At 36.7% G+C, this 120,359-nt stretch overlaps 1 protein-coding gene and 1 long non-coding RNA gene across 3 annotated transcripts; one reads left to right on the top strand and one right to left on the bottom strand.

The window, feature by feature from the left end:
• Positions 1 to 65,386: 65,386 nt before the first annotated feature.
• Positions 65,387 to 68,447, bottom strand: LOC113051425 (uncharacterized). Of its 2 annotated transcripts, none has more exons than XR_003276935.1 (4): positions 68,399 to 68,447; positions 67,026 to 67,114; positions 66,499 to 66,897; positions 65,387 to 66,410 (listed from the first exon to the last, which is right to left on the bottom strand). It is a non-coding gene; the product is annotated as an uncharacterized LOC113051425 (long non-coding RNA). The 2 variants fall into 2 exon arrangements; XR_003276954.1 differs by having other exon boundaries at positions 67,013 to 67,114.
• A 274-nt stretch (positions 68,448 to 68,721) lies between these two features.
• On the top strand, positions 68,722 to 107,703 carry LOC113102146 (Krueppel-like factor 7). The gene is made up of 4 exons (XM_026265763.1): positions 68,722 to 69,084; positions 97,709 to 98,315; positions 102,036 to 102,159; positions 106,612 to 107,703. The coding sequence occupies exons 1-4, from the start codon at positions 68,896 to 68,898 to the stop codon at positions 106,661 to 106,663; spliced, it is 972 nt and encodes a 323-aa protein (XP_026121548.1). The 5' UTR covers positions 68,722 to 68,895; the 3' UTR covers positions 106,664 to 107,703.
• Positions 107,704 to 120,359: the final 12,656 nt, after the last annotated feature.

Below are 120,359 nucleotides of genomic sequence, written 5' to 3' on the forward strand. Positions count from 1 at the left end.
AGATAATACAGTACTATCAATAACTGATGTAATTACAGTATTTTGGTAGAAACTAACTGGCTACACTCTAGTTACCATCATAATACTTTAGCAACCACTTAACAACCACCAGCCACCATAGAAACCACCCAGAAACACCCTAGAAAGTACACGTTACAAAACGTATACTACAAAACACTTGAATACAAAGAAACCACACATACCAGCTTAGAAATGCCTTAGCAACAACCAAGAACCACCAGCAACCACCCAAAATACCACCTACTGTAGCAACACCCTAGAAACTACACAGAACACAACAGAAGCTGCATAGCAAGACACTAAAAAACATTCGGAATTCCCATTGAACTACTTAGAAACCACACAGAACACCAAAGCTGAAATGAAGGCATCTGCCCTAGAACCCACTTAACAACAATTAAAAACACAGTTGCAAGCGTGCAGAATACCTTAGAAGCCACATAGGAACATTCTAAAATACATTCAGAATTCTGAAACCGTGCCTATCAACCACATAGAACACCCTTAAAGCTGTACATCAGAACATTAAAAACATCCAGAAATATTAACCATCACCCAGAAACAGCCTATAAGCCACATAAAAACACATTTAAAAACATTCAAAATGTAAAAAAAAAAAAAAACACACACACATAGCAATGACCTTACAACCACACAGACTGCACAAATATCGACACATCACTACAATTGCAACTCACAACATCTTAGCAACTGGAAATCAAGCCCTGGGAACCAAATCAGCACTCTCGGAAAATGTAAAAATCTTTAAGTCTCCATTTATTTTCACTTCAGTAACAACAGCTAATATGGTAAATTTTTTGCAAGCATTCTATTCATCCTTTCCTTTATTTATTATTATTATTATTATTATTATTACGTTTAAAATGCAGAAACAAAAAAAAAAAAAATATTCAACTAAATCCAAGAAAAAAAAACCATATGAGCCCTCTATAGTTCTGTGAAGTGAATATATATCATTGTTTTCTTTTTTCTTTAAAAGAAGAGAATGCTAGTGCTGGACGGTTGAAATACAATGTGTGGCAAAATATTTGAAATTGGCCAGAGAGGCTATTAAGGCTCTGCTGACAAGCTTCTTTTACGACTCTGCTATCAAACCATCTGCTATTTTCCAGTCAATTAAACCATTATAGGATCTGAGATCAATTAATCTCATCCAGTAATAGCTTTATATCCTTGTTTGCTTTCTTATAGCCCAATATTTCTGTGCACTTTGTCACAAAGAGGCAAAAAAGTTAATGGTCTGTTGCTTCTCTTTTCATTATTTGCTTTGTATTTAGCTTGCGCCAGGATTTGTGGGAGTTTTTTCCCGACACATCACACTTAAAAACAAACAACAACTAAGCCAAACTGACTCTATCTAAATAGAGTTTATGATCTCCATCAAACATGTTCACACAGGACGCACAGATAGCAATGTCAACATTCAGTACTGATTTAAAATGTCAACACTTGCATAAATATATGTTACATAAAAAAAAAAAAAAAAAAAAAGAATAAGAAAAAACATGACTGAATAACAACAAAGCATTATGTCTATGCATGATTTTATAGGTACTCTCAAGGGAAATTCAGTTCATGCCAGACGCTTTTTTGGAACATGGTAACTGGTCTAAGCTTATTAGCTGACAGACCCACCTTGATCAGCAACATTTCATGGGTTTTTTGGAACATGGTTGCTAGTCAACCAGGAAAGGAAAGATTCTAAATTCTCAAATATTCGAAAACATTCGAAAACATTAGTCTCACAAAGCCATACTGTCACCAGACTATCTCCGAAATCAGAAATTTATTATAACTAAATTCTGTAATAAACCAGTGAATAAAAACATCCGACTTATTTTTCAATGCGGACATTTTCCGTGGACTTGCAAGATGTCGGTTTATTAGCTGCAGTAGGGAAATAACGCAATAAAAGGTAAAACTGTTTGCACTACAAACCAGTGTATTCATAATTAGGATAATACATTAAAATAATACGGTTAGACACACCAGTTTGCAATATCAAGTAGCAAAATTAGGTGTTTTGTACAGCCAAAAAGCCTTTAAATGAATGACACCGGAAGCCAGTCCCATAATAATTTACAAATGGCCACATGATATTATATATATATATATATATATATATATATATATATATATATATATATATATATATATATATATATATATCATACACAGTATCCACTGAATTTATATGATACATTTGTGTAGACTGAAATGGACTGAGATTAAAGTCATTATTCACTCAAAACCAGTGTGACCAGGCTCAGTGAGAGATCTGAGTGAGCCTGAATAGTGAACGAATCATTCAGGCTAGTTTTTTTTCTCTCTCTCTCTCTCAATGATTTGATATATTGAAAGGATCCTACTCAAGAGAATGTATTATTCATAGTCTCTGATGAACATGGCAAGGAGAGGCAGAGTAATGACTACTACGTTCATGTACCAAGTTGCTTCACCTTTGCGAAATGTAATGCAGAATGAAACATACAGTGTAATTTACAGTAAACCACAATAATTCACTCATTCATATCTGCCTCTATCTTCGTCCAGGAGTTTAATGCAGTTATTGCTCACGTCATCTGTGTCCAGTGTCAACAGCGTCCCTCCTGTCTCTCTCTTTCCACTGCTTCAGAGAACCCATCCCTGACCCTGCGTGTAATTGAATTAAAACCACATTAGACAGAATGAATAGGCTGGGATTTAATTAGCCGCTGACGAAGGCCACAGGGTTCCTGATACATGTGTTCTCTGTTTAACTCCTGCGCTTCATGCTTCAGAGGAGCTGCATGGACAGACCATGAGGAGCTCCCTCTGCTCCCGTTTAATCAATGCTTTATGCAATCAAGGCCAAGTCTGTCTTTTGCTATTGCATGCAAATACTGCCTTGAAAACACCTCACTATTCATCCTGTTCAGCTGAGCTGCTGATGAAGTTAAAAGGTGCACCAAGACATTTTTCAGTTTGACATAAAATCAAAAGAGGCACAATTTACTTTCTCAATACATGTTCCTGGTCTTACAATAACATTTTTAATAATAATAATTTGTATGATATATATTATTTTTTAATTTTTAATGTTCTTAAAAGTAAATTCTGGTTTTTTTGAGTCACCATTTAAAGTAAGTCACAGTTTGAGTTGCAATTTAAAGAGGCAGTTTAAAGTAACTGTTTTATAATTTCTTGTATTTTAAAATATTTATTCCTGAAATAATCATTTATTATTTGGATATAAAGCTGGATTTTCAGCATCATTATTCGAGTCACAACTAAGATCCTTCAGAAATCATTGTAATATGCTGATTTGCAATTATTAGCAGTTATCGGTGCTCACTTATTAATCATAGTTCTTATTAGTATCAATGTTTCTTCTGCTTAATATTTTTTATGGAAACTGTGTTATATGTTTTTCATGATTCTTTGATAGATATAAAGTTCATTGAACAGCATTTTTGTTTGAATTAAGTCAACTCAACAGTGTAGAAGCTTATTTCTGGCATTGGATAAAATTAAGTGAAGTAATTTAAACTTTTTATTTCACAATTTCGTTTTTGTAAGATTTAAAGGGACAGTAAGTAGGAATTACTCCCATCTAGTGGTGAAATTATATTTTGCATTCAAACTAATTTTGCTCTCCAGCGCCGCGCTTTTTCAAATGCGCGTTGCATCTACGGTAGGTGATATGTACCAAAAAGCTTTGACAGGATGTCTCCTAATAGCACTTCGTCGAGTTTTCCTTCAGGTGAACAGGTGTGTTATTTCAAACAAACAGCAACATGACAACTAACAAACGAATGTTACAGTATGAATTACTGACTGTGGAAAACATGAAATATTGTAATTAGTAGTTATGTCTTCTTTATTCGTTCTATTTTCTGAATTATATGCATTGTTAGATATAAAAAAAATATTATCATATAGATTGTAACACTGACTTACCTGTCGAGAAGAAAACTGGCCACTTCAGCGTCTCTTTTGAAATCTTTATCAAGCATTAGCTCTTTCCACCTAGAAAAAGCTTCCCCGACATTAACTCTTGTTTTCTGTAATCTACGGTCACGTTTCCTTTTACGTTCTATTTTTGACTGTTTTGGCGACTATGTTTTCTTCTCCTGTGGCGCGGCATATGTATGGTCCATAATAAGAATGCAATCCAGACTTTTAAACTTGCCGGTGCAGTTTCAAGCGCCTCTCACTGCTCTGCACCTGCGTTTCTGGCTCTGACCGAAAACGCGATGTGGAAACGTGTTGGCTTAGTACTTTTTGTCCCTCTCTGCTATTATAGTTTTGCAAGATGGCGGAACTACATGGAAGCCTCCGTCGACCTACCCGTCCCATGTATATAAAGATAATAAATTCTTCATTTACAAGGATTAGTTTAAACATTGGCATAGGTATTTGTACACCATTGAGGGCATATTTATGAATAAAAATATTGATTTTAGATAATAAAATACCTAAAAAGTTACTTATTGTCCCTTTAAAAAAAAAAAGGGAGGGAATCTTTCAAAAATAGTCCCCTGCAATCCACTTCAAATCCACATTTAGGTCCATTTTGGAACTGTTTGTGCTAAATGCATAAATTATCACAGAGAAGAACTGTGATGCAATTTTTTTTTTTTTTTTTATTTATTTATTTATTTTTTTTATAATGTGTTTTGGTCCTGAAAGATGGCAGCAACCACCATAGCAACCACCTAGAATATCTAGCAACCTCACAGCAAAACACTAAAAGAAGAAGAACAACACAACAATGAATTTCACAATTAATCCGCTTGTAAAGTCTGACTGCACGTGTCTCCATTTCCGTGTCCAAAAGCTCTATCAGATACCATGAAAAAACAACAAAAGGTGCTAATATACACTCACAATGTGATATAATACTGCCCAAAAAAATTATAATCCTAACCTTTATCTTCATACCAAAATACCAGATAGACAGACAATCAAATATGTTGTCATAATCTGCAGTAGTGCAGTTATTCACTCACAGGTTGATATATCCTATGTGACTTTACTGGTGCTTGTTTGATGTTGACTGTGTCTATGTAATCTGTTTATGTTTTTAATGTGTATGTATGCAATGTTTTTTACAGTTTTATAATAACAACCTGCCAGGGACTCCAGATGAAAATTAGTCTGTACGGCTATATCTGGCTCATTTACATTTGGACATTGTCCTTATGTTTATTAATGTGCATTGTCCCTTTTAAATAAATAAACAAACAAACAAACAGACAATTAAAATATAAATATAAATATAAATATAAATAAAAAAATATATACAACTTATTTGTGTTTGGGATGCTGTGAGCCGTTTAAAAATGTGTAAAATGTTTGAAAACGTTTAGCATAAATGTTTAATATAAATAAATAGTGCTCATAAACGGCGGAAAAAGCACTTCTTACGTCAACACTTAACAACTGAATAATAAAACCTAGTATTGTTTAAATACATTTTTTTAATTATATATATATATATATATATATATATATATATATATATATATATATATATATATATATATATATATATATATATATATATATATATATATATAAATGAAATGCATTATGAATTTAAAAAAGAGCTCATTTCTGGTTTAGTTTTGAGTCTGAGGCTGATGATCCTGTGTGTACCTTTATATCAGCAAATGTCAAATCTTACATCACAGCATATAAAATATGCAGAAGAGTTCCATAAAAGAAAGCAGGAGGCTTTGTAAAACAAACTTCCATTATCTGATTAAATAACCTTATATAACTGAGAGTTTAAAAAGGAAAAGATTCCTTTAAGCACATAATCATTGCAATGAATAGCAGCTGACTGCATAAAGAAAGCACATAGATCGATTCTGGCATCAGATGAGTTTCTATTCAATGAGTAGACCAATGAGATCCGAAGAGCATGTGTCTTAATATTTCAGTAGTCATATTATAGTCTATCAGAAGTGCTTTGAAATGTGTTATAAAAAGGGAGGGAAAATAGTTCATTTCACTTTAATCAGTCCTCATATTCAGTTTTGGCCTTGGCTACTCTATGTCATAAGCCAATAACAGAGATTTAAATTCCCAAAGAGACAATGAGCTGTTGAAAGACACTGTTGAAGGGGAAATGACAGCACCGGTGTCAATTTAACCTGTGACCTAATGTTCACTCACAAAACACAGCTCTTCAGTATTCAGCAAAAGGAAATTTGCAGAACTAAAAGGAAACGGAATTTAAGTACCCTATTCTTTTTACTAACTACATCCATTTACATTTTAGGAATCTGCATTTTAAAAGAGGGCAGAGTTAAAAGTGCCTTTTTGAACTCTATGACTCGCTTGTGTTTTCATTTAATGATGTATTTTAAAGGAAGGCATGCCAAACTAAGAGACTTTAACTTTATTAATTATTAATGTGATTACTGGCACAATGGCAACAATATGGGTGGAAATAAAGAGCTAAAGTAAGGCATTGCCTTATTGAGAGCAATGTTGCCACACAGACATACTATAAACACTAACAAGTCTTTCCTTTCACTCAAAAAAAGCAAAGCATGTGGGAACTAGAAATCCACTGTAAAGTTGTCAACAATAAAGGATTAAGAAAACTTCCATTTTACAAATTTATACGGATTAGGTTGTAGCAAACTGTTCAAAAATTGTGTAAATACTTTGAACATCCACTATATCACAATACAGTTTAGGGCTTGTAATCAGAAGGCTACAGGTTTAACACTTTTAAAGATCCCCTTCTTCGTGATTCCATGTTTTAAACTTTAGTTAGTGTGTAATGTTGTTGTTAGAGTATAAATAATATCTGTAAAATTCTAAAACTCTAAGTTCAATGCCAAGCGAGATATTGGATTTAACAGAATTTGCCCATACAAAAAATGACCCGTTTGGACTACAGCCCTCTAGTTCCTGCAGTAATGATGTCACTAAAACAGTTTATTTGACTAACCTCCACCCACATGAATTCACAAAAAGGGGGGCGTGGCCTTTATGTTTAACTCAGTTCCGGAAAATTATAATCCACATGTAAAACTATGTGCAGCAAATTTTGCTGAGGACAGCTTGCTGAGGACAACTTTCTCAATCAGTTTAATACCGGATTCGCACAATTCAATTCAATTGAAAGGCACAAAGATTATTCTTGAAAGATGGAGCAGTTCCCTCTTTGTCTGGAGAAGGCGTTGTTTATGGACCACAACCGGTAAGTGTATTTTATTATTTAAGTTGGTGCATTTAACAGTTTCTGTAACTTATTACACAAAGGGCAACACTGTTTATCTTTGTTAACTAGATGTTAGGGCTGTGCAAAAAAACTAATGCGATTTTCATGCGCATCTCGTCAGTAAAAACGCTCCTGTGATTATAAGTACATCTCCAGCACATACTCCTGCCCACTTGCTTCTTAAAACTATTCCAAAACTAGTGTTTGCAGGAGGGCAGTGTGCTGTAAGCTGCTGTCGAATCACAACACAGGAACCGCTGGCCCAATCAGAACTCGTCACGTATTTCTGAAGGAGGGACTTTATAGAGCAAGGAAGTCATCAGCCTGTTTTTATGACAGTGAAAACAGCGGTATACAGATAGGTGAATTGTATGAAAAATAGTGTGTTTTTTTTAAATGCGAAACATGAACACATGTTATATTGCACACTGTAAACACAATCAAAGCTTCAAAAAAGCGTGAAAAACGGGACCTTTAAGAAGTAAACTATGACCCATCACTGTTGTGGTCTTGAGTAAAACACTTAACCCCAGGTTTTTCCTAGGGGATTGTCCATGTAACATGAGTGCCTTAAGTAGCTTTGGACAAAACCAAGGCTAAATGACTTGCAACTTACTTGTGACTCCCTGCCTAGCTCTGAATGGCTGGAAGTGTGTAGATAAGTTGATGAAAGATCTAATCTATAAATAACATTGAACAGATTCTGCAAACCTAGATGATTATCCTTGATGAGTCAGCTTGAAATTAAAACTAATCCTATCGATCCATTTTTTTTTTCATTGATCTTCCTTCAACTATTAATCTGTATATATGTCTGATTGTTTAAACAAATTGTCTTGTTATCATGCTTTGGAGTTCATTTCTCTGACAAATGAGCTTTGATTCAGAGGAAACGCTATTAAACAATAATCAATCAAAATGCAATAAAAACACTTCCTTTTTGTTGAAGCAGGTGTATTTAGAGTGAAAACACAGAGCCTTAGGGGTCCTTTTCGGATGAGGTTGCCCACCACTGGCCTTGAGAGTGAAACCAGATCTCATCTCTATCAGCCCACCCAGAATCCTCCTCTGCGCACTCAGCACAATCCTGTGTTGCTGAATTAAGGAGGCAAAGGCCTGTGCACTAATAAAGAGAGACAGTTACTGTTATAGCATAGTATAGACACCAGTGAAACACTCACCACCCTGGAGAAAGCAGCTAGCACTTTCAGAGCAGGAGAAATGATCTTTGAGTCACAGTCACCCATTTTTCTTCCCCTATGATAAGAAAAAAGAGTGAAATGGTGAGAAAACGAAAACCTCACTGCCCTCTAGATCCCTTTATGGAGAGCGGCAAGCCAAAATCTAGGGCGGCTTCATTGATTTCCAGCCTGCTGTATTATTAGCTGTTGCGGCAAAGGTGATATGTGAGGTTCGAGCTAATATCCTGTATACCCAGTGGTTGGGGAAAGGGGGAAAGGCTTAGATGGCCCTGCGCTCTCAATGATAACCACTGGCTTTGGTGTGCAGCAGCCGTATTGGATTGCAAACCTTTTCAGCAGCGTCCTTCTCTCAGAGGAAGTGTTGTGAGGCATGAGCCTGCCAGGCTGGCTAAATAAGATAAGGGACTCATTGTATGCGGCCATCAACAGTCGCTCGCTATCAAATATTCATGGGTGACTGCCAATTCTTAAGTAAAGAGGCCAATTTGTTCTGGAAGACGTGCATTAAGATACGTCGAGGCGATAGAGGCCGCACCCCCGGGATCACCCTGATACAAGGTTCCCGGGCTATTCCCGCGAACTTATTTGCATTGCAGCCCATTCCGGTCAAAAGCTGAACAGGCATGCGTCATGCTAATAGAGGCCGCCGGAATGGACATATTTTCCATTAAGTCTGAAGATAGGTGATGGAGTGAAAAGAAACAAAGCACATGGCAGATAATCCACAAATAAGACGAACCTGAATAGTCGTAGCTTGCGTAGGAAACCAATCTATTGAAACAAGGGCTGAAAGAACTTTCGTCGTGCTCAATAGAAGCTTTTCAGAGCCCTGTTCAGTAGCACTGCCAGGAAATGTATGCTTGGACAAGGATGGTAATGCTAGTAGCTCAACAACATGCAAGCGACTAGCGACAGGAATATACTTGGTAGAAAAAAAAAACATTTATCAGATTGAAAATTGGTGCGAAGAGACCACCTCAAGAAAATCGCCTCTGAAGTTATAATTCCATTCGACTGTTCGAGCTTTGGCCCATAAAACTAGCGTCCCTGAAGCAACAGTGTTATTTCCAAACTAATCACTTTACGTCTTTAGGAGATTATGGCCTTGGTCAGTGCACTGCAAATGCCTCTGTCGGTGCAAAGCTGACAAACTGTTGCAGTGTATTTATTTATTTTTTTATAGAGGTGGAAAATATGGCGAGATTCATTTGATTCCTCGAACTCCCTGCACTGCTGTACCCTGGGGGTTTAGAATCAAAAGATGAACCGAGATAGCTGACTGAAACAATTCAGAAACAAAAAAAATAGCTATAAAACACTGGGCTATAAAACTGCCCATCAGTTTGTGAATGGGTCCCTGTGGGGCAGTTCAGCCGGTGACAGCGGTGGGCTCCAAGTTGGAAGCCAAACGGGTGGCAAGGAAATTAGGTCAGTGCCAGCAAAGCGTAATGGGAATTGGAGGAGACAAAGGAGCATCCGACGACCACAGGCTGGCTGCTAGTAAACTGGCCAAGAGAAACTCTAGGGAATTAATCACGGCACATCCAGAATATTGAGTGTGACATTCCGCATTTACCTCCAGCAACATGGAGAGGGAGAGGAAGATCACACAGATAATGGAGCAGGAAAAGAGAAGGCTGTAAAAGCCAAAATGCATTCAGAAGAGACGGAAACGGGCAAGACGACGCCGTCTGGATAATGAGACCTCTGCAGAAGTGAATGTCAAGTGCCTTGATTCAGTAGGAATCCAGCTTTATGTTGTGGCTGATCATTGTGGCGGGTTGAATCTGCCATTTGTCTGGGGCAAATTGGAAGCGGGAAACAAATTAATCTGTGATATTAATTCCAAAATTATAAGGGAATCTGCATTGTTGAAGCGTGAAAGAGAACACATTTGCACATCTAGCAAAAACAATCAAACAAATTATGATTCACTCAAATCAAACTCAAGAAGATGTGCACAAAGTAGTTAAGCGTGCAGTAAACACTGGCAATGTTTAATTCATATCCTTTAACATGCTTGTTGTTTACTCGTCAGTTAATTAAATCCTGCTGACATGCTGGTTTCTATAATAGCTATGCATCATTTTCTGCAAAGGTATTATCACCAAGTTAAAGTCTTCTAATTTGCATACATGTTGAAATTATAATGAATTTTAAATTGGTTATGAAAGAGTTTGAAATGTTGTCTCCAAGGGAAGAGAGCTGAAATTTCAACATTTTGTGTATTCATAATTCATAAGTTGATTTGATAGCTCTGCAATATTATCAAAAAATGTCTTATTTCTCTGTTTATTTTAGCATGAAACAAGAACATTACAAAGAACCAAACGCATGAGTTTTGGGTGTGGTGAACTGTATCACTGACCAATAGTAGATATGTTAAGAAAACCATTTTGTCAATTCTGTTTGTTGACACTAGTTGCACACTAAAGCGATACTTCACCTCCAAAGAAACTGCCTTAAAGAAATCCCTCATCATACCTAAAACCTATTGGCCTCAAGACAGACATAAGCACTACCCTGTTGTCAACAAGACGGCTCTACAGATTGCATGTCATGGATGATTAAAACTCTTGCTCCAGCAAGACCCGTGCTTGTTGACAGAAACCGAAATGATGATGATACTATCAGTACAATGTCTTCATTATTCACATATTCATCCCAAACAACAAGTACAAGCACATTAGCTCTGGGGGCTTTATTATCATGTGTGCACATCACACAAGCAACTGGCTTAGCAACTGCATATATTTGACCCGATCACACATGACATGCTCGATCTCAATTCAGTCATGTGATCCTCTCTCTCACCTCTGCTTTGGTGTGTTTGTGTGTGCGATTATGACATCTGTTAAACTTCTGAGTCACCTGGTCCCCAAGGAAAGTACCTTTTACACAGAACACACTTCTGAAGCACTCACACAAAAAAAAAAAAAAAAAAAAAAACACACACACACACACAAACACTCCAGAGTCGTTTTCTCCAAGGAAGCAAAGGAAGCAGTGTCTCCTCAAAATAATGCATAGAACAGAAAAAAAGGCAAAAAAAATAATATTATGAAATATACGATATAAGTAACACTGTCAAACCACAGTGGGCTTCAGAGGGAGACACTCTTCTCCTAAATCATGGCGAGATATGGGTGAGATAATAGTCACAGTATACAGTAATTAGGGCTTGATTGACATAAGGATTGGTGGGCCAACCCTGTCAGTGCAATAATGCCCCACTTTTATGTTTGCAAATGGCCCAAAAATGACCGGAATGAATGTTGGTGGAAGTCAAAATTCTGAAAAACAAATAGGCTTTTTCTAAAATAAGCAACTCACCTACATGGAGGTCATTGTTTTTGGTTGTTCCCAAATTGCAACTTGAAATAACTCAAAAAGGTTCTGACCATTCAGCTCAGAAGAATCAGACCCTGAAAATTCAAATTAAAGTGTATTTCCAAGTCTGCAACAGTCATTGTTATTTAGGTATTTAGTGGTGATTTGTTGACTAATGTTGAAAATGTAACTATTAATGTAGCTATTGACTAAATACAAAAAAATAAATACAAAAAATAAATACAAAAAGGGCAAATTATTAACACCTTACTGAAATGTTATGTAAATAAATATAATTTGAAAAGGAATATAAAACTTATTAACTTTATATATTTTATAGATAAACTTTTTTATTTTTAATTTTTTTTAAATGGATTAAATGTATTACTTTCTATTAACTATTTTATATAATATAAATTAAATTAATTGTATTAATTAAAATAAAATACTAAATTTAAAAGAGTGAAAGTAATATTTTATGAAAGTGATTTGAATTTCCAAAAATGATTAGTGTTGATGTCTTTTTCACTGCTAACAGCAACTTTGCCCCTCATAATGTTTTCTTAAAAGTTAGTACACTTCTTAACAAGTACTCAAGTGTAATTTCCAATTAAGCTGTATTTCTTTTTTATTTTATTTATGAAAATGTTGACCACAGAATGCCAACACGATCATTTGAGATTTGAAAATGACACTGAACTCATGAAAGTGTAAAAAGTGTATTTTAAGAGTTTACTTTTGAGGTCAAAAGTGCCCATAGTTGAAGTAAATACCTTTGAACATGAATATCAAATGCAGCTGGAACACCAATTTACATCCGACTGAAAAATATTCATCCCCACTGCACGCCACCTCTGCCCTCTCGCTGCACGTTCTGAACCCGTCATGGCACAGACATGGCAATCCAAGGGAGGGAGAGTAAGCCCTGCGTCTGTCACCCTAATGAGTTCCCACAGGCCTTTAATATGCCACACATACAGATGACACTTGCTGCATGAGTGGGCGGCTCGCATAAAGTGAGACAGATCCGTCTGTTATCGAAAAAGACAAAGAGAATAACACCATCAAAACAATCACTAAATCAAAAGCAAATTTTTTGATTTGAAGTTTGTTTGAACATGTGCAGAGATGTGACATCCCGTGGTGAACTTCAGCAGTTGTCATTACATAGTCTTATTAATTACGAAGATCTTTTAAGTCTGACGCTTTATTTTTTGGCATGTTTTTAGCTCTTAAGCAGCTGATGAAGCTTGTATTCAATGTGTCTGTCTCTCTCTCCCCATTATCTGACTCTCTCTGCACATCTCACTTAAATATTCCAGCCTCAGTGCTGCCACTGTCTCCTCTACTGTGATTGAACACTTTTATTATCATATATTTCACCAGAATAAAATTATATACATATATATATATATTAGGGGTGTAACGGTTCACAAAATTCACGGTTCGGTTCGATACGATACACTGATGTCACGGTTCGGTTCGGTTCGGTTCGATACGTTTTAGATAAAGCAAAATGTAAAAACATCTCAACTTTTCAGAATGCCGCAAGCGCACCGCGGGTCATGTGACAAGAACTAACCAATCAGCTTCATCCTTTCCCGTAACAACGTTGAGAGCTCAGCCAAGATGAAGGATCAGCTGATCATAGTTGTATATGGATTGCAATTTTGAAATAAATTTAGTAGCAGAGCTACTGCAAGCGATTTTTAGAGCTGCAAATCCATTTATCCTTCGCTGAAATTTCCGCGTCTCATGGAGAGAGCACGTCATTGTTGCTTAGCAAAGACAGATGCCTCATGAGCGCTTCTGCCCAAGCGCTTTGGAAAGGAGGAGAAAGACGCGCTTAGCGTTTTCCATGCGTTTTTAGGCACGATATGTGAACGGCCCCTAAGGCGCTCGCTCACTCAGCACGCGCTGAAGGCTCGTTGCAAAATGTCGAATGTCTTTAACAGACCAGAAATATAAGATCCTAAAATAACCAACAGGTCTGGTGTTTGGGTTGGATTCCCTGTAAGCTATAGTTTCTAAATGCTGCAGGGATAGTTTGCTGCGTGCATGTTTCTCCTTTTTTTCGTCTCTTCCCAGATAGTACTGACGCATATATCCCCGCTGGTGTTTTTTTTTTTTTTTTTTATTCCCGCTGCAGATGCGACATACCGTTGTTTTTTTATCCACCACTCTCTTGCCATCACCATTATAGCTTAAAGGGAATCCAAAGTGCACCCAAACACCAGACCTGTTGGTTATTGGAGGATCTTCTCATTTCTAGTCTGTTAAACGCATTGGCTATTTTGCAACGAGCCTTCAGCGCGTACTGAGTGAGCGAGCGCCTGCTGAGTAGCCTAACATAAACATATAAGATGGTGTTTTTTTCTTCTTCGGGAGTGTCAGGGGCGTTGCCTGTTACGTTGTTTGGGTTATTGGGCTACCTTGTTGAACGCATATCATTATATTTCTCTCTCTCTCTTTTTTTTTTTTTTTTTTCAAATATAATTAATTACTCCAACGAACCGTTCGGTATACATAATGCGTACCGCGTACCGAACCGAAAGCGTCGTACCGAACGGTTCAATACGAATACGCGTATCGTTACACCCCTAATATATATATATATATATATATATATATATATATATATATATATATATATATATATATATATATATATATCGCAATTACAAGATGTAAACTCAAAATTAGAAAAAAAATCTGTATGGCAAAATATAAACTCACAATTTCATCGCAATTTTGTGTTCAATTTTGAGTTCAAACTCTCAGTTTGGGCTTTTTTGTTTTCTTCAAATTGCTTGTTATTAATTGTGAGATGTAAACTTATCTTTCTGTAAGTTTACATCTTTTTTGTAAACTCAAAATTCTGAGAACTAAATATTTCACAGTTGCAAGATATAACCTCGCAATTCACATTTTTTACCCTCAAAATTGCAAATTTATATCTCATAGCAAGCCATAGACTCACAAGTCAGATTACTTTTCTCTGAATTGCTAGTTTATTGCCTCTATTGCCCAACTACCCACACTTGTGTTCTTGGCCACTTGAGAGCGTGTCAAGCGATAGATAAAAAGTCGCAATGACCTTTTTTATATATTTTTCTTCTGTGTCGGAAATTAGCTTCCACACATTTTCTCTCCTACACAAAAATAAATAAATAAATGAGGCATATATATTTTTTTTATCTTACAATTATTTTACTGTGCCTTTTCTGTCTGCCTCTCTCTGGCCTCATTGTCAGGCTGCATGACCATCTGTCCTAAAGCCAAGGTTGCACGTCTCATTCCCACAATTCAGCTATAAACACGGAGGCAGGAAATAAAGAGAACGGGAAGAGAGACATAAACCGAAAATCGTTACAATTCACGGAGGGTACGGCCAGTTATGACATAAGCCGCATGCCATTTAAAACACAGAGAAGAACATGGATAAATCTGCCAAAAGCTATGAGGAAAATAAACACAAGGTGAGGCAAAAATAGGCTGGAAGACAGGTTTAGCGAGTCAAGGCCGCGCTGGGATTTACAACTGAGCAAGAGAATGACTAAAATGCCTCTTGACGGTCAACTCGACGAGGGAAGTGCGACTCACTCAATTACACTGTCACACCGGATCGAAACTGGACATGTTTATCACAGAAGCAGACATAAAAACAGAATGAAAAACGGCATGAAGGGAAATATATAGTTGACGATTGTAGTGCAAATGGCATCAGCACCTCGGGGACATTGTCCTTTTAATGTGCTTAAGGTTCGATTTCCTTCTCCTGGCTGGTTTTGTGGAATGTGGTGGCTGTTGTGAAGGCCTTTTGTGTCAAATTTGAGAGATTGTTAAAATCATATCAGAATTTCATCTTTCTCATAAATATTTTAGCTGTCTACACAGACGGCATCCAAACTGTCAAGGAACCAAGCGATTGATTTGGAACACTATAGGCAGCAACTCCAGAAATACACAATGAGAGACTCAACTTAAACAAAAAATATCTAATAAACACACTCTACCATTCAAAAGTTTGGGGTCTGTTTATTTTCGATTAATTAAATTAATACTGTTATTCAGCAAACCTGTATTTAGTTGATTAAATGTGGCTGTAAAACATTTATAACTTAACAAAATAATTCTATTTAAAATAAATGATGGTTTTTTTTATTATTTCTATTAGTCAAATAATTCTAAGAAGAGTATCGCAATTTCCACAAAAATATGAAGCATCAATTTTGAACATTGCTAATTATAAGAAATGCTTCATGAGCACCAATCAGCATGTCAGAATGATTGCTGAATGAACATGTAATATTAAAAGAATGAAGTAATGGCTGCTAAAAATTCAGCTTGACCTTTACAGGAATAAATTATATTTTAAAATGTATTACAATTGAAAACAATTATGTAAAATGATAAGAATATTTCACAAAATTAAAACAAAATTTTTTTCATGTGTTTTCATCAGGCACGTGAACACATACTTCCAAGGGGGCTTGACCACCTGCCCTTTTTATGCCCTGTCTTGTCATTTTATTTATTTTTTTATAAGCTAAAAGTTTAGTGCTTAGGGTTGGGGGTTTAAACAAACTATTTATAAGCAATAGTGACTGAAAGAACTTACTGGATTTGGTCCTCAAATTAATTTCACTTGGCTTTTCATCTAAATATATTGAAACCTTTTTGAGGGGCAAAGTTTTCAAGAGATCCCATTCAAAGAGATCCCAAACACTTCTGACATTTGGAGTTTCTCCTAGTTCTCTCTGTAGGGTTTCCTCAAGGGAGGCCCTCGTACAATTAGAGACATGCTTTAAGATCGCAGTGTGCAGCAATCACTTTAGGATGCGGTGTGAACCCTCCCCTCCTGGTTTCTTAGCAGAAGTTGGGCAATTAAGCCACAGATTCAAGATCTTGCATATAGCCGACCATGAGGCCAAGATACCATACAATCCACAGCCTATAGATCAAAACCTCAAACAAGACCGAAAAGAGAAAGCGATCTTGAAGTCCACCACCAAGATTTTTTCCTCCATCAGTGCCAGTTTCTACCAGGGCGAAAACCCACAGTTACATGAGCCTCTATTCCATCTTATACCAGCATGCCTGTGCTTTAATTAGGATATCCCTCCTCAGGGCAAGGCATCGTGGGATGAAAGGTAGGGTTCCTCATCCACAAATCCCTTTTCCTCTTCTTCGCTGATGACAGACTTCAAATGGGAAGCGTCCGCTATCTACAGAGCTGCCTTTTTCCTGCGAAGGAAATCGAAAGGCACTGGGAGAGAAAACACAAAGCCAGCGCAGATGCTGAGAACCATCTTTTTTATGCCAGCCTCTGTGTCACCAACAAAGCACACAGAAAGGTTATGCCGATTAACAGAAGCAGAGCTACAGGCCCTTAAGCTCCGAAACAGACAAGAAAGAGAGAAAGGGAGGGACAAACGAAATGAGGTAAAAAGGGGAAAATTAACTGCAGCTGAGTGGAAGTGGTGCATTCATTATGAAGAGAAAAAACATGTTATCATGTTATTATTATCATGTTATTATAACGTGACAATACTGTCTTTATTTTCTCACCCTCATGTTGTTCCACACCCACAATGCTTTCTTTCATCAGTGGGACACAAGTGCTACTATTTACAGTTCTATTCAAGAGCTTTTGACACAATTTGCTGTGGAAAAAGCTTGAATGAAACAAGCGTACAACGTTTCAATATAAAAAAAAATATCTTGAAATCAAGCAAAGTGTCTCACAATTAAGCAAGAAAAAACTGAAAATTATTGAACCTAGTAAATTTCTGGTTGTAAAAAAAAAAAAAAAAAGATGGATCTTAAAATATTCAAATATTGAAAAGTTTGCTATTTAAATTATTTATTTATTTATTTATTTATTTAAGGTTGTTTTATATTTTTTGTTGTATCTATTTATCTATTTATTTTTTTATTGGCTCACTAAGGTTCTCTTATCTTTCTGAAAGAAGATCGGTTGCACTTTATTTTACAGTACGTATAATTACAAGTACTTATAGTGTACTTACAGTGTATTTATCTAAGAATATTCTGGTAATACAAGGTAACTACATGGGGTAGGTTTAGGTTTAGGGGTAGGTTCAGGGTTAGTACCTAGTTATTACATAGTTATTGTACTTACTATAATAAGTACATAGTTTGTACATGAGGAACAGGACTGTAAAATAAAGTGCTACCAGAAGATCTTATGCTCATCAAGGCTGAATTTAGTTGATCAAAAATACACAAAAAGTGAAATATTATTAGAATTTAAACTGTAAATGTAATCATATTCTAATTTAATATATTGTAAAATGTAATTTATGTCATTGATGGAAAAGCTGAATTTTCATTATAACTAAAACCTTCAGAATCCTTCGGAAATAATTATAATATGCTGAAATGACAGCAAACTTTTGAATGGAATTTTTAGATTTTTTTTTTTTTTTTTTTGAACAAATTTACTGAATCAAGTATGCATTAGCCTTGGAGAAACTTTTGTTAATCTAATCATGTCAAAAATAGTTTTATGTCATATACAACATCCAAGACACTGTATGTTCTCTAAAAAAGAGCTTCTCAGCTAAATTTGTCTTGTTTAAGGTATACTTAATATTGTTACAAAAACAATGACAACCATAGGCTACTAGAGAAAAAAAACAATCGTTTGGGATGACATAAAGTTGAGCAAATGACAGAATTTTCATTGTTGTGTGAAACTATTGCTTTAAAGGGAGAAACACACTAATCTTCAAGAAACATCTTGCAAAAACGTATCCTTGATCTCACAAGCATCAGCATCCCCCACAGTCTTAAGAAATATCTGTAATGCCAAGAAAACAGCTGCAGTGTGGAAACTTGGACGTTGCCTCTGGCTTCTGTTAACTCTGCTTTTCCTGACATAGTGAGTGTTTTGCTCTTCACCACAAATCTCCCGCCAGATGGTTATTTCACTTTGAATTTTAACCCAGCTTTTTATATCCAAGCAAACTGGAAAGGAAAATCTTATGTTAGTGTTTTCTTGCATAGGCTATATTGGTCAAAGAGAGTTCCTTTGGTTCACATGACGTTTATGCATAATTCACCATAATTCAGTTAATTGAGAGTAATGTTCTGGGTTCAAGCATCCTTCGCCTTCAAACATTCTTTTATTGTCATCCTTATCTCTTTGCTCTTATGTCACTGCTTTTTGAACTAAAGTTTGCTTTGAGATTTTGAGGAAAACAAGCCTTTGCTAAATAGTTGACCCAGTGGTTTACAGAGAGAAAAAAAAAAAGAAAACAGAAAAAACCTTCACTTCAGTTGACGTAATGTTAACTTATTCTGTTTTGAATTACAGCATATTTCAAAATATAATCCATAAAAATAAATTAATTAATTAAACTCTAACACAGCCCATCCAAGTTGTGGTTGAGTTTGTTTCTTCATGTGGACAGATTTAAAGAAATTTACCATTACATCACTTACTCACCAATTAATTCTCTGCAGTGAATGGGTGCCGTCAGGATGAGAGTCCAAACAGCTAATAAAAACATCAAAATAGTGCACATGAGTCCAGTCCATCATTTAACTTCACTTCATCGAAGTGAAAAGCTGTGTTTGTATAATAAACAAATCCATCAAGACATTTTTAACTTCAACCCACTGTTTCTAGCTAAAATATGAATCCTCTGTCCATTATACTGCTTTCTCCAGTGAAATGTCGTCTCATCTGGATCAGAAAATAAATATGCAGTGTTCAGTAACAGTTCTATACAAATTATCCTCCGGTATGTATATTATATTGTGAGACGTCTTGTTTTACAAATTGGGACAAAGCAAACCCAAACATAACAAATCAGATTTTAGTCCACAAGTCTCCCTCAAGACAAAGACACATTTTATTATTATTTTTATTTTATTTTTTGACAGCAAAACACCCAACAGCTTTTCTTCCTTCACATGTACCGGCTGCCTTCATTCTCCTGATGTTTTATTCCTCTCCATTACGGCCAGTCAATTATCCAAAAGCTTGGATGCTGGGTTTCAGCCAGTGGGACTATTCAAAATGTAATTACAGGTTTGAGAGTCTCAACACACTGTGAAACATCTAATATAATGGTGGGATACTGTGCAATGAAACGAGCTCTCAATATAATGTGACCTGCATGACCCAGGTGGGGTTTGTTGGGAATGGCAATACTGTTCATCATTTACACTGGCATACACTGGGTGGTATGATGATTTTAAATAGCATGCAATAGTAGAGAAATGTGATAAATGTGTCATATTTTGCTTTAGTATGAACATTTGAGCAGTTAACAATGGCATGACTGATTGATGCTATTAACAAAACATAAAATAATGTGAAAAGCTGGGGCTACAACCTGAGACTTGAAAGAAAGATCACAAATCGCAACTCTTTAATATCTAAATTGTTTAAATGGAAAGCAAATGCATGGAGACTTTTGCTTAATGCACAATTAAAAAAAAAGCCATGCCAACAAGACTTGAGAAGCAATACTCCATAGTAAACAATTTGTTTTCATATATTTTTACGCGCCTTAATGCACAAGAAGATTTTTCAAATTTTTTAAATTGTTTTTGTTTTTCTTTTTTTTTTCTTTTTTCAAAAGTATGTTTGTTTGCCTGTGCAGACAAAATACATTTGAAAATATGTCTTAATATATTGATTATTGCTTTAAATAAATTCACTTTGTAAATTGTAATGATTTTGAGACATTCTGAAAAATAAACAAATTGGAAAATAGATACAACTTACGAAGATGATTTAAGGAGAGTATTTTTGCAATGCAATAGTTTCCATCAATTTTAAATGTCTCACTTTCAATTTACCATTGTGGATACTCCCCACCCATATGTTGTTGTTATTTTCCTAAATGGAGTTTTCCCTCAGTGGAACAATAAGATTATGGAGGTTTAATAACCCTAGATTAAAATAAATACAACGATGGGAAAGGGAAAATATCCCAAATGTACACGGACACGTGAAGCTGATCTAGTATTTCCTCTTTGTATCCCCCTAGCATTAGTCGATTACCTTTTCTTGTGTTTTCCTGTCAAAATGAAAGTGTTGGAGACTGACAGACACAAAAGGGCTTTTTGAGATTTGTGTTGACTGGAGGAAACAGGCTTTCCCTGTGAATTTGAGAGCTGACAGTGATGGAGTGTGTGTCGACTTTACTAGCACACAGTGCTGGAAGATTCTTCAAAGAGCCGAGGGCTGCTGACGGTATCATTAGCTTTTAGTCTACCACTCTCTCTTCTCACACCTGTATTCCTCTCTTGCACACAATCGTACAATATATGGTGAATTCGAACAGGTGGAGGCGAGCGCAGGGACATCATTACACAGACAAAGCAGCACAATCATTCTCCTCCATTGAGTTTTTCAGGGCGTTCACATATAATATTCAGCACTACCAGTACTCATCTAAAGCTAATAATGGTGCCGCTGTCTGAAGGAACCTGTACTATACACACAATATTAGCAGTGGAGTTTTTAATGCTTCCTCAGCAGTGTGAATGTAGTGGCGGACGCAACACCTCACTGCACACTGCTTCTAATTCTAGACACATAAACCAAGATTGATTTGAGCTGCAAACGCATACACTGCCGATTCACGGTTTGCTTGGGGAGACTGAAGCTGCTGTGCCTCTGATATGATGCCTGATCCATATGATATCATGGATTTTTAACCTCAAATCCTACTTAATCACTATTACAAAATCTAAGCAGATTTTTCTTTTTTCATGGTAATCGCAAAAATAAATGAATAAATAAATAAAATAAAGAACATATAACTACATTTGCATTCCTCAAAGTTAATGCCAGTGCTTATACATAAGGGGAAATATGTACTCACCTAAACGATTATTTGGAACAACTGTTCAGTTTCTCATTAATGCAATTATCTAATCAACCAATCACATGGCAGTTGCTTCAATGCATTTATGGGTGTGGTCCTGGTCAAGACAATCTCCTGAACTCCAAACTGAATGTCAGAATGGGAAAGAAAGGTGATTTAAGCAATTTTGAGCGTGGCATGGTTGTTGGTGCCAGACGGGCCGGTCTGAGTATTTCACAATCTGCTCAGTTACTGGGATTTTCATGCAAATCCATTTCTAGGGTTTACAAAGAATGGTGTGGAAAGGGAAAAACATCCAGTATGCGGCAGTCCTATGGGCGAAAATGCCTTGTGCCGACTGATTCAAGCTGATAGAAGAGCAACTTTGACTGAAACAACCACTCATTACAACCGAGGTATGCAGCAAAGCATTTGGGAAGCCAAAACACGCACAACCTTGAGGGAGATGGGCTACAACAGCAGAAAATGAGTACCACTCATCTCCACTACAAATAGGGAAAAGAGGCATATAGTGTATATATGTATATATTTTTTTTACTAATATTTTTATATTTATAAAAGCACCCTGGACAAAATATATCAGTTCCCACAAAAACTTTATATTAAGAGTCATTATCTACTGACACTTATTAATCACTTGATACAATGCACTTATTGGTTACATAAATCTTTTTACATTTTACTTATATTTTGAAAATGCTTACCTATATCCTACCTCAAATGCAGCAAAGTTTTGCAATTCAACATGAATACAATAGGTACATTGTACCCAACAATTAATTTTAGCATTATTTATTATTTTATTATTAAGCTGTGGCCTAATGGTTAGAGAGTCAGACTTGTAACCCAAATGTTAGTGTATTGTAAGTGGGAAAAGTGAATGACCAGAGTTCTCTTCTACTTCAAATACCGTGAATGAGGTGAGACCCTTGAGGTGTGTGTGTGTGTGTGGGTGTGTGTGTGTGTGTTCACTACTCACTGCTGTGTGTGTGCTCTTGGATGGGTTAAACAAATTCTGAATATGGGACAACATTCTTGGCCACACGTTATACATCACTTTATGTTGTCAAATTGCCTTTTAAATTTAATTAAAATAATTACAATTATTTAAAGTAAAATAATAATAATAATAATAATAATAATAATAATAATTCCATATTTTAGTTTGACATTCAAAATCTTTAAAAAATAATAACCAACACCAATTTTTTGAGCAGCAGTGTAGTGAAATTCTGGTTGATCCCTCACTGCAAACTATTCATGTGATGCTGTCTAAGAATCTGTGGAAGGCAACAGAAGACATAATTTTGCCTCCAATTTTGGCAAACTTGGCAATTTTAAGGGATTCACACATTATGCAACCTCCAACCTCCTCCAGATTGAAATGTGTCTCTGCAAGGAAAAGTGGCTAAAATATAAACTCATCAGTAATGGAACAAGAGTTAATTAGTAATTTGTGATTCTCTGGAATGACAGTAAAAATGATCTAAAGCATAAATGAATGGTGTGGTTCTGTGTAAATGTACCGTGAAGTATTTGTAGAGTCATATTTGATATGAATCGATAACACTCATCAGGGTTTGATTTACAGTCTTGAGGATGGATTACTAGGCCACCACAGCCTTAAAAGTCTGGAAATGAGCATCAAATTAAACTTTTTGGTTTATACTAGCTGCAACAACTATTACTTATAAGACCCCGGACTGTTGTCCCAGTTTTACTATAAAGAACATTTTTAAGGATAGCTTTATTTTTAAAGGTCAATTCTGAATAGGCATAAACTATTAAAGTCTTAAAAAAAAAAAAAAAAAAAAACAGTTCACTGAACACACATAACAGTATAGTGGGCCATGTTGTCAAACCTGCTGCATATTAAGACTGATTTTAAAATAATATATGTTTTAAATATGAAATACTGTACTACTGCATTTTCCGGACTATAATTCACACTTTTTTTCATAGTATGGCTGGTCCTGTGACTTATAGTCCGGTGCGGCTTTTTTATCAAATTTAATTTGACATGAACGGAGAGAAATGAACAAAGAGAAATCATTATCGTCTACAGCCACCAGAGGGCGCTCTATGCTGCCAGAGATGCTGCTTAGTGCTCCTGTAGTGTACACTGAGCAGCATAGAGCGCCCTCTCGCGGCTGTAGATGGTAATGTTTTCTCTTGGTTCTTGGTTCTAAATAAATGCGACTTACAGTCCAGTGCAACTTATATATGTTTTTTTCCTCGTCATGACGTATTTTTGGACTGATACTCAGGTGTGACTTATAGTCTGAAAAATATGGTATTTTATAATACCCCCTCACATTATGGTACTCACAGCTGAAAGTGCTCTACCTAACTTAAAATTGTAACAGTTTCCTACTTCAGTTTGTTACAAACATAATGTTGGTGTCTTTGGAAAGAAGACCCTTTGGGCTTTACATTTTATCAAACAGATTTGATAATCCTCAAAAATATAAAAAGTTATAGACAATGAGGTGCCTTGAATTTTTTTTTTCTTTCTTTAACACACTTATTTGATATAAAAATACATGAAATGAGTCCTGGAAAAGCAATCTAGAAAAGTAATGGGTTGAAAGTTACATGTCTCATGAGTTTCTATATCAAACCTGAATAAGATATCATGAAAAATTAAGCTTCTGCAAATATTTTTATGAGACTATATCTACGACGAATCTGGTATGTACTGTGTTTCCATTATTCATGTTTTGAAGTGTACTGCTTACACAAATGTAGCAAATACAGTCTTTATAAGCTTTCCATTGAAAAACAGCGATCTGTCGTCGATGCTTGAGGCTTATATCTTTATAATGATATATAATTTGTCAAGATTAAATTTGTCCCATTTCATTTAATCTATTGTAAACACTGACACATGCGAGTTGAGGGGTTCTGAGGATGTGGGCATCGGGGTGAAGGCTAACAGGTTAAAGCATTGGTTCCCTATCATTCAGTCACATTCAAAGTTATGAAGACACTGAAATTTGGGGTCTCACCTTGGAGCCCCAATTTCCTCTGAGCGTTACAAGACACAACAAATGACAATTGGAGAGTAGAATGTGCATGCCGGCATGCATCCAGTCATTCAGATTCTTGCTTCAGAGCCGATCGTTTCAAGAGTGTACTTTTTCCTTTCAAGCCAAATTCAAAAAACAACTTTACAGTCTGCAGGAGGTTCTTGGCTTCCTTAAGACAGCACATTCAGCACAGATAAGTGCAGTGTTCCACCCCTGTATACTCCATCCTAAAAGAGCAATTTTATACAGGCTGCATGGTCGAGAGTGTCTTTCAAGATATCTTTCTGTAGAACTTGCCTCTAACCCCTCAAATGCTCAATGCTGGACAATTAGTATCTGGGCTCCGGATGTGAATCTAAGCCATGCTCTGCCCCAGTGCCTTTCTTCCCAGATGTTCATGAAGAGCTAACCAAAATGTGGAAGGCCCCCTACACTGCCCAGTCACATTTGAACTTTTCCTTCCTCACTAGTCTTGATGGTGAGGGAGCCAAGGAGTACATCAACATTTCCCAGGTGGAGCTTGTGGCTGTGGTGCAACTGTGCCTGCAAAATCCCGCCACCTGGAAGAACCATCCACACTTCATCAGGCCTGGCTGACAAAGCTCACAGTGATGAAGGCCAGGCTGCCTTTGCCCTGCCCGCCATGGCTATCCTGCAAGAACACCAGGCCAAGGAACTTGGGCAAACTTCACAAGGGTAGTTCTGATGCAGGAGCTGAGCACAGCAACTGACTTTGCCCTCCAAGTAACAAAGGCCACATGAGGTCCCTCGTGAAGGTGATATCTACCATGGTAGTCCAGGAGTGCCATATCTGGCTGAGATGTGGGACACTGACAAAGTCTGCTTTTCTTACACCCTGGTGCCCAGGCCGCCATCTTCGGCAAAACTGCTGAGTACTTTTCACAGCAGTTCTTGGCAGCCCAGAAGAAAATAGGGTCCATTAAGCACATCTTGCCTCGGTGGGTCACTCCGGTTGCTAACCCGCCGAGGTCTTGGTCTTCTTCCTCTCGCTGTTGAGGGCGCCCCTCCTGCGGAGTCAACATCTGCTACGCCCTGACCAAAATCCAAGAAGGAGACTCTTCAAAATGGGCATCAAGCTTCCCGCAGCCTTTCTCTGATATATTGGGATCTGTCTGTGAGTGATGCACTGCTTCCTCACTGTCAGTCTCCACACAGTGTGTCACCCCTCAAGAGGTTATGGTTGCAGGATGCTCCACTTCCTCATGCTTCCCTTGCTATCTGCAGAATCCGGGGAGTCAGGTAAGAGCTTCTCCTCTGCTTCTACTTCGGGGTGCCACGCTTCCCAGGTTGGGACATCTTGCTCCCCTCTGCCGCCCCACTGTGGGTACAACAGGAATTGTTCCTATGGTGCTGCTTATGTGGAGTCTGGTTAGCACTCCCCAACACATCTCGTTGGGTAATTTGGATAATTCAACTCAGCTATGTGATTCAGTTCACCGGACACCCTCCCGGGTTCAGGGGCACCCTCTTTACATCTTTGGCAGACAGGGATAGCCCTGTCCTGCATGCAGAGGTTGCATCCTCCTGGCAAAGGATACAACAGAACCTGTCCCTCCTGCTGAGATGAAACTGGGATCAGAGTGTGGTAAGTTCCCATCGCATGGCCCAACTCACCAGCCATCTCCTCCTCTGGACTCAAATGCAGCTCCGTCCATGTTCTGAGGGAGCTCAATCACGCAGCCAATGTGCTCTTAAGACAACTTACCCTTCCAGGAGAATGGAGACTCCATCCCCAGGCAGTCCAGTTAATTTGGAGTCAATTCGGGGAAGCCCAGGTGGACCTGTTCGCTTGTCAAGATTCTTCCTACTGCCAGTGGGATTTACGCAAGTGAGTCTCTTTCTATAGAGCCTGTCCAAGATCAGGGAGGATGAGGAGCAGGTCCTGTTGGTTGTGCAGTATTGGCAAACCCAGACAAGGTGTTCTGATCACACGCTCCTTTGCGACAGCCCCTTCCTAAGACTCCCCCTAAGGAGATATTTCTATGCTGTAAAGTAAAGTCAGTTCATTGACTGGTGTTCTTCTTGCAAGAAAAGTTGGAGTCAAGGTTGTCCCCCTCCACATTGAGTCTGATACCCTGTGGCATTCAAAACGTTGTAGACATATATATATTATTTTTTTTAACAGTAAAACCCATTCAGGTAAAAATGAACATTAATTATACATTTGACATCTCTCTAAATGTATGCCAGTATGGTTTTGTGTTTTAACACTAGGACAGGAGGACAGAATTTAGAAAAAAAAAAAGTCCCAATCAAAAAGGATTAGATGTTTGACCAACATAAAAAAAAAACATTCTTAGAGAGAAATAGGATTTATGCAGTTTACACAAAACCTTAGCTTCTGATGTACAGCATTTTTTTTTCTCTCTAATAAAAAAAAAAAAAACATTTAAAAAAAATAAGCATGCACTGTTGCAATTTTAAACTTCACACAAAAAAATAACAAATAATTGACCATAACCCAGATCACAAACATGAAAACCACAGGTATTTTTCATATCGGCCAAATTTATTCTTGTTTTGAAACTTTTGGCTGGAGTCACAGTGTGATAAATACACTTTTCCATTATGTTGCATGAGTAAAGAGCTCATGCATTACCCAGATACATTTTGTACCTTCCAACCCCTTCATTTTCCCCTAATGTGCACCATCAAGAAAAACAGGTGTACCAGCCAAAATCTATTCGGCTTCTGCACAGATGCACAACAATCACACACGCACAAACCAACACAATGCAACCATGGCCTTTCCTTACCTACAAGAAACAAACACAGCCCACCCACATGCAAATACCCACACACACACATACTCACGACGACCATCTGCTGTACACATGTCAAGCTGCAAGTGTACAATCATGAATATTTAACAGACTGTTGTCTACATGCGCTCCATATATGTCACCCTCCTCCTCCGCCGGTAGACTGTCTCCTCTCAAATGAGAATATTATCATTCAAGGAGACTTTCCCTGCAAGTACTGAGATATAATTTAAAGATATATGTGTGTTCACAGATGCATTCACTGGCATTCCCACTTATGTAAGTCTCTGACTATTATTCTGACAATGTAAGGAAATCATTGTGTGCATGCACTGAATGCATGAATGTCACAAAAATATGGAGCAGAAATACGAAAGGAGAACAAGGGATAGCATGTGAACATGTATGTGGGCTTTCCAAGAGCTTTGTGAGAAATCTAGGTCAGAAAAGAAGGCCGTCTGAAGAGGAGGATATTGGCTTGTCACCTTGGACTGTGAGTGGGCAGACAGGGAGTAAAACTAACTACGCTCCTCTCTGCTCTCCGAAACAACTAGAATCTCTTGCTGATTGACTTCAGGAGCAGATAAAGGCAGTATGCTGCAGCACCAGATATTCAGTCAAAAATTACACATTTTATCTTATTTTTTTACTCCAAAGATAAATTTCCCCAGATGAACATTTTATAACTTTGGAGACTTAAAGGGTTTTCAGTTGCGTTTTATGTATTTAAGGTGTTTTTTGTTTTCTTATTAAACAAATAAAAAGGGGTCATTCACAGTAAATGGTGCAATTTGTGCTTGAAAGAAACATGTTACCTCGGTTCAGGGGTGGTAACTGCCATATATAAAATTGTTCTCCTAATATTTAGATTTGAGGTCAGCAAATCAGTTTTTGATTTGGCTGATTCTTAAACTATTACCAAATTTTTTTTTGTTACATTTATCATACTGGGGATTTTTTTATGGAAAATACTGCTTTGTAGCCATGTTTAAGAGTTAGCAGCCTCACACTACAAAACTACTATATTACTCCCAACACTCTATTCAACTGCATGCAAATGGGAGCTGATAATATTGAACAAAGTGAAATATCAATTGCTCCCGTTAGATTTGCACAAATTACATTTATTCTTCATTTCGTTCCATTACCACTAAAAAGTTTTTGCTGCTTAGAAATTTGAAACCAAAATCAAATTTATTCTTACCAAAATCATCTAAATGCACATCACAATGAATGTTGAAAATGTCCAGAAAAATGTATTTGCTCTTGGGCCATTCAAGGTATTAGTTTCTGTATATATATAGATAATCTTTGCCTTGTCCGCCTTGTTCATGCAGTGATTGACGTGGCGTGAGGGGGCGGAGACGCAATCAGCTTGGAATCCATTTTCAATGTGCACATTGAATTTTGCTACATTCATTGCGGGACACTGAATGAAAATGCAATCGTAAGAGTCTTGACTGTGAGTGTAAATGCAATTAAGAAAAATAGCATTTGAATGATAATTTTGCCACAGTTTTTGCTTGAACATGTTATACATATCTAATCATTTCTGTAATACATTTTCATTTTCATTTTGCAACTTATAAAGCGTTAAAATTAGTATTCATTTTACATATTAAAATGAATGTATGAAATGGCAAATGAAAATTATGTAATTTAATTTTCATTTTCATTTTGCACCAAACGTTGCACAAATGTATTGGAAAATGTAAATGTAAATATTTTGCCATTTTACATATTGCATTGTCATTTTGCATATTACATTCCAAATTGAATATTGCTACCCATATGCTTCCATATCAGTCAAGACAGCATGTTCACTGCAGAAACCAGTATTGGAGATAGAAGACTTCAGCAATGGTTTGAATCATAACAATGAATTTGTTTATTACAAACGCACAGTTTTTCACTTCACATGAAGTTAACAGGTAGACTGGATTTGTGTGGATTATTTGTAAATTATTAAGTTTTATCAGCTTTTTGGACTCTCATTCTGATGGCACCCATTTACTGCAGATGATTCATTGGGGAGCAAGTGATGTATTGCTAAATTTCTCCAGACCTGTTCCAATGAAGAAGAAAAGAATTGTAAAATTTTCATAATTTTTTTTTATTTTTGGATGAACTATTCCTTTAAGCAGGAATATCCCAAAAAAGACAGCATTAGTTTAGATACCCGGTCAGTGATGTGGAGGTCTGTTGGGAAAGATAACCAAACAGAAATATACAGCAAGAGAAGGTCTTTTTCAGAGCTTAGAGTACTCTATTTCGACAATCAATGCCTTTGCAACCACAAACCCTTGAGGAATACTATAACCCCGCTGCCAGTGAGAGAAAGATCTGCTTCATAGCACAGTGAATAAGAACCCTATTCCACACCTATGTGCAAGACATGCTTTCATGTACCTATGTAATTGCATTTCTAAATGAACCACTTGTATTAGTAAGCTAACCACCAAGCCATTTGACCAAGTGTGTACAACAACCACTTGCATATGCCACCTGCAAAGACCAGGAACGTTTTATATATGGTAATATTGGCATGGGAGGGAAGTGTCTTCTCATTTTCATCTTTTTCCTCAAGAAACCTACAGATGTCTGACTTTGAGGACTGAAAGGTGAGTGAGCGAGGCATTGTAAATGACTTGGTTCTACCACGTGTCACAAGTTATTTCTTTGATAGGCACCTGTCATATTGCAATGCTCCTAGTCTCAGGCATTTTCACTTATTTATGAAAAAAGAAGCGTTGCACATTACAGCAAAGTGGGCTGCTGAGTGTACGCAATACTGATGTGTAAAGCATGGCTGTAACCACATATTAAGGAGTGTGAAAGGTGGATTTATGAATCAGCCTTTGAAAAAGAAAACATATATATTGGTGTCTAGGGTGGGTAGAGTAGCCAATGCTTGTTGCAAGAAAAAATATTGTAAAGAAATTGCAGTTCACAAATGCATGTTTCTACACAATTCATCATAGAAGCTGTTTTCTAAATGACAGAAGACAGTTCAGTTTGCACTAAGAGTGTGATGTCTCTGCCGGAGAAATATTGGCTTTATAAAATTAGAACCAGCATATATTTTGTAATGTTGTTTTTGATAACTTAAACTCAAAGAAAAAACTGTATAATAAATAAATAAAAGCTGCCTTGGCAATTAATATAATATAATATAATATAATATAATATAATATAATATAATATAATATAATATAATATAATATAATATAATATAATATAATATAATATAATACGAAGAGCTAAAATTACTAAAATAAATATAAAAATTGAATACTGAAATACTAAAATTACTCAAACTACAATAAAAATAAATAAAAGATAAATAAAAATAATAATAAAAAAATCTAAATAAAAGTGCGTAGCATTGCTATAATTAAAAGATACAAATAAAAAAATAAAGGATAATTCAAACATTGAAATAAAATTCTATAGTAGTATATAAATAATACTATTTTTAAATATCCCATTTTTATACAGTACAGTATTACCATGTTTTTCTGGAAATGAACTATGTTAAAACCATTATTTTGTGGCATTTAACATAATTTTATGATTTCCATCATTTTATGGTTTTCTGCCTGGCTATTTACAAAAAAATAAAATAAAATAAAAAACATTGTGTAATTGGTACAGCCAAGTCTGTGTGCATGTTTATTTATTTATTTGAATGTTAACAATGTAATACACATTGTTTTTTATGCAAATTAGAAAAATGTGAATAATTTAACAATATCATGATAAAACAATGGTCCTTTGTTAGTACCATGGCATACCACAAACCCATGGTACATTTCAAAGTACTGTAACCATCTAATACCATGGTTTACCTAAATTCCCCTTCAGTGCATTGGTGTAGTAAATATCAAAGTACCATTTGTAAGACCATCTAACACATCACTGTACCATGGCAACATTATGTATATTCAGGGTTATTGAATCAGAATAATCAATGTTTTGGTATAGCAGCAAATCATGGCGGTAAGTATGGAAGTGTTTTATTCCATTAGTGCAAACACACAAAGAGAGATTGTTTTCTCCATCAGTAAGCCTGCTAAGTGGCACCTGCAGGTTAAGTGTCAATTTCAATGCATTTTCTTCCGCTGAGCTCTAAGTTCTGCCATGCTCACCAGTAGAAATCATCCTCGATTAGGGCTGACATGGATTTTATCCTTTTAGCCAGTAATCCAGATTTACATTCATGGATCTGGCTATTTCAATGGCATTAGCATCCTTAGTGTGGATAATGCCAGCCGGGCGCTTAACCCCACAAACTCTTTGATGGCTTTACTGACTATTGTGCTTGGGGTGATGCTGGTGCAGACATCACAGACTCTAACAAAGACACAGTACTACACAGATATTAGTATAAGTGTGGAAAACAAAGGGTGTTTCATCACAGTTCATAGTTCAGTCATGCATATAATGACTGAAGCAGCTGGAAAGAAAATCACAAATGAGATCTTTTTAATATCTCAATTGCTTCTCTTAGAATGATATGATTATATGGAGAGCAAACAAAGGCATCTGTCTAATTATGGGCTTCTCAGATGTTCTCCTGAGAAAAAGACTCCCAGAAATCGTATTGATCATATGTCTTAACTATATCTCAAACCTTGCTCAGAGTTGCCAAGATATCAAAATCTGATATCAAAATCAAAAGCTTGAGTTTCAATTTAAATATTTAGTTTCAGGTGTTTCTCCTGAAATGTCTTAGAAGACATAAAAATAGATTTTAATACAATGTTGACTTACAGTGAAAATACAGAGCTTTTAAATGTATGTAAATTTATGTTCTTGAAATAAGTCTCTTGTGCTCACCAAGGCTGCATTTATTCGATAAAAAATACAGTAAACAGTAATACTGTGAAATATTCAAAAGTGGTGGGTGATAGGATTGTTTATTTTTTTAAGTTTATGAAAGAAGTATTTAGTAATTTAACAAAAATACAGTAAGAAAGAAAGAAAGAAAGAAAGAAAGAAAGAAAGAAAGAAAGAAAGAAAGAAAGAAAGAAAGAAAGAAAAAACAGCAAAATTCAAATAACTGTTTTCAAATAGAATATTCTTGTGATGCAAAGCTGAATTTTCAGCATCACTGCTCTAGTCTTCAGTATAACGTGGTACTTCATGAAATCAATCTAATATGCTGATTGGCTGCTCAAGAAGCATTTCTTATTAAATAATAATAATAATAATAATAATAATAACTGTAACTTTTAAACAATGTGTCCTTATTGAATAAAAGTATTAATTTTTTTCTAATCTAATTGCTTACAAAATTTGAATGTAAATCTCAAGCAAAACTCGGTAGCACTTTATTTTACAGTCCTGTTCCTCATGTACATACTATGTACTTATTATAGTAATTACAATAACTATGTAATAACTAGGTACTAACCCTGAACCTACCCCTAAACCTAACCCTACCACTGTAAGTACACTATAAGTACATGTTAGTTCACGTACTGTAAAATAAAGTGCAACCCAAAACTCTCCACTTCCTAAGGATTTGATCTCATTTCTATTTAGAAGATGAGATGTGGGAAAAGTAAAAAAAAATGTAAAGATGTACTCAAGTATTACTCATTCCATTTACGAATTCATCGTATGTCAAAAAGAAAAAGTAAAAAAAAAAAAACTATTCTGTTAACATTATTTCATCTCCTAAACGATAAAAGAGCAAACTCTCAATACAATATTCCAGTGGGAATTTCCTTTTAGGTCGAACAGACTATAGCCGTCCCAAAATAGATCATGGGTGTCATGCCACTTTGATTATGGTTTTGAAAATTAAGCTGCTCACTTCCCATCTGAGTGCCACATGCTTTTATGTATGTATAAATGCTTTGTCTTTCAGATCTGTTGTCTGAAGCTTGCAGACCACAGTGGTTTCGGATTTATTGACCACTTGCTTCCGATCCCCAACAGCAGAAAGCAAGCTACAGTATGCTGTGCCAGTGCTGTCAATGGGTGCTGACCTCTGCTGCCTGCTTTAGTCAGAGCGATAGCCCCTGTGAACAGCGCTGTTTCCTGCAGGGCCGATTCAGGGATGTAATGCGGGCAGGCTCAAGGCACAATCAATACTCAAATAGGTTGCATTTCAGAATCTCTAAACATTGCAGGTTAAATAGGGCCTTCTTAGTGTGCGTAAGAAGGTATGATAAGCTAACAGGAGTTGTTAGGTTTTTAAGGCTGGCTGTAAATGTGCAATGCTGATGTCCCATATCTCTGTGGATACTTAAACTAATAGTACACAAAAAAATATTTTAACAAATCCAATAAATTCCAAACCTTTCTTTCTTCAATGGAACATAAAATAACATGTGAAAAAGGTCTATAGAGGGGTTCCTGTTTTTGCTTTCTTTCTTTCTTTCTTTTTCTGGTCATACGATGACATTCAAGGAGCTCCAACTCTCTTCAATCTTCTTTTGTATTTTTCAGAAATATTAGTGATGACAATGAGTCCATTGTGGATGTAGTGACAAGCTATTATGACATCCAGATTAATCAGATGCAATTTTGCATTTTGAGATTATCTGTAATAAAACGGAACACTTGTGGAACATGTTGTGGAATACTGTTCTTAACACTGGAAGATATTAGAGATAATGAAGATATAAGAAGAAATGGCTGCTAAAAATCCAGCTTTGCCATCTTATATTATAAATTTATAATTTATAACAATATTAATATTATAAATATTGCCAAATTATATTCTAAAAGCAAATAGTTAAAATTAAAAATTAAAATTAAATTTATCCAAAGCGACTTACAGTGCATTCAGGCTATCAATTTTTACATATCAAGTGTTCCCGGGGAATCGAACCCCCAACCTTGCACTTGCTTGTTTGCTAGCGCAGTGCTCTAGTTGAGCTACAATATTTCTCAATATTGTATTTTGATCAAATAAATGCAGCTTTGGTGAGAAAGGGTGGGAGGATTTATTTATTTTCATGATTACTTATTTATTTATTTACTCCCTTGTGGGATATAACATTCAACACAGTCTGTTGTGGTTATGTACAACCCACTTTGCCAAATTTAGTGGATCATCTGGGTATTTTAGGCATACCACAAACAAAATTATATAGCAGTGCACATAAGCCAGAAACATGAGATATTGTAGTTTGAAATTCCTTGCACACCCTTTGTGTTGTTTTCTGTATAGTACCTCTATGGCCAAAGTTACTGTTGAGAGTGTGTATTGTGGCTGTGAGTTCAGCAGAGAGTGTGTTAGATCTTAAGGTTCCCGCTGGTAAAGTCCAGTATCTGCTTGACCCTACGGCCCTGCACAGACGCCCGCTCTCAACCTCACTACCCTTCTCCACAGGAAACACTCATCCACTCTTACTTGCTTTAGAAACAGCCGAGACTGAGCAACAGTGCTCTAGTGTGACAATACACGCATGGTGCAATGTGGCATACTGTACTAACCATCTGTGAGTATATGAGAGTCTATGTGCATGTACTTTTCATTCTCTAAATACAGTATAACAGAGCTGTTTGTGATGCAGTTTGTATAGTGCTCTTGTAGTCTTTGTTTTTTACTGTGACTCTGTTCCAAAATTGTGCCTATCTGGGCAGCATTTTAAGCCATCATTAGCTCTGTTTCCATTCAAAGTTGTGAATTTAACATATGAGTAAAATTGGAATATCGCATAAAACATTTGTGAATAAAGCACCATTTCCATCCAATGAGTTCAAGAGAACAAAATTGTCACTTCCTGCTAAACTGGCACCAAATATCAGTAAGAAAAACAGAAGTTGCTGCATTTAGAGAAGCCATTGTGGCTCTTTTTTGTATATAATAGACACAATTAACACTGTCATGTTATCTTGTGTTCAGAGGTGGATTCCTGATCTTGAGGAATACATTCATTTGAGACAGTTCTGGAAGGTAATTATACCAAATCACTGTGATGACAGACTTTGGCTTTTTGACATTTCAGAATGACTTAACCAACAGATAGTGTGCAATGAGATCAGTACATACATTTGCATAAAAATATGTAGATGGAAACATATAGGTGCACTTCACATGTAAATCTGTTCCAAAAATGAGCATAAATATTATTATTATTAAATAATACTTTCAAGTTCAGAGAAAAGATGGCAGATGATTTGTGAGAAATATCCTCAGTAAGGATGCATTTTTTTTTTATTAAAATTGGTGGTAAAGACATTTCTAAAGTTTTTAAATTATTCTTTCCATTGAAATTTGCATAAATCAAAATGCTGAAAACATTATCACAGATTGAAAAAAAAAAAAAACATGGAGGGATACAATGACTAAAATAATGTTTTTTTTCTTTAGCACCAAATGGACATATTAATTTGAAAATGAGGAGTTAATGGCTACTGAAATTCAGTTTTACTATCACAGGAATAAATTACATTTGAAAACGTATTCACATGGAACAGTTATTACAAGCTGTAATAACATTTTACAGTTTTATAGTTTTTACTATATTTTTGTCCAATTATCAAAGAATTATTTCAAAAACATAAAAAAATAATAATAATAATCTTACCAACCTCAAACTTTTAAATAGTAATACATGTGTTTTTATGCTTAAAAGAGCCCTGTGTCATTAGCTTAGCAACATGATGGGGAACAATATCTTCTAGAAGGCAGCTGCCAATGTTGACAGTAAGCTCACAGGTTTTGCTGCAGAGCTGGTGTGTGCATTTGTTCCATGCGTTATGATGTGCATGCCTTGTGACAGCACAGAAGACTTAAGACGGATGTATCAGGGAGTTGGAGTGCAGGGGTAATCATTGGAAGAAAGTGAGAGAAGGCCAGTTCACTCCTACGCATCAGACTTGCAGTTTTTTTCCGCTCCTGCAAAGCAGTGATATCATCCATCGGAACACAGACCACACAGATCCATTACTTCATATTTTATTATTAAAGGAATAGACCACCATTCTGTCATTGTTTATTCGCCCCCATGTCATTAATAGTCTGTTTGACTGACATTCTTCTATGGAGCACAAAGAGAGAAACTCTAAATTCTACTGGTAACTCCTTTCCATGCTATTACAATGAATAAATACAAATAAGAGTTTTCAAGCTTAAAAAATATATATATATATATCCAAAAGCAACATACATGTATTACTTCTTATGTAAGTATTTCAGTCAATGGAATGCATCATTCTGTGGGTAATAAATGGAAATATTTGCTGGTTTGTTTGTTCTATTAAAAAAACTGACATTTTACCCCAATTTAACTAGGGCAAAATGTACACTTATTCCAACTGTCATATATTCTTTGCTCAATACATTCCCATTTAAAAGTTTGGGGTTGGTAAGATTTGGGTCTTATTTGCTTATCAACACACTTGAATGGGGTTTTCAAAGTGATGCCATAGAAGAGCCACTTTTTCCACCGTAGAGGTCTCGGCAGTTCAGGGCACCTTCTGGCTGGTTCAAGTCTGGAAAACTAGGGAAGCAGAGATAAATAATTCAAACGTCTCTTTTCTTCCTGGTGGGATGGCGAGCATGTTTGTGTGTTAGCGTGTGCTGTTTAGGAAGGAACATCTGAGTGGGAGTGGGGTTTGTGCATGTGCTGAGGATGTTTGTCAGTGTATGTGGGTGGACTTTGCATGTGTGTGTTGGAGTGGGATGCTAGGCTCAGCAGGAGGTTAAGCCCTCTCTCTGGTGTGTGTAGGAGCTGGAAGCCAGACACAAGATGTCTCCAGTCCTCAAGCTATCCCAGGGTCCCCTGCCACCCCAGCCCCCTTGTCTACAACATTTCCTGCGCTTGAGTGTCTGAGCGAGGGACCAAACAGCTCCCGTCTCTTTGTGCATTAATATTTTGTTTGTTTAGGCAAGAACCCTATTGCTATTGAATATATACTAGATTATCTGAACAGAAATCTAACAACAAGTATTTTTGCTTGCAAGTCATGAATTGCTTCTACTTCTTTTTAAGTTAACATACTTACAATTTCCATCTTGTTGGCGGGCAGAAATTCCTATGTTCAAGCTATATCAAGAGTTGGTTGGTGGGTTTTTTAACACACAGCAGTGAACACACACACACCATTTATTTATGCTGCGGCACCCAGAGAGCAGTTGGGAGTTCAGTGCCAAGGGCACCTCAGTCATGGTATTGAGGGTCAAGAGAGCACTGTACATACACTCCCCCACCTACAATTCCTGCCAGCCCGAGACTCGAACTTGCAACATTTAGATTACAAGTCAGAATCTTAACCATTAGGCCACGACTTCCCCCAAATACAAGTTTGTTGTATTAGTATTACTTTCTTGCTCTGCGCTTACACAGTTCCCTAATAATTATTATTAACATACAATTTATTACCAGTGACAGTTATGTCCAAATTTCTTTTCAACTCTACATCTATTTACAAATTAAAAGCAGCTTATTAAATTATTAAATAGTGTAAAATTAAGCACCAACACAAACAACTATATGAAGTTAAAATACTTTAAATTAAATGTACCCATGTGGTAATGCTTGGAATGTGTCAGCAGAGATTATGAGATATTTTTTTCAGCATGGTTTGTAAAAATAAAATTAAATGTATATATTATTTATAATTGAGAACGAATGGTTTTAACTAAATTGAATAGTCCAAACTGACTAGTAATCACTAAGCATCTAGTGCAAACTTTACGTCCCAAATGGCTGGTGCAACCCTAACCAGAGTTTCATATTGGGTCAGTAAGTAACCATCCAGAGCACACTTGCAACCCACTTATCAACGTCTTAGCAATCAGTATAGCAACTGAATAGCATCTTAACAACTGCATAACAATGCCCTGACAACCACCCACACATCCTAGATTTATGGTGGTGACTTTTGTATGGGCGAGCGTCATGATCAGAAAATGTTCAAATGTCCTCTCACATCAGACCGTCTCTAATCAAGCTTTAGAACATCACTTATTTGTGGCTTGTAATTCTAATTCTGTCATATATTTGTGCCTCTCTTTCTCTCCAACAAACCCCACACCCCCTAACTGTCTGTCTCAAGTGGCCTTCACCCACCAGAGAGGCTGAGCTGTTTTGGTGCAAAATGTCCCCTTAGGCACAAATCAGCAGACTTGTCTTTAACATGGACAGTAGACTCAAGTCTCGCCAAATTGCCTCAACGGCCTCATTAAACATTCTGCAAAATCCAGGATAAGTATTAAAAAAAAACACTGCAGATGCTCACAAACCCAGATTAGAAGGACTGTTTTACATATCCTGCAGCTAACAGGAAGTACACTGAGCCCACATGTTTAATTTGCCCAAAGAGTTTAATTGTCCAATGCTTTATCATTAGCTTCACATATTTAGTGATGCTTGCTTGCTGTTTGTACTCATCTATAACCCTAAGAATTCAATTTTGACAAGCAAATCAAATGAAAAACTGTGCAGCTTTTTAAGGAGAAATGCTGTTATTTTTATGTGATAAAACAGGTGAAAAACCACTTGCATTAAAGAAGAGACTTAATAAAATTAAGCTGAAATATAATAAAATATTAGAAATAATATATAAATTGAGCAGCTTTTTGACCAAATTGTATTATACATATTATAAATGTTTTCCACGTATTTTCGATATAAACAAGTTGAAAACAAATGAAAAGATCTGCATACAAGAAGACAAAATACACTTAGTTAACACTAAGATACAATCTATTAAAACAAGTTAACATCTTATGCAATGTTGTATCTCAAGTAAATATATCTTTTTAATATTTCATTGATTTTCTGATATTTTTTACTAATCACTCACATCTGCTTCATAAAATGTGAAAATCTAGCTCTCCCATATGCTGACCAGAGAAGATCCTGTGTGCTGGATGATCTAAACAATCTTATGATTTTTAGGAAAACATTTTCAAACATTTCAAACCTGTTAGTGTTATCAGGTCAGGTTAGAGTGAAGTGTTCCTTTAAAAGTGCAATTTGAAAAACTCAACCGAACTTCTTTGATTAAATTAGCAGGGTTGATTGCTTTGAGTCCAGCGCCATGGGCTGGATTTTTTGCAGGTAGGAGGCTGTTGTTAACTTGATTACTAGTCATTAATCAGGTTCTTTATGAAGACATCACAACAGCAAACATGCTCTGATCCAGACACCTGTTTGTTATGACATGACCTGCACCAACAAAATCTATCTGCCTGTCTGTCTGTCCAAAAGACTACAGTACATCTAAAAGAATAGTTCACCTAAAAATTAAAATTCTGTCATCATTTACTCACGCTCAAGTTGTAAAATCTAATATTGTATTTTACTTTATATTTCATACATTTCTCCTTTACTTTTTTATATTTTTATATACATCTTTTTTGAAAAAAAAAACATTGAGAAAAAAAGGCTAAACACTCTTTAAGAAAATGTATTAAATAAAATAATTAATTACTAATTTGTGCTTAAGAAAGATTGATCTATCAGTCCTTACATCCAAGTGGTGATTATTTTCCATGGTTACATATAGACATGATAATATTCATAAGCCAACATCAAACAATGCTACTTGTCCATATAATATCAGAGTCAAGCAGACTGTCTAAAACCGATCTGACAAGGAGCTGAAAAAAGGGCTCGGGCAAAGGAAGCCACCTGTATGTACATCTCATGCCGACCAAACACCAAGCATTATTAAAACAAGCCAGCACTTCTTTAGAAGCAAATATTGGGTGAGTGGCTCTCACATGTGGCCCACACAGAGCCATCTGTGAGGCAGCAGATTGGCTGGAGAGCATGACTGAGACGCTGCATCATCAATTAGAGCTGCTGGGGCTGAGAGGACGACACATACAGCTAAGGTGACAAGCACTCGTGAGTCCAGCTGCTCTCCTCAGCTGGCATACCCTCATCGTTCTGTTCTCTAAATCATTCTATGGCAAGTGTTAAGCTTGCTACAGACACACAATATAGTAACAGTTATGATGGAAAACACCTGTCCACGGTGCAGAGAATAACATTCTGTTATTATGTACATGACAGGGAGAATATCCTCTTGTGGAAGGATACATAAATTATAATGAAGCCTTCCATTCAAGCACTATTAAGGAAATAAGTATACAGTAAATATAATGATATCAAATATATTACATATGATTAGAATGATAACATTCTGGCCCCAAACTTTTGAACTACAGTGTATATATTGTGCCTTGCACAAGTGCTCATACCCCTTCGTTTTTATTATTATTATTATTATTATTATTATTATTATTATTATTATTATATATTTTTTCACATTTCATATGTTGCTGCCTTATGTTAAAGGGTTAGTTTATCCAAAAATTAAAATTATGTCAGCAGCGTTGTACGTGAACAGTCACAGCAGTTGCACTAACAACAGACCTGGAAGAGAAGACAACACTGAATAAAGTCGTTATTTTTGTTATATTTGGACCAAAATATATTTTCAATGCTTCAGCAAATTCTAACTTACCCTCTGATGTCTCATGGACTACTTTAATGATGTTTTTCTTACCTTTCTGGACATGGACAGTATACCGTACATACATTTTCAATGGAGGGACAGAAAGCTCACGGACTAAATCTAAAATATCTTAAACTGTGTTCCGAAGATGAACTGAGGTCTTATGGGTTTAGAACGACATGATGGTAAGTCATTAATTACATAATTTTCATTTTTGGATGAACTAACCCTTTAAGGAAATTAAAAGCCTTTAAATTACTTTTTCACATCAATCTAATATGACTTAATGACAAAGCGCAAATAATAAATAAATAAAATCTGATGTGACAACTTTGCAAATTTATTAAAAAGGGGAATACAATTTTTTAAGTACTTTGCATAAATAATTAACTCAGTACTTAGTTTAAGAACATGTACAGCCTCAAGTCTTTTTGGGTATGACGTGACAAAGTCTGCACATCACCTATCAAGCTCTGTCAGGTTGGATGATGGCCAACAGACATTTTCAGGTTTTTCCAGAAATGTTTGATTGGGTTCAAACCCAGGCTCTGGATGGGCCACTTAAGGACATTCACAAAGTTTTCCATAAGCAACCCTTAGCAGTTTTAAGCTATAAGCTCTTAGCTATTTGTCTCCCAGCTAAAGAACTATTCAAACCCCTCTAAAATCAACCTGATGAGCAGCTAAAACCAGCTAACCAATTTATTTATTTTTATTTATTCATTTTTAGCAGGAACACACCATTTTTTCAATGCTAAATACTAAACTGTAAACTCTAATAAGTTCACAGAACTCAAAAAAATATATTGTAACAGATTACACAAAAACATGTAAGTGATGTTTTTAAATGTTTTAAGTTTACATAAAATTAAAAAATACATTTCCAGTTGCCTTAAATTATCTCAGTTATCTTATAAATATCGATATTTCTCAACTTATAATTAGAGAGTAATTCACTCAAAATTTTCTCTATTTTTCAACTCATATAATGTGGGAAATACACTCAAATTAAGTCTTTTGTTAACCATCCTCAGCCAGTGGTGGACAGTAACGGAGTAGCTTTACTTCGTTACTGTACTTAAGTACATTTTTCAAGTATCTGTACTTTACTGGAGTAGTTTTATTTTGAGTAACTTTTACTTTTACTTAACTACATTCCAAAGCATAAAATCGTACTTTTTACTTCACTACATTTCATAAAACATATCGTTACTCCCTATATATCACGTGCTCCGACACGCAGAAGCGGTGTCTGATTCATGAACGAACTGAGTCTTTTCAAAATATACTTTTCAATCGGATCGCGAATCGCACCAAACGATTCGTTTACGAATTAGAATGATCCGATTGCAGCTGTTCTGGAGTCGACCACTCACTGATTCAAATGAACCGTTTAGTGCGAGTCACCAGAAGTAAGAACCGGGAGATCTTGTGACTGAGCGCGCGTGCGTCTGATGTTGCTAAAAGTAAGTTATTAATGTTGAAATTTAGGATTAATTGTTGTAACTTAAAATCATATTTAGGTCAAAATTGTCAGTTGTTTGGGAACTAAACCCGCTGTAAAGAGTGATCTGTTTAAGCCCACTGAAATGCTCGAGTGCAGACGATGCAGACACATCAATCAACGTCTCTGTGTTTTAGGTAAAAAAAAAAAAAAAAAAAACACATTAAACTAACACAGATTACATAAAATAACTCGTGCATGTTCAAATTCCCCGCTGCCGTAATATTAACAGTTTTATTAAAATGCTACCATGTCCTATGTGACGTCTGTTTTTATATTGTTTATCAACAGTAACGTTATACATATGTAGCTATATTCTTTGGATTAAATAGACAAGTAAACCGTACTGAAAATAAGTAAATATTGTTTGCTGATGCTAACTGTCTACCTAACAAGCTTGCTGGTGCTGACTTAAGGTAATTTTTTATGAATAATGTCCAAATATTTTTATTCAACCACCTATATTTTAAATTTAAATTGATATATAGTTTACATCTAGGGACAAAAGAAAGGATGTGATGTTCAGAACATGGTAATTATCAAAGAGGGGAAGAGATGCATCCCGTTTGGCCAGGGGTGTTTTTACACCACAGACAAGATTTGAGAAGGAAAAAATCATTATGAAAATATAATTATATTTTCCTTAAAATGTTCTTCCTAACTTCAGGCCTTATTATCATGTCATAACTGTGATGTTCTGTAAAACAACAAACTTTAAAATACTTTGTTCTGAAAATCAGATGGTCATCTCTGTTTTCTCTCAGGTACATCACATTGTAAGTTTCACAGTGAATATTACTCTCGTCAATGAAGTCCATATCAACAACAAAAATATATCTTGACTCCATATAGTGGTTATTTTGGAAAAAATCCCTGGGCCCGTATTCATGAAGAATCTTACTGCAAAAAGTAGCTCCTAGTGACAAAATTCTAAGAAAATTCTTAGAAATGTGGGCGTTTACTCTTAAAATTAAAGAAAAAATCCTAATAAAGAAAAAAGTAATTCAGAAAGCATCTTAAGCCTTAAGGTCAAACTTGTTAGGAGCACAGACGAGGACTTTTAAGAGGCTTAAGAGTTTCTTTAGCAGAGGAGAAGAAGAAGAAATGTGTTGCAGACAATGGATGACAGTGAGTTAATAAGACGGTATAGATTATATAATAATTTATAATTTAATATATAAATTAAAGTAATCACTACATTACGATATTAAAATGCAACAATAAAATGCAACAATGCAATAGTGATGATTTGGGTCTGTCACAACCTTCTGTAAGCAGAGTGATCACACAAACAATTACAGCATTTTCAGAACATCTTATTGTGTCGCAGTTCATTTAGTTTCCACTGGACATTCCCACCTTGCAGGCTCAAAAAACTGCATTTATGAATATAGCAGGCTTATAGGTGCGCACAGGCAGGGAGAATGAACCGTTAATAGTTTGTGCTATACGCTCCTATGTCTGCTTCTTGTCTCTTGCTGTAACACCCGGCCCAAATTTTCCTTTAAGAATGGCCTAGTGTTCATCCACTAACTGGGCTAACAGTAAACACTGTTCCTCTGTCCAGTTTGGCTTTCTCGCCATTCTTGGTTTTGATTCCATGTTTGATACATTAAAACCAACATTCAAACCGCCACTTAAATAGGACAGCAATCACTGTAAATGGAAAGAGTGGAACAATTTTTATCATTCTAGGCCAATCAAATACCTTATAGGAAATTACAAGCATGGTAAATAAAAAAAGGATTTATATACACACTTATAATGTGTGTGTGTGTGTGTGTGTATGTGAGAGAACAGTCAAATAGGAAAAATTATGCATGTAAATTCAAAGTGAGAATTAGAATAGAGCCTATACTTAAAATCACTCTTTTTTTCCTTCTTGGACAACCAACCAATCACAGTCTTCAAAAGATTGTGTCATACATAGCAAGCAGAACCTGATTTTACCAAGTGAGACATGTTCCTGGGACAACATCGTTGTTGACCCTGGAACAACATTGTGATTAACCAATCAGATTTGAAGAACCAGTTTTTAGATTTTGTGAAGTTTACGCTTAAAATCAGTGTTTGGTGCTTGTACATCAGTGTCATTCATCTATCATTTCCTCTGATTTTAGGGATTACTCATGGTTAAGGTTAGGTTTAGGTGTAGGGATATGGTTAAGAATATATTTTTGGAGTAAAATGTTGTTCCAGGGTCAACAAAATATGTTGACCTAGGAACACATCGAACTTGGCAAAATCAGGACGTGCACATAGCAACGGGGTCAACCCCGCCTCCTCACTAAGATGAAAGTTTTTGTCTTTTCCTTACTCAGAGTTGCTCTCAGATCGGTCCCGAATCGCTTTTAAGCTAAGACTCCTACGTAAAAGTTTTTAAGCTAAATTAAGAGTTTTCTGAGAGGATTCTTAGAATCTTTATGAATACGGGCACAGGTATTTTGAGCAGTAGGATTATTTAAAAAAAATATGTGCTAGTATAAAACTTAAGTAACCTATATAAAATTTCAAACATCTATCTTTCAGTACTTTTTTACTTAAGTACATAAAAAATTTAGTACTTTTGTACTTTCACTTGAGTAAAATTGAAAAAGGAGTACTTTTACTTTTACTGGAGTAATATTTTACTATACGTATCTGTACTTTTACTCAAGTACTTGATTTGTGTACTGCGTCCACCACTGCCTCAGCCTAACCACAGGCTCTATTTTTCACCACAATGGTAACACTACAAAACCAATAAAAGGCCACTCTGAAATGTGCTGATTTCTCACACAGCACAATGCCACAGATGTTGCAAGTTTTAAGGGAGCGTGCAGTTGGCCTGCTGACTGCAGGACTGTGCAGCAGAGCTGTTGCTCATGAATTGAATGTTCATTTCTCTACCATAAGCCATCTCCAAAGGCGTTTCAAAGAACTTGGCAGTACATCCAACTGGCCTCACAACCGCAGACCACGTGTAACCACACAAGCCCAGGAACCTCCACATCCAGCATCTTCACCTCCAAGATCTTCTGAGACCAGCTCCCAGACAGCTGCTTCAACAATTGAATTGCATAACCAAAGAATTTCTGAACAAACTGTCAGAAACCATCTCAGGGAGGCTCATTTTAATGCTCGTCGTCCTCATCGGGGTCTCAACCTGACTGCAGTTTGTCTTCCTAACCAATTTGAGTGGGAAAATGCTCACATTTGATGGCGTCTGGCACTTTGGAGAGGTGTTCTCTTCACGGATGAATCCCGCTTTTCACTGTACAGGGCAGATGGCATACAGCGTGTATGACTTTGTGTGGGTGAGCGGTTTGCTGATGTCAATGTTGTGGATCGAGAGGCCCATGGTGGTGGTGGGGTTATGGTATTGGTATGTTATGGACAACGAACACAGGTGCATTTTATTGATGGCATTTTGACTGCACAGAGATATGGTGATGAGATCCTGAGAGCCATTGTTGTGCCATTCATCCATGACCATCACCACATGTTGAGTAAATCTGCACATTTTAGAGTAGCCTTTTATTGTGGCCAGCCTAAGGCACAACTGTGCAATGATCATGCTGTCTAATCAGCATATTGATATGCCACACCTGTAAATGAGGTGGATGGATTATCTTGGCAAAGGAGAATTGCTCACTAACAATATTTGAGAGAAATAGGCCTTTTGTGTACAGAGAAAAAGTCAGCTCATGAAAAATGGGGCAAAAACAAAAGTGTTGCGTTCATCATTTTGTTCAGTGTGTCTCTCATGTTTTACCACTGAAGAGACATCAGAGCCAGCTGCAAATTCCAGAAGATCTGACCCAAGTGAGGGAGGCTGCTCTCGGCAGGTTCATGAGAGCTGAACAGCCACTAACATCCTGGAGCTCACATCTCCATAAACATCGGAGATAAAATTAGGGCTGTCAAGGTATTAGATTTTTATTAAACAGCATTAAACAGTATTAAACAGCCAAATTATTTTTTTACTTTTATTTAGTTTTTATTTTTAACAGATAAACATAAGGATACTGATAAACACAGAGTAAATGAAGTCAATGAAGTCATGCAGTCATGCACACGCTTCTAATTAGAACAAAGCAGATAAGACATTAAGTGAATGGCACCGCGACCAACGTAACATTTTTACAGATTTTAATGTGGTCGCTCAGTTTTTCTAGATCAGTTTTAATCGTGTAGTAAACTTGAACAAAGAAATCAATTACTACTCAAAAGGCAGTATTGGCCATTGACCACTTGATTGCAAATACAAAAATACAAAAATTAGACGGGTAAGGAAAACACGGTACTTATTAAAAGAATCACTCTTATTTAAATAAATTAAAACAGGAAACCACTGTTAACAGATTAATGTAACATTTCCCATTCAATGACTAGTAAAATATTTGTAGCTTACTGTCTAGATAATATTGAACATGGTTCTTCTGAGATATATTCATCTCCAGACCAGCAGCATGGATACTATTTGTTCTTCACGCAGTAATGTGGTCGCACGCTGCGTCTTCTTCTTGTGTGACAGGTGTCAGCGTTAAGGAGCAATACTGCCACCTGGGAGGTCAACCAGGTACTGGCGCAGGCTATTTGCGTGTCGCGTTATCGTAAGTGTCATGTGTTTCAATATCATGGTTATTACCAATACCGGTATATCGTCACACCCTAAATTAACACAATCTCGATATTTAATGATTTGTATATCACGGTTTTCAGTATCGTGACACATTATCATATTACATAATCTTTATTAAACCTTTAAGGCGCACGTTCACACCGGTGTGATCAGTCTTGGCTGGTCCCTGAAGCGTTCGATCACACTGGTGTGATTTGAATTTTCAGTGCATCACATCATCAACTGCTGAATTTAAATCCACTTTTGCGCTTTAGCTGTCACAGAGCCAGACCTGACATGCTGAGTGCTTGTCATATATCACAAATATTCAATGTTTTCAACCATATAATGCTTATTTTAGGTTCCAGATATTTAAATACACATAAGTACTAGCAAAACCATACATTTACAGTTTGTAAAATAAAACACATATTTCAGAAACGGAATAGCAGATATTTCATAGTATAGTGAGCATGTTTGTGAATATTTTGAATAAAACAGGAAAAACTAATATATATATACTAATATATATATATATATATATATATATATATATATATATATATATATAATAGCCCTCGCCAAGTCACCTGCCTCATCTGATGTGTCATTCTCTAACTTTCTTTCTTTTTCATCTGTTCCTCTGTTTACCTTTATCCATCTCATTTTCTGTCTTCTTCCCTCCTTCTGTTTGAGCATGTGGGGGGATTAATATCTGAGCTGAGGTGTTTTGGGTCTTATTTGAGTCTGCTTCTGAACGACAGTACCGGAAGAAAACAGATCTAGAGACTGATTCGATCAGAGCAGTTAGCCTTGCTGGTCATATTGCTGTTATTGTTATACAGGAAAAACATCACAGTCATCTCTGCATCAAGCCGAGCAAAACCCAAATCAGCATTTTAATAGTGACAACTGATAAGTCTATACTCTCAAATCTAGATTTGATTAAAAAAGAGGAAGGATATTAAAAAAGAACAAAGATAAGCATGATGTTTGTTTCATTTTAAAAAGTCTTTCAATTCTGATTGAAAGATTCTTTCATCATTTACTTACCCTCGTGTCATTCTAAACCTGTATGACTTTCTCTATTCTGTGAAACACAGAAGGAGAAATTGTTATTTTACAAATTGCTCTTTGCCATAAATTCAACATTATTATGAACTGAATCTTCCAAGCTTAAAAAAGCACCAAAAAGGCATCAAAAAAGTGGTCAATGTGCTATATTTCAAGTCTTTTGGAGTAACATTACGGAGGTTTGTGTGATGAACAGACTAAAGGTATGGTCACATGAAATTAAGACAAAATTTTGCAGACTTGTATAGCAATAGTGTATAGCAAAGTATGAAGCACTGCTAACAGAGAAGTCACTTTCGAAACATGAACTTGAACATGAGTAACCTAACTGATTTGTCCAATTTGTGAAAAAAATCTTTATGTGAATCAAATAAACTGTTTCTGTGAAAAGATCTAATTCAAATGAATCAGTGGTTTGAACCGAAGTACTGGATCAGTTCAATTTTTTTCAATCAAATTTTGTGTAGAGAATCAACTGATTAACTGAAAAGATTCATTTCAAAAGAATCAGTAAGCTCACCTGGGGTACTGAACCCATCCAATTAGTGAACAAATCATTTTGTAGGGGGAATAAAACATACTTTTCCTTTGGTGTTCTGTGAAAAAAAAAAAAAAAGTAAAACAGATTTAGAACAATGTTAGGCTGATTAAATAACATTTTCATTTTTAGGTGAACTATATTCCTTTAACACTAACCTTTGACATCAGCCTGCAATTTAATATGATACAGTTATAATTTCGCCAGCCGACTTACCCCTTAATAAGTCTTATTTCTGGCCAAGGAAAGTTTATTCAGCATTGGCTTTCGTTTAGTGTCATATTGCAGCGTGTATGTCTCTCTGATGCTGTGCCTCGTTCACCACCAGTAGTGTGTTTTCATCCTTCAGTGCCTTCCAATTAAGTAAACACATGCCGTGATTGGGCTGGCTGAGAAGAGCTGAGTGATAGAAAGTTTGTCAGAATGCGGTGCTTCTAGCCGTGGCAACATCTCAATTTGCATATTAGTCATCCTAAATAGTGTGTGATATTAGGAATAGTGTGTCTCAAATCATGGAATGATGAAAATTGTGCCAAAGTTATCCAATTTCCAATGGATTTGTAAAGTGTGCATCCATGCATGATTTTGGCTAATACTACCCACACATTTTAATTCTGATTGAAAACTATGTCAAAGTAAATCCTGCACCAATTATTATATTATTTTTTAGTGCTGCGTACTTGAATGAAGCTTTGTGTATTATAAGAATACTAGTTTCGTAGCATTGCCTAATGTTGCTCTCACAAAGGACTGACTTGTTCTACACCATTAGCAATGCATCAAAACATGAACGATAATAATTGTGATGTTGCTCATTGTGTAGAAAGCAGATGGTGTTTGTCATGTCATGCCACATCATTTGCTTCCAGTTTAGATGGGGTATTAGCACTTTAGCACTGATAACGAGTGTCTGGTGCTCTATAGGCTGAACGAGGCAAGTTGTGTGTCGCAGAAAATGTACCGTCCACTCAAAGCAAATTCTGAGCAAAAGGAAGGTAAAGGAATTAGCAAGGTACACAAATCTGAAATTGATAGAGCAGAGAAGAATGTGAAAATGTTCGTCTATGTGCATGTGTGTTGTCTTTCCATGTATTAGTGTATTAGCTCACACAGGCAAAGAAAATGCCCTCATACTCTTGATTTGTTCAAGCACAGGCCCTAAGCATGACAATACAGGCTTGAAAATACAGATATATTAATTACTCCAGCACTTCACCTGCTCCCCATTGGTCCAAGAAGATGTAATCAACCCTATTGCAGACACCACTTTCCCCATAACCATCAGGATCCAATGCAATCATAAGACAATCATAAGGTCCCAGGCCAGCCATGCTAGAGGGAATAGCCACACTTGACAGTCATAGGTACATTTGAGGTTTTCAGTTTATCGCATTCAACAACAGCGATAGCTCAGATAGGATTGGGAATGAATTGTATTTTTTTCACAAATTTTTTTCCCAACCTGATAGCTGTATGACTTCAGCGAACACAAATTTAATTATATCATGAACAAGAGCAATGAAACCTCTCCTAGTTCATTAAAAAAGAAATTGCATTGGGATTATCTTGTGACATTTGTAAAAACTCTTGTTGACTTAATCTCACGTTGTCTTGTAGTGGGATCTGACATTTTCTACACAGTGTGATATGAAATGAACAATGTTGAAGTGATTCTGATGCACTCTCTTGATACCAGCAAAACAATTCAGACAAGATAAACTATTACCACAAAACATTTGTTCAAACTTTAGAGCAGCACAAATTCCCACAATACTACTGTAGATGGCTATATTAAAATAAAAGTTTGCGCAAATTGATTTAATCACCCTCATGTTGTTTCAAACCCACAAAAAAATGCTTTCTTCCATGGAACACAACATTTAAAATCAGAATAGCACAGAATGGCAGCGTACAGGGCTCCAAAAAGGACAAAAAAGATAAAGTGTTTTTTAGCCATTTGAGAATATTAAATATATATCATAGCATTAAAGATTTTTTTTTTTCAGTCAGCTCTCTTAACCAATCAGATGAAAAACAAATGTCATGAATGCCATGAATAAAATTCAGTACAAAAATTATATTAAATTCATCAAGTAAAAGTGATATCAAGTTTGAAGAGGCATGTTAATGTTTTTCACTAAAATAACACAAAATGAATAATGAATAAACATATAATATAAGAAAATATAAAAAATGAAAATATATTTTGTCACTTATAGCTTAATTACAGTTCATTAAATGTCGCATTGAGTAGAAAATAAGAGATTCTACTATAAAACAACATGATATTTAGATTTACGATTTAAGATTGTAAATATCACAATATTAAATCTTAAATCTAAATACCATGTTGTCTTATAGTGGAATCTGTTATTTTCTACTCAATATGATGTTTAATGAACAATGTTGTTAAAGTGACTTAAAATAATGTATCTTCACAAAAGGTAATTAATCTATTTCTAAATTCAGATAATTCACTTGAACATTAACAAAATACTATTGTGATAAATCTGAACATACTTTTTTCACCATATTCAATTGATGTGTCTTAATTGTATATTTTGTCAACAAAATCCTGAGAAGTATATTGTTCTCCCATATATTTATGCGAGTATCAGCATTCCCCTCACATTGCGTGTCAAAATAACAAAGTATGAAAAATAAATCAAGTTAAGTCTCGCACACTTTGTGTAAGCAGCACTGTTTGTAGCCAATAGCCACTTATGTAGAAAATTTGAAATCAGCAGCTTGACTGTTCCATGACTGCTGCCTTAGTAGGAAGCTGATCGTGTAGGCAGTAGACATCGAGTCTGCACACTGTGTTTTGGAACAAATGTTTGACTAATACACTGTGGAAGATTCCGGGAAATCTTGAAATTGCCATCAAAGGACAGAGTTAAAGTGTCACATAGAGTGTGGCACACAGAGCGAGACAACATTTATATTGTGTGGCACTTTCATATCACATTTTTCCTTTGTTGTTATTTTTTACTTGTCGTAGTTATTATATTTTGGTTTTGTGCCACATGGGGCTTGACCATATTCTTTATACTCATTCTAGATGTCTAGAAACAAAATCAGAGGATTGTGCACAATAAAATCCGACAGTAGTATAAACTAACATGTGACCTCAGGCTGTATCTATACTCTACAGCTGTTGCTGATGACAGAATAGTGTTTAGATGAACAAAGGGGACAGTGTTGCCACCGTGGTTGTCGCTGTTTGAACAGGGTCAGAGGTCCTGACTGAGATTATCATATTTTGTAAAGGGATTTTCCAGGGGAACGTGTGCATGTTGGCTCTAACCTACTTTAAGATCTTCCTATCTCATCAAAGCAATCTGGCTGTAACTCCTGCAGCCAGGCCAGCAAATGAACACACACACACTCCCATGCACGCACAGCAGTCCTTGGCTAAGTGTAATAATACCCTCTTCCCTAACTGCCTGCTTTGCTGCCTTGCTGTGATGTTACCGTTGGGGCCCATTGCTGCGCGATCAAAGCAAGGTTTTTGACAGCCTCCCCGGCATGTTAGTGCACACCCATGGAGTGAAACAGAGCTCAATGCATGAAAAATTTGCATCAACTAAATGAGCTTCTTGCACTACTCAGTCTCAGCTGGTCCCTCGGTGATCACCACAAGTCCATTTGAGATCCGCGTTTATTAATTGTCCAAGCGCTCTTCCATTTGCTGTGTTTGCCTCTATGCATCATAATCAACACATTTGCGTGGGCTTCCGTGCCCCCCGTTAGTCTATGGAAACCATTACGCTCTGTCCTAAGCAACAGCTGCAGTGCATTTGTTATTCAAGGCCATCGACACTTTGATGATGTGGCTTCACTTGACTGATTGAGGCCAACTGTTTGCTTTGCTATGGCTTTTCTTTTCATTTATGAATATTTTATTGTCATTAAGTTCTCTTTAATGAGTTTTAATGGCATTTTGTCTTTCAAAGGTCTTTTTCATGATGAAGATGGATGAGGAGGAAAAGGCGGTTTGTATGTGTGTGTGTGTGTGTGTGTTTGCAATCCTATAGTAACATGTAATTATTTTTTCCTTACTTTTTGCTGTTGTTTTAATGAATCAATGCTTTTATTTAGCACACATACATTAAATTGATCAAAAGTGACATTAAAGATATCTATGTTATAAAATATTTCTATTTTAAATACATGTAGAAAAAAATGTAGCATGGTTTCCAAAAAATATTAAGCTGCACATCCGTTTTCAAACTGATATCTCACATCTCTTTAATATCTCTCGAGCAGCAAATGAGCATATTAGACTGATTTCTGAAGGATCAAGCGACACTGAATAGTGGAAAATTCAGCTTTACCATTGCATGAATACATATTATTTTTACGCAAATTAAAATATAAAACAGTTATTTAAATTGTGATATAGCAACATGTTGGCCGCTAAGATGCGACATTTAATTGACACAAAACCCGCATATAAAAACCTAAATCTACCTACTATGAAACATTAACACTACTCTTTGTCTGGTATAAAAGCATTGTAATTTCTTCAGAATGTGCAAATGTACGTGTGTATTCGTTATTTGTGCGTTTACTTCCACTATTCTTGGTGGTAAATTGAATAACAGTTCATCTAGGGAACGACAGTTGGGCCATATAAAGTTTCATTAGCATTTATGTCACCTTTATGTCATATACGATTTTTGTTTATGACTGCCCTAAAAGCACATTTTTGGAGTGCTATCATCTCTGTCAGGATGGGGCACAAATAAATAAATAACTAAATAAGCCCCCAGCTGTATGCAGAGCCGTGAGCAATCAGCCAGCTTCAAAAGCTCTAATAATGAAAGTGGTGTACCATGCCTTTTGCCTATTAATGGAATCTCTGTACCCCCAAGGCTGGCTCAATAGCATGCGCGTGCGCACACACACATTACACCCCCATCATTAGCCTCTGTGGCCTAAGATAAACAGCAAGCTTCACCCTGGCCCAATACTCCCTGTCAAATGTGGTTTCAGACCCTAATGAACTCTGTCTCATGGGCCCCTGATGCACATACAGCCAAGCAAGGTTATGAGCCCACCCAGCCAAAATTGGCCTTATGAAGGGATTTAATTACAGTGTCCCCATAAAGCACTACTGCTTCATCAATACTGCATGAGCTCCACCATGGGGGAAGGTACGGGCCCCTGTGACAGAGATGATATGGGCCCCCAGGCAGAGAGAACTACTGCCCCCATCGTTGAAGAAGGTATGATACCTAACGAGGGCATGGTAGTGCAACTCGTAAGTGTATAAAACATTGGTTTTGACAGCTACCTGGAGAGATTCCTGTGGTCCAGACAGGTGGAGGAGGATGTATATGTCTAGCTGATTGGGTGAGAGGCAATCCCTGATGAACTATCTCAGGAAGGGTCTAATTACTTCAAATGAGCACAGCAGCATCTTCTTAGAGTGATTCCTGGTGAGCGGCTTGGCTGAGATATGATTTAGCTCATTTCTTCTTTTGTCTGCAATAAAATGAGCAGTACAGACCACATGATCTGGAATGATGACAGTCTAGCGGTTAGGGTTCTGACACAGACGCTGCAGGCTAGAACGTCACTGATGGGCTGCTATGAACCATTTCCTGCCCAATCGTTGTTTTGCCCTTCGGTAGGGCACTTAGTGTTGGTTATTTCAGTAGGTTGCATCTCCCATTGCACTGCAAACTCATGTTAATTGACGGATAAAACGTTTAATGGAATGTTACAAGTTAAATTAAACTTAGCTGAACTTGTATGACTTTCATTCTTCTTTGGAACAGAAACAAAGATATGTTGAAGAACAACATTGGAAAAACAACAATGGATGCCATTCAGCCAACATTGACCTCCAACCACCTGTCATTTGTGTATTTATTCATCTGCAAAACACACTGAGAATCGCTTAACTGTCAAAAAACATGCCTGTTTCTATATGATGGTCAAAGTGGTAAAAGTCAAAGCTTTCAAATGTTGTATGTTATTTATCTTGATATCTAAAATCTTTACCAAACTAGTATGTCATAATTTTGTTACATTCACAGAAGTGATGTCTATGCAATAAAAGGCTTGCAAGTATATGCTTAAAACTGGGTTAACATCTTTTTTTGGGGCCACAATTTTTGTATATACATATTGTGGCGAGTGGGGCGGGGCCGAGAGGCGTGGGAACGAGGAGTGAGGCCAGGTGTAGTTATTGGAGATGCGCTCCACCGCCGGTATCGAGTCCCACGTAGGAGATGGAAGGATATAAAACTGGAGCGACTATAGTGAAGGACGAGAGAGGACCAGGCCTGGGACATTATTTTATGTTTTGGTTTTTATTTATGCGCACCAGTCGTCCGCGAGGGGCTGGTGCGCTGTTTTGTGTTTATTTTGAATATTAAAGTGTTATTTGATTGTGCGCCGGTTCCCGCCTCCTTCTTCCCGATGACTATGGAGTTTTTATTATTACAAATATATATATATACACACACACACACACACACACACACATACACATACAGTTTTCAAACATCTAAACCTGCATGCGCTGCATTTCTGTGACTGAAGAAAAAAAAATGAAAATGTAATGCTTGTATTAACATTCTGAAACCTTACTATCTGGGATTAATTATTAAGAGTAAAGCTTTACATCAGTGAAACACAGAACAAGACAATCTTTGCTTTAGGTTTTTTTATCCTTTTTTGCCACTTATGGATGAAAAACAAATACAATTTATGGAGGTGGACTTATTAACAAAGCACAAAAGAACTTGAAAATCCATATTGATGCACTAAAAGAAAATACTGTACCTTGATGACCCGCTCAAACCTTGCTATCAGCAGAATCTTTAAACCACATGTTCCCTATAAAAATATTCCCAGATTAATTTTAAGCTTTGAAAGGAATCAATATTGGTAGCTTTTGTTTTGAACAGCACAAGCAGAAGGTTTATATGATTCCATGATAGAAAGACAATTCCTCCAGATTATTGCACTGTCATCTACTACAGCTGCTATGATTTTCTGCCTGGTTAAATCTAGCTTTAAACCATATAATCAAATGTGTACCGCAGTTTCAATCTACAAGAACAAAGAGTTATGAATCTTCTCTGAAAAAGCCATCTATCCTTCTCTCTCATTTCTGGAGGTCATGGATTCTGAGGCTTTTAACTGTCCCAAAAGGATTTCATCTATGTTCACCATTACAGTTCTCACAATCTGACATCTTAATTGAATTCCATGGCAGAGACACTCTAGGAACAGAGGCTGTCTGATTAACAGGAGGTAATATATATATATATATATAATGCAACATATAATGCAAAAATATAGTGGGAAAAAAAACCCTCCCCTCCCCAAACCCCGCACCAAAAAAAAAGTAGATATTAGCAGACATATGTCATTTATTATCTCTCAGAATAGCCTACTTACAATTATTTATTTGTCATAAAGGGGTGTATGATTAAAAGTGTGTTAAATTAACTATTAATGTTATTCATAGCACTACCAGGCATTTTTACATAATTTTTTAATGGATAACCAGTTAATGTAATGGAACTTTGATTCATACATTTTCAAATTCTTAATTGAAAGCAGATAAATGATTAATCTGTAAATCACTATGTAACATATGATAATGACTTTATGACAGCTATAATTAAGTGACTAGACTGCAAAAAGTAAAATAAAAGGTTACATAATATTTTTGCTATGCCATGACAAAAATGATGTGCTTATAAAATAATAATAATAATCATCATCATCATCAAGATAATAATAATAATAAAATATTAATAATAATTATGTTTGTGAGCATATAACTAGCATGTGCTCAAAGATAAAAAGAGTTACATGTGCAGCTGAGTTTTTATAAATTGACATATCATATGACACATGGAATGCTGGGTTTCCCCCTAAAAGCAGCATGATCGGTGGATAGACCAGATGTTATTATAAAAGACCTCACTTTGTGCTGTTACTGTCATCTTTTGAGTGTTTCTTGGAATGTGTATTACTGAAGCAAAATGAAGGTCAGGAGACTGAGATCAGACACAGAACATGTGATCTCTACCCTCCTTCAGTCAACAACAAACTGACAGCAAGACTATTCTCACCCATCTTTTATTTCATTATATATTAGAAACAATAAAATATATGCAATTATCTAACTATCTATCTATCTATCTATCTATCTATCTATCTATCTATCTATCTATCTATCTATATAATGATTACAACATTATAGTAAATAAAGTGGCAATTTGTTTTGTCAAATATCTGTGCCTTGATAAGTACCTGTAGACCTTGATACAAATTTAATAGCTCCATCCACTTGTGGACAAGTGCAGCTTTTGGATTCTCTGCCTAAGTTGACCTCAGACTGGACAAGTTATGATTTCCTCTGAAGCCTAAGGGTAATGACATAATTAAAAAAGAAGTTATTTCACAGAATTGTATAGCACTGATGAAAACATTGCCTGAGATTGTCTGCGGGGGCATGTTGTATATTGATTGGAGAAACCTGTTATCAGTAGCCTCGCATGAACTGAGGGAGCTGTTCAATCATGATAAAGACTGTCCAGAGTCAGAGCAGATGTATGTGTATGGCCTGAGCTGCTGGATAGATGGATGTGCAGACAATCTTTCTCCCTTTGGCTGAAGTGTAGCCAGTGTCTGAAACTTCACTGTACGGTCAGTAGGTGACTTAACAGATGGGATTTTAGTTTGAAGGTCCCTCAACAGCAAACTACCTTCAGAGTCGGGTGATATTAGTGGAGTCTGGTCGCGTGATATTCAGATCACAATGGCAACTGAAGAGGAGTGGATTATGTTGCTGATTTTACATCAGCGGCAACAAAGGCAACGCAGAGATTAAATGTTGACTAATACATATAAGTTCGCATAATTTTTCCTCTTGGCCCGCCATTGTATTCAAACCTTCTTATTCTGTAAACACAATATACTTGAATTATTGTACAATACTTGCAATGTCGCCCCCACCGACAACGCATAGTATTGCGTGCATCGGCGCGTCGCGTATCAAAAACTAGGACGACACATTTGGCTACGCACCGACGCATAATGGCGGCCGAAGCATAACGATGCGTAGCCTCGGGGATGCGTATGTGTACAGATGTGTTGACTATAAAATGGCCCTTACAATAATATAATCTGGAAAAAGAATACGTTTATGTCAGTTTTTCTTTTCCCCCATCAGCTCTACGGGATGCATTTTTTTTTTCACAAGCACAATACAACAAGCAGCAAAGGACAGATGTACGCAACCTTTAAAAACATTGTATTTCTTTGTACCTTGATGTCTTCCTGCCTAAATATATTGCCTTGAGAAAGTTTCAGTAAACTTCAGTCAGCATCAACAGCATTTGAAGGTTCTAGGCAAAGTCTAAGAGTTTTTATCCACTAGAAATGTACAGTTTCTCTTCAGGAACTCAAGTTGCATCGAACGCTTTGGGGAATGCCTTTGGCGAGACCTACTCTGAATATCGTGTGCAATCTGTCCAATGGAAGTGCGTGACATCACGGGCAGGGTGACGTAGCGACCAGGAAGCTATAAAACCATGTGCCGCGCAGCTGGCTTCAGCTTTGCGTCTTTCAGCAAGCACTCTGTGTGTGCATGTCAAAAAGTCTGTCCTGTCAGTCTTAAAAATGAAAAGCAGCTCAATATGCCAAAAAGCAAGGCAAAGACAAAGCATGTAAGGGGCGATTCCAGATCGCGTTATAGATTATGTTTTCCTCCCTGCCGTCGCTACATTACGAGCGGGCATACACACAGTATATCACAGGTTTGCCTGGGATCTGAGCACGCTGAGTCGGCTCTCGAGGGGGCCGCATAGTGAACAATTGCCAATGCCGATGCTTCGATCCTGGAGGGCTCTCTTCGAGAAGGGAGCCTTCACCAGCCTTCCCTGCGGTGCTGACCCCGCTTCTGCTGAGGCAGAGGATCAACACTTCACCTCTCTTCCTCCGAGGAGGTTGATGTGGAGACTGTTAGCTTGGATTCGCCACACCTATCGCCCCAATATGAGGAGCTGTTGGAGGTGGTTACTCGCGCAGTAAGTAGGTTAAAAATCGACTGGCATGCTGAGAAACACACCTAGCCGCAGAAAAGCAAGCTAGATGAATCTGTCCCCCAGATTGGCTTCGTCTCTAAAGGCTCCGGCGTTGCCCACTAAGCCACTTAAAACGAAATCTACGCTGGTGGGCAAGGGTTATGTAGCAGCAGGTCAGGCTGGGGCGTGCCTTCACACTATGGCAGTCCTTCAAGCATATCAAGCCGACCTGCTGGGAGATATCGACGAGGGGGAGGGGATCAAGTCCAAAGATATCGAAAAGCTTAGACGGACCACTGATCTCTCCCTCCGCGCCTCTAAAGAGACCGCTCGCGCTTTTGGGCAGTCTATGGCACCCTTAGTGGCCGAGGAGATGCATTTGTGGCTGACCCTGTCAGAAAAAAAAAAAAAACAAACGAGACAGGGTCTCCCTCCTGGAGCCTTGCTTCAGCCTTCTGGCCTGTTTGGCGACACAGTCAATACTGTCATCGACAGGTTCCAGGAGGCACGCAAACAGGCGGCGTTCCATAGTTTCCTCCCTTGTCACTCTTGTGGGATATCTGGGCGGGAGATGCCCATGCCACATAGCTCATACCAGCCCCCAGCAGGCTCTGGTTATGTAACAAGAAGTGAATACCCTATTAAGGGTAAAGTTCAAAATTCTCACCATCAAGCATGTTGTAGCTCAAATCAGATCCGAGGACTGGTTTGTCACAATAGATCTCAAATATGCATACTTCCACATATCCATCCTTCCACAATACAGGACGTTTCTTACCAATATTGAGTACTTCCTTTCGGCCTTGCACTTTAACCCTCTGGAGTCTAAGGGTATTTTTGGGGCCTGGAGAAGTTTTGTCATGCCCTGACATTTGTGCTTTTTCAGTTTCTTATAAATATCTAAATGGGTAAAGTCTAATCACACTGTAATCAGCACATACTGGGCTACAATAATATGTGAGCAGCATGTATGTACATGATTGTGTTTTTGAGAAAAACAATATTATGCTTGGTTAGTGAAAAACTAAAAATGTTAAATCACTTGAATAAGGCAATAAAACACATACAGAACATTGGTTCCCAGGACTTTTGAGAACTGGAGCTTATAGCCTAGAATTTTTCTTTCTAGATAATATGAAAATCATCTTATTTACTCACTCACAGAAAACGATATATTGATTAAAATTTTCTAAGACACTTTTTGTTGGTAAAAGTCATATTCGAGTAGGCGTCAACTACCATGAATATCATTGTGATTTACACCTGAGAAGACAAAGGCCCGCTTAATGAGCTGCATAATGAGCCTGTCAGTCAGCTTGTGTCACTGAGAGGGAGGAGTTACAAGAAAGAATGTGAGGACAAAATAAATCTATATAATTTTATGTTTGTAGTTTATTTAGAATATATTTAATTATCCCACAAAATAATTTAATATCCACTTGAGGGAGCAGTTAAACAGTTTATTAGGAACAATCAAAGCTGACTTTCAATCTAATTTCTTTGCATCATTACTCCAGTCACAAAAAAAAAAACATGTATTGTTATTATTATTATTATTATTATTATTATTATTATTATTAATGTTGAAAAGAGCTGAGAATGTTTTTTTTTTTTCAGTTTTTTTAGGGGGGATAAACTGAAAGAACAGCATTGTCTGTTACATCTGTTACAGTTATCTTTATTAGTTACATTTATATTATTTACATCAAGCTTTTGATTGGTATAGTATTGTGTATTGTTATTGAAACTTCATAATATTTCACTTAATTATACATGTATTCAGGAATTATAGTTTAGAAAAAGTATTTGGAAAAAGTCTAACTAGTAAAATGTTTACACATTATGTGAAAACTAGTACAAGTATATAAATAAATAAAAAGAGACTTACTGATGTTTATGATCTCTGCTGAATAAAGCACTTCATCTTTTTTTTTATGAGGAAATCCATTTCTCAAATCCTCAACCACATCAGATCTTTTTGGGGTGAATTATGTCTTATTCCTCTCATCGCGAAGCAAACAGTAAAATAAAAAAAACTTGAAGAACAGTCTTGCTGCTTTTTCTTCTGTGTGGGCGTATTCAAGCCACGTGCTTCAGTTTGAATCGGAATAGCACGTTCAGCGCTGGGGCGTGGTCTCATTAGATATAAAGAAGAGAGACATAAAAAATGGGCATTGCATTGTTTTCATATGGATTACTTTATCACAGAATATTTGTTTTCGGTGGCACTTGTTTAGTTTAAAAGCAGACATTTCAAGCTTTCTATAGATATCTCTCATGTCTCTTCGTTGACTATTCACTGAGTTACAGTTCATCTTAATGACGTGCTGTAAATGAAGATCAGCGCAGACAAAGGCTGCAGACAGCACACCTTGTTTGTTATCTTTATTTTATAAGTGCACAAAGTTTTGATGTTATTACGTCTGTATACAAAAAAAGAAGACCCTTTAAAGATTCGATTGATGTATTGCTCTTATCTGTATGATTAAAACTGAAAGTGTAATTTGAGTTCGTTTCGGGGTTATAAGGAGAAAATGACTCATAACGCATATACGCGTTAATCGAAAGCACTTCCTTTCGGCCTTGCACTGTAACCCCACACATTCACAATATGTGTAGATGCGGCTCTGGTTCCTCTGCGTATGCAGGGCATCCGCATTCTGAATTATATCGAAGATTGGTAGATTTTAACTCAATCAGAGCACATGGCGGTTCGACATCGAGATGTCGTTCTCGCACACATGGGAGAGCTGGGTTTGAGACTAAACGCCAAGAAGAATGTACTTTCTCCAGTTCAGAGGACCACCTATCTAGGCGTAGTGTGGGATTCGACCACGATGCAGGCACATCTGTTTCCTGCATTGATCGAGTCGATCCTCACGTCAGTCAAGAGAGTCAAAGAAGGCCAGTCACTCACTGTCAAACAGTTTCAGACTATTAGGTCTGATGGCAGCTGCGTCCAACGTGATACCTTTTGGCCTGCTGTACATGAGACCCCTACAGTGGTGCCTCAAGTCCAAGGGCTTTTCCCTGAGGGGGGATCCACTTCGAACTATCAAGGTCACTTGGCGATGTCTTCATGCCTTAGACATGTGGAAGAAACCTTGGTTCTTAAATCAGGGCCCGGTGCTGCGAGCTCTTTGTCAGCGTGTAACGCTAGCGACAGATGCGTCCCTCACCGGTTGGGGTGCGGTCATGTGTTGCCACCCTGCCCGCGGTCTGTGGAGCTTTCGCCATCTGACATGGCATATCAATTGTCTAAAGATGCTTGCTGTGTATCAAGAATTAAAACATTTCCTCCTAGACCTGAGAGGTCACCATGTGTTGGTGCGCACTGACCCGGGGAATGGAGGCTTCACCCCGAGGTGGTGAAGCAGACACGGAGAATGTCTGGCATAGCCGAGGTTGACCTCTCTGCGACTCGGGAGACATCGCAATGTCCCCTCTGGTTATCTCTAGTTCATCCAGCTCCTCTGGGACCGGATGCTATGGTACAGACCTGGCCGAGGATTCGTCTGCATGCATTTCCCACTATTGCTCTGCTCCCAGGAGTTTTGACGAGAGTACGCTGGAACGGGGTCCATCTGTTGTTAGTAGCCCCGTTCTGGCTGGGCCGAGTATGGTTTGCAGATCTGATTTCTCTCCTCGAAGGGGGTTAACTCACTCCACCTTAAAGTTGTACGTGGCAGCCATTGCTGGTCTATACCCTCATTTGGGAGTCAAGGCTCACTCTACTCAGTGTATGGTGGCTTCTAAGGCCGTCTCAGCAGGTGTGTCGCTCTGTGCTCTTCGGATACATTCTAGGCAGGGATTTGGAAGTCTGGCAGCGTGGGCACATCATTCCTCAAAGCGTTCGATGCAGCTCAAGTTCCTGAAGAGGAACTTCACAAAGGTTACGAATGTAACTCTAGTTCCTCGAGGGAACGAGATGCTGCGTCGCATCGCCTTACTCACACCCCTGCCAGCGCTTGCTTCCCTACTCGAAGCTGAAGCCAGCTGCGTGGCATGTGCTTTTATAGCTTCCTGGTCGCTATGTTACCCCACCCGTGATGTCATGCCCTTCCATTGGAGAGATTCCACACAATATTCAGAATTGGTCTCACCAAAGGCGTTCCCCAAAGTGTTCAACGCAATGTCTCGTTCCCTCGAGGAACTAGGGTTTCATTCGTAAACTTGATTTTCAATGTTTCAAAAGCTCAAAAAACTGTCTGTACTTCCACCACTTTGGGTCCAATTAAATAAAGCCCCCATGATGACTAAAGTCTACAGGCTCTCTTCAAATCAAAATATTGTATAATGGATAATTGATTAATAAATAAAATAGAAATATGAAAAGCTAATGCATGCACAGTGAATATTATGCGCTTGTTTCTGTATTGCACTTTTTTAATGTCATATCAACCATTTTATTTAGATTAAAAATACTTAAAATAACAATATTCATTTTAAGTTAACTTCCATTTTCATCCCCCCTTTCATTATTATATTAACCATTTGACTAAAATGCAAAACTTACATTTGCTGCTTTGAAATTATTATATCTTCCATAAAAATACATTTAAATTCAAACAACTATATTTCAGAATTTGTCTGTACACCCTCAGACAAAATTAAAAGTAGTAAATAGTACTAATATGTATCATTTATCTTTTTTGTTTGTTTTGTTTTAATGACAGTGGTTGAAAAAACCAAACCAACATTTTATTACAGTAACAATAACTGTAGTAAACATTACATTTCTATTACATTTATGCATTTAGCAGACACTTTTATCCAAAGCGACTTACATTGCATTCAGGGTAACAATTTTCTCCTAAAATGTGTTCCCTGGGGTTCGAACCCCCAACCTTGCAATGGCTTACCACTTGAGCTACAAGAACACATAGTATTTTAGTGAAAATTATGGTATATTTGAAAGATTTGTGAGATTTGAATGGTTTGTATACAGTAATGGTTTGGCACTTAAAGAGACATATGTCACTCTCCAGTTGATGAATGATTTGTGTAAAGACACCACCATCCCCCTCTACACAAAGACACACACCAGTCAGTAAATGTCATTACCTGACAGCTGCTACGCTGTGACTGTTGCTATGGTTTTCTGATGAATGGTTCAAATCTGTGACCTCTGACTTCTCTTTTGTGCTCAGTCACCATGCAAACATCAGAAACCTAACACAGTCCACACACACATAAACGAACTGTTCACTGCTCATCTGAGGCAAATCTGAATTAATCTCTGAATTATGTCAACATTATACAAAGCAGAGTTATAATTGCCTTCTTTCATTTCGCATATCCAGCACAAAAAGAGCTACAGTGGGTTTGGATCAATGCAGGTTCGTCTTTATGTAGATTCCCACTAAGCACTCTTTTGATTTCTCACAAGGCTCTTTTAAATGCTTGTTAAAGCTATTTAACAAACATTGACAACATACAGATCTGAAGGGAGCTTGATCAATGAAAATTATGCTCTTTCAAATGGCTTTTGTCATCATGCAGATGACTTATTTAAATATATTGACTTGCATACATTATCACTGAACTCAGTGATAGTGGATTGATTGCAACAACTCAGTCTCTGTATGCTTGTTTGTTTGTTCTCAGTGCTTCGCTCAAAGATTTACTGCTCAGGTTCAGCATAGAGTATAAAACAAAAGTGGATTGCTGACGTAATTTGATTTAGGGAAAATTTGATTAAATTGAGTTCATTTTGACTTTAGACTGCAGACTTTTGTATCTTTACATATCTGAGCACAATTTGAGACAACTCCGAGACACATGAGAGTTTGCTGGACTATTTTTCTCAAGATGAAAAACCTAACCAGGAAACTGAAAAACTCATTCACTCATCTCAATGCCCCCTACAAGAAACTATGAGATATTAAGGAGATCTAATTTGTGATATTTCTAATTTGTTAAATTTTACACTAAGTGTAAAGCATATAAACCTTCGGTATCTTCTACAAAATCACTAAGTCTCTGAATTGCATTCTAAAATCCCATCTCTCCTGGGCCCATTACAAAACCACACAGCCCAACAAAAGAGAAGCATGATTATCAATATTCTCCACAGAGACTACATTTACATCCCTGTAACCTTTCAGAGGAAGGCAGGGAGGTCAGGAGAAATTTCCTGTCTGTGTGCCATTCTCTCTCATTTAATTGGCTTGAGAGGCTCTGCCCTTTGTGGTCCTGTCTGCATTTTCTCTTGTCTGCTTTCTGCTGTTTATTCCACTCACTTGGCATGAGAAGCCCCAGCGCAGCATTAACTGTGAGAGCGAGCTGATAGGACATTTTGTAGCACTCTATTCTCTTTTCTTGTGCAATGGAAGCCTCAACATTCAGAGTCCGCAATAATGATATTCCCATTACTTGTACATCTTCGAGATAAAGCCTCAAAAATCTATTGCAAAAATAAAGTCCAACATTCCATTTATGCTCTGTGGCTATTCAACATTCAAAACACTACAAAAATTATCTTCATAACCAGTATTTTTACCCTGAAAAGAAAAGAAAAAAGAAAATGTTGTGTTTTCAAAAGACATCGATCAATGGCAGCTAATAAATGTAATTTCATGCACATCAATTATTTTTTATTCTTGATTCTTGCACCGTGGCATTACAAGAAAGATGAAAAACTCCAAATATGCAGTTTGCTGCCATTAGCCTATTCATGGTGGTGTGGTGGATGGCATCTTTTCCATTATTAATGCTGAAATACCACTAACTGTCAGTAAATAGCTATGTCAGCAGTGAAACGAAATGCAGGAGAGTGGAGATTAATGTATTTGTCAGTTCCGAGTGGTTATGGACACATTATTGCCTTTGCCATAAAATCAGGTCAATATGAATGTACTTATTGTAGAGAAAAGTCAGATGACAGGTTTTCTGAAGCAGTATGTTGACGGTAATTGGCTCTTTGGTTTAAATATCCTTTAAAGTCTGTGCATCTGCTTTAATATTAATGTAAAATTAGCAGTGTTTTGGAAAAGAATGGAGAAGACTTGCAGAGTTGTGCAGAGCTCAGAAGAGTAAAAGCAGAATTTCTGTGAGGTCATTGTGAGTTCATTTTTTATTACTTTAGTCAGATTACGATTTAAAAACTAAAATGTTACATTTTCCAAAGAAAATATAAGTTCTGCGACTCAGGACATGCAGCATCTTTAAAAAATATAATCAACTCTGTGTCATATTTACTCTGTCATAAGTTATTCCAAACCTGTATAACATATATGGTTATCTTTCTTCTGTGGAACACAAAACAATATAGCACCCTTATTTCTTTAGTTTTCCCAGATGTGTAAAATTTCTGTCATTACGTTTCTTGACATCAACATGGTTCATCAACAAGACTTCTACATTTTGGGGTGAAATATTCATTTATCTCTTAGTTTGTTGAAATCCCTATGATGCTGGCTAAAACTATAGTGCCAATAAACATTATATAGCTGTGTTATGGTTCTAGTGAAATGGCAACCACATTTGGTGTTTGTGCATGTAAGTTAGAAAAAGAAAGAGAGAGAGAGAGGAACGTGTCAAATGGATAAATGTCACAGGGCGCTTCATCGATAGCAGGCCCTCCCCTCCCTGTTGAAATGCCATGTGTAAATCGTAGTTCCAGGGCCGACAGCCAGCCTCCCAGAGCAGAATAATGAGATTACAGCATTCGCTGCCACTGTGGACGCACAGGGGTGGGCTGGGGAGGCACACATAAACCTGGCTTACACAAAGAGAGCAAATCAGCTACATTTCACACACGCTGAAGGAAAAAGTATACTTTTACATGGAGACAGATTACAATTACCTCACTTTCTCACTTTCCAACTGTCTTTCACAGTCGGTGACTCTTCTAGTTACGTTATCTCTCCAGTCTCTCGCTCATATCGAACTGCCTCCAAACTACTCATTTCCACATATTTGCATAACATGCAGTTAACATGCACAGTTGATTTAGCAGAGATGAATGTTTGCTCAGATAACAGGAGGGACAAATTTCTCACACTCTCTTGAAAATAATATCTCAAGGTAGAAATAAAAAATAAATAAAAAAAGTCATCAAGCTCATCTTCTAAATCTAAATTTTTCAAAACACATTAAAAATGCAATTTACAGACAATGATGAATACAACTCTTCAGTGATGATTCAGTGATTTTTTTTCTTCCTCTTCTTTTTTTCATTCTTCAGAAAATCAACTGTGAAGCACTAAATTGAAGAACATATAAAAAGCATCCTTTACAATCTCCAAAGAACCATATGCTATCTTACATCCAAATGGGTCAGTCAAATCGAGAAGTGAGATTAGTTCATATACTAAAACCTTAATATCGCACTTTTAATGGATCAATCCCCTTGTCCTCCAGCCTTGTGTTTCAATAGCACAGAGGAAAATCCCAGCGTCTCAGACCATCTTGGATGAAAACTGTTGTAGAAGAGAGAAACGCATTTGTTCTTTATCTCCTCGGTCTCCAGAGTGTTTATTTTATTTTATTTTTTAAGGTCAATCTTGGATTCACTGGTGAATTCATGAATTAATTCATACTTCATTCATTCCATCTGCAGTGCAGGTACCAGATGAAAGAAATAACACATGCTCACCAAGAGCCAAAGCATCATCTGGTGAAGAATATGAATAATTCAAATCAAATGAGCCATAACAACTAAAGCCTATTCCACAATTCTCCCCCCTCTTTTTTTTCCAGCTGAAGTGAAAGAGCGAACAGGTTTGGTCAAGATTTTCCTTTCAGAGGCTCTCACAGTTTATAGGTTCCACTTATCTAATTACATGCATGACACAAGGTCAGGTGACTCAGAGTGAGATGGCTGAGTTCTCTTAGTTCAAAAAGGTACTCAAGCTTATATGCCTCCTGATTTCCATGTAAATAACATGTAAGTTAAGTGGCACATAGCAAATCAAAAGTCAGGGTTATAGAGTGCATGATAGATAGATAGACAGAGAGCTATATAGCTATATATAGCTATATAGCTAGCTAGACAGACAGACAGACAGAGAGAGAGTGAGAGAGATGGAAGGATGGACAGACAGGCAGGCAGGCAGACAGACAGACAGACAGACAGACAGAGAGACCGAGAGACAGACAGACAGACAGACAGAGAGAGAGTGAGAGAGATGGAAGGATGGACAGACAGGCAGGCAGGCAGACAGACAGACAGACAGACAGACAGACAGACAGACAGAGAGACCGAGAGACAGACAGACAGACAGACAGACAGACAGACAGACAGACAGACAGACAGACAGACAGACAGACAGACAGACAGACAGACAGACAGACAGACAGACAGATAGATAGATAGATAGATAGCATTTACAAAAATAAATTATCATGACATTTTCTAGTCTTTGAAGTATCTTGAAGAAAAATATAATATGAATAAGTATGCATGAATATTATGCATCATGTGGTTTTTACATTGAGGGATTTTCAAAAGCAAGTGATATTGAGCCGTTTATCTCTGAAAGGAACTCTGCAGACGATTTTAACTTTTATCAGACAAATATGTGTACTTATGTCCGTTTGTGCGATAAAACGGCAGAGATAATACATCAAATAAAACATGGATTGCAAAAACATTTTACTATCACAGTTACAGTGACTGTCGTTTTAACCGTGATATTGCGAGCACTGTTTATGTTTGTTATAAACATTTAAAGTGTCACGTTTAAAAAAAAATGTATTTTTACCACCCAGGTCTGTGTGTTGAACACCACGTTGCCGCTCTCTGGAAGCTCTTGCTTCGAATGAGACTCGAACGCTGATTCGTGTTTTATATAGAGGTCTAAAAATATAGTTTGGCTATCAAAGGCCTGTATATTGTGAGTGACATGTCTAAGAACCAATCAGAGATCCAAAACAAAATCTAACTCCTCCCGTTATCCGAGTTTAGCCTAGCCTCTCTGAATCGCCATTAAAGTTGTCCTCCCTTTTTTCCGTATATGGTTACGCACGAAGTTGATTGACAGATATGCACCGCCCCCTCGATTCGCGGGCATCCGCAGACGCTACGCTGGCTCCACACTGGCTGACACAGTAACCTGTGAGCTACTGTGCTCCTGCTTCTCCCCTTCCAGAAACATTGTGAGGAAAGAAAACAAACCTGCATGGATGGATCCTTTACTTTTAAACATATTTTAGTGACCGTGAATGAACTGAAACGTTTCGGATTTCGCGATTGATCTGAATGTTTCAATCGCTCGCGGTGAAGCGAACGCGGATTCCTCGCGCAGATAATCAAAGTCTCTCAAACGCACCGTTTAGCTGCACAAAAATGGATGTTCTGGCCAATTACAGTATTTTTCAAGAACTTCAACTTGTTCATGACACTGGCTACTTCTCTGCGATGCCGTCTCTGGAGGAAAACTGGCAGCAGGTGAATTGCTTTTATCTCTGTCTTTGCAATTTGTCCAACTTTTTTTTTTTTCGCGTGTCAGTGCGCTCGTGCGTGTTCACTCAACTTAGGAAGACGCGACAAACAATATTTATTGCGTTTTGCATAATTGCAACTCTGCATTCTATTGCATATGCATCTTAAAATACCGTAGCCTATGTTTGAAATATGTTAATGTTTTCATGCTATACAGTTTATTTCTTGCGACCAAGTGCAATGTAGCTAAACATGCTGGGGAATTAAGATCTGAATAATACAAAGATAGACTCTTTGAATTATAGATCTACATCTGTCCTATCAGGGTTTTTTCTTTCTTTCTTTTTTTCAGTCCCATCAGGCTTGCACAGAGTCTCGGCTCTACTGCATTATATATAAATACAGGCGCGTGATTAACTCATAATGTGTCTGGCAGTTGAACGTGCATGACTATACATAGTGCGCATCTTTACAACTGTAAAGGGTCTTACGTACACTCAACTCATTTTCATGGAGCCATCCGGCGTGTGGACAAAGCACACTGACACTTGCATGGACGTTGGTTTAAGCACTGCCGTGCATTCATAATGACTTGAGATTTATGAAATCCATTTAGGGAAAAGAATTGGTTTGCACCGTCCGTGCACATGTGAGTAATGACTGTGGTGTGTCGCGAGCGCATGGATGGAGGCATGCTTTGCGCAGAGTTGAGCTCTCCGCAGTGCTGAAGGCACAATGTATGGTCCATCCATTGATGCCGGTGCATTGCCTTCTCAACGTGCATTGATTTTTAGATTGCTCAGCCAGTTTTATAAACTATGGGTTGTGATTTCACTCCCATGCATTGCATTCTTCTCTATATGAAAAGTGAATGCATGTGCATGCAATGATGGGTGCTTTGGCACCCTGATTTATTGGTTGAATTATTATGCCTCTAGCCCTAAATTTTGAGATGGTCATGCAATATTGGTCATTTTGAAAATGGATATGCTTGTATGTAAGAGCCTATACATTTAATATGATAATCCATATGCACATACATGTTGTTAATTGACATATGTGTTATTTTAAAAACCCACTTTTCAAGACAGTTTAGTGAACTGCAAATAATCTAAAGGCAATTACAAATTGTAGAATGGTATCCATTTACTGAAACTAAAATATGCACTTCAAAATTCCTAAAATGTTTAACCTAAGATCTTGATGTTGAAGAAGAAAAATTCATAGATATCTCAACTACAGTGTGTTGTGGTAAAATGACTATAGGTGTGTGTATAAAAGCTGGAGAAGCAGTGTTTGGATTTGCTATTGACTTTCAATGGTTTGTATGAATAAGAAATGCTCAAAGACTGACATTTGACCTCAACAGAGCTCCTATGCCCTTGGTGCTCTATATTGCTAAGTGATCCTAAAAACCAGACTACTTCTTTCAGAGCAGCAAATATTGCTCACAAACCGTGTAATCCCTAGTAAGTGGAAAGAAATAGGCCAGAACAGTTAGAGACCTTCTTCCAAGCTTTAATAGGCCTACAAGACTTCTTATTTTCTAGACGCTGCAGCTTTTCACCTGAGGTTAAGCTTCTGATTGTGTTTTTAGAATTGACTCCATGTGGATGGAGATGACATGTGAGACTCTGTGTGAAATCATCCTTTAGCTAAGCGAAATGTCAGTCAACATATTGACACGTTGCTCTCGAAGCAACCTCAGAGACCATTTCAGGTCATACATATGATATTAGAAGAAAAATCCCATTCATTTTGTTTTATGTACGATTTGTCAAGCCAGGAGCTATTGAAAAGTGTTGAGGAGGGATTGTGTAGTCGCAAGATTCAATATAGAACAAAAGTTCTTTGCCCGAAGCCACTCCATCAACCATCACATGCCCTATAGCCATGACAGAGGATATCCAAAAAAATCTCACCTTGAAGAGAATGTCAGTGTGACTTACCTACTCCTGTGGAGAAGGGTATCTGCAATATTTGAACAGAGAATGGCGGCTCTTCCCATTGAAACTGAATGACCATTCTGGAACTCATGGGATACAGTGCCACATCAGACTATTCTGGAGAGCTTTTGTCTCGTAACATCTATTTTGGGACATAGGGGAACTTGAAATGTCTTCTGTTCTCATCGCTTTCATTTCAACTGTCTGATATTTTGGGACTTGGTTTTAAAATGGTCTTGGTTTTGCTTGCAGCTGCAATATCATGTTGTGGTGTGGGAAAAGTATGACTGCATAAGATGTTTCCCCATTTAACCACAATAATAAGTATTAGGGGTGGATGAAATGACCAGAATCTTGTACAATATAAACTGGTGTAACCTGCAGAAATATTCAGAACAGAAACTGCCCATTAATGCATTTTTTTATTTTTTAAATATTTTTTGTGTGTGTGTGTGTGTGTGTGTGTGTGTGTGTATTTAATTAATTAAATATTTAAGTATTTTGCAAATAGTACATATTATTTTATTTGAAAAGTTATGCCAATCAAAAGATACAATTATAAATAACAAATGATAATTCTGAGATCAGTGCAAATACTTAAAAAATACACAAAAAAAGTGAGTTTTAATTTCTCCATTATGGCTTGCTCTGTATTTTCCTAATTGCATACTGTCAAGTAGTCTTGCACGCTATTAGACATGTAAACTTTATAGTAAAATTTCTACTGCTGCATTGCACGTTACCCAGCTTTGAGATTAAGAAAAAAAAATGTTAATGGGTGTAGATATTAAAAATAGTACTTTTTCCACAGCATGAAGTTTCAGTCATTTAATGGTGCTAGTTAATGATGCTTCCCAGCTGTTTTTACACGATGTGTCATATGGCAAGCAATGAACTTCTAATAAGCATTAGAAGTCTGACTGACAAGCAAAAAAGGAAAATTACACTTACAGCTCTCTGAAATAACTTTACAACGTTTAATTTATGTGGTAATACTATAATCACAGCGAGGATGTTTTACCCTTTATAATAAAAGGTTCTTACATTTCCATGTCAGGATTGTAATCAGTAAGAAAATGTTTTTGTACTTTTGGATCTTTTCGCACACTGATTCAACACAGACGTTTTTTTCAGGCCAGGGCAAACTAAAACTGTAATGACTCTCCAAAGAGCCTAATGCACTGTGCTATGGCAGCACATTGTGTGTTTCACAGTGTCAACTACTTACACAAACGCTTCTCTAAAGTCATTACGTTGCTTTCTTGACTAAACACCCCAAGGAAAAGTTGGGAGAAAAGTCTAATAATAAACCATACCAGTTTAACCCATACCTCCCAATTACACTTAAAAAAATATTTTTCAAAGTTGAAAATAATGGTTATTGTAGCATGTTTTACAAGAAAACATTTACGTTTTTCTACTTTAGTAATTGTGTTAATTGCTGTTTGTAAATGTTTGTGAACTTTACTATTTCTGAGTGAAAATTATTTTTTGGTTTTCCAGTTTGGCCAATCCCTTAATGCAAAGCCGAAAGAAAAACAGCGAAAAAATTACATGTAAAAAAAAAATAAATAATAATAATAAAAAATCACACACAGTAGTGACGCTACTAAATTATTTGAACAAATCAGTTGAGTAAATGATTTAGTGACTCAAACATGAAGTCATTTGTTTTATTCAGAGCTGTAAATAAAGATTTTTTTATGTTTTACAAGAAATTACCATTTATTTTTTCCTACTTCAGAATTTGTTTAATTCAGTCTGTTATTTGCTGTTTCATACTAACAGTTTCTTAGTGAACAATGTTTCTGCACTATTTTTTTACAGTAGCCAAACCTGAATGCCAAGCCTCAAAGAAAAACATCCAAAACATAACACGTTCTGTGTTTCCCCTTTGAAATCTATCCTGTGTCACAGCCCCATGTCCCAAACTTCAGAATAGCTCCTGTAGCTGCATGCTTATGAGGATTGACAGGAGGCACTGAGCAAAAGTGCCAAGCATGCATATTCCGTGCTGCAGTCTCTGCCACTCTGAAACCCTGGCTACCGAGAATCCCGAAAGAAAAAATGACAGAAAAGATGAAACCGTATTTCCATATACTTTCCAATTCTTGGTTGCATTGGAATTTAGTTTTGCATCCCACAAAACCATCTTCAACCCAAGGTCGGGCCAGTCCAGGCAGTGGCCACAAGCTCTCACATATCAGTCTCCTCGATTAGGCCCATGGATCCGAGCAGATTCCCATTATCATAGGCGATGACTGCTGAAATGTGTGTAATGTAATTCTCTCAGCACTACAGCTGCCCTCTTACAGTGTGCAAGTCAGCCCGCCGGAGAGAGCCAAATCCAGCCACATCACCGTGAAATCTTAAAGAGGTTTCCGGATCACATGGCTCTGTGGGCCATGTCTTCATGCTGGGTGACAGACCATATGGATCATTCAATAAAATACACAGAGTTCCTCCTCTTAAGAATAATTTATAGACTTGTTTAGTAGATGTGGCTCGCTTTGAGAAGAAAATGATACTGTCTGTCCTCTGACTGACTTGTTTTCCATACTAAAATGTTACACAAAAGGGACTTTCAGAGTGCATCCACAACCACCTAATGTTATTGAGACACCATTAGCTATCATAACCACTTATTCCAAACCAATATGCATCCATAAACACGTCCATTCGCACCCTTTAGATATTCCATTCACACTTTTCGCTTGATTGCACGGCTCTGAAATTGAGTCCTCTACATTATCAGATGTGCTGGCTCCTATTAACTACATCACAGTACTCATTTATCATCGAAACCAGTGACAGATTTTTTGGGATAACATGCCGTGTAATGGAGCTGAAATGATCTGGTTGCTTGAGATATCATCAATGCACTGATCCCATTGCTACTGACAAGCATCGGCAATTGAAAATGACAAAGCAACAGCACTCTCCATCGCATGAGTCAAAGCTGGGAGTTATTGCAATATAGTTGTCATGCAGAGCGCATGTCTACTGCTTTAAGACAGTCGGCTCGAGTGAGAAATGGGCCTTACAAGAGGTGAAGCGTCTTTAAATATGCAGAGATATCATTAGTGCCTCGGCCGAGATGTCTCGCTGTACCTCCTGACAGGTTCACTTCTGCGGGTGGAATTCAGGTGTAAAAAACAGAGCCTGTTTCATCAGTAGTCTTGGCTCCTGCAAGCAGACATATGGTGCTTTCTCAAGATTACTTAAGAATGTGGTTGCATTCGGCTCTTGCATGACATGCTTGTCAGCTTCTGATAATTCAGTAATTGTGCAGCAATCTCGTTTTAAATAATATTCGGTAGGCTGTTTTGCAAGCTTGTGACATCAATTTTGTTTTTAACCCTAGAATGCATGACCCCAAAAAACCTACAAAAATGCATAAAGGGTGTCAGCATGACCTGTATTGGATTCAGTGGTTTTCAGCACGGTAAATACATCCTGTTTTTATCTTTATCTTCAGGGTTATGAAACAATCAAAAAAATGTATTATACACTAATGTTTTGAATGTTCAGATCCTGTGTAATTGTACAACTATTTATTAGTTAATTATTTTTATTTATAGATTTTGTATTATTATTATTTATAATTATTGAAATTTTTATTACAAACATGTAATAAACTTTTTTTTTTTTTTTTTTTTTTTTGATAAATTTCTGTTGAAGTATTACCAACATATGTGAAATATGTATTCAAAAGTTTGGGGTTGTTAACTTTTATTTTATTTTTTTTATTTTTTTTGCAAATTGATCTAACTTTTGCCTGTTGTAGTATATTTTACATTTAAATTAGTTACTGTGAAGGTAATGCTGAATTTTCACCTGCCACATGATCCTTCAGAAATCATTCTTATATATTAATTGGATGAAGCATCAAGATATATTTCTTATCAATACTATTTTTTTTACAATTTTACAAAATCATAAAATATTATTTTTTATATTTTGTGGAAACCATTATACATTTTATTTTTACAGATTCTTTGATCAATCAAAAGTTCAAAAGAACAGTATTTACTTGAAATATAATTTTTTGTAAAAATGTAGTCTTTAATGTCTTTAATGTTTTGATCAATTTAATGCATCCTTGCTGAATAAAATTATACATTTATTGAGAAAAAATGAATAAATAAAACGATCCAAAAGGGTAGTATGCACATGTATGTATTGTTGTCCGGTAACCCAACGGCCACGGCTCCACTACCACCATTGACATTTGTGTCAGAGCATCTAATGTTTTTCCCCATTCTTTGTATCACAAACTCACATGCACTTACTTTGTTGTCGCATATGAAACTTATCTAAACAATGACAACAGTCTTCCCACTGCCAAACTTAAGTGCAACTGTCAGGGTCACCCTGTAACAATACTCAAGCTGACCCCTAGCAATCCAATTAGACTCCTGCACTACAGCAGTGAGTAGGCAACCCACTGTAGGCACTGAGATCATTAATCTGACTGGGGCCAGATGATTGCCCATGATGGCTGCCACATTGAAGGGTGATGAAAAGGTTAGCGTTTGATGAAAGAGGAGACGGGAGATGGTGCACTCATTTGTAGAAGGCCTCTGGAGTAAGTGTCAGCACCCAGAGCTGCGGAATGGGGGAAAAGGAGTGAAGTGGAGCATCTTTATGTATGAGTCCCGAATCTAGCGCAGACGGGAGACACAGCACTTGAACTCAAGGCTTTGATTAACAGGCCGAGTAGAACTGAGCACTTTTCTCGCTCTTGCGCACAGCTTGACAGCGATTTTCACTTCATTTAAGATAGAATGTAAAACTTTTACAAGGCGGCGCAAGGGCAGGGAATGATTGGACCGGCAATAAAGTGCATAAGAAATGTAAATGTCTCACCTTCATGTGGAAAGTTTCAGGACGATTGGTCAAGTCAACGTGGAATCAAAATTGACACTAGTTACTTTAATATACACTACTGTTCAAAAGTTTGGGGTCAGAATAGTTTCAGAAAAAAAAAAAAAAAAATTATCAAATATGACCACTAAGACTTTACATTTTTTACAATTTTCTCTCTCTCTCTCTCTCTCTCTCTCTCTCTCTCTCTCTCTCTCTCTCTATATATATATATATATATATATATATATATATATATATAAATGTTCTTTTGGATTTTCTATTCATCAAAGAATCCATAAAAAATGCATTGCTGTTTCCACAAAGGTATTAAGCAGCTCAACTGTTTTCATCATTGATAATAAGAAGAAATGTTTCTTGAGCTGTAATTCAGCATATTAGAATGATCTCTAAATGATAATGTGACACTGAAGATTGGAGTAATGCTGAAAAATCAGCTTTGTCATCACAAGAATAAATTACATTCACAAATATATTAAAATAGAAAACACTAAATAGTAATAATATTTCACAATATTCCCATTTCTACTTCCCATCTACTTCCTATTCCCATTTTTTAATTAAAAAATGCAGCCTTAATGAACATAAGATACTTCATTTTGAAACATTACCGTGCACAATTTATCGGTGCAAGATATGCCAGTGTTTTCAATCTTAAAAATAACTAGAAACTTGGTATTTCAATTGGAAATTTGAAACATTACAGAATTAAAATGGTTGTATTATCAACAATAACATTTTTAATCAAACTGTTTGCCATTGACAGCGGGATTATTAAAGAAAAACTTTGCGAAGGAACCACATTTTGTTACAGCTAGTTTGTTTTGGTGTCGTTCTTCTCATCGGTCTCTGTATGCATGGAATCTCACAGCCAGTGTCTCCTGTGATAGCTCCAGAGAAAGTCTTCCAACAGACCTTGAGAAATACAATGAAGGACAAGGTTCTCTCTGTGAATATCCCATCTCTTTTCTTCTCTTTTTTTTTCATCTGAAGCCATCAATCACCGCCGGCAACAATTCAACCTCAAAATGGGTCATGAAACGACAAAAGGCATTGTTTATCAAGGTTTATGCAAGCTTCAGTCAGTCACTCCACCTATTGCTGCACAGAGGCAAGTTGAACACTATTCTACAAAGGAGAGAAATTCAGCTTTTTTTGTTCAACATGGATTGAGTTTGGATCAGTTATGCATGAAAAACATGCACTGTGCAATTGTTACAATAACGAGACATCTGCACATTCTAAAGGTTCTAAATGTTTTGGGAAAGCATGTCTGAAAGCTTATATGCAAGCAGCATGCATGCATGTGAGTGTCAGATGAGGGATTTCTCCACGAAATATCGCTGAGCTCAGCACTTCTACAGCGTGTGTGTGTGTGTGTGTGTGCATATGCGACTTACTCAGCCATGGCATATATGCAAAGCCAGCTTTATTTCCATATGACCTGACCTGGCTCCAGTATTGGCCTGCATTGTAACACCTGGATACAACAAAACCCAGTCTCACCACCACCCCATTCCTTAAGCTGAAGCAGAAAAAGGCATTCTTCCTTTAGTTGCTGCTTACTGGAGGAAGTGAAAGGAAGGCTGGCAAAGCACTGTCCGAGTTTGGATGTACATCAGTCAAGCTGAACTGGTTCCTGTCACGATTGCACAACATTGGCAGCGTGTTGTATCTTAATTACAAGCCCACAAAAAGAAACTCAAATAAGATTGAATGAGAGATTGGTTATTAATATTTAAAGCTAAGCAAATCATTGATGTTTTTTAGCCTGTTTTGTTTTCTGCTAGCTAGAAATTTTAAGTTTGATCACTTAGAAAAGGGATTTTCAACCTATGTATATACAGTTTTGATGTTATTTATAATTGCAAAAAAAAAAAAATATTTCAATAGAATGAAATAATCCTGATTATCTCGTGTTAACAAAATATAATGCAAAATGGCAAATAATATAAAATCTGTTAAAAGTAATTTTTCATTTTAGTAATGCATGTCAATTTTTTGTATTTTATTTTCACTCTTCTTAAAAGAAGAAACATAGAGCTTCGGTTCTCACAATTCTTCTTTAGAAGAGCATGCAGAAACTCACGAGTTCTTGTGGCATAAGGAGGTTTGTCTTTGTTTTAGCATGGGAGAGCTATTTGGGTCGGAAGTTATTTTGGGATGCATTGCTAGAAATACCTGTGGGATTGAGTAATAGTTGAAATGAGACCATCTTTAAGTTAGTTTGTGTGTACTCATTTACATATGTGTCATGTTCATTTGAAATCAACCAACACCGTTGTCGTTATCCTTTCATTTATTTCTGTGTATGAACATACAGATGTCCTTAAAAGCATTTAAGAGTCAAAATCTACAGTATTTCTCTAGCTCTCACGCACCATGTATTCATGCTCTGGGCTTAATGGTATGTAATCATCTACTTCTAATGAATCCAATTATGAATCAATTGAACCACAGCAGATGTGAACAAACTCAAGCAGGTTTGAAAAGATTGTCCTCCCATCTCAAATCCCAAGGTTTCGCTTTCCCTCTTGGCTCAGAAACTCATATTCATCCCTTGGAGGTTGAAACATTACACACGTGGCTCGAGAACAATAGGCTAGCATTGCCATCCGAAAGTGTGACTAACCGTGCTCCATTAGCTGGCATGTTAATCACATACAGCAACAGAGAAGGGTCAGCATGAGAAAACTGGTCCAAGAGTGGGAGTTTTGAGATCTCCATCTTGCATCTTCGGTCTACTCTAAAGACAATGGAAAACTTAGCTGTAAATTATTTGCGATGACTCAAAATGGCCACAGTAAGTAGGCTATAGCAGCTCTGCCATAATGGACTGAACTCAATGAACTCACCATGGAAAGGAAAGGTGGGGGCTGTCGCGCTTCCCTGAGATGGAGGGAATATGAAAAGCTCTGCACTTCCTTGAGGTGCATCCGCTTGCAGTCGGCACAGTGGATCTGTTCATTTATTATAACGTTGTGTGTGTCTACGGTAAGAGGGGATGAGTTTAACTACAGCAACACTTTCATCCTGTAGGCAGTATGTGACATTATACTGAGGAGAAAAGAGTTTGTTTGCAGTTGTAGTAAGGTGTGTATGAAGACACTATCATAGAAGTATGGGAAACAGAACACGTTTTACTGTCAAGATGTCAGAAGATTTTTAAATGGATAGACTTTTGATAATCAACCGATGTGAAAAATTAGCCAAAGCATGTGGCCAATTTCACTAGAATTTATAAATCTGGATCACACTATACAATGGATCCAGGGTTCCTTAAAAACAATTTTCAAACTCTAGGGCCATTAAACGTTTTAATAGCATTGTGTAAGTCTTAAATGTTGTTTGCAGATATCTTTTATGATAATGTAAAGGCTTTTCGTTACATTTTCAATGTTTTTTAATGTTAATGTAATATTAATGTCATTAATTGCTGTGGTGCCAAACTGAATTTTCAGCATCATTACTCCAGTCTTCAGTGTCACATGATCCTTCAGAACTCATTGTAATATGCTGAATAAAATTATTAGTTCCTTTAAACAAATCTTAATAACATATAACTTTTCAACCGTATTGTACCTTTGCAGCATTGATGGACATATTTAAAGAAAAACTGAGTCATCCAGCCCTACCATATATTTTAAAGATTTTAGCTTTTAACTGCTAAATACTTTTTTCTTCCTTTTTTATGTCAAAGTTTGTCTTATTTCTAAAATGGAATTAAAGTCTTAAAATGTGTTTTATGTATTGTTTAATTCCTAAGCATGGAGATACCCTAGAGTATTAGGAATATGTTTAGGTCCCACAAGGCCAGCTATATATAGTCTAATATACGAAAATGGGTGTCACATATGACATCTACCCAAAAAAATACTGTTGATTTGAATGAAAAACAGGCATGTGAATGTGTGTAATCACCTATTATTTAAGATGAGACTTCTCTGTTCATCTCTTCCAATTTCATAATCCTCACAGACAGAGCAGCCTTCAGTTGTAGAAATAACGATCGTTTCTTGCTACTAGAGTTACTGAGATATTTAAGACTAACATGCAAGCAAGCCACCAAAGAATTTTGTGCAATCCCCACCATAAACCCCAAATATCCCTCGCCTTTTGGTCAGAAACTGGCCAAAACTAAAAGCTGCATCGGATACGTCAGAGCAGCGCTGAGAATCTCCTCACACCAGGCCAGTTGCACTGTGTCGAATGTGCGCTGCATAACAACACAATGGCTCGCTGTAGAGGGATGTTCACTGCCAGCTTACCCAACCAGAGTCCTTTGATCCTGCTCTTTGTAATGCAAATCAAAAGGAGGAGAGTGTAGGACACCAGGGAGAATCTTCATGATGGTACCATGGTTCATGCTGATAGAGGGGGTGCAGCTGTCAACTCGTCACTCGAAACTTGGCCTACACAGTTAATCTAGATGCATTTGACAATAGCCGTGTTTCCACTATCGAGCTAGGACCGGGCGTGCTAGTGCGTGCCAGGGCCAGTCGCGTTTCCACAGTCACTTCCGGGGCTTGATCGTGCCTCGCCGGGGCTTCCTCGGGGCCAACTGCCAGGTTTTTTCGGCCCGACGAAATCCTTGGGCCAAAGCGGGCCAGTTGGGGCTAGAGGAGGGGTTACGAACAAAGGCGGAGTTTCTCCGTGTCTAGAGAGTGTCAGCACAGATCATTTCAGAAAGATAACAGCTTTAACACCAGCATTAAAGACGTTTTAAAATAAGTTGAGCTCAAAACTCACTCTTAGTTAGCAGCAAGTGTTTGAAATAACTTGATCCGATGTGGATTATAATCATTAAACAAGGCAGAAATATTTATAAGCGATGTAAAAGACGATGCACGCTAAACATTAACGTTACTATAGTAAACATGCTAAATATGACCGCTTGGATAAATCAGACGTGAGCTTCTTATTCTCTATTATAATTGTGTATTTATTAAGTAACATTTTATCTGTTGTCTCGTTTCGTGAGTTTAGCTCCACGTTGCATATCATCAAAATATAATATTATTATTTTTGTTTGGGAGCTTTTATAAAAATAGAGAGTCTGCGCTGAGGATCATTTCAGAAAGATAACCGCTTTAACATCAGCATTGAACACTTTTTTTTTTAAATAAGTCGAGCTCAAAACTCTCTTTCAGTCAGCAGCGAGTGTTTGAAATAACTTGATCTGATGTGGATTATAATCACTAAACAAGGCAGAAATATTTATAAGCGATGAAAAAGATATGCACGCTAAACTTGTTACCATAGTAAACATGGTAAAATATGACTGCTTGAAGAAATCATCAGCTTTTTATTCTCTATCACAATCGTGTATTTATTAAGTAACTTATATTATCTGTCACAAGCCTCGTCTCAAGAGTTTAGCTCACGTTGCCTATCATAAAAGAATATAGGCTAGCATAATAATGTTTTTTTTTTTGTTGTTGTTCGGGAGCTTACAAAAATAGAGATATTATCATTCATTCTAAATGTGACGGTTACTGTGGCTAATAAACATAAACAGACTCGACTGAATAAACAGGCTATTTCATGAGCGTTAAAAATAAATAAATAAAATAGAAATAAGTGTATTTATGTGTGAATAATTTTGAGTCCTAATAAATTAAAACAATATGATCAATGTATCACTTATTCTATAGTTAAAACATCGATGCTTTTGAATTTGAATATATAACAAAGCATGCAAACAAACGGCCGCTTTTATCATCTTCGTTTTGTGATCGCGCATGTTGCAGTGACTTATTTCTTAGTTTTCTGATAACTTCTCTTTGATGGTAAAATTTTGAGGTTGCATGTAGGGGTGCTCCGATCACGATCGGCCGATCGTTAATGCGCATCTCGTCAGTAAAGCCGGTTCTCTTATCAGCAGTTAATTCCATCAGGTGCGTGATTTCACATAGAGCAGCTGTTACTACACAGAGCCGTTGTTAACTGAGAAGATGCGCCAAAAAACTTTGAAAATGAAGTGGATTTGCGCATATTCTCTATTAACAACGGCTCTTTGTAGTAACAGCTGTTCTATGTGAAATCACGCACCTGATGGAATTAACCGCTGATTAGAGAACCGGCTTTACTGACGAGATGCGCATTAACGATCGGCCGATCGTGATCGGAGCACCCCTAGTTGCGTGGCGTTGTTCTGAGAGGCGTGTAAAGGGCGTGTTTTAGTGACGTGCAGCGGTGCTTCAATCTCCACTGTGGAAACCCTGCGCTATTCTGGCCTCGGATCTACTGGCTCGGGGCTATGAGCCCTGCCCGGCCCGCTTTAAGCCCTGGCTCGCACTGGCCCGACAGTGGAAATGCGGCTAATGTACTGACTCGTGCAGGTAAGATATGGACACAGTATCTCTAGTGTCCTAATTAATTTGTACAAAACTTTATTTAATGTTATGGGAATTTTGCTTTTATAGGACAGCGGAAGAAAGTGGTTGACCAGTATGGGTTTTAAATGGCTGATGCTAATGTTTAATGAGCAGGATGGCCAGAAGCTATACAATGCTAATAAAACACAACTTGACAAATGACACAAAATCGCTCAAATCAAAAACTTTATTTATTTTTTTTATTATTTTTTTTTACAGAATATTTACTGCACACTGGAGGAAAAAATGGTGTAGGATTTACTTTGCAACTATTTTCAGACATTAATTGCTAGTAAATTTCACTAATAATTATAAAGTGCAAATAACGCATTAATTAAAAAGAAAATGTTGAAAAGTCTGAAATCGTATTTTCTATATTTGAATAATTTTTGTTGTGTGTGTATATATATATATAAACTTTTTACCGTGTTGAGAGTATGCAAAAGATATTTAAACTTATTTGAGTGGTATTTTGATATATAATAATATATCATTTATTTAAATTAAATTATTTATTGAAATTAGAACATGAATAAGTATTAGCCCAATCATTAATAGAACTTTCAAAGAATCTGAATCATTATTCAGCAATACCATTCCTAGTAATAATGGGGTGGTGTTGGCTCAGTGGACAAGACACATGCCTTTGGTGTGAGAGATGTGGGTTCGAATCCACTGTGAGACACCAATGTGTCCCTGAGCAAGACTCTTAACCCCTAATTGCTCCAGAGGTGTGTGTCCTCTGACATATATAGCAATTTTAAAGTCGCCTTGGATAAAAGCGTCAGCTAAATGAATAAATGTCAATCCATTTAATTCCAGTTAATAATCATAACCACCATGCAACATGTCAGAACACATTACAGAAAGCAGTTTAAGGTTTGGGTGGGGATGTGTTGTTTACATTGTCAAAGCTGAGACGTGATCATAGATCCACAGATCAAGTTGTCTGAAAAAGCATTTCCCTTTAGCTCATTAAGGAATGTCTCCTAGTTTTTTTCACCCATTATCCTTATTTTTCTCCATGCTTTAATGCTTTGGTTTTTGTGGCTCTCATTATGAGGATTAGGCCCGCTGCCTCGTTCCACAACAGGTCGTCCCATCCTCAGGGCAGACAGACGCCCCTTGTATGGTGACAAGCTGTTAACTCTCGGTTTGAATAAGCAACACCCCTTCACTCCCCCGCTATCAATGGATTCATGCTGGGGCATAATACTTTAAGTGCTTTAATGAAAATTGGTGGATCTTGATAAGATTAGTTTGCATTGCCAGTCTGTGGCCCGTAAGGCAACCTGTAAACACATAAACAACCAAATCCTGTTAAAGCTAGATAGAGGATCCCATACAGTGCTATGGCATTGTCACTCGGATTATCTCTGGCACCCCATCCTTTATTATCCTTCAAGAGGCATCGCTGCACGGTTCAAGCATTCAAATCAATGAAAAATATACTGGATTGACTTTTCAAGGCACACCACTAATGTTTATTCTTCCTTAAATCCTGATTTAGCCCTCGCACAATTTTTGTGGATTAATACAACGTGTGCTGATAGGAAAGCGCCTACTCCCTTTTAGCTTCCACCCAAATCATTGCGATGGAAAATGTCAACACTAATTCATATTCAAATGAACTCCCTCTGACAATTAGAGTGACAAAGCCCTTGACGCATGCAACGAGTGTGGAGAGAACACTGGTGAAGTGCGAGCTGCAAAGCCCACAAAAAGGGCTATTGTGCGCCTGGCATAGTATTGCTGATGAAGTGTCTGACTGGGGCTCTGTACCCATGCAGTGACCTCTAACCCAGGGTTTTTAACAAGCCACTATATTGGCACTATGGCTCTATTGTGCAAAAATGCCTGAAACAATGCAAAGTCACTATCACTGACTTGGTATCAGAAGTCAACTGAGCCTGCAGTCAGTTATCAACAGCTCATTACACATAAATGACTCTGAGGTTGTTCTTAGTAGTATATCAGAAACATACAGCTTGAACAGTGTCTGATTCATGAACAAGTGATTCATATTAGCCTATTTATTGGTGAATCAAAAACATACAGTGTGAACAGTGTAGTCTGATTCATGATGAACAAGTGATTCTTGTGTGCAAGTTCTTTTCGGTGAATTAGAAACACTAGGAGTGTACTTCTGATTCTTGGACAAACCAAAATCAGAACATCAGAATCAGCATCCTGATTCATTTAACGAACTGCAGGTTCTCATTATGTTCAGTTATGTAATTTTTTGCCTTTATTTGGTAATTATAATACATATGTGTGTCTGTGTGTGTGTAGATATTTATAATACATTATAATTTTATTTAAATGTTTATGTTTTATAATGCATTGTTATATTAAATATTAAATTATAAATGATATGTATTATTAAATAATTATAACAGTTAAATATTTGTAAGTATAATTATTTATATATTACATAAAAAATTATATATTAAATAGTATTTATATTAAAGCAAATTGATTTATATATTTCTAAATGTTTAGAAATTTTATTATTTAAATTGTTTATTTGTATGTATATGAGTGAGAATGTATGTAGATGGGTGAGAATGTTCATATTTTATTCCTTTTTGTATTGTATATTAAATTATTAAGTTAAATATTAAATGACAGGTACTATATATTTTTTTTTACTTCTACATTTATGTTTATTCATTTATATGTTTATAGGGAGGACAGGGCGCAAAGCAAAATGCTGTTGGAGACCCTGGTTTAGCTTGGAACAGTCACATTAGAAGAATTAATGGTCAAAGCACATTATTTTCAAGCGATTTCCTCCTCCCGCAGTAAAACTAGCTTCAAATGGTTTAGTGCTGATTGATCCACACACATCAGAGTGCTGGTTTATTGCTAATTACACTGCCTTTCCCCCATAAGTGCGAGCATAAGATTAGCGCTACAGCTCAGGAGGGACAAGAACACTTGGAGTGCTTTATTTGCCTTTGGCTTGTAAAAATATGCCAGGGCCTCTGTGCGAGAGTGTGATTTCTTAATTGGCGTTATGTCATATCTGCTATATTGCCGGCAACTGGTTTATCAGGCTCGAAATGCTTGCTACTCCACACCTTTAACATCTTTAAACGAGCTGCGACAAGCAGCGCCACTAAAACTTGGAAATGAAGATATTCTGTTTGCAGAGGTTCCTTGATAAGCACAAACATAATTAAGTAATTATGCTCTTCTACCATTATATGCGACGGCGCCGAATGGCGTGTTTGGAATAGGACAGGTCCATACAGTATATCAGCAAGGAGATGAAAAGCGTCCTCAGCGGAAACATTTACATCTTTAGTGGAGGCCTTTATTTTGTCCCGCACTGCATACGCTCCTATTAATGCTTATGTCAACAGGGTTTTTCAGGATCCATTTCACGAATGCCAGCTTTGCCTTTATGGTTACTTAAAGGTGTCAGGAGGCATTAGCCTACATTCAGCAAACGGCCCGTTCTGATAATGTGAGCATTCGTACACTTAGATCAATGTCGTTCCATTGAAAATGTCAGAAGGGGTGCTTAGAAACTGCTTTGGAGTCTGGGTAATAATTTAATATGTTTTGTGTTGTTCATTTTAGGTTTACAATGTCAAGCAAGACCAGAAACGTATTTAAATACACACATGCAGATGCTTGGCTAACACAGTGCCTGAACTTAGCATGCATTTTTGCATAAGTGTGATGGTAGCAAACTTCAATACTCAAGGAAGTTGTAGTCGTTTTTATTTTGTCTCCTTCATCGAAATCAAATGATTCAATCAAATCAAATAATATATTAAACATAGCAATGAATTTAAGTTTATTTTAGCCTTTAATTTTTTCATGTTGTGTCACATTTTGACCTGTTTAATATTCAAAGGATTAGTAACTTGGTCATGTAAATGCTTCTAACTCACTATAAAGCCTAGAGTTATCTGGCTCTCACATTTCTTCAGTTGTTCATGCCTGAGACTAGGTGTGAGTGTGTGTCCACGATCTTCCTGCAGATGAGATGTAGGTTAGTTTTAGGTGCCACCTGGCGAGGCTGTAAATGGGAGGCAGGGCGAGTTGTGAGGGCCACTGTTGAATGAGATCACACATGGCCCCATCATTCCCGCCGTCTTATCGATCGACTGCGGCCTGAAGTGGGATTGTGTCTCAGGGTGCCGCCAGCTGGTCAGTCCCTTCCTGAATCAAAGCACTGGCAGGTGGTCATTTGTGGCCCCCCTCTCCGTTTAGCCCAAGTCTTACATTACAGATCAATGACTTATCAGAGAACAGGCTGGATGAGTTTCATTTCTAAGCCCATTCGTCAGGAGCGTGTCATTGGAGTAACTAGATCATGGAGTCGGTGTATATCTAACAGTGCCCGATCTTTTAAAAAGCCTTTTGGAAGGGTTTCTTTGTTCTGTCCGATGGCTAATCAACGTCCATGTGTTTTGTCAGATGTATATCAGACAGTTGGTATGGTCAGAATTGCAACAAAATACTATTTACGTTACTCATTTAGCAAATTACAGTGAGGAATGATGTTCCTAATAAATATGTAACACAAATAAATACAAAAACACATTATCAATTAAAAGTTTGTAATCGTTAAATATCAAAATAGAGGACAACTGTTTTTAACACTGATAATAATAAGAAATTTTCTTGAGCAGCAAATTGGCATATTAGAATGATTTTGTAAGGGTCTTGTGGCACTGAAGACTGCAATGTTGATGCTGAATTTATTTTAAGTTGTAATAATATTTCATAGTATTGTTGGGGGGAAAATGCAGTATTGGTGACACTGGTGTAACCGAGGAAACTGCATAAGTATTCATTTTTCACAAAAATGGTAAATTAGCCATATATTTTGGTTTGGAGAAAATTTGATTCCCCCACCACCCAAACAAAATGCTAGTTAATGTCAGCACATTCGAATAAAATTTAGTGACTGCTTTAGTTACCCAATTTAAAAAAACCTAAACTTTTGTACTTTTTTCGAAGATTTTTTCATCCATCTTATTATAGTTGATGTGTTCCCTCAAAAATAAAATAAAATACTGGTTTCATTATTTTTACCCAACTTGTTTTCTTTTGGTTTCTTTCAGTTAGCACAGGGCTTGTATTCCATTTTGGAACTGATTGTAGGCCTCACTGATCTGAACTCATGTACCCCAGTTTTTGGGTGAATATTGCCAAAATGTTCCACAAATAACGCTTTATTCAATCAAAAACTGAGGTGCAGCTCAGATCTATGAGGCCTACGATCAATTAGTTAGAAAAAGAAATGCAAACTGGTTATATTTGAAAGAAACAAGGTGATAAAAGGATTGAGTCCAGGATTTATGATAATATAGAATATTATTGTTAAAAGGCTGGTCATTGAAACACCAAATTTGTTAAAAGATTTTCAGCACACTACTAGGGATAATGCATTAAGGTGCACATGCTTTTAAATGGAGGACAGTGTGGAAACATCATGCGTCCTGTGCAGCGAACGATTATTCCATTCGCTGGGAACGATTATTTTCCACAAGCACGTTTTGGACCTTTTAACAAATGCTCTAGGACAGAGATCAACAACCTGACCTGACAGATAACCCCTGTTCCCATGTTTTCAGAAAGCTTGGTGCATCTCTGCTATGCAATGGCATTTAGCTGGGGACAGCTGATGCTAAATCATCTCCCAAAAATTAATAGAGCATTTCCCTGTCAACTCGCTTAACAGCTGTTTGCATTTGGTCTGGATGTCGGTGCTGCTTCTCTTCCACGGGCTCCTCATTCATTTTTATAACCAGCTTGTTTTATTAGCTTTGTCTGCTGGAGGGAGGCAGTGCTTCGCTGTTAATTGGCGCACCGCATCACGGTATTCCCGCTGAGCGTCATGGTGCGACGGGAAGATTGTATGGGGATATCTCCGACTTCTTTCTCAAATCAAATTACCGTACATTAAACTTAATATAGTGCAAGCAATAGCCGGGTTTATATTGCACTCACCCGTTGTTTCGTTTATGCCGAATATACGGCAGCATTGTGATGGGTTAGACAGCTAGAGGGCGTGCTGAGATGCAAGAGGAAGTGACATGTTGTCATAGGTGCACAGATGCAGAAAAGATAATTACGCAGCGGGTTCGACTACGGAAGACAGACATGTCAACATCACTGCCATAACAACTGATCGCGAGCTAGGTTTGTCACTTTACAGATGATGGATCAGTGTCAAACCCGTGGCAAGGAACAGGTCACAAATCGGCATCGATGGACAGGCTTCCAAAAAAAAGAGCACCTATGTGAGTCATTTCTCACTCTCATATTCTCAGCTGTGCTCGCTGAGGGGCACGTCACAGATGACTCACTTTATCAGTTCAAACCTCACGGTGTCGCTCCTTCTACAACGTAGTGCGAGATGCCGGCAGGGGGTCTTCACTTGCTTGGTTTCTGCACCCAGTGACATTAGATTCTGTTCGATATTTGCGTGGTTTATAAGGTGGAAGACATGCAGCTGAAGTTGATGATGATTTATTTATTTGCATTTTGTTATATTTGTGTACCATATCTTAACTACAATCTTATAGATGAAGGTTCCAGAAGGGTGTTTTTGCAGCGATCTCATTTTGGGTTCCTAAAACAACCTTTCAGTGAACAATTCTTAAAAGTAAACATTTTCTTAGTGTGAAGAATGTTGTAATCATCTGAAGTACAATTTTAGGTTTCCAAGAGAACCTTTCGGTAAACAGTTCTTAAAAATGAAAAATGAAGGTTCTTTTTTGGCATTGATTCCATAAAAAACCTTCACACTAAAAAAAATAAAAAAATAAAAAATAATAATAATAAATGTAAAAAAAATAAATAATAATAATTGTGTTCACCGAAAGGATATTTGGAGAACCAAAAATGTGGTATGGCATCACTGCAAAACACTCTTTTGGAACCTTTATTTTTAAGACTGTAGTGTGTAGATTATTTTAATAATCTGAAGAACCATTGTAGGTTTCCAAAAGCACCTTCCAGTGATCAGTTCTTAAAATAATCTATTTTTGTTTTCTTAGCCTGAGGAACATTGTTTAATAATCTAAAGAACCTTTTTCCAATATAAAGAACATTTTGTCCATTGGAAAGGTTCCATGGATGTTGAAGGTTCTTTATGGAACCATATATGGCAATTAAACAGTAGTGTATTGCCACAGCAGGTTTTCACTTTCAGTCAAATGTTGAAACCTCTGCATGACATGACCAATTACAGCCAGTTGAAAGAAATCTGGAACAAGATCTGGTTTCTTAGGACAAAAAGAAAAAAAATGTCACATCTGATTAGTGTTAGATGATGTGTTTCATTTTTTGTTGTATTTATGTGCTGATGCTTTTGTCATTAGTATAGTGATTGGCACTGGGGATGCTCATTTTGCATAAATACTCAGCCAAGTATGAAAAATCAATCAGCCAAGGGTAGAACGAGTTCTGTCTGCACTATTTTTAAATTGCCTGTCAATGTACATATGCATCAGAACATGTTTTACCGACGCATCACATCTTGTCATATTTATAAACATCTTGTGCCTTGAATTTTGCATTTTTAAGACAGCATGTCAAGTGGAAATGTAAAAAAAAAAAGAAAAAAAATGCCTCAGAGCTGTGTGTAGTGTTTTTGAACTAAACACTATATGGGCAAATTCTAACCAATTGGACCACCAGATTAAAAAATGAAAAGTTTGTGAGCTTTCAAAACATATTCATGATCAATCATTGATCAGTCATGGCAGTTATTTTTACCTTGGTAAAGGGATGCTAACACTTGTGTTGTAGCTAAATCTATGTAAAATATGTTTTTAAAAGGAGAAATATTGTATACTGTCATAGCATTACATGTATTTAAATATTACTCAAAAATAATTAATTAAATAATTTATTATGATTTGTATATATAATAATAATAATAATAATAATACTCAATATTATTAGTACTTATTATAATCATATTTTTATTAATGATAATATATTATGTATTATTTTGAAATCAACAACAACGACAATAATAATAAATAATAATAATAATAATAATTAAATTTAATAATGTTGCCCGTTTACGATTACCAGTTTGTTTCTCAGGTTGTGTATATCTACTATTGTACAACTGCTTGAATGTGTCTTACTGAATCTAGAAAAAACTGATTTTTAGAAAGTTTATGTAACTCTAATGGTGTTTCATCTAATTGGATTTTGCTGATGAAAATCTGATCTGTTTATACTACAGTAATTCATACATATCAGCTTGCTTGGCTTGGCTTTCTGATTGCAATGAAATGCCTGGAAGACACAGAATGACCTTGACTTGGGACTTGAGGTTTGTTTTATGTCACAGTCTCTCGCAGATCATGAGTGACCCACACAGGAACTACAACATGAAATTCAAGCCATCTGTTATCCAACAGATTGACGCTCTGCCTTTTTAGTGCCTATTTTATGTCAAAACTGTGGTGTTGAGTTGCGATCAGTTTTGATTGAACATCCAAATTGTCGGAGATCTGGAGATCCGCAAATCTGTCGTGTAGCTTTTATTGCATCGCTTTCGACTCGATTGGCATCCAAGTCTGCCACTAAATCACACAGCCCAAAGCGACTCAGATGGCACTGGTCGCATTGAATTTGCTGCCATTTTAGTAACAATATCCCCTGAATGTCACTTCCTCTGGGCCTGCGGGAGGAGGGGCAAGTAGAAGAGTGACGAGACGGAGAAAAGCAAAAGAGCGATAAGGAAAACCTGCTCTCCTTGACTCACAAACGCCTCATCTTCAAAATGTATCTGTCCCTTTTCCCCCAACACATGCACACGTCTGCCCTTTCTCAATGTGACTTGCTCACACGAACTCCTATGAACTTAGTTTGCCTGTGTTCCTGTCATACGTGAGACGGTTCAACAGCATGCAGGCATGACAACCAAGACCACTGCAGACCTATGGCACATTACAAAATCAATCCCTCCTGTGTCAGCCTGTGTCCAAAGGGCCCATACAGCGCGCACCACTGCCGGCATGCTGAGCAGATGCTTTTAAATGTCATTGGTTGAGCTGGGAAACATGCAAAGAGATGCACGAGCCCATCAGAGCTTTCAGTGAATGGAGAGTATCTCTTTACTGCTTCATTTAAGTGACTAATTGCCCATCAGTTCAGGGCGCAGCGAGAAACCGTATGTGTGTTTGTGAAAGAGAAAACATCAGATTTCTAGAAATGTACGGAGCCCCTCTGGTCCCACTCTGTCAAAAAAAAATTATAACTATCTTGTGGCCTCAAGATACTAACTCATAGCCTCAAGATACTAACTCATAGCCTCAAGATAATAACTTGTGGCCTCAAGATACTAACTCGTGGCCTCAAGATACTGTCCCGTGGCCTCAAGATACTGTCCCGTGGCCTCAAGATACTGTCTCATGGCCTCAAGATACTGTCTCATGGCCACAAAATACTGTCCCGTGGCCTCGAGATACTAACTCGTGGCCTCAAGATACTGTCTCGTGGCCCTCAAGATACTGTCTTGTGGCCTCAGGATACTAACTCCTGGCACCGGCGGCGCCAGGGGGGGTCTTGGGGGGTCTCAAGACCCTGCCAAAAAATGCCTTGACCCCCCCATTTGACCCCCCAGCCTCTTCCTGATTAAAAAATATATATATTCGGGATAAAGATCCAAAAATGTTTCTCTTCAAACTATGCAGAACAATAATAAATAATAATTATTTCGACATTTATTCATACACTGGACCGAGAACCGTTTCTGTCGGACGCGTCCGATTCGAGAACCGATGAGCTGATGATAACTGCGCATGCGTGATTCAGCGCGAAGAAGACTGACACAGAGCGCATCTGAACTGAACTGATTCTTTTGGTGATTGATTCTGAACTGATTCTGTGCTAATGTTATAAGCGCGGGTAAACCAAAGGCTTGAATGAAGGGCAATCATCGCCAATGACGGCATTACATCGAGCGCAAAAGAACCGGTGAACCATTTTTTTTTTCAGCTGGTTTATTTGATCGAATTGTCCGAAAGAACCGGTTCACTTGAGCACCTGCTCCTTTGCCCCTTAAGTGCCCTTTTGTCAAAGCAAAATTTCCTCAATTTTTTTTTGTAATAACATAAACTTTTGTGAATGCCTGCCCACGCCCAATCATAATATTAGTACAATTTATTAATAATAATTTAGCCGTAAATAAAATGACCAACATGACCGTTCACCTGACTACGACCTCATCCAACCGGGAAGATTCCTCACGCTGCACGCGCATTTTTTAATTGCTAGAGGATATTTTCAACATCGTAGCAGCTGGTAAGTGGTGTTTCATTCTCAGCGAAGTGATTTTGGTGTTTATTTACTTATTATTATTTTACAAGAACGATGTGATGTGAGAACATGCAGATACGTTGTTTATATTGCTGTGTGTAGCCTGTAGTGTAGAAGTAACACTAGCGTGCTGTTTGAGGGAGAAAAGTTTCACAGGCATCGAGGGGTCTGGTCTTTTTTATGTTATTTGAATAAACTTTTATTATATTACAGTACTTATTTATTTTTAACACGTAAAAATAATTATCACAACACTGGTAAGGCTTATTCAGATTTTCTCATTCTCTGAATTATCATTATAAAAATAAAAACAATTCAGAAATTAATTAAAATATAATTATATTTTAAATGTGATGCAAATATTTTTTCTACAAAAGCAACAGTGTTTACAACAGCAAGACCACTTTAGCCTGTAAACTCAATAATATCTATCTGGAAATAAATGTAAAAATATCAATGTCAATAAAAATGCATAATATACCTGACATGAAAGTGCAGTGTGAAGGATATGTATAACAAATTTAGCCTGTCATTTGTTTACATTGCAAAGGTGTTTTTGTTGTTTAGTAGCAGAAATATGCAGTTATTAGCCATGTCCACTGTATTTTTTGTTGGTTTTCATGAGACCCCCCTTGAAAAGACCAGGACCCCCCCATTGCCCCCCCAATCAAAATTGTCTGGAGCCGCCACTGACTCCTGGCCTCAAGATACTATCTCGTGGCCTCAAGATACTAACTCGTGGCCTCAAGATACTGTCTCGTGGCCCTCAAGATACTAACTCCTGGCCTCAAGATACTAACTCGTGGCCTCAAGATACTAACTCGTGGCCTCAAGATACTAATTTGTGGCCTCAAGATACTGTCTCGTGGCCCTCAAGATACTGTCTTGTGGCCTCAGGATACTAACTCCTGGCCTCAAGATACTAACTCCTGGCCTCAAGATACTATCTCGTGGCCTCAAGATACTAACTCGTGGCCTCAAGATAGTGAAGTGTCTGACACATGGACCCTTTGTTATTAAACTGGACCCTGTACAGTTGTGCAATGTAATATTTCACATTCTGTGCAATATTTTCTGTTTTAATATTCAGTGTAATATAGTTTGCTGCAGTTCTGCATCTATTTATTTACTAGTACTGTTCATTACAGTCAATTCAATTCTGTTAATACAGTAATGTCAATCTTGTAGGCTGCATATCCATAGTCCTTTATAATTCTTCTTCATATTTTATAGCATCTATTTATACTTTTTACATGTATATAGGCTACTTGTTTATTAACCAACTTCTATTATTATTTATATTCCTTTAAATGTCTTGATGTGCACATCAACTGTGACACAAGAATTGTCCCCCGGGTTATCAATATCAATAAAGATCAATAAAGTATTTCTGATTCTGATTTTAAGTTAACCTATAGTAGTGTGCAGACTGGTTCCTTAATTATTGAAGTGTTTCACATTTTGGAAAAGCATGTCTGTGTAGCCTACGATAAAACGTCAGCAGAGGTCGTTCTAGGCTTAGGTCACGGTACCTCCATCTGGCTGTATGCATTTTTGTGTATTTCCTGGTATTTTCCGGCCAGCAGTTGTGACGTCACGTGCAAAGTATGAATAAATAGGATCTTGCCAGGACGTTGCCAGTTTTAATATACAGAAGTTGGTGTTTTGAGGTGTTAACAATTGTTGCCTGCATGCCAGATAGTTGTTGTGTGATTGAATGCACACTTGGATTAATTTTGTCAGCGTTTGTTGCCCTCCAGGTATCCATTGTAGTCACGTGGCTGCAAAATATTAATTGCGTGTTTACGTTAATCACAACAACAAAGTTGTCAGGCGTCTATGTCATCTGAGGAGATTTACGTTACAAAGATTAACCGTGTGTTGTATTATGTAACATTGCAATTACTTTGTTTTGTTTAACTCAGAAAGATATGCTATAAAATATGAAGAACAATTATAAAGGACTATGGATATGCAGCCTACAAGATTTACATTACTGTATTAACTGAATTGAATAGATTGTGATGAACCGAACTAGTAAATAATTAGAAGCAGAACTGCAGCAAACTATATTACACTGAATATTAAAACAGACAATATTGCACAGAATGTGAAGTATTACATTGCACTACAGTACAGGGTCCAGTTTAATAACAAAGGCTCCATGTGTCAGACACTTCACTATCTTGAGGCCACGAGTTAGTATCTTGAGGCCACGAGTTAGTATCTTGAGGCCACAAGATAGTATCTTGAGGCCACGAGTTTCTTATCTTGTGGCCACGAGATAGTATCTTGAGGCCCCGAGTTAGTATCTTGAGGCCACGAGATAGTATCTTGAGGCCACGAGTTTCTTATCTTGAGGCCACGAGATAGTATCTTGAGGCCACGAGTTTCTTATCTTGAGGCCACGAGATAGTATCTTGAGGCCACGAGTTAGTATCTTGAGGCCACGAGTTTCTTATCTTGAGGCCACGAGACAGTATCTTAAAGGCCACGAGTTAGTACCTTGAGGCCCCTGAGATAGTATCTTGAGGCCACGAGTCAGTATCTTAAGGCCACAAGATAGTGTTTTTTTTTTTTTTTTTTTGACAATGTGGGACCAGAGGGGCTCCGTAGAAATGCAAATATTTATTTTTAACAAGTTAAGTGAAATGGTTCTTTTAGCAGATTGCCCTGAGCTGGTTATGTGAAGATCTGTGTCTTCTAACTATAACATTTTCAGTCATGTTTAGATATTCTGGGTGACGTCTCATGTAATGTCAGTTTATGCTCTGTTTACTTGGCTTCTGAAACCTTCAAGTTCAGCACAAACATTAAAATGCTTTTAACACTGAGAAAAAAAATGGCAGATGATCCTTTCATAAAATGACAAGCAAACAACATCGCCTAGCAACAGAAGCTGTGCCGAGCCGCTGTTGTGTTTGGAGCCAGAGATTCAAGCGAGACATTTATAGCTCGAGGCCAGTGTTCGTCTGAGATGATAGGTTACTCTTCTTTATCATTTTGTAAAAGGTTTGGGTCATGTTATGAAAAACATTTCAGAAAATAAAAACTTAACTTTATTGCAAAAAAAAAAGCACTTTAAGGGAGAAACATTATGCACTTTTGGAGCATTTTATTTTTTACAATATAAAAAAAAAAGTATTTTTTACAAACTATTTGCCTATCATTTGGATTTATGAAACTTACTTTAACTTTGGCTCTAACTTTATTTCTATTTCTTTCTAGAATAAATTATAATAATTTTATATAAATAATTTTATATAAATGTATTCAGTTATTTACAAATTGTTATTTGGAATTACTATTATTATTATTCATATTATTCATATTATTATTATTATTGTAACTTATTATTTACAAATGTGCATTTTTCAGGCTCCAACTTTATTTCGATAATTATAATATAAATATATATATATATATATATATATATATATATATATATATATATATATATATATAATATATATACATACACACACACACACACACACACACACACATATATATATATACATATATATATATATATATATATATATATATATATATATATATATATATATATATATATATATATATATATATATATATATATATATATATATATAAATCGTTTCCAGCTGTTTTTGCTAAAATACCTTTAAATAGTATACATAAATGTTATGTTCACTTGGCGATGATATGTAAATCAAATAAGTGTTGCTACATGTCATACATTCATAAAAGCACATGAGTTGATACAAGCTTTACCCATTATCTTAAATGAGGTCATATCAGACATGCAAGAGTCATAACAGAGCATTTTACTGATTTTTTAAAATGGGATTACAGTTTAAAAATAGTGTACACTCAAAGAGGTTTTGTGTCGTTTAATTTCGAAAGAACATTGTTAATGTTCATTTATATGGCCCCTTGAAGTATCTTGAGTTGCCATTAAATTATATTGTGTTGACACTGCTGTTCTGCGCACAATTCTATAGGCTGAAATATAAAAGCCCATCCAAAAAAGAGGAATACATGCTAATGGTTCTTTCTCTCTCACACCCTCTCTCCCCTTCTGTCTGAATAGACAGTTTTGCTCCACATAAAGCGCTCTAACAAGCAATTCAGGCCAGGTCTGTTTCTTCAGCTCCGGAGAGCTCCAGTCTAGCCAGTGTAATCAATCACAGTGTAACCATCTATTCCTGAAGACCTGCTGAAGCAAATGATATGCAGTTGCAGTCTCAGTACCCAGTTAACGGCCCAGAAAGGGGTTAGTCAGAAAAAGAAGAAAAAAATCATGTTGCACGCACCATTAGTGAGGTAGATTAGCTTGGATGATTTTATCTTTCATTTGATTGCTTGAGTTGTTTAATCGGTACAAACAAAGCATAAATGTGATATTTAAAGTGATATTAAAAGAAGAAATGGATCCGGTGTCAAGTAACAACTGCATTTTTGATATATCTGAGTAACATCAAGATACAATGCTTTCAGCAGGCCATGTTAAGTAAGTTAAAAAAGCATGTGAAGTAAGTTTTATGACTATGATGAACAGATCTAATTCATGAAACAAGCGCAACAAGCCTGTGTAAATTACAATGTAATTCTTGCATAAAGATTTAATTCAAATAATTTAAGAATGATTCATGTAGAAATGTTTTTTTTTTATGAAATTTTTTTATTTAATTGGTTCTTGCAACAATTTACAAATGAATTGAACTGTTTACAGAATGATTAACGTAAGAATTTTTTTTACAAACACTTAAAGGTTTTATGAATAAATTATGCAATTTATGTTATGCAAAAATATTACTAACAAAGTTTTTAAGAATAAACTACAAAAAAAATGTTTAAACGTAAATTAAGAAAGGTTTTACAAACACTGTACATATGTATTTATCATTAAACTGTAAAATTACAAATGCTTTACAAAGGTTTTTAAGAATAAATTATTACATTTATGTGTTACTTAAAAAAAAAAAAAAAAAAACATTATGAAATCTTTACTTAGTTTTCTGAATAAATCGTGCCATTTATGATGTGTAGGTGTTTCTTGCTTGCACAAGAAAGACGAATCATTTGAATTGTTCAGGTCAATAAAAATTCATAAATCTTTTTCCACAGACATGTTTGGAATTGGAACGCTATCTGCAGACGGAGCCCAAATGGCTGTCCGACCTTTTCGATGAGGAACTGGATGGTCTTCTTACCCCGTCCTTCATAAAGGAAGATGCAGATGAAGACCTGTTAGACCCCCTCCTTCCCAGCCTCAACAACCCCCCCAGCCCTCCTCCTCCTCCTCACCTCACCCCACGTAAAGAAACCCTCTCCTCCACTTCGACCTCTCCAGACATCACCTTAGGGGTAAACGCAGCCCAGCTGAACGCTGTCACCTCCTTAACACCACCCTCATCTCCAGAATTGGGCCGTCACTTAGTCAAACCCATGCACACCCTCAGTGCCTCACCCGACGGGACCCTAACGCTCAAGCTAGTGGCCCGAAAGGTGGGTTTGAGTTCTGCCAATCTTGTGGCAGCCCACCCGGTGCCACTTTCTCCCCAGCATGGCAGCAGTGGTGCACAGAGTGACGGGGAACAGGGTGGCACCTGCACAATCGGGGCCGGTGAGATGGCAGAGAACAAGAAGAGGGTCCATCGCTGCCAGTTTAACGGGTGTCGGAAGGTCTACACCAAGAGTTCACATCTGAAGGCGCATCAGAGGACACACACAGGTAAGCATGCATATTTTTTGAATCATTTACAGGGATTATTTTGCAGATTTTTGCATTTTTTTCAGCGACCCTTCCTGCACATTACAAAGTTACACTGGTACATGGCAAGTGACTGTCTATGAATCATTCACTTAGCTGACTCATATAAAAACACTGATTTGTTCAGGAGCAAAACAATTAACTGGCTTTATTATTGAGTCACTGAATCAATTATAGAACAGTTTTATTCTAAAACACTGACTTTTAGATCAGGAACTTTCATTATTAGTGAGTCACTGAAGTACTTGTACTGTAGAATTTATTTGTTTTATTCTAAAGCACTGATTCATTCAGGAGCGAGACAAGTTACTGTATTTGAGTGAGCCATTGAATCATTCATTCAACCAATGTTTTTTTTTTTTATTATTATTATTTTTTTATGTCTGTGTATATAAAGTATGGGTTGAATAAATGAGTCATGAATAAATGAGTAGAATAAATAAGTGAATCATATATAGAGTCAATGATTCACTCTACCGAAAATACCACAGACTATAAACTTATTTAGGGTGGAAGCCAAAACATATCTTAGCTTTGCAACAACTTAGCAATACCTGGAATCATTTTTTTGATGTAGTTCCTAATTTAATTAAGTGTTTACTTTTTTTTTGCAGTTTGAAACAACCACTTTACTTGCTCTTGCATTATATAAATATATATTCAGTAATTTCCTCCACATTTATCATACATTTTTCTTATTATGCGCATTCAATCGTAACTTACACAATAAGTGACAAACTGAAGTAATTAATGGTACTTCGTCGTCACCATGGCAGCATGCCTGTCCAGCCCCTTCGGCGGCAAATATTTTCTCAAGGTTGCGACAGTACTTCCTCAGCAGATTCGAATGGTGCAGGAAATGGCCATAATTCTCTGTCTCTTCGATCTCAATCCAAAAGCACTCAGACGGCTGTCCCAAAGCTGTCCACGGAGTGAATAACTGCCTCATGATGGATGGACCGGCTGGAATGAGACATACCCGCCTGTATATTTCCCTACGCCTGCTACGTGCCTGTTAACACACCAGGGCAGATCCACAAGTTTTGAAACCAGAAAATGCCACATGTTAATTGCTCCCTTCTGATGTATTAGTAGCATTTTAGGCATACATATTATGATGCAAGGACTGATGGTCCGGAATGCACAAGAACCAGGATGCCTTGCAAAGGTCCAAAAAGCAATAGTATTTGATATGATTTGTGTGCTTTCCAAGTTTTCTGGAGTCACACACTAGCTTTAAGTAACAATTCTCTGAAAATATTGCACCCCCCCCACCATAGCACCTAAATCTAATTTGTGCATAGTCAAGCTTGACATGTCACACCAGGTTTGATGTGAAAGAGACACACAAAAGCCAAAAGTGTTATAATATGGTAAATATTCTGGAACACAAATAATATTTGAGAGCTACATTGGAGGGGGACATTTTAAATAATGTGCCAATGGAAAGAAAAAAAAACAATAGAAATATATAAAAACAGTCTTAAAACTGTTCTGCTTGATTGCTTGCTGTATCAATCAAATTGTATTTCCTCTTTGCTAACTCAAACCGCATTATTCATTAGCCATAGCATTTCTGAGCAATTTTTGTATTGAAAAAAAACAAAGCAATAAACTGTTAAAATCTGATGCCAAACAATATTAAAGAATGTTTAGATGTTTTTACTCAAAAATATTACATTATATTACTCCTTTGTATGAACTCCTTGTGCGTAAAAAAATATTATATTATATTATATGCAGCAAAAGTCAAAATTCTAACTGTCCTGTTGCTTACTTGCCACAATAATGCGAATCATAATTCCATTTTGCGAAGTAAAACTGCATTTTTTTCTGTGATTGAGATTTGTACGGAACTGAAGGTGGAGTGAATGGAAATGACATTGCCCTCTGGAGCGTTTTATGAATGGGTTTTGGGAACAAGATAAGAGCGAATTTTCAGGGAGACACAGAGGGGTGAAGAGTGGAACTCTGGCGACACTCGTTTCCACTTTGTCTCTCACTCTGGATTCCATTATAACGAAGTCTGATTCGTAAAAAAAAACTTGGAAGAGAGGTGAAGGGCAGAAATAGGCTTTCTGCTTGGTGCTGCCACGAGCTCCACAGATCATAATGAGTCTTTCTGTCTCCGGCTTAACTGAGAAAATTTAATTAAGCGAGACTCTGGCACCTGTAAGGGTGCTCAGAGAGAGAAAAAGTGTGTGTGAGAGAGGAAAGGTTGTGTGTTGGGGGTGGGGAGTTGCCAGGCAACTGGTGTGTCTCTGAACGGGACTCTATAATTGGGAATGATTCTCAGGTCTCTGCGCTGGTATCAACTTACATTGCTAGCCTCGTCCACTTTTATTCCCACGAGCATGTATGCATGCACTCGCACATACGCACCTATATCCACTTGTACATATATGTATCATGTAACATCCTGGTTGCCAGGCAACTGCATCCTCCCCTGCCAGTATGAGCCGTAATTGGCTGGTGGCACAGAGGGACAGACGATGCCAGATCGAGCCGGCTCCACTGCTGCCTCCTACGTTACGCTCCTGCCCGGTTGCTAGGCGACAAACTCGAGCATCCATGCCTCCCTGACTTATAATTGGCTGGTGCTGTGGTCATAGCGAGCACAGGTCTAAACCTGTCCTGCTTAATGTGGCTAGCTTGTGAATGTGTGTGAAAGGGGGATGCAATTTAGCACTTAAATCCTGAGCTAAATATAACTTGTTGTTGTTTTTACAGCTCAGAATGAAATTGTTGCCGTCATGGAAAGTTTTTGATGCTAGACAAGAAGACAACATGAAAGTAATACACAGGCCATTTTATTTACATAGTGGGATCTGAGTAAATTTATGTTTTAAAAATAAATACATTTATTTTATAAATAAACAAAAAGTAATGTTTTAAAAATAACCCCAAAAAATAAGTAAATAAAAGTAAAAATGAAAGTTGTTTTCATTTTGTTAGTTTTCTATATTATGTTTTTTTATTTAAATAAAAAGAAATATATATATTTTTTACCATAGACTGATATGTAAATAGGATCAATGTTGATTTAATGTTTCTTTTAATGTTGATTTAATGACTACGAGTTAAATTTAGGAGCCGTTTTTGCATGAAAATCTGACTTATTTTATTGTCAAGCTATTTATGTGAAGCCACAGTCTTGTTTCAGAAGATTTGTAGATGTGGCAACGGAGGAGACAGGGCCAGCTGGTTGACAGTAAATATGAGGTTCCTCCCCATTACCCATCATTACTACTCCAATTATCACCTCTCCCAGAGATCCAAATAAACTCTGCCTGCCCCCCATTTCATACGTTACGTTCAGCAGCGCTAATGAAGAAGTGATGAGACCCCACACGAACCACAGCTCTCCTGCAAGGCAGCTCCAATCCACCACGAAAACATAGAACATCAAAAATGTGAATGCAGCCTCTCACATCTGTTAAACACACTGGAGATCATATTGGAAGCCCATTGAGTGCGAGTTCATTTGGTCCGACAGCTGTGAGCCCTAATGACGATCATGTATTTCATAAACTCCAACTGTGTCAACACTCTTCTGATAGGCAAATCGTCCTAAAACAAATTAATTAGATGGCTGGCTGGACCGAGCCGTTGATTTCAAGGCCCCATGAGGAAGCGTTTTTTAATCAGGTGTGTGCATGTCTGTTTGTGTGTCCGTACCAGGAGAGAAGCCATACAAGTGCTCATGGGAAGGCTGTGAATGGCGGTTTGCGAGAAGCGATGAATTGACAAGGCACTACCGAAAACATACCGGCGCTAAGCCTTTCAAGTGCAATCACTGCGACAGGTGAGACTCAAAACTCCAGATAATCATGAATGTGACACCTAAACAAATGCTACAATGTCACATTGTTACACTTTATGTTATAACTTTATATTAATAAACATCACATTATAACAAATAAAATGAAGTTAATTTATTTACATTTTCAACCTTTATTTCCATTTTCAATTGGAAACAATATACATGCAATATGAATGAGACGTCATGTAATATTAATTTCTGAAATGCAAGACAATTTAATGGTGACCAGCAACTAGACCGTTTCCCAGTACCGTATATATTAATGAAAAAAATACTATATTGAAATTAATAAATATAATGCTATATTTACAATTAATAAAAAAATACTATTTTGTAATACTTGTTTGTAATGTTAAAAATAAAAATTTAAACATTAAACAAATGTTTAAACAGAGCATTCTATTTAGTTGCACTTCTGCTATATATATATATATATATATATATATATACAAATTAGTATTGTATGTATGCCATTAGTATTTTCACAAAAAAAAAAAAGGTTTTAAGATAGTTATTTCTATTTGTTGTGTCAATAGGAAATATCATTTTACATTTTGCCATTAATTGTTGTAATTCAGTTAGATTTTTGTTTGTCAGTGTACTCCACACAGAAATCTGATCCCACCATCATCCAGTCCGTCTGAAATGATATGAAGAAAAAAAAAAAAAGAAAAAAAGTGAGACTAAATCCAGAAGAACTGTGGCAATGTCTCCAAGATGTTTCAAGAAACCTTCCTACAAAGCTACGATACTGTGAAAAGTTTTAGGTGCTTGTGTAAAAATTCTGTCAAGTATTATATAATGTAAATAATGTCATAAATAGATTTTATTTATCAATTAACTTATATTAACTAAGTCAATTCAACATTTGGTGTAAACAAACTTTGCTTTTAAAACAGCTCTTGTGCTAAATTTGATCCTAGATCCACTTTTTCAGGTAGCCTTGCAGATAGTGTTCTTGAAGCGTCTTTGAGTCATTGACACAGTTCTTCTGGATTTAGTCTATCTCAATTTTTCTGTTTCTCCATGTAATCCCAGACAGACTGGATGAAGGTGAGATCAGATCTCTGTGTGGAGCACTAGCTGCTGTCAGACTCCTTGTGCATAAAAAAATCTCCCTGCATTTTTCCAATTAATGGCAAAATAAATGTTTAGAAATGTAAACTGATATTTCCTACTGACACTCTACAGCAAAAGACAGAAATAACTGAATTAAAACCATTTTTGTTGGTTAAATTACAAAATTACAAACAATTACAAAAAACTTTTGCACAGTAGTGTATATCGTAATACTATTTTGGCCTATACTAAATACTAAATAAGACTCATTTAATTCTTACTAAGCCTCATTTACCTTGTAGGGATTTTGGGAATTCTTGGTCAGCAATTTTTTTTAACTGATTTATATCTTAAACATTATTTTTCATAGCAAAATCTAACACAGGTGCCCTTCATTTGAAAATGAAAATATTTCAGACTATTCATCACTTTTTTAGAATTGTGATGAATAGTCTGAAATATTTTCATTTTCAAATCTACACCTAAGATGGTCCACCTGTCACCTGTGCCGCTAAATGTAGCTTAATGATTAAAAACATCTGCTATTCAGACAATGGTTTCTCTGTATTCACCAGATCTTGTAAATAAGCTTTCGGACTGAACATGGTGAGTGACAAGTGGAATTATCTGCCCCATTTTTCCACTATAAAATTTACTCACATTAGTGTTGGGGAAGCTAAAATATCATGACATATTTTCTTTATTTCGTATGCCAATTCATTCTAGTGAATCAATTAATTTGAACTGGCCAGTAGACAAACTTTATTTTTTAATATATAATCATTATTTATACATAGTAGATCCTGAAATAGTGCTTCTGGATTTGAGTGCTGCGTTTGATACAATAGATTACCATATTTTCATAAATAGATTAAGCGATTGTTGATCTATCTAGAACTTTGAAATGGTTTTTAATCATACCTTTGTGAACATTTGTGACCCTTGACCACAAAACCAGGCTTAAGTCGCTGGGGTACATTTTAAGCAATAGCCAAAAAACATTGTATGGGTCAAAATTATAGATTTTTCTTTTATGCCAAAAATATTTAGGATATTGAGTAAAGATCATGTTCCATAAAGATAATTTGTAAATGTCCTACTGTAAATATATCAAAACGTAATTTTTGATTAGTAATATGCATTGCTAAGAATTCATTACATTTACATTTATCTGATGCTTTTGTCCAAAGCGACTTACAATTGCTATATATGTCAGAGGTCGCACGCCTCTGGAGCAACTAGAGGTTAAGTGTCTTGCTCAGGGACACATTGGTGTCAACCAGTGGTTTCGAACCCAGGTCTCTCCGACCAATGGCATGCGTCTTATCCACTGCGCCATCACCACCCCATTCATTTTATTCCGCTATCGGATGTTGTATGAATCTAAATTACAAAAAAAATGTATACTTAAGACTGGTTTTGTGGTCCAGGTTAAAATTTGTAGTATCTATTAATTAATAATACCTTGTCTGAACATTTCAAAGTATCGTGGGGTTCCTCAGGGATCAGTTTTAGGACCACTGTTTTTTAATTTATATTTGTTACCTCTTGGTCAAAAGCTTAAAAAAAAAAATTAAAATTAAAATAATTGACCCCTTTGACTGTTTTTTTTTTGGTCCAGGATCACAGACACACTCACACACACACACTGATATATATATATATATATATATATATATATATATATATATATATATATATATATATATATATATATATATATATATATATATATATATATATATATATATCATGGACTATGATATTCTCAGATTGGTTACAGGCCTCTTTAATATGTGAAAATAAATCTGATATGAACAGATAAGTGGACAGAATGGATATTCCCCTGTCAATGTGAGTCGTACGACATTGAAAAAGCGATGGCGGCAGCAAATTATATCAAAATTATATCAATGATATCAACATGCGATCACATGACTCTTTTCAATGGCACAATTGTCTTAACCAAGAGAGTTATTTTGAGGTTTTAATTATTTTATGTATAGTGTAAATGTAGATATTGGATATGGGTCACTTTCAAAATATGATGTAAGATGGTTCTCAAACAAAAAATTTGGTGAAGTCAACAAATCAGAATTGGGCATCAAGACCTGCAGTGTGAATGTGGCCTAAGACATTAATAAATTTAAAAGATTTTGGAGACTCCTCAAAAAAGCATTAATTACTGTAAATGCATGCTGGTAGACTCTAAATGCTCCACCATTCTTTACATGGAAGGACTTTTAATTTCATAAAAGAAACATAATAAAATACAAAATGAATGCATTTCCATTTGGGTACAAAGCTAAGCACGTAGAGCTGTGCTTTCTTTCAGAATATTTTCAATTTGGGTGCAGTGCCTGCGAGACTGTTGCCTCCTGGTATTGACCAAGAGCTTCCACCTCTGAAGTGAATCTTAATTTGTCTTTGCTTTGATGTATAAATAGGTCCTTCATGCTTGTTAGACTTGCGCATCTCACTTTGAGCTCAGCTCCACCCTCTCTTGTCATCCTGGCTGCTCATACACCTTGGGGAATCCATTCTGTCCTTGTCAAGGGAGCCCCGGATTACCATTACAATTATGGAGTTGACGGAAACAGTGGAAAGCAACATGCGGATGGGGCTCCCCGTCTTGTCTGAACAGTAAATACAGTAGACCGAGATGCTAGACCTGTAGATGGCCCTCAGGCCCATTCTTAATCTGGCCCGACCGTGTCCGGACCCCCTGTCAGGACAGCGGGGTGGGGGTGTGGAAGAGGGTGGAGGTACACCAGCTGGTTTGGTGCCTCCTGGCAGAGGCTTAATCTGCCATCTGTGACCCTGCTAAAAACACACCCGTGATTTCCCAATTCGTGTTTCTCCCCTTGCCGTTCCAGGACAGGTGAGATTTAGGATGAAAGCATATGTTTTAGGGATGGGTCAAGATGCTCCAATAATCAAAGATTAGGAATATTCAATATTAATAAAAATGTCCCGCAAAATCCTACTTTGCTTCTTATAGATTATGAGTAAGGTAGTTGTTGTAGTAGTAGTTATGTTTAGGTATAGACAAATCCCCAACAGAAAACTGCTGCTGCATTCTATTTATGACGTATTGACACAAGTTTCAATTGATTTTCAATGGTCACTTTGTCGCGTCTAGTGTAGACAGACTTTAGCTGGTGTAGACACAGTGTAATAAGCAACTAATCAATAGCGAATAGTTTTCCCTTATCTAAAGTGTTACTAAAGTTATTTAACAGACAGAATTAAAAAAAAAAGTTAAAAGCTATTATAATAAATTCTTTAAAATTAAAATAAGTTCTTAGATTAAAAAAGATGGAGATTTCAGATCACACAGGTTTCCTAATCAGTTAGCTTTTTCTTTCCCTTTAGGTGTTTCTCTCGATCTGATCACTTGGCACTGCACATGAAGAGGCACATCTGAGGAGGAAGAGGAGGATGCGGCAAAATGGCAAGGTGGAGAAAGAGACAGAGAGAAAGTAGAGGGAGAGAAAGAGAGGGATTATGGGAAGGAGTCGGATACCACTCAGACCATTCGCTCATCCCACCAGAGAGAGGCCCCCCATGAGGGAACAGGTCTTGAGATTTGGTCGGCCAAGTGTATTTGTAGAATTTGGAGGTCTACAGATCTGAGAAGGTGGTACGACATCGTATGTCACTGAAAGACAATGTGCTTCAGTAGGTATTTGCCTAATACTTAAAAAAATCAATGACTCAATTTAGTTACTACTATTATTGTGTTCCAGTGTCTCCAAGATCAATTTAAAGCTTTCGTCAATTTTACATAAAGTACATCTTACACAGATTGTGACAGACGGACAAGCTACAATTGAACATTGATTTGATTTACTGCACCGTGTAGGACGTGTCCCGAATGCATCTCCTTGAGAAATTTTGGAAAATATCATAGCGGTAGGACGTCAATCCAAAGAGGATTTAATTTTTTTCATTTTGAGTAAGGATTACCTTTCTGCTTTGATCCCACCAATGCACAGCCAAGATCTAAAGTGGAATGTCCATCCAGAGAAATCTGGATTTCAAAGGCTAAAGGCAACCAAGTGGAATCACCCAATGCTCAAATGTGAATCTTAATAGGGGCAGTGGAGGAAACACTCTCACCTTCTTCGTAGATGGACCAATATCTCTCTTTGAAATCCCTCCCTGCCAACCAACTGCTGCGCAGCGACACTTTGTGACTTTTTATAAAGAAAAAAAAAAAATTAAGGAAGATATCTTTTTGAATGATGACTATGTTATATAATTCAGAAGACTTCTTTTTTGCTTTTCTCCTGTGGATGTGTACAAATTAGAAAAAAGATAACGAAATAAAAATGGACCAAAAAAAATATAAAGAAATAACTGCCATATGCACAAGCGAAGAGTAGTGGATTCTGCACTGGCACAGACCGCATCTAAGGTGGACTTCATTTCTATAGAAACGCAAACTTTTAGTGGCAAAAAAAAGAAAAGAAAAGCAATGTTGTTGTTGCACAGGTTTTGAGCATTCCTCAACATTATTTATCACCCATGAAATGTTTTCCCATAAACTTGGGTTCTTTCAGAATTTCTAGGACTAGCATGAAACGAGAAAAGTACCATGGTTTATTTGCGGACTTCATTACAGAACAATGACTTCAATCATTCAAGGCAGAGATTTGCGATCACAAAGTTTAGATTTTGTAAATGCATCACAGAATGTCCTGAAAACTCTCCGGACAGACATTTCCCATCAATTATTTTAGTTTGCACGGATGAAAGCATCATAAAAAAGGTGTGTGTTGTGTTTTGCTGGTCCTATAGGTGACATATACATGTTTAGACATGTTTTTTTTTTTACTTACACATATCTTGTGTTCCTGGTAAAAAATGGCTGTACAGTGTGGAAATTGTATAGTAAAAGTGAGTTTTAAATTTTAACGTACAATCAAGTGTGGGATGGAAAGTGTTCCTGAATGTAAGGTTGTTTGATTGTGGATGGCCCTGCACTTATGCAATCATTCAGACCACTGAAAGGCCTGATCTGCTCCAGATAGATCCCACTGTGGCTCATGCATAAAGATCTACAGAAATGCTTGCTGATGAAGGAAGAGCTCACATAAAATGTAATATCTGTCATCGTTTACTCACCTTTGTGTCATTCTGAACGTGTAAGACTTTCTTTACTTAGTGTAAGACAAAGATGTTTTGAAAAATGCTCTTTTTCCTACAGTGAAAAACAGGAATAGGCTGTCAGACTCAATAAAATGACATGGGAGCACCATAAAAATAGTCCATGTGACTATATTTCAAGACTTCTGTGTCTAAAAACAGACCAAAATTTTACTAACTTTGTGCAATAGGTCTTGAATATCTTTTTCACATTTTCAAATTTGCAACAAACTATTACAAGACGTGCAAAATAATGGATTTGGGGATATCAAAAGTGATGAAATGTATCTTTCAAGCATAGTTATAATGCATAACATTTCAGATTTTTTCATTTAAGTTGTTTAGACTACTTTTGCAGCTGGTCTTTTCGGAGCTCCACTAGTTCCTCTTCACTTTCATAATATTTGTTAAATATTATAAGCGTTCTGCTAAAAGAAAGTCATACAGATTTAGACTCAACATAAGGGTGAGTAAATTATGACAGTTTGCATTTTTATGTGAACTATCCCTTTTTCCCAACATCCTGTTTTGTGTGCATTGTGGTGGAAACCACATTGTATGATTGAACTCAGAGGCCCAGAACTGAAAAATGTATCAAATGTATGTGATTTATTTTTAATCATTGCATACTGTATATAAACATCATGATGCAGATACTGATGCTTTGGCTTATTCAAAGTGTGAGATCAGATGCAAAATCAAAATCAGTGATGATTTTAACCATATCTGAAGATTTTAAATACCATTTGATTTATATCACCCAACAATTGGTGCTGGACAAGGATATTCATGTCTTGTTCAAACCGTCTGTCAGTGCCTTGTCCTTCTCACTCACTTGTCTAACATGGACCAACGGGAGGCACGTCTGACAGAATGGTGGTCTGGGTAATGAGAAAGAAATTGGGCTCTCCCAGCAGTGGCTAGCCCCTCAATGGGGTGGAACGGAGTAGGACCACACTGGAGGCCGCATGCCACACTTATGCTGACCAGGAGATCTTATCGCAACTGCCCGACACAGTCAATTTCACTGTGTAGCAGGGTGTCAGCTTACCTCCCTCCCTGGCCACATTAGTCTATGAAAAATAACAAAGACACAAGGTCACCTGAAACCAGAACAGAACCGTGTGCATCTGATGTCCTCAAGAGACCATCATACTGGCCGCTTTTCCAGTTAAAATCTAGTGCGTGAAACATGCTTTTCATAGAGGACGCAACCTGAAATGTTACGAAATTGTAGCAAACATGATCTTTGGCTATGCAGACTAGCAATTAAAGCATCATTTTATTCCATATTTTTGGGCAACACAATCCAATATTTACATGAATGAAACCTGTCAACAACTATTAGAAGATCGATCCGAACGATAGATGCAAATAATGGCATCAGGTGTTTATTTTAGATTCTCTGGCAAGAAGGGTAAAACACATATAATTATATAAAAAAATATATATATTATTATTATTATTATTATTAGTTATTATTGATTATCACAGAACCTGTCAAAAACATGTTTCACATTTCACCTCAAAGATTAAAAGAAAGATTTGGATTAAGTAAGACTTTTTTCTGCATAGTGACATCATTACCTAATTCTCATTTAAATAAATATATGTGACCCGGACCACAAAACCATTCTGAAGTTGCTGGGGTATATTTTTAGCAATAGCCAAAAAAAAAAAACATTGTACGGGTCAGAATTATCGATTTTCCTTTTATGCCAAAAATCATTAGGATATTAAGATCATGTTCCATGAAGATATTTTGTAAATTTCCTATGGTAAATATATCAAAACTTAATTTTTGATTAGTAATATGCATTGTTAAGAATTCATTTGGACAACTTCAAAGGTGATTTTCTCAGTATTTCTATTTTTTTTTTTCAACAATCAGATTCCAGATATTCAAATAGTTGTAACCTGACCAAATATTGTCAGATCCTAATAAATCATACAGCAATAGAAAGCTTATTTATTTCGGCTTTCAGACGCTGTATAAATCTCAATTTTGAAAATTCGACACTTAAGACTGGTTTTGTCGTCCAGGGTCACATCAGCCTGATTTAGTGTGTTTGTGTGTATGTGTGTGTGTACTGTGTACTGTGTACTGTACAGTCTCTTGTACTGCAGTTTGTTCATGAGAAGTTCGGGAAATTGTCAGTCATGACAATATTGTCACAAAGCAAAATAATATTTGAATAGTCTTCTTAACAGGCAATTCTAGGTAAAATATGACCTAGGCATTTTTCATCAGGTTTTGTGAGGATTTACTATTTACTTAAATGCTCATGGGATAGAAAGAGTGTTCACACTGCAAATCGTTTGCTAAAATTCTCATAGAGCTTGACAAATTTTGGAATTCTACTGATAAGGATATATGATCTTCACGTGTAGTTTTCCTTGTGGAATTTTTGACCATTTGTTAACTTTAAGTGCCCCTTTTTCCTAAAATCCTTCTTTAACATCCTCCAGCCGGACCAATTAGGGATGTTACCTTGGCAAAAACTAGCTAATGAGTTTGTCTTAATGGTCCTGAGAAACCCCACAGAGAAGCTCGTTGTCAGTGTTTTTTTTTTTTTTTTTTTTTTTGCTTTAAGTGCACTGTCTTTAGTTTTTCTCAAGTGTTTATAAACCTTATATGTTACCCACTTTTAAATCACACAGACAACTAACTGACCTTTTTGCTGTGGGATAATGCAATTATTTGTAATGCACACTTGCAGGTATGTTTTTACATTCTGCAATGGAAAATGTTACATCCTGAAGATCTAACATGAGCTGAGACACTACTAAACATGCAGGGATCACTAAATTAGGAGTCTGAATGCATTTCATATCTCGTGGTACTATGATTAGTCCGTTTTAGAGGTCTGTACATTGTTTTTGGATTGACGCATTAGTCTGTACATTCACATTAGCAGCTGGTCTGGGTTTGCTCACTAGACATCTGAAGCATTGTTTTCTTTGTACCCTTCCATTGCCCAAAACACTGTGCTAAAAGCTTTCAAATGGATGGTATGACGCTGATAAACAGAGTAATTTCCAATGTTTGTTGCACTTGTAGTGTAGTTTTCCGGTTAAAAGCTTTTTTTCCACACTTCCTGCTGTAAATTAAATCTGTTCCAATCCCTCTGCTTTATGCAGACATTTCATGCTTTCCACTTTGCTCCTATATTTATGCCGATTTTTATTTTTATTATAATTTCTGTTGTTTGTTTTGATTATTTGTTGTAAAAAGTGTTTGCATATATTATTTGTATTATATGATGTTAGTATGACAATGTTCTTTATTAAGAAAAAAAGGAAAAGAGTTTATTTTTGTTACTGGTTTGTTTCATAATTCTTTTTTAAATTGGTATTGTAATATATCTATGCAAGAACTGTTAAGTCAAGCATTTTTATTTAAGAATGTCATTATGTGTAATAAATGGTAGAATCTTATTGATATTGTAGTTTTCCTGTTATTTTTAAGCCTTTTTAGATGTCCCGAAGTTGAAGTCTGAATGTCATGAAAGATTCTACAGAATTTCGTAACAGAATGCGTGGTATTTATATTATAATTTGGTACCAAAACTTCTAAGTTAATTATAAAAAGCCAAATATTTTTTTTTTCTAAATCAATATTTTATATAAAAAATACATGTAATATACAGTGTATAATAAATTAAAATTGCTAATGCATTTTTAGTTTTGATATTGTGGTTGGATTCTGTTTCAAATAAGTTAAGCAAACTGCATCCACATCCACAAATCATATTATATAATAATAATAATATTATATTTATTTATTTATTTATTTATTATTATTATTATTATTATTATTATTATTATTATTATTATTATTGAAACATAATTATTAAATAATTTCCTAAATAATTTCCCAATTACAATGCATTTCCAAGTGAAAACTGTTTTTCAACCAAGAGAGAAAAAAAAAGTATAGATCCAACTTTTGATTAAATACATCAATAATCCACAATATATATATATTATATATATTATATATATTATATATATTTTTTTTTTTCATAGATATTTTGATATTTTACATTTTTATGGTCACATTCGGTTTCAAATTAACTAACGTAAGCAAACTCCGAATACACTATTCACAGTACAATATAAATTATTATAAATGGATGTTGGGGGGGGGGGGGCATTCTCAGTTGAAATCATTTGCCAAATTATTTTTTTCAGATTGCTGTACATCAGCAGAGACAGCGTAAAGCAAAACTCTTCTGAGTTACTTGCACAGTCTCTTAAAACTTCCCTTCCACTCTTACTAATGGCTTCCTTGTAGCTATTTGATTCTTAATTACATCCCGAAGAGGCTCATGAATATATGTATGTATCTTTCTCTCTATCTCTCCATCTCTTTCTGTCTGTCTTCATCTTTCTCTGCTGCTGTAGTGTATCTCTCTCCATCCCTCTCTCTCTCTGTATATTCCCTCGCTCACTGTGTTGCAAATTTGGAGCGTTGATAACCAAGTTGATGACTTCTCTTCCATTTATTAAGCCTTTGCCTGTGACAAACAGATAAAAGGGTAATTCAATAACTAATGGATAATTAGGGTGCAATTATGTACAAGAAAATGGCCTTCCACAGTGTATTAATTCTGCAAATGTATTTGGTATGGGTTAATCCCAAAAGGTTCCTCATCTATAACTAATGTACATAATTGAAACGGGCACCCTCATCTTACGATTCATTCACTTGTATCTGTCTGACTTATTGCCTATCATTTTACAATTATACTGACATGATGGTTCATGTCTAGAGTGCTTTGGGGACTGGGAATCCGTTCGCAATAGAGAAAAATCTCTGGATATGACTCTCCTTTCACCTGAAGGGTGAATCACACAAAGCCTGTCTAGATCATGTGCAGGTCATATTTCACCCAAAAATCAAGAAATTAGATTTTGCATTGTGAAAATGAAGGCAATTACAGCATTTGTTTCATTAAGCACATTTTAAAACGCAGTTCTCATTACCATACTACAAAACAATCTCATTAATATAATAAATGCACTGGAAAGAGTCGCTTTAAACGGTGTAGTATTTATGTACATTATTATTATTATTACATTGTATCTTTTTAAATATCATATAATAAAAAATATTGATGTTATTACTTAATATATAACATTTTAAAATAAACGGTCTTTAATAACAGGCTTAATCTTCTTGATGCAAAAATGTCTTACTCTTTTCCTTTGATCTTAGGTTGAAAAATGACATGATTTTGTGAGATTACAGCCGAAATACATTGTTCTGTTTGAGTATGAAATATTTTTATGTATATACACAGCAAACTTGAGTAATAATCTACTGTTCTGTTTTTTTTTTTTTTTTTCAAATAGCAGCAGGTTGAATTCAAAAGATTTACTCAGCATTGCCTCGGCTTAGTCAGCTCTTGGCCTCAGAACCAGGAACAACGCATGTATATGAATGGAAGCACTCATTTTTTGCTTTTGGCTTGGATTCTGCCTATTTGCTTTAAACAAAGACAGTCCCGGGAGAAATATTTCTTAGAAGCAGGGGGAGAGAGGGTTGAAGGATGTGTAAAGGGAAAAAATGACAGATGAGAGCAGCTCCGGGGGCTCTACTGCCTGGAAACAGGGGGGCTGGAGGGATGTTCTGATCAAAGACAGTGACTGGAGAGATACTGTAATACCACACAACCCAGCTGTAGAGTTTGCTTTAATTGTACTCTGAAGACATTCGCTTTGAGGACAGTTGTAAATATTGTAGACAGTTACTACAGACCGTTTGTAGACTGCTTGTAAACTACAGCTTGAACAACCTGAAAACATTACTGTTTTCAATATTACAATAATGAGAATTAATATCTTCAAGGGATTTCCTCTGCTCAGGGAATAGTGAGCAATGAACACTGTAGGGACCATGTCAGGTCATGCATAGGAACACAGGTCATGCATAGGGCTCTCTTCTATCGAGCTGGTTATCTGCATCAGGTGTGTTAAATAAAAGAGACATATAAAATGTTGGTACTATACGTGAGGACTGGAACTGAGAACCACTGGTTTCAAAGAATCCATAGGAGTGCAAAGGATATGCACCTTTTTTTTTTTTTTTTTTTGAGTCTGAAGAGTAAGATATTTTTACAGTGTGGACACTATACCAATATATTCTTACTGAATGTTCAATAGCTGGGTGAATACAAGCCTGGGTGAGAGGGGTGGAGTTTTATAACAAAAACACCCCACACTGACTGCATAGACTAAACACACTGCCCTTCAGCCCCAAGGTCTTCTGATCCCACTCTGTGATTCAGTGCAGTCCTGAACAAACATATAAGGCACAATACCTCCCACTGTCTTCATGAACCGCCCTGGACTGTCGCTTCCCCTTGATCCTGCTTTAAAATTCATCACGATCAAATGTCAGCGCAAAGACACGCACAGAGAAATACTCATTGCCCTATATCTGCACTGACCTGTTCTCCGATTTCACATCTCATCATATCAGACATATACAGTGATGGCATAATGCTTTTCTAGCACAGAGGAAATCCGAGCTCATGATGGAACAAGCGTCCCTGATTCTGAATCCTGTGTTCACACAGGACCAGTCGAAGAAGACCGTGACAATAATGTAAACAAACGAATTTAAATAAACCTTGCCATTTCGTCAGAAACTCATGAGGTATATGATTCCATCTTGCAAGTGCATGCAGGTGTTTCCTTCACACAACAACAAACACTACATGAGCCGTGATATCCGAATCCCCTGTTGAAAAAAAAACAACCTTCTAAAGCCAACCTAGGTGGCTGGTTTTAGCTGGTCATCCAGCCTGGTCATAACCGGTCAGCAGGCTGGTTTTAGAAGGGTTTCGGCCGGGGAATCGGACATGACTGCTCATGCGGTGTTTGTTGTTGTGTGAAGGATTTATTTATTTAGTTAGTTAGTTTCAAAGACATTTTCATTTTTATTGGCCCAAAAGTAATCCCATAATACGGCTAAATGTTTTCTTTAAGTTGTCCTCTTTCATCGATAAATCGTTTCATCTTGCTGTGTAAATGTGTTTAAATCCTTCATGTTAATCAATCTTTTAATATTTGAATCACACTGAAGTGAATCAGAGTTTCAAGGCATGTGATTGGCTGTTTGTTACTAATGTCACACTTTCATGTGCAAATGCTTCATAAATTCAGGATCAACACAACTCAAGTTGATGATCAGTGTCATGGTACCAGCAAAATCTTTAAATCTAATCTTTAAGCCACCATCATGGTACAAGTCTGTGGATGTGAATCTAATTATTGTTATAGTTATCTTAAATCGTAACGGTCATTTGAATCAGATACTCAATGAATTGTGTTCAGCAGAAGTTCACAACTGATTCGCAGTGATCCAGAATCAATGCGGGAGACCTTTTTGTTATCTTTCTGTTTACTCGTTGCTCATACGACAGTGTGTATTAAAAATACATATTCACAGAATTCCAGAAGCAGAGTTTGATGCAGACCTTGAAATAAATGGATATAGCAAAATTTATCACAAGGTGTTTTTAACAGTTTTCATATATTATAGGTTTTATATTCTTTATTATGAAGTGCTAAGGGTCTCTAAAATGGTATTTTCCGGTTGGTTTCTTTCCTAAACTGTGGTGCTGTCTTCAAAAGGATTTGAGTTTTGAGCAAATCTGTCATGCAGTCCTCATCTCTTGCATCATTTCATGTTTGGAAAGCTGCAAGAAAGGTGATGTCAGATGAAATAGCGGCATCCATCAAACAGTAGAGTGAAGTCTCTCTCTCATGTAAAGTCCTGACGTGTTTGACCTTCACTTTTGCTGGTTGTGTTTGCTGCACGCTGACAGCATATAATCAGAGGAGCGTTTGTGTCCCTGTAGTCGTATGAGAATAGTCAATGTTTAATTTATACCAACAGCCTGAATAACGTTGGCACTAGTAGCTTTGTGCCATAGCTCTCACTCCGTCTCTTTTTTTGTCAGATTGCTGTTTTCTAATGGGGTCTGACGGTCCGTATCAAGTCTGTTTAAACTTTAATTCATCCAGGCACCAAGACAAAGGGGTGGATTCTAGCCTAATTTAATTAGTCCTCTAACTGAGAATCTCAGTGTGATTGAATTAAATGGAAACCTTTTCTTCAAATGAATCGCATTTTTCAGGTGCCAACCAACTGTACGTTTATCAAATTTGACTATTTGGTTTCCCTTTCATTCTTTGAAACAATACAATTGCGATAATTGACAATTATAAGCATCAAATTCTGAGAAACGTAACTACCTTCTTAAAAACATTGGAACGCTCTGAGATTTAGCTTCTGCACCTTGGTTCAAAACGTTCTCCTTTGGATGTCGCCAGTCTGGTGCTAAAGGTGCGTTTTCAAAGCAGGAGAAGAATCTGGAAGCTTCAGGGCTCTTAATGCAGCGGGACAGGCTTTACCATCCTTATTGGCGGGGAAACAGCAGAATCATTGAGAGCTGTCAGGTATCTGGCAGGCAACTGGCAGCGGTTATGGGACATTGTCGTCACATTTGGCAGTGTTTACAAGTCTGCCAAGTTAGAAATAGAGTTCAGCATCTCTGCTTATCTTGCTCCTTACTACAGCTTTATTATAAACTAGCCTGGCGTAGCTGAGAGGGTTTACTACGGTACTCTGCTTTAGACTTAAATTCACCACCCTCAACAAATTCATCACTCATTCATTCAATCCAGTTAAATTCAATCACACAAGATGTTGTTTTATTAATGAGCACTTTGACTATAACTAAAGCATTAAATCAGTGTGCCAAGCCAAAGTTTTTTTTATTTATTTATTTATTTATTTTTTTTTTTTTTTTTTTTTTTACAGTGTATCCATAATTTAACTATGGTATATGTGTAGTCATAACACAGTAGGCACAAATAACACCATTCACATTACCACAGTCAGTTAAATGTTACAATGGTTTCTATTTCACTTATATTTGTAAAGAAACAACACCATTTATTACGGTTTAGACATTTAGAAACAACTTACAAAAAGTTTCATGGTGGTACAATGATGGTATCAGATGATTCTTTGATATGCACTATGAATATTTACCACACGAATATGTGGTATTTACATACTTAACTTACTTAAAAAGATCATTGTACTATATAATGATACCCCAAAAAAAAGTTTGGTAGTTTTGCTTTTTTATTTATTTTTACATGATGGCTTGACGTGTAGGCCATGAATGGTAAACCATCCTCAATATCTTAAAATATTAATAAAATATGAACTTTAAAAATATATAAATCTCAGTGATAGTATAGTTTAAAACAAAAACAGCATTTGGCTCCAAACTAATCCACAATAAATATTCAAATAAACCGACAAATAAATAAATAATTTTTGGCATTAATCACATGAAAATATTAAAATATAGTATGTGCGTTTATATATTTATTTATTTTTATGAAAAAATTAGCTGAGATAGAGGACAAAGGAGAGTGTGAGCATTTTAAGACTCTCCTTTAGCAAATCATTGACTACTTCCTGTTTGAGGTGATTGGTCTTAAAGGGCAAGCATCACAACTGTCTGTCTTAAAGGAGCAGAGCCTATCAACACATTTGCAATTACTCTATGGTCATTAGTTTCCTACTCAGAGTGAACTTTGAAAAATATGAAGATATGAAGTAACATTTTCTGATATTGTTTTACTAGAAACATTCCACTGTTTAGTTGAACACTGATGTATTGAACATGAGTCTTGAAAAGAGGAAAAAATACATTCTGACAATGATTTTGACTACTAGCTGGTTGATGAATTTCTTTCTTTAAACTCTGAATTGTCGTTGAAGGAGACACCAGAAAGTCACGAGAGTCAGTGGTGAGCTACATTGACATTTCATTACTAATTTATTCTTTAGTGTTTTCCTGCAAATCAAAAAGCCCCAAAATATTTCCCAGCAATGTGTCAAGCTGACCTGTTGTAAATACACTTAATCATCATGGCTGGATTCAGAAAAAGCTTCTCATTAGTCAACACCTGTCTCCAGAGATCCAGACCCGCTGCTTCTGCTCATGAGAGACACACTTCACACAGAGCTTTTTATTCAAATCAGCCTTCATTTGGCTAAATCAAATATGCATTACTTATCGCCCAACGGGGCTTTTATCATAGTGCCACAATTTTAAATTCCCTGAACTTCTCTAAACCTGCACAGAATTTAGTTTTTGCTTGATTAGCACTGGCTAACATTAAGATTTTCATGTGTATCTATGTATCTTATATATCTAATAATTATAGTCTAAATATATATGTTTATTATACTTGTATGGCTAACTGACGATTAAAGAATTGTAGTGGTAAATACTAGAGTTTGTATAATAATAACAAAATGTGTAAATACTCAAATACTTGCATGAACCCTTCTATTGCAGAGCCTTTAAAAACTCTTTCAACGGCTCTGCTCCATTGTTAGTTCTGACTGGTGACCCGGTGGGCAATTGGGTGATTTACCCTTTTCACTTCCTGTCAAGTAATGTATTCATGTTCCCTGATTCCCTACGCCGTTCACAGTGCCCTTCGGACTGAACATGTTCACTCCCTTCGGATTGGAATCTCACTCAAGATCGCGGAATACCCAGCTCTGAAGTCCACTTCACAGTCCACTTACAGTCGAATGGAACACACCCAAACTAAATCTACTCAGAACTCCTAAAACACAATACAGCAACCACAGGAACAGACTAAATCCACCCAATACCCCTAGCAACCATACAGCAACACCCTAGAAGCCACCCAGAACCCTCTGCAACCATATAGTAACACACTAAAAACTACTCAAAACACGCTAGAAGCCATATGATAATGCCTTAGCAACCACTCAGAACAAATAGCTACAGCATATAGTAACAGACCAAATCCACCCAGCAACCACTCGTTGAGGCCAGGATTTTAATATTGCCTAAAATATCCAGGTTTTGGCTGTTTGCACTGTGCAGGTCGATCGTTGTGTGATATTCAGAGAGCAGAGCAGACGGCTCCTTATGATTTCGAATCGCTCTCACACTTGGTGTCTTTTTTATCGGTGCGCAGCGGCGTTTCAATTCAAATGAACGGACAAACATGTTCGCATATTTGCATCGCTTTGATCGTTCCCTGTGGATCTCACCTTCTCCTACGCAGCCCCATGATTGGTCAATTATTTACAATACTGTACCTACATGTTATTGGTCAAACTGCTTTGGATGTTTTTGGCCCAGGACGTGTCCCATATGAACGGTGTATATGGCCACCCTACCTAGCACCTACCCAGAACACATAGCAACCACATTACTACTACACTCAGAAACCCGAAGCAACCATATAGCAATGCCCTAGCAACCACCCAGAACTTATGGGATCCATATAACAACAGACTAATATCTATTTAAAAGACCCTAGCAACCATATAGCAATGCCCTAGCAACCACCCAGAACCTACCGCGACCATATAACACACTAAAAACTAATATAAAAAACCTAACACCCAGAACCCCTAACAATATAATAAAATCTACTCAGAACACCCTTGCAACAACATAAAACATGTTAAAAACCTTACGGAAAACTTTAGCTACCATATTGCAACCATCCAGAACACCTATCAACCACATTACATCACACTAAAAATCACTACCATGTACCATATACCAACACCCTAGCAACCACCCATCCTATAAACACAGAACAAAATAATAAAAAAAAACGCCCAGAACCTTTAGCAACCATATAGGAACACATGTAAAATCACTCAGACAACCCTAGCAACCGATTGTTGCAGCTAGTTTTCCATAAGCAAGATAATTCACAATAAAATAGTTACTATGATTATTAATAATAATAGCTTGTGCAGCTATTTTTTTTTCCTCATGCCATAGCACAGCTCATAGAAATGCATATATACATACAGCACATAAACACTAAATATAAAAGCATGCTTTTGTCATTTTTTTTGTCTGGTGTCCCACTAG

The sequence above is a fragment of the Carassius auratus genome, chromosome 1 (assembly GCF_003368295.1).
Source record: "Carassius auratus strain Wakin chromosome 1, ASM336829v1, whole genome shotgun sequence".
In the NCBI taxonomy this organism is placed as follows: domain Eukaryota; kingdom Metazoa; phylum Chordata; class Actinopteri; order Cypriniformes; family Cyprinidae; genus Carassius; species Carassius auratus.

Bases quoted from the DNA above. Each gene is read 5' to 3' on its own strand.
- LOC113102146 (XM_026265763.1), top strand. From the start codon at position 68,896: ATGTTTCAATCGCTCGCGGTGAAGCGAACGCGGATTCCTCGCGCAGAT. The intron at 98,316-102,035 runs GTAAGCATGCAT...TGTCCGTACCAG, and splicing joins GCATCAGAGGACACACACAG to GAGAGAAGCCATACAAGTGC. The intron at 102,160-106,611 runs GTGAGACTCAAA...CTTTCCCTTTAG, and splicing joins AAGTGCAATCACTGCGACAG to GTGTTTCTCTCGATCTGATC.